The sequence below is a fragment of the Macaca nemestrina genome, chromosome 19 (assembly GCF_043159975.1).
Source record: "Macaca nemestrina isolate mMacNem1 chromosome 19, mMacNem.hap1, whole genome shotgun sequence".
NCBI classification, from domain to species: domain Eukaryota; kingdom Metazoa; phylum Chordata; class Mammalia; order Primates; family Cercopithecidae; genus Macaca; species Macaca nemestrina.
Window position 1 is genome coordinate 37,295,655 of NC_092143.1, and position 144,179 is coordinate 37,439,833.

The 144,179-nt window shown below is 39.3% G+C and overlaps 1 protein-coding gene and 1 non-coding gene across 6 annotated transcripts; both read left to right on the forward strand.

Moving 5' to 3' along the window:
* The first annotated feature begins 23,004 nt into the window (after positions 1 to 23,004).
* LOC105489426 (methyl-CpG binding domain protein 2) lies at positions 23,005 to 96,881 on the forward strand. 5 transcript variants are annotated; one of them, XM_071085307.1, is made up of 7 exons: positions 23,093 to 23,655; positions 42,753 to 42,912; positions 58,689 to 58,826; positions 82,219 to 82,309; positions 83,683 to 83,860; positions 88,489 to 88,627; positions 93,673 to 96,873. In XM_071085307.1, the coding sequence occupies exons 1-6, from the start codon at positions 23,108 to 23,110 to the stop codon at positions 88,613 to 88,615; spliced, it is 1,242 nt and encodes a 413-aa protein (XP_070941408.1). In that variant the 5' UTR covers positions 23,093 to 23,107; the 3' UTR covers positions 88,616 to 88,627; positions 93,673 to 96,873. The 5 variants fall into 5 exon arrangements, 3 of the variants coding, with proteins under 3 accessions (XP_070941409.1, XP_070941408.1, XP_024651025.2); XM_024795257.2 differs by lacking the exon at positions 93,673 to 96,873 and adding an exon at positions 93,104 to 93,629; XR_011616873.1 differs by lacking the exon at positions 82,219 to 82,309 and having other exon boundaries at positions 23,081 to 23,655; positions 93,673 to 96,881.
* LOC112427978 (small nucleolar RNA SNORA30/SNORA37 family) lies at positions 25,268 to 25,396 on the forward strand. Its single transcript, XR_003019770.1, has one exon. It is a non-coding gene; the product is annotated as a small nucleolar RNA SNORA30/SNORA37 family (small nucleolar RNA).
* Positions 96,882 to 144,179: the final 47,298 nt, after the last annotated feature.

Here is a 144,179-nt window from a genome sequence, read left to right on the forward strand (position 1 = left end):
AGATCATGATCACAAAGAATATACAGTTTTAGGGGGAAAATGTATGTCATAAAAATATTATACGCGTTTTTAACTCAGTAAATAAAAGTAGAAGTCATCTGCTTTTGAAATAAACCATATTTGTTGGCATTCGTACCCGCTCTGGTATTTTCCCTGAGTCACCTTTCAATTCTTCAGGGAAAAATTCCTGAGCTTCTCAGGTTAGCATCACATTATCAGACTATAGCTCTATTTAATGCTTTTGAATCAACCCTTTCTGCCTTGAAATTTACTGTATCTTTGACTTACGCTTTCCTCCATTTCTTATAAGTTTCAGCAAATGCCTGTGCAACACCCAGCCTTTTTACAAGGTATCTAAATACTTAAGTATTGGAGGAGACAGGAGGGAGTCTGATCTTGAAAGTGTCTGCAAAGAAGGTGGGACAACAACCAGAGTTCTCCATGAACTGCGTTTCCGCTGAGCTGAGCAAGTCGGCCTCAAAGGGAACAGAACAGCCACGTGTTTACATAAGTCAATCACAGAGTTTTATTTTTTTTGTTGTTTTTAAATCTCAAAGCCCATAGTTAAAATCCCCTCCAGATTCTACTAACTCAGAAATAGATCCAAGAAGGTAGAAAATGTTTTGATTCTCAACTTTATTAGCAGTAAAAGTAGTTATGGAGGGAAAAAAGAAGTGTTCTCCTGAAGTCTCCTTCCTACACCTCTCACGGCTCTACCCACGGTGAATTGGAAATGAAGAGCCCCATGTGAACAGCAAACCTGATTCTTTCACTTAGTGGCAGGGTAAGAAGCCGGTTCTGAGAGAACAAAGGCCTGTCAGAGCCTGCAGGAGGCCGAACACACCTGCCAGCTTACTGGTGAGAACTTGAAGCATAGTGAGCCCACAATGCCTTGGGGGGAGGAAACCCAGAAAGGATTCTAAAGGCTGGGCCACAGCACCATTAACCCCACATATAGCCTTATGATTGTCAGACTCTTCTCCTCTCACTAATTAAAGAAACATCTGTTCTTGCCTTGGGGAAGAACAAAGATCGGGGGTGGTGCTGTGGAGAGACAGAGAGAGAGAGAGAGAGAGAGAGAGAGAGAGAGTGTGTGTGTGTGTGTGTGTGTGTGTAAATACAGCATCTCTGAAAGAGGAGAGCAGAACTCTTCGTTATTCAAATGGCAAAGAGAAAAAGGGTTTAAAAACTCTCCCCTCTCTAGGTTGATTTTTTGTAGTGACAGGGTTTTGCCCTGTGGGCCAGGCTGGTCTCGAACTCCTGGGCTCAAGTGATCTGCCCTCCTTGGGGCCTCCCAAGGTGCTGGAATTCTACACCTGGCCCTGAAAAGACGCTTAACATTACTAGTCATCAGGGAAATGTAACTTAAAATCATAATGAGATGCCAATACACGCCCATTGAAAGGCTCACCGGTTTTTTGTTTTTTGTTTTTTTGAGACAGAGTTTCCCTCTGTCACCCAGGCTGGAGTGCAGTGGTGTGATCTCAGCTCACTGCAACCTCTGCCTCCTGGGTTCAAGTGATTTTCCTGCCTCAGGAAAGTCTCAACTTAAAAAAAAAAAAAAAAAAAAAAACTGACTCTACCACATGAAGATGAGGATATGGAACAACCAGAACACTTAGACACTCTTGGTAGGAATGCAAAATGGTGCAATGACTGTGGAAAGTGGTTGGTAGTTTCTTAAAAAGTTCAATATACATCTATTATGTGTCATTCCTCTTCTAGGTATTTACCCAAAAGAAATGAAATCATATGCTTGTGTAAAGACTGCAAATATTCATTGCAGGCTTCTTACCAATAGTCATAAACAATCCAAATGTCCATCAATATGTGAATAGATATATTGTAGTACAACCATGTAGTGGAATACTACTCAACAATAAAAAGGAACAGAGTATTGATGTTCGCTATTTACCACAACATAGATAAATCTTAAAATAAATTGCTGAATGAAGGCTGGCATTGTGGTTTATGCCTGTAATCCCAGCACTCTGGGAGGCTGAAGTGAGAGGACTGCTTGAGTCCAGGATTTAGACTTGGAGACCAGCCTTGGCAACATAGTGAGACCCTATCTGTACAAAAAAAAATAGCCAGGCATGGTGGTACTGACCTGTAGTCCCAGCTACTCAGGCAGCTGAGGTGGGAGGATCGCTTGATCCTGGGAGGTCAAGGCTCCAGTGAGTTGTGATCACACCACTGCACTCCAGCCTGGGTGAAAGAGCAAGACCCTATCTCAAAGAAAAAAAAAAAAGGAAGAAAGAAAAAGAAAAAAAGTAGCTGAATGAAAAAAGTCAGGCCAAAAAAAAAAAAAAAAAAGTACATACTATATAATGCCATTTATGTAGAAGTCTGGAACATGCTAATTAATTGATGGTTACAGAAGGCTCAGTGGCTCTCTGGAGAAGGGGTTGGAGGCAGGGAAGGTTTGCCAAGGGGTAAAGTAAACTTGAGGCTGGTGAAAACGTTTGTTACCGTGTCTATGGTATGTATATATGTTAAGACTGATAAAATTGTACTCTTTAAATGTGTGTGGTTTGGTGTACTTCAATTATACCTCGATAAAATTGAAAACAACAACAACAAAATACATTGAAAAAGCTAGCACTTCAGAATCTTTCAATTTAGGTCCTTTCCTGGCCCCATTACAGAGGAGGAACCTTTGTCACTTAGAAGGCATATACCAAGGAATCTACTCTGGAAAATTTTATCATGAACCTCTTGCAGCCTACAGTTGACTAAAACTAAAACTATAGCTGACAGTCAAGACTAGACCTTGTCTGATAAAATGCATATAGTCAGCTCTTGGTGGTAGGAGAGTTATTATTCAGATGTATGGCTTAATCAGCCACCCAAGATGGGTTATCATGTGTCACTGTAGGAGAACATGAATGTGATCCTAAATGGGTTCAATAAACCCGTAGGTTAAAGAGGTGACATCAGTAGTCCTATTATCAGACTATGTGGATATGGTCAAATTATAAAATAGTGCTGTAAGTTCCATCAAAGGAGGAATTGAATGTAATTATTACTTGATGAGGCTCCTGAATTTCTTAGATTCATTTACCAGCTGCAGGTCCAGGCATCCCAATACACTACTATCATTGCTCAAATTGTTTTGTGGCTTTCAAATGTGTTTCAAGCAACAGACCTTTTAATCAAGAAAATCTCCAAAATCTCATTCAATACACCCACCTCAATCACCACCCCTGCTGTGCATAACAGAAGAATTTTATGACTATGTATTTATTTTGTTTACTTTTTAATCCTCATATAATCAATAAAAGTAATATAACTAGAGAATAATGGCCACACCATTTCCCAAAGAGAATTTGTGGATGATGGTTGACGATGTATCGACATCAGCATTCATTTCTATATCTTGTCTGTGTGAAATTCCAGATTCACACAGACAAGAAGTTCCAAATGGTGGTGGGTTTTTTTGTTGTTTTGTGTGTGTGTGTGTGTGTGTGTGTGTGTGTGTGTGTGTTTTAACCAGTGCCAGTTGAAAACTGAGTATACTCTCCTTTTAAACTGATTCAGAAGCCTCAGAGGATGACAACAAATATTTGCCTCTAAATTGAATCACTAAGGATATCTAACAATTTATTTCATTCCTTGTAAAAACAAAACAAAATAAAATTCAGGGCCAGGCGCGGTGGCTCACGCCTGTAATACCAGCACTTTGGAAGGCTGAGGTGGTCGGATCACCTGAGGTCGGGAGTTCGAGACCAGCCTGACCAACATGGAGAAATCCCCTCTCTACTAAAAATACAAATAAAATTTGCCGAGCATGCTGGCACATGCCTGTGATCCCAGCTACGTGGGAGGCTGAGGCAGGAGAAGCACTTGAATCTGGGAGGCAGAGGTTGCAGTGAACCAAGATCGTGCCATCGCACTCCAGCCTGGATGACAGCGAGACTCTGTCGCAGAAAAAAAAAAAAAAAAAAATTCAGGCAAGAAATACAAAAATTTAAAATAAATATCTGAATGATCTAATGTGAAAACATCACAATTCAATATACTGTACATTTACTTGTTACTGATAATTCACGATGGTACCCACATGTTCTAAGAGTGTTTTTAGTTGTACAATTTTATGTGTTCAGACTTGCAAAAACCTAAATTAAAATTGAGGAGAAAAAAACAAAAAGCTAAGTCAGAACAATCAATAAACATTAAAGCAATACAAAAACTTTAAATATACTAATCCAGATGGCAGAAAAGTTGTGGTGGTCAGAATCTTAGGTGCGACCCTGAAGAGCTATAGATTTTGTATACTCCCCTGCCCTTTGAGTGTGAGCAGAACCTTTCAATAAATTTCCACCAATGCAATATGGCAAAAGTGATGGGCTGTCACTCCTGTGATTACGTTATGTCAGCTGGCAAAGGTAAAGAAATTTTGCAGATGAAATTAAGGACCCCAGTTAGTTGGCTTTATGTTAATCAAAGGGAAATTATCCTTAGTGGGCCTGATTTAACCAGATGACCCCTTTCCACAAAGGATATCGAGATGGAAGTCAGAGGCTCTCCTGCTGGTCTTGAAGAAACAAACCATCAAGAATTCTACAGCTAGCTGGCCAGATGCAGTGTTTCACATCTGTAATCCCAGAACATTTGGAGGCTGAGGCAGGAGGAACACTTTAGTGCAGGAATTTGAGACCAGCCTGGGCAACATAGTAAGACTCTAAGACTCTGTCTCTACAAAAAATACAGAAATTAGCCAGATGTGGTGGCTATGCCTGTAGTCCCAGCTCCTCGGGAGGCTGAGGCGAAAGGATCTCCCGTGCCGGGGAGGTTGTGGCTGTACTACGCTGTGATCGTGCTACTGTACTCCAGCCCCAGTAATAGAGTGAGATCCTGGCTCGAAAAAGGGGGTTCAGTAGCTGCAAGGAATGAACTGTGCTAAGCACCACATGTCCTTGGAAGAGGGGTCTGAGCCTCAGATGAGAATGTAGCCCTTGTCAACACCTTCAACACACCACACCCAAGAGCATAATATTCAGAGATGAGACTGATGGCAATGGCAGGCCGTCCGGAGCGGCTGCTACCGTCATGCTGGCTGCAGCAGGGAGGCACGAGCAGTGGCAGCAGGGGTGGCTGTGGGAGCAGCAGTGGTGGCCGTGGGTGCTCTGTGCCCTGCATTTCCGATGGAGCCAAATGTGCCACCCCTACCTCGCACAGCTAAGCAGGACCTGCTGCCAGGTCTGGAGCCTCCACCGTGGCCTCAACCTCACTGCCCGCTGCATCCCAGGAGCCCACGAGCACCCAGCTGAGGGCGCAGCCGGGCTCACAGGCCCGGCCCTGGAAGCACTGGGTTCATTTGTGTGGGGATGGCCAGGGCCAACGCACTGTGGGCAAAACGTGGAAAGGAGGCACCCCCAGGGCTGCGCGGGGTTCCACTGAGCCTGCTGGAGCCAGGGACAAGTGGAAGCCCCGCCCCTTCTGAGTTGGTGGGGCAGGAGCTCCTCAGGTGCAACTGCAGCCGCTCAAGCCTTCTGTGACCTGAGCGCCCCTGTTCTGTTGGAGCCAAGAGTTCCTCAGGCCCAAATGCAGCTACCCAAGCCATGGTTGCCACCCAGGTACCCCTGTGCTCTTAGGAACCAGGAGCAGGCAGGAGCTCTACCCTCCCAGGCACAGCTGCAGCCACCCAAGCTGTGACTGCGGACCCAGAGATCTCTGCACTCTTGGGGACCGCTTCCCCTGCAGGCTTGGAAGTGCCTGCTCCCACTGTCTGGTTTCTCCCTACTGTTGGCTCCTACTCCGATTGCCCAATCCAATCTTGAAGCAAAGTTGGGGCCGAACACGAGTGCTGTTGCAGCCCGGTAGAGCGTGCACAGGCTTGCGGCAGTGCTGACACACCAGCCCCCTGCCCTCTCAGACCCCTCTCCAGACTTTAGGTGTGGACAAAGAGGAGAGAGAGGCCAGGAGGGTGTTGAGGGCACCCCAGCACTGGCCTGCAGGCGGCCCTTGGCATGAACAGCCTGGGCATCATGAACAATGGCAGGAGGCATTGGGCCCATTGGGCCTGAAGCCTGGGGGCCAGGCTGCCCATCCCAGGGGCCAGAGTGGGAATTTGTGGTGCATTCCCCTGGGCCCGCCCATGGCCACCCATAGATCAAATCAGCACACACTTCCTCCCCTCTGAGGCCCATACTCCCACCTCACTCAGCCAGACTTGAGGTGAGGATGGAGAGACAGGACAACCAGCTTCTGAGAGGGGCTACCCTCTCTGCTGAGAGCTGAGCACTCACGGGGAAGATCTGCCTAGCAGAGAGGAGCTACTCTGTCTGCTGAAAGCTGAACACTCATCAGGACACCCTGGCTGTGGAGAGGAGCTACTCACTGTGGGTCTCCTCTGAGCTGTTCCATTACTCAATAAAGCTCCTCTATGTCTTGCTCATCCTCCACTTGTCTTCTTACCTCATTCTTCCTGGATGCAAGACAAGAACTCAGGACCTGCTGAATGGCAGGGCTAAAAGAGCTGTAACACAAACAGGGCTGAAACATGCCCCTTGTTCGCCACATTGAGGGTGACTAGAAGAGAGAAGCAGAGAAGAGCTGCAACCCTTCAGGGAACCCAGACCTAGAAGCTCCCCAAGCCAGGGCTGTGACACCCTCTTTAGGGATCTACGGTTCCTGGTGTCTCCAAGCTTTTGGGCACCACTGCATTCCCCGGTGTCAGCTGTGGAAGCTGCTTATGGTACACCTGGTCTAGCTGCAGCATCGCAGGGAGCCAGTGCCTGTGCTGGGCCTGGAGCTGTGCGCCCCACTGCAGCCAGCATGCTTGGCTATACACAGTAGCCAGACCCCACGCTTGCTCACAAACCCCTCACTGCTCCGTGCCTGGCTCACCCTTGGCAGACATGGGATCCAGGCCGGTAGTGGAAGCTTAGTGCAGCCTGCCAGGCGAGTGGGCGGAACAAGCCCAGCAGGCCAGAGCAAAACTCAGGCAAAGGCACCACTGACCACAGAGGTTTCCAGCTGGCAAAGCAACGCCCCAAGGATCCCATGACAACACCATTAGAGGACCCAGTTAAGCCATTTCCACACTCCTGACCCATGTAAATTGTGTAATAACAAATGTGTATTGCTTTAAGCGACTAAATTTGTGGTAATTTGTTATCTAGCAAAAGAAAACTAACACAGATGCTTTATTCCCAGGCAAATAAATACTGAGAACAGCTCAGGGCTGTCATTCAGTATTAACATTTCTTTAAGCTCAGAATTATAGCTGAGCATGATCTCTAAAATGCAGCTCAGTTAGAGAAAAATACAATATGAAGAGTCCTTCAATATTACACTAAGAACCTGAGGAAAACAAAAAACTGCTTGCTAAGCTCTATGCAAAAATGAGTTAAGCCAGCAGCATAAAATGACCTCCAATAAATTAAAAGTTGATGTATGGCTGGACGTAGTGGTTCACGCCTATAATCCCAGCACTTTGGGAGGCAGAGGCAGGTGGATCACGAGGTCAGAAGATTTAGACCATCCTGGCTAACACAGTGAAACCCCGTCTCCACTAAAAATACAAAAACATTAGCGAGGCGTAGTGACACTTCACTGTAGTCCCAGCTACTCAGAAGGCTGAAGCAGGAGAATCGCTTGAACCTGGGAGGCGGAGATTGCAGTGAGCCAAGATCATGCCACTGCACTTCAGCCTGGGTGACAGAGCAAGACTCCGTCTCAAAAGAACAAAAACAAAAACAAAAAATATCATTGAGACAATTGTCAGAACTTGAATGTCATCTGAGGATCATAGTAATATATCAATTTTAATTTCTTTATTTTGATGGTTACATTGGCATTATTAAGGAGAAGAATGCCTTTATTTGTAAGAATTACAAATTAAAATATTTGGGGTTATAGAAGGTCATGTTAACAATTTTATTTTAAAATAGTGAGGAAACAGATGTTCTTGCAACCTTTCCGGAAGTTTGAGATTGCTTTAAAATGGAAAGTATACAAAAAGCTAAAACTTGGACTTTAAAAAAATTATGCATTTGGGAAACCCCTCAAGTAATTCCCATGAAGCACTGTTTTAAAAGTCTCTGTTTTGCCCTTTCTCCAGAAAAATAACACAATGTTTAATGAAACTATTTCTTATCTATATGGCAACCATATAATTTTTTATTCATTTTTAAAACTGTAAAATTTATCATTTTTTAATGTGTGGTTTCACTAATTACTTGTTTCCTTTGTGATAGATCATGATTTGGTTTTGAAAAGTTTGCAGAAGATATATGCTAAAATAAGAACAGATTTCTCTTTTTATATTTTCATGCATCTATTAATTCTCCATTTCTCTCTAAAATTAGTTTGATGCCAGGCGTAGTGGATCACGTCTGTAATCCCAGTACTTTGGGAGTCTGGGGCAACAGGATCACTTAAGCCAGAAGTTTGCTATGGCAACACAGCAAAACTCCTGTCTCTACAAAAAATTTAAAATATAGAAATTAGTTGGGCATGGTGGCACATGCCTCTGGTCCCAGCTACTCAGGAGGCTGAGGCTGGGGGATTGCTTGAGCTCAAGAGTTTGAGGTTATAATGAGCTGTGATTGTGCCACTGCACAATCACAAGCCTGGGCAAGAAAGGGAGACCCTATCTCAAAAATAAATAAACAAAATAAAAAATAAAATTAGTTTGGAAGTTTTTCCTTATGCATCCTCATGTGCTATTTATTATCGAGGGCCAGTTAATTACAGTATTCTACAAATTGCGGTGGCTAACAATAAATCTAGTATAGATGTTAAAATGTTATTTTAGTGTACACTGCAAAACAAGATACAATTGGAAAACCATTTCTTTCTGATTCTAAGTTTAGATGCTAAAAAAAATCAATTTCTAATCCTAACTTTTAAAAAATTGCTACTAGATTCCAAGAAGTATCATCTTCCTATGTGTTTACTCCAGACAAATGGCATGTTTAGAAACATTTGTAAACATTTCTGTTTATATGTCTTTTAAAGAAAAAATATTTCTCATTAAATGTTTTGATATTGCTTTAATCTTTTTATTTACTTTTATCTTCATGAAACTCCTATATTAGAATTCCCTGATTAATAGATGAAGGAGATGAGTAAGGGGAAGGAATGAGGGCATAATTCTCACTCAAAGAGCAAGCTTTCCTCTCTGTCTCTCCTAAGACTGCTGCTCTAACATTCAGCTCTGTAGTCATTGAGCCTACAGGGACTCTGATTTTCTAGACACAACTCTCCTTCTTTAACAGGTATTTTTTTCTCCCTTCACCAAGCCATCAGACTTGCCAGTGAACACCAGGAACAGTTCAGAGCTATCATTCAGTGCTAAAAATGTATTTTAGCTCAGAATTACAGCCGAGAGCAATCTCTGAACCTCAGGTGACCTAAAGGAAAAACAGGAAGAGTCCTCCAATACTATATACTAGGAGCCTGAAGAAGATAGTAAGCTACATGCTGAAAATGTCGACTTAAGGAATAACGCCATCACAAACAACAGTGACTCAAATGTACATTAAGTGCACACAGGGAATAATTAGTTAACATACAAAAATTAAAATTGCATATAAACAAAGGTATAGTTGTACTTACCCACAATGTGTAATTGAAAGAGCCTAGGTTTTAAAGCCAGATGGACTTAGGTTCAACTTCAAATTTATTATTTGTCATTTGGGTAAACAGCGATGGGTAATTTAATCTCTCAATGCCTTAGTTTTTTCATCTGTACACTGAAGATAATAATATCTACTTTGCATGATGTTGTGATGATTAAACATAATGCATGCATAGTGTCTAACACAGGGGCTGGCTACTCAGGAAAAAGAGATAATTAACCTTATTATCATGAGGTTGTAAGTAAAGGTACTAAAAGAAAATCACATTACAATTTTTAAAAATGGTCAAATTGTATTCAAAATAATACAAGCACATGGTTCAAAAAGTTAAAGAACAGATGTATATAAAGGAAATATCCAGTATCTTGTTCCATCTGTTTATTTCTCAGTCCCACTTCCCAGAGGCAACACATCTCTGCACTTTTAGCCGCTTCCTTAGTGTAGGTTCACCTTTCTAATTTCTGATTCAATCACTTAACCACTATTACATACTACAAAATATCACAATATTATGACCATGATTATATTTCTTTTCTTTTTTCCCTTCACCAAGGAAGTTCGTCAAAGAATTTCATCAAAGTTCAATGATAACCTCTTTTTAAAATTTTCTTAGTATTCTACGTAACGATCACTGATTCTTTTTCCCCACACACTCCAAGAGCTTTTTAATATAATTTTCTACATAGCCATCAGCACAGATAACCAATCCTCTTTTTTTCCCCACTAGAGATGTGCCTTCTATAACCTCTTCCCTCTTCCTTTAAACTGGAATATTGCTCTCCAGGCCTGTTGTGCAGCTAAGAGCTTCATTCCTCATCATCCTGGGGTTCTTTTCCCACTCTCTTGTACTGGAATTTCTCTTGCCTGGATCTCCCATCTTCATAAATCTAGTTTACTCCTTTGTTTTGGTAGAACACATCCTCCAGCAGCTTTCTAGGAAGGGTGCTTAAGAAACTTATTTTCTGAGACCTACCTTGTAGTTCTGGGGATGATTGTTGACTAGGTATAGAATCCTAGTTTGAAAATAATTTAAAAGCAAATTTTTAAATGCATTGTTTCTTTGCCTTGCAGCTTTCAGTATTGTTGAGAAATTCAACAATATTCTTACTGTCAATCCTTTACATGTGAATTTTCTTATCCCTGAAGCTCTTATGGCCTTTATTTGTGGTGTTCTGAAGTCTCATGATACTGTATGCAGGTGTGGGATTGCATTTTCTTCATTATGCTGGGTTCTCAGTGGGCCTTTCAATCTGGAGGACTCATGTCATGAAAAATTCCTTAATTAGAAAAAAAATCATTTCTCTACGTTAAGTCTGTTATTTGTTTCTGAAATTTGTTTCTGGAATGTCTGTTATTTGTTTCTGGACCTCCTAATTTGATTTCTCTGTGTTTTTTTTTTTTTTTTTTAACATCCTTTTCTGGGAGATTTTCCTAACAATTTTCTAATATTTCTATTGATTTTTTAAAAAATTATGCTACTATAGTTACATTTCTAAGAGGTTTTCCTTATCCTCTGATTCTTCTTTTTTAATATTGTCTGGTTCATCCTAAGGGATCTTCCGAGTATGTTAATCTCTGAGTAATATTATATTCCTAGATTTTTTAAAAGTTTCTTCAATTCCCTTTGTTGCCTCTGTTTCTTCCAAAGTTATTTTTTCCGTTTTTTTTTTTTTTGTTTGTTGTTGTTGTTGTTTTCTTGCTCTGTTTTTCCATGTTAAAGGCTTTCTTCAAATGCCTGGAGATCCTGGCTGCCCATATTAATGAGTAAAACACAGGAAAGCTGTTTGGAAGCTCTGCGTATACAGGCAGGAAAGACCTTTAAAATGTCTTGAAGGAATAAGGAAATGGTACAATATACAGAAAGCAGGGCTTCTATGTACCTAGGAAAAAACATGGGGATATGTGCTGAAAAGTTAAATAGTGTCCTCCTAGAAAAATCTATCTTATATAAAAAAGTGGAAGAAACAAGATAGGAAGAAACCAATGCGTTCAGGTCAACCTGGTGACGCGTTTGAAATGTGATCAGCTGAAGGACTTGTCTGTTTAAGACAGAGTGAGAAGGCACAGTAAGAATCTAAGAATGGGATGGTCTGATCAAGATGATAGTGAGAGAAAACATTTGGAAATGAGTTAAGAACAGGCTGTTGTGCTGAGGAATCCGGTGATGATATCATAATGTTAGTTCAAGGAAGTGAAGTTAGTAGCCTGCACGTTCTGCTATTTCTACGGGGCTAAAAATCATCTGCCCTCTGCTTATGGAAATAAGAGCAACACCAAAGTATTTATGAGTAAAAGGAATATTCAAGTTTGACATCTTGATTATTTCTTTTGTTTCTACAATCCAATTATCTGAGTGAGGGACATACAAAATGTGCCATCTGCACAACCCAATTCCCCACCAGTTCAGCTGTATCTTGGAAGAGTAAATAACATATACTGTAAAGTCATATTTCTTTGGCAAATAAAAAATATATTCTCACAATGGTCACAAAAGACTCATTTAAAATCAGTATGTTCAGAGATTATCTCCTTATCTTAATTGTTTCATGATAAAACAAGTTTAGGCAAAAACTAGACCTGAATCAAATTATATTTCTTTTAAATCACATTACTGACTTTCTTTGTGCTACCTCTACCTTTACAATATATATCCCAGTGAAATCTGTAAACTTGCTTTACTTTACTGAAATACTATAGCAATATCTTGTCCTTCTATCTTTTCGGACCACTTAGATTTTATAATCTGGTATTCTAAATTTAGTATTAATTCATCTGAATATTTTCCAAACTTTTCAGAAAAATACCAACCCTTTAAAATATGTATTTTTAAATTTTCTTTTAAAACTGTTGTGGGTATGTAGTAGATATATATTTATGGGGTAACATGATTTTGAAACAATACTTAAGGAAACAGTTTTTAGCACTCACAAATGATATTACTATTAAAGGGGAATGTCACCTTTCTACTCTTGTTTTTAAACAGTGTTTGTTTGCTTGTTTGTTTGTTTTCCTTATTCTTCTCTTCACACTCCTGGTCTCTTTTCCCAATCCCCTGAAGAGGTAGAGTGAATGGTGAATTTGGAAAGAACAGGATCTTTGTAGCTCAGCTCCTTCCTCTCTTTTCTTCCTTTTTTTTGGCGTTTTCCTGCCTGCTTAGCACATTTGTTCTTGGTTATTCTTGGTCATGTTACAAAATGTAAGAGTAAAGGCCAGACCTCAAGAGGTGGATGGAGACACTGCCGACAGTCCAGTTATAGCAAGGTAGGTAAGGCCATTAAATTTTGGAATTCAGTGACAAGCCCATTCAGCTTTCACACATCCTCTAAGCGATACTTTCTCATGATGGAGTTATTCTGGATGTCATTTTTCTCATTCCTTTTCTTGTTTCTTTCTTTCTTTCTTTCTTTTTTTTTTTTTTTTTTTTTTTGAGACGGAGTCTCGCTCTGTCGCCCAGGCTGGAGTGCAGTGGCGTGATCTCGGCTCACTGCAAGCTCCGCCTCCCGGGTTCACGTCATTCTCCTGCCTCAGCCTCCCGAGTAGCTGGGACTACAGGCGCCCGCCACTACACCCTGCTAAATTTTTTGTATTTTTAGTAGAGACGGGGTTTCACCGTGTTAGCCAGGATGGTCTCGATCTCCTGACCTCGTGATCTGCCCGTCTGGGCCTCCCAAAGTACTGGGATTACAGGCGTGAGCCATTGCGCCCGGCCTTCTTGTTTCTTAATTAGTTTCACTACTCAGGAGGGACAGAGGGGTACCAGTTTTGGGGCCTCCTCGAGACCTCAAAAGTAGCCAATAGTGTGATCTGTCATCTGGAAAACTGCTATAAGGTTATCTATAGTATATATAGGATGATCTCGCAGATGCCGCATTGGCCATGTTGTCACTGGAAGGCAAGGGTGAGTTCCTGTAGCTAAAGCTGGTGAGTAGGCGACATTGACAAGGCAGAGCAGGTAGAACGAGCAGACAAGGCACCTAAAAATGGAACCTGGGAAAACAGATCATTTGAGGAACTATCCAAGAAAAAAGGTACACCAAAGAGAACTTGAAAGTAATAGAAGGAGAATCAGAAGGGTATATCTCATAAGCCAAGGAGAGAAAGAATTTCAAGATGGGTCACGAGAGACACTTATACTTATTAATTTCTCAGAAATCTCATCGCATAGGAAGAAAGAATTTGATGGTGAGACTGAAAATTAGAGAACTGTTTCTCAAAATTGAAAAAAGGATATATATTTCTTTTTCAAGGAAAAAATTACTGAGGACTCTATTCCACAGTGTTGAGTTAAATAATAATAAGAATTATTATTATTTTGAGCCAGGGTCTCACTCTGTTGCCCAGGTTGGAGTTCAGTGGCACCATCTTAGGTCACTGCAGCCTCGACCTCCTGGGCTGCTCAAGCAAGTCTCCTGCCTCAGCCTCCTGAGTAGCTGGGACAACAGGCAAGCACCACCATGCCTGGCTAATTTTTTTGTTTTGTTTATAGTAGTGACTAGGTCGCACTATGTTGCCCATGCTGGTCTTGAGTCTTGAATTCCCGAACTGAAGCAATCTTCCTGCCTCGGCCTACCAAAGTGCTGTAATTACAGGCATGAACCACCACACCCAACCTGTATTGTATTATTGTTCTGATGTCACATAAATATGTGAAAGCATAAAACTCACTTTAGCCTCATTTAACTCATTTTAACCATGTGGCTCTTCCATAATTATAAAAATTGAATACATTTATAAGTTAAATACAAGTAAAATTATTAAACAGTAGTCAAGTCAAATCGCTATTATAGATTATTATTTTCCCAGAAACCAAATTATTGATCCCAAAGTGATGACACAGATTGAAACTAGTCAGATAGTTTGGGTTTTGGCCTACAGGTGCCACTTTGCTCTTCAGGTGACTAAGTTTTCCCACCACTTTTCTCTGATGGAATGATTACGAAACTTTCATTCAATGTGCCCTGAAGTTACTTGGTCTTCATACGCACAAACTCATTATTTGCATATTATGTTGGCATCTGTTACTTTATCATTAGTTAATGTCATTCAAAGTAGCACTGCTTATTACCAACTAGATCAAGCTGGGGCAGTGAAATAAGGAAACATGACTCAGATACCAGATGGTTATGCAGACAGTCCATTGTATGCTTATGTTGGGGCTTAAAAGAAAATAAAAATGTTATTATTGAAATGAAAATTTTCTGTTCTTGTGATAGATTGCTAAGAATGATGGTTTCCAGCTGCATCCATGTCCCTACAAAGGACACAAACTCATCCTTTTTGATGGCTGCATAGTATTCCATGGTGTATATGTGCCACATTTTCTTAATCCATGTTCTCACTCATAGGTGGGAACTGAGCAATGAGATCACTTGGACTCAGGAAGGGGAACATCACACACAGGGGCCTGTCATGGGGAGGGGGGAGGGGGGAGGGATTGCATTGGGAGTTATACCTGATGTAAATGACAAGTTGATGGGTGCAGCACACCAACATGGCACAAGTATACATATGTAACAAACCTGCACGTTATGCACATGTACCCTACAACTTAAAGTATAATAATAATAAATTAATTTAAAAAAAAAGAAAAAAAAAAGAAATGAAAATTTTATGCTAAAATTTTGTGGTAGGGAATTGGCAAACTGAGTCCATTTGTGGATCTCAGTTGGAGAAATGCTGATCAAGGGTCTCCTTCCCCATACCTGTTACTGTATTCAGAAAAGAGGACAGTTGCTATGAAATGATCAAGTTCAAAGATAATTTACTGGGCCATACTTTCTGGAGCTGGAGCTTGCATTGTGCCTAGCAAGGGAATTAGAGCCCAAGCAGAGGTGGCCCCTTGGAATACCTTTCTTTCCACCGGGGTGTGAACGGGAGACCTCTCCTGGACTGCTGCTGCTAGGGGAAAGCCTACTAACAACTTTCCCCTGCTCTCTCTCTTTATATTTCTCTCTGACTTCTTCCTTTACTCTTCGCAATCTGTTACACCGAGGTCTCAAGCTTAGGAGCTGCCTGAATTTTAGCAAGATTTAAACAATCCATTAAAAGAAGAAATTTTATTTCAGCAAAAAATGCTTTCTGCTGCAGGTATCCAAAAACTAAACAGTGGTTTAATCAAACATGGTCTTACTCATATAACAAAAAGTCTGGAGATAAACAGTTGCAAGACAGTTCAGCTGCTCAATAATGTCATTCAGCTCTCCATTTTCTGGCTCTGCTATTCTTAGGATGCTGGCCTTTTATCTTAACGTTCTTTGCTTCATAGTTGCAAGACAGCTGTCAGAGTTTCAAAAATCATGCCCATGTTCCAGCAGGAACAAAGGCAAAAGGCGAGTGCCGATCATATCTTTTTTATCTCATTTATTTATTTATTTATTTATTTATTTACTTATTTATTTATTTTTGCAATGGACTTTCACTCCTGTTGCCTAGGCTGGAGTACAATGGCACAATCTCAGCTCACTACAACCTCCACCTCCCGAGTTCAAGCAATTCTCCTGCCTCAGCCTGTTGAGCTGCTGGGACTACAGGCGCCCATCATCGTGCTTGGCTAATTTTTTGTATTTTTAGTAGATATGGGGTTTCACCATGTGGGCCAGGCTGGTCTTGAACTCCTGATCTCAGGTGATCCACCCACTTCGGCCTCCCAAAGTGCTGAGATTACAGGCCTGAGCCAGTGTGCCCAGTGTCTCTCTTTTTTTTTTTTTAAGATAAAGAAGTAAACAGTTTCCCACAGTCACTCTTGCTTCTCTCCTATTCTTGCCTAAGCGAGATTGGGAGAGTATTTATACTTTCTAGTTTCTATAGAGAAGGTGGGCAAGGGAAACTCAAATCGCTAATGGGTGTTTGATTTTGCCAACCAGTGTGTCTGCCACAGATGGTGACAGAGAAAGTTGCTGGATCACTGTTGTTCCAATCCCCCACCCCACAGGACAGACTTCCAAGCTATGTAAAAGGATATGTGGCGATAATAACAGCTGCCTGGAGAGAAGCAATTGTGTACAATGGCGTATAATTGTGATTAACTTGTTGGGGAGTCTTGAGGTATGCAACAACTTGGAATACAAAGTCTGAAAGTGTTTCAGAACAAGATCACTGGGTCAAATCACGAGCCCTCTATTAGGTTTTTAAACTATTCTCAAAAGTACTACAGATTAGGGGCCCATTAGAAATGAGCAAAGCCATAAAGATAATACCCTGACAACTTTGTAGATGGTTCCAAAATAAAAAGACATGAGGCACATGTGAGTACATATAACTTAGACTATTAGGAGGAGTCAAATTATTTGAAGTCAAATGAGCAGAAACATGAATGCAGATAAATATTTCAATTCAGAAATAGGGTTTTAGAAGTAGTCATTTTGTGATTATCTTTTATGATATATATTCTCCAATATTTTTGAGGAACTAATAAACAGTTCAAGTTAAAGTTGATGTAGAAGAGACTAAAGAAAACATTATAACTTTTATAATCAAACATATTTGTAAAATGAATTTAAGCCTCATTTTTAATTACGATAAAGTTAAATTCTGGTTATCTACCCAAAGTTAAAGAAACTATTAGAAATCATTATATCCAAAATATATCCATACTCATATGTTTATTGCATCACTATTCACAATAGCAAAGATATGGAATCAACGTAAGTGTCCATCAACAGATGTTTGGATGAAGAAAATGTGGCATATATACACAATGGAATACTATTCAGCCACAAATAAGAATGAAATCATGTCTTTTGCAGCAACATGGATGGAACTGGATGTCATTATCTTAAGCAAAACAAGCCAGACACAGAAAGTCAAATATCACTGTTCTCACTTATAAGTGGGAGCTAACTATTGCGTACATATGGACATAGAGTGTGAAATAATAAACAATGGGGATTTGGAAGAGTGATGGGTGGGAGAGGGTGGTTGCTGACAAATTACTTAATGGGTACAATGTGTATCATATGGTTGATGGATACCTTAAAGGTCCTGACTATCACTACACAATCAATGCATGTAACAAAATTGCACGTGTACCCCACATTTATACAAAAAAGGTCAAATTTATTGTTAAATGTCTCTTAGGCATGGAAACCTTTTCAAATTTTCAAAGATTGGAGGAGCTGTGAATTTCTTTTTTATATAATCCATGTGATTATACTTTCATTGAGAAGTAAATATGCTGCTCATTATTTTAAGACTATACAATTTTTACAAAAGGGTAACCTGAGGTCAGGAGTTTGAGACCAGTCTGGACAACATAGTGAATCCCTGTCTCTACTAAAAATACAAAAATTAGCCAAGCATAATGGCAGGTGCCTGTAATCCCAGCTCCTCAGGAGCCTGAGGCGGGAGAATCTCTTGAACCCAGGAGGTGGAGGTTGCTGTGAGTTGAGATTGTACCACTGCACTCCAGCCTGGGTGACAAGAGCGAAACTCCGTCTCAAAAAAAAAAAAAAAAAAAGTATTAATTCAATGTATTCATCAGCTATCTAATGAACCCTTCCCATGTGCCCGGCAATCCACTAATAGGCACGGAGAATGCAATGGTGAATATGAAAAGTGCCTTGTGGGCTGGTGGGGGACAAAAGACAATTAAAAAACTAATTCAATAAAGTACAATAAATGGATGAGGATACTAGTATGGCGCAGAGTATACAACCTGGGGGGCACCGAATCAGCAGTGGAATTTCTGGGGAGGTTAGAAAAGGCAACTTGGATGAAGTAATGTCTAAGGTGAAACCTAAGAGATAAGTAGAAATTAGCCAAATGGAAGGTTGGGGTGAGAGTGTGGGTAGAAACAGACAATCTCTTTCCAATTTGAAGTAGCAGCAAGCATGAGAGTGAAGAGGCCATTGAAGGTGGGACAGGCAGTGAAAGCAGACAAAGCTCTAAACTCGGAGTCAGGAGACTGGAGTTCTAGTCTTTGCCTTGCCTCTTGTGAGGTATGCATGAGGACTTGGGAAAGCCATTTTAGGTACAAAGTCTCTTTTGGTGAGATGTATTTTCTGATTTACTCAGTGACTACCCCTTCCTCACTTGTAAACTGCATAGTCAGCCCTCATTTCTGATGTATCATATGTCCTAGCATTCTGGTGTTTTGCAGCCAGAATTAAAGTTAAAAACCACTGTTCAGCATATTAAGTGGTATCTGAGGGCTCTAAAACCTAAAGATCATTTTCTTTCTACTGGTTGCACTGTTTTGTTTTCCATTTTTTGTTTTTTTTTAATTTTGGGAGAGTTAAATAAAATAAGCATGTCTCCATCCTTTATTCCTAAACATTTACTTATGACAAATGTAATAACTGACAGCAATTTAAAAAATGTCAGACACTTCTTAAATGTTTTCCCTTGGTTCAAAATTTACCCCTTCTTGTTTTCTCTTTCTTTTCAGATAATTAACTCTTCTCGTTTTAGTTTGAACTATGCAGTGCAAGATTCCTCTGTAGTCTTTCCAAGTGGAAGGTTATAAAACACAAACAAACAAACAAACAAAAACTTTATTTGTACTATGCCAGGTGCGGTGTCAGAGCCCTGGCATTGGAAAGTGGTTGGCTCACAAGTCATAGGGTTGTGAGAAGAATTTACAGAAGACAGCACAGGTTCGAAAAAGCAAGTTTTATTAGAAAGAAAGAACAGTGCAGAAGAGTACAGCAGGGCGCCTCAGCAAAAGAGGAATGAGTGGATTTTCCTTAGGGATATTTATGGACCTTAAAGCAGGAGCTTAAAGGGAATTTGGGCCATATTAACCACGTAGGTCATGATAAATGATTACATTTTTAGACATTTTGGTGTCTTAATGTCAGTAAGGGTTGCATAATAAGTTTTGACATGCATGCATGGGAGACGTGTAGAAATTTTAGTTACTTACAAGTTTTTGGGAAAGAAGCCTGGACACAGACGCCAGCTTTAGATAATAGGGGAGCCTAATTACTTCTAAATTCCTCACATAAGGAGTTTTGCCTCTGGACGGCCAGCTTGATGGCTACTAGATGATCTTTGCCCTCTTCATACTACAAGCTCTTGCACTTGAAAGTGTCATTTGGCCTCGTGACATGCTGTGCCTGGGAATTAGGTGAGAACAGTAGTTGGGCCAACCTAGTGAATCATAAAACCTGTTAATTAGTGCTGGAAAATGTTTTATCCCCCCCACTGTGCCCTTACTCCTATGTAATGTCTTGATAAATTCTGACCTGTTTGGAGTCTAAGAGAAAAAAACCCTAAAGTCCCTGTTACTCCTTCATGCAAAAATGTTCATTGAAAAAAGTAAGGTTTTCCAGTATTTGAAACGTTTTTCTAGCTGGGTGCGGTGGCCCACTCCCATAATCCTAGGGCTTTGGGAAGTGGGACGGGAGGATTGCTTGAGCCCAGGAGTTTGAGATCGGCCTGAGCAATAGGGGGAGACTCCCATCTCTACCAAAAAAAAAAAAAAAAAAAAATTCTTAATTAGCTGGGTGTGGTGGCATGTACCTGTGGTACCAGTTATACACAGGAGGCCAAAACAACAACAACAACAACAACAACAAAACCCAATAAACCAATCAACCAACCAAACAAAAACCCAAAAAACAAAGACCAAACAAAACAAAACAAAAAAACAAACAAAAAACCCCTGCTTTTATTGGGTATTTTATCACACTCAAAGGTTTAAATGCAGGTTATATATTTGACAGAATATATAGTTCTCAAAATCAGTCTCACCTCCTAATATTCTTCGAAGTTTCATTACCTGAATGTGTTCTAATTTTCAAAATAAAAATCCAGATTAACACCTTTCTTTAAAACAACTTTTTCTTTAATGGCTTAACTTTACTCAGTTTTACCTGCTAAACAATAAAGGGAAAAATCAAAGAATGAATAGTCTTCTAGGGGTGACAGTTGGTGTTTTAGCACCTGCCTCTATACCTGGGAGGCAGAGATCACAGGTGGTTACATCTCTGTTTGTTCATTTAGTGGACCAGATCCTGTCTTGCTTTTGTCTTTCACTTTTTCCAAGAGGTAAGTGAGCAAGCCTTCTCCATTGTAAGAGAGACCAAATTGAAAATTTGGTCATAACTTTACTACCTGAGAAAAACAACGTTGTTATGCTTCCTGGAGGAGTGATAGAAAATGCATTTTCCTAGAATTATAAAAGGTTTATTATTTGTCCAGTATTTTAAGAGAAACAAAGGGGTCTCTCTCTCAGGTATTTAGCGTCTATTCTTAACAGTTTTCGATCTCAATCTAGTCCCCTTTGGAATTTATTGTTGCCCTAATTGGAGTATTTTTTTTTCTTTTAGTGGGAGAATAAATAAGAGCATTTATTTTTATCTGTTTTTTTGCTTTTGTTTTTGTTTTTTACTTTGCTCTATGGTATCACAGTAGAAAAGTTCAAGTGTAACCAAAAAGCTTTTGATATGTCTAAATGAGATTTTTCTTAACAGAGGAAACATTAGGCTACATCTTCTGGGATTTAGCAAATGGAATCTGGTAGTAGAAGTCAAAATAATGACCCGAAAATCCTGTGATTTATTTCTTTAAGAATGCTTTTGTATCCAATATATCATTTGATCTACAGCCTTATTAGCACAGCATGAAAAGGTAGAATTTTCCAAAAGTATACCTGTTTCCATCTGTTGTCTCAACCACCTGTCTCAATTACCGTTTCTACTGAGATTTTTTCTTCATGTTTACCCTTTATTTTCAATTATGTGTGAAAATCAGAGTACTCTCTTACGTCATACAAACTTTAATATCTTTTTTTCCTTTATTCCTTCAGTGGAACCTTAAGTATTGGCATTCTTCAAGATTCAGTTATTGATCCTCTTTCCTTTTATTATTAACCATGCAAGCCCTTCCTTGGAGATCTTACTTACTTGCAGGGTCTCCTTCAATTGACATTTTCACAAATGACTTTTTTTTCTTGAGACGCAGTCTTGCTCGGTTGCCAGGATGGAGTGCAGTGGTGCGATCTCGGCTCACTGCAACCTCTGCCTCCCGTGTTCAAGCGATTCTCTTGCCTCAGCCTCCCAAGTAGCCGGGATCACAGGCGCACGCCACCACGCCCAACTAATTTTTGTATTTTAATAAAGACGGGGTTTCACCATGTTGGCCAAGATGGTCTCTATCTCCAGACCTCGCGATCCGCCGGCCTCGGCCTCCCAAAGTGCTGGGATTACAGAAGTGAGCTACCGCGCCTGGCCACAAACGACTTCTATGTGAATGTCTCCAGTACTGATCTCTCTCCTCAGAACTTACTTGATGAATTTTTAGATTCACATTTCTAAATTTTTTGTAGGAAGCCATAAATTAGTGTCTTTCAACTAAAGGACATTAAAAGAAGACTAGGGTCAGGTTTAGAGACAGACAAGTTCGTGTGTATGAGTTAATGTTTGCATATACTGCAAAGATAAACCAAATTAATTTTAGATTTTCGTTACTTTATATTAATCAACTTTTTCTATACGTTAAACTTGGTCCTCGTTTTTAGGTCATATGAGTACGGAAACCCAAGATAGCTTATCATCAGGCTGATAACATGTGCTTTACATTTTTCAATCTTCCAAACATTTCATAATACATTGTCTTGAATTTCAATAGCACACTTGTATAAATGTTCAACAACTTATAGAAAATATGCATTTCAAAAATTCAAATCAGTTTCCTTAATCGATTTGTCATTATGCTTTAAAATCATTCTTGGATGATGAGTTGGCTGACCGAAAAGAATCCCACACAGTTTCCTAAAGGCTTGTGACAGTAGGTTAGGCTGGACATTCAACATAAGGGAATATTTACCAAATAAAAGGCCATTGATTTTTGTATTAGACAAAGACATCTGGAAATTTCTAGATGGATTTAGGGATTCTGGTCACTCTAAGAAGAATATAGAGGTAAGCCACATCTGACTCATGGGCATATTCCAAGTTATCATTTCCCTTCCTATATCCTTACAAGGTTCCAGGAGAATCTGTCAATGGCTCTGAAGCCAGGCTCAGGAGGTGCACTGGTATTCCGCGAATGGGACACTTTGCTTCATTCCTTCAGTATAAGCTCCCCTGCAAGCTTTGTGCAGAGAGGCGGAAAAGGGGCTATGATCCCCTTAAATGAATAGCCGAGTTAGTGAGTATATAAGATCTATTTTGCTTGTTATTCATTAATTGGGAAGCAAACATAGGTAAAATCACATAATGGTGGAGATTACCCCGTATGAAACAAACTGACCACAGTCACTATGACACCTCCAGCTGGTGACTAGCCTGACCAACCTTCCCGGCTCCGCGCGCCCAGTGGGGGCACGGGCCGGAAAAGCGCGGCAGAAGGCGTGGCCCCGAGGAGGCGGAGACAAGATGGCTGCCCAGAGCGCTTGGAGGACCTAAGAGGCGGTGGCCGGGGCCACGCCCCGGGCAGGAGGGCCGCTCTGTGCGCGCCCGCTCTATGATGCTTGCGCGCGTCCCCCGCGCGCCGCGCTGCGGGCGGGGCGGGTCTCCGGGATTCCAAGGGCTCGGTTACGGAAGAAGCGCAGCGCCGGCTGGGGAGGGGGCTGGATGCGCGCGCACCCGGGGGGAGGCCGCTGCTGCCCGGAGCAGGAGGAGGGGGAGAGCGCGGCGGGCGGCAGCGGCGCTGGCGGCGACTCCGCCATAGAGCAGGGGGGCCAGGGCAGCGCGCTCGCCCCGTCCCCGGTGAGCGGCGTGCGCAGGGAAGGCGCTCGGGGCGGCGGCCGTGGCCGGGGGCGGTGGAAGCAGGCGGGCCGGGGCGGCGGCGTCTGTGGCCGTGGCCGGGGCCGGGGCCGTGGCCGGGGACGGGGACGGGGCCGGGGCCGGGGCCGCGGCCGTCCCCCGAGTGGCGGCAGCGGCCTTGGCGGCGACGGCGGCGGCTGCGGCGGCGGCGGCGGCGGCAGCGGTGGCGGCGGCGCCCCCCGGCGGGAGCCGGTCCCTTTCCCGTCGGGGAGCGCGGGGCCGGGGCCCAGGGGATCCCGGGCCACGGAGAGCGGGAAGAGGATGGACTGCCCTGCCCTCCCCCCCGGATGGAAGAAGGAGGAAGTGATCCGAAAATCTGGGCTAAGTGCTGGCAAGAGCGATGTCTACTACTTCAGGTACCTCCCTGGGGGGGAGGGGGTGGCGGGGTCAGGGGTCAAGAGCGGGCCTGGACAGGGTATGCCAGGATGAGAGCTGGGGCCCTGGGGGCAGGTGGCAAGGACAAGCTGGTTTGGTGGCGGAACTCGTGGGTGAGAGTTGACCCCAGTGCAGTGGGAGGCAGTGTCAAAAGGTGAGGGCCCGCAGGAGTGAATCTTACGTGGAAGACGTCAGGGAATATGGTTGGCGAATAAAGGGTTACCCTGGCAGGATGGTTAGTCCACTGAAGGGTTAAAAGGAGGTGTAATTCATCGAAACTATAAAACCCAGTCACTGTTGGCTCCTGTCCCAGCCTGTCCCAGATTCATCATCACAAGTGTTTAATCATGCACATGTGGAAGAATTAGCTATCTCCAGTAACACGGTTTCATTTACTTCATCCAAGAAAGTTTTGTATAAAGCAGCTATTTGGAATGCCTGAAGTTGTTTTGGAACTTCCTTGGTTTTGCAGAATATACTCTTTTGAAACTGACACACTGTACTAAGTTTTTAGATTCCTAGACCAAAATTTCCTCCCCAGGGAACATTTGTCACTATCTGGAGACATTTTCGGTTCTCACACCTGGGGAGGGTGTGATACTGGCATCTAGTGGGTAGAGGCCAGAGATGCTGTTACATATTCGATAATACGAAGAAGCTCCCACAACAAAAAATGATCTGGCCCAAAATGTCACCTGTACTGAGGTTGAGACATCCTGTTTTAAATGATTCAAGGTTTTTCACCTTAATGTGATCTTGCACTGCCGTGGTCATGCCACTCATGTCTTTAGTTTGTGTGACCCAGTAAGCTCAAGAAAGTGCCTATGGCAGTTGACATCCGTGGACTTAATACACATTTACTAAATTTTTTAATAAGCCATCCTATTGATAGAAGATAATATAAAACTTGTATTCAGTAGTTTGGAGATTCGTGTTTGTGGAGTGATTGAAGCATTTTTCAGGGTATGTATATGTATATGGCTATTGGAGACAATTGTCATTTAGCTATTGTAATAATGTTATGAAGGATTTCCTGTCCTCTACAAGAAGTTCTGGGAAAATGTGTCTGTACAGATACCATGCTTATGAACTGAAAATACTTTTGACTAGATTGAAAAGGTTAAAGAAATGTACATACACATGTATACACACATATGCACACACAAGAATGTGATCACTGCTTGTGCAGCATGTAAATACGAACACATTCCTGATGGTTGCTATATATGGATGAGTAGTTGTAGTGAGTTCACGTCACCTCAGCTAAAAAACAAAATAAGAGTGATGTTTCATTAGAACTTAGTTTTCCACTTGATCTGGACCCTCATCTTGAAACCTCATATGATAAAATGGAGGACTTATTTTAAATATATGAAGGTGATATTCGCCTGTGGTCCCAGTTACTCACTGGACTGGGGCTAGAGAATCTCTTGAGTCCCCGAGTTCGAGGCTGCAGTAACCTATGATTGTGCCTGGGCGATAGAGTGAAACCCCATCTCTTTAAAGAAAAAAAAGAAAAAAGAAAAAGTGTGATAGTCTTGGTTTGTATTTCCTCGTCATTAAATATTTGATTTAATGGTAAGAAAGTTATTGTGAGCACTTTCACAGGTCCTCCCTCAGGGTGTGGGGCCAGGATTTGGTAGCTGGTGCTAAGAGAAAACCTTTGATGGCATCCTTGCCCTGGGACTGTGCCAGTGGCAGCTGTCATTCAATGGGACAATTTCTTCTGATTAAAAAAAAAGTTACTGTGGTTAAAAAAAGATTAGTCCTCTCAAGTTCATTAGTTTCATTTAGTGCTGTTCATAATTGTCCATTTTCTAGTATTCTTTCATTAACAGAGCATTCTGTTTTCTTTGTAAGCAGGTAGTCTTCATAACCTTCTGTGAACTATGTGCTGATGTCTTGTAGGCAATTATATTTGACAAAATTATTCTGTGTCTGTGATTGAACTCCTTGAGGAATAGATGACTAGTTTGTTCTCAGTAGAACATCTTAAACTTTGAATTTTACTCTTTATGGTAGTTCTCCTGGGATATGGTTTGTTTGGTTTTGGGATGATGTATTTGTTCAGACTAACTTTGGGTATTGCAAAGCTTTTTGTTTGTTGGTTTTTCTTGTAGTTGGAAAAGTTATTTCAAGAAGTCAAGATTGTTGTAGTACTCATTTGGATTTGTGGCCACTTAACATTTTCTTGAATGTGTTGTAAATTTTCTGATGTTAAATTTATTTTATTTTTTTTGAGATGGAGTCTCGCTCTATCGCCCAGGCTGGAGTGCAGTGGCGCGATCTTGGTTCATTGCAACCTCCACCTCTCGGGTTCAAGTGATTCTTCTGTGTCAGCCTCCCAAGTAGCTGGAACTACAGGTGCCTGCCACCATGCCCGGCTAATTTTTGTATTTTTAGTAGAGACGGGGTTTCTCAGTATTGGTCAGGCTGGTGTTGAACTCCTGACTTTGTGATCCACCCACCTCAGCCTCCCAAAGTGCTGGGATTACAGGCGTGAGCCACCAGGCCTGGCCATTAAATTTTTAAATACAAACTTAATAAGTTTTTTTTTTTTTTATTTGAGACGTAGTCTTGCTCTGTCATCCAGGCTGGAGTGCAGTAGTGTGATCTCAGCTCACTACAAGCTCTGCTTCCCAGGTTTGCCATTCTCCTGCCTCAGCCTTCTGAGTAGGTGGGAGCCCGCCACCACACCCGGCTAATTTTTTGTATTTTTTAGTAGAAACGGGGTTTCACCGTGTTAGCCAGGATGGTCTCGATCTCCTGACCTCGTGATCTGCCCACCCGGGCCTCCCAAAGTGCTGGGATTACAGGCATGAGCCATCGAGCCCCCCTCCCCCGATATGATCAATTTAAAACAAACTTTCTAAACAAATTCATCTTAAGGCAAGTCGCAAGCCAGTGTAGTGGTAGTTACTCTCTATGATTTGCCTTTTACTTGTTTATGTAAAATGGAAAGGACACATTGAACAGATTTATGCCAAACCTGTTTCGTTCAGGGCCTAAAGGAGCATTGTCTGCTGTTTATTTACTGTCTACAGAGGTTCAGTTACTTTGCAGGATTGTTAACAACCAGTCTTGTTTTTCTTCTGAAAGGTTACATTCTGAACCAGTAAGGTATATGTATGTAGCATAATATGATGATTGTGATACAGTAGTTAATTTGACTTGTGACTGTAGCTTTCTGTGATGAATGATGGCCGTCACTTATTGTAAAGAAAGACAAATTATTTTTCAGCTTACAGTGTCACTGCTTTACATATTAGTGTCCCCATGTATACTCCACCCTTTAGAAATTCCATTAGTTCCCCGAACACCCACTATCTGCTAAAAGTGGTTTAAGAGTTTAATTCTCCTGTTGGTAATGTGAACACCTGCACCCAGTTGTTCACACAGATTCTAATAATACTAACCCCTGAATTAGCCTGCCCCTGGGGAGATTAATTTAAACAAATCTGTGCCTGTTAATGTAGGGTGTGGCAGGCACTTATTAATTGGACTGAAATTAAGCTCATCGAGAAAGCCTCAAATTTTGGTAGTATGGTTTTTGGCTGCTTTTTTGAAACTGCCAAGTTCTAATAGGAAGGAGTGCCCCTAGTTGCCAGTTAAGCAATGTAATTATACCTTCTGTCAGGATTACTGATAGTGTTGTGGCGGTTCATATATTATCATACAGTGTGTTTGTTTAAAAGAATGTCGTTTGACTGGATCCATTGGTGTATTTTCTGAAAAAGTTTGTTGCCATCATTTGAAACCATTATTTGAACAGTAATTTTCTAACTTGTCTTCTTGACTCCTGTCATTTCTAGTTACTTGCATAACACTTGCTAATTGATATTTTTGAAATATTTTCTTCCTCACATAGTCTTTGTTTAGTAGCCCTCTCCTGCCCTTTTTAAAAAATCAAGTCTAGGCTGGGCGCCGTGGCTCATGCCTGTAATCCCAGCACTTTGGGAGGCTGAGGCGGGTGGATCACGAGGTCAGGAGATTGAGACCATTCTGGCTAACACGGTGAAACCCTGTCTCTACTAAAAATACAAAAAAAAAATAGCCAGGCGTGGTGGTGGACGCCTGTAGTCTCAGCTGCTTGGGAGGCTGAGGCAGGAGATAGGCGTGTTGTCCCAGCTACCTGGGAGGTGGAGCTTGCAGGGAGCCGAGATCACGCCACTGCATTGCAGCCTGGGCAACAGAGCGAAACACAGTCTCAGAAATGTGTGTGTGTGTGTGTGTGTGTGTGTGTGTGCGCGCGCGTGCACCATTTGTTGCTAAAGACTAGTATGATGCTTCAAGAGCATGAATTCTCAATCACTGAGGTTCAACCATGGTCCTCCCCTCATCTTGGTTTGCCTTTAAAAACAAACAAACAAAAAACAAATGGACCCTCCATGTAGGCTCTGTAGAAAACTGACTGAGTGGACCCAGGTAAGGAATATGACCATTGTCACAGTTCTTACATATTTGAATTAGTCTTCTTGGCTTTCAATAAAAAGCCTTTTCTGATATTGTCCTCTTTCTCATTATTCCTATGTAGTTAAACTTAGTGTCCCTTGTATAACTTTCATATTCATTTACTTAGAACTTGTGGCTTTCTCACATAGCTGTTTTTCCCCTCGACACAATGCTGAACACACAGGTGCTAAATAAGGATTTATCAGTTGATATTCCACCTAGCATTTTGTAAAACAAGCCTTAAAATGACTTCGTAGTTTTTGCTTTATTTCTGTTCCTGTGGTGGTGTGTTGGGATAAAATTGGTTGAGATATTTTATTAATAAGGCTACATATTTTGTAGTTTCTGGTTTTCATCATCAATGTGAGGGTACTGCAGAAAGCCTTTCTCTGGGATTTTGAATATTAGAGATACAGTGAAAATGGAAAATAGGATGCTCATAGTGCACAGACACAAGTGAGAAATTGGCATTTGAATTTCATTGACTGTGTAACATAGGGTAAAGTAGTGTAGGGTCTTCTGTGCCTTAATTCTATGTGTATTTGTGTTACAGCTTTCAGAATTTTGGCAGCTGTTATTATTTTGCTAAATGCTTTACATGAATTGTCATATTGGTTTTTTTGTTTTTTTTTTTTTGAGACGAAGTCTCACTTTGTTGCCTAGGCTGGAGTGCAATGGCTCAATGTCAGCTCACTGCAACCTCTGCCTCCTGGGTTCAAGGGATTCTCCTACCTCAGCCTCCTGAGTAGCTGGGATTACAGGTGCACACCACCACGCCCGGCTGATTTTGGTATTTTTAGTAGAGACGAGGTTTCACCATATTGGTCAGGCTGGTCTTGAACCCCTGACCTTGTGATCCGCCCGCCTCGGCCTCCCAAAGTGCTAGGATTACAGGCGTGAGCCACCGCGCCTGGCCTATCATATTGGATTCTTATAACCCTATGAAACATAGGTACAATTATCTCCATTTTACAGATGGGGAGTTAGCAAAGGGAAGTAGCATGCTTGGGGTTGTATAGCTGGTAAGTTCAAAGTTACAATCCTGAAGCGGGTGGTTTAACCTCAGAACTCCTAACCACCATGCTCTGTTGCACGGCATAGAGATCCCTATTTGTATTCTCAAATATTACAACACCCCATGTCTAATCTACTTTATTGGGCTTAGTGTGCCATTAAAATAATGTGATTATTTACTATTATGCTTGTATCCTGAAGATGTCAAAGGGTAAATTTTAAATCCTATTTGATAGTGAAGCTATTGTACCAAAGGATAACCCTCCAGCTTTATATAATCCTGGAGGGGAAAAAAAAGTAATAAATCCACATAATTAAAGCAGTATTGTTCTGGGTAATAAAAGTGATCAATTTGTTCAAAAATATTCTCTCTTTGATAAATGTTCAACCTAGGATTACCCTGTTATTTCTCAGATATTGAGGTTTGAGATACAGTTGAAATACACCCTACAGATCAATTTTTAAAAAATCTCTAGTTGGAGGAAGGAAAGAAATGCATTATTTATTAAGAGCTTAATTGCATAATAGAAAGTTTGTCTTGCTTTTAGTCTTTTCTCTTGATGTTGTGTGATTGAAGCCTGCATCCAGAAATGAAAGACATAGGTATGGTGGAGATTATGCTCTGATACATTTTCCTTAGCTGTACTATCACATCTTTTTGTGAGATGCCAAAGGAATTTTTGTTAGGGTGCAGCGTTGCTGTCTGTCCTGCATCTGATTTTTAGAATCTGGCATGCAAAGTCTCACCTGCCCCAACACCCACAATACCTGTATTAGAGGAAATACATAGCTCAAAGGAACTGATGCATATACATTCTAAAAATACTGTCCAACAGAAATTGGTAGATTTTTTTTCACATTGCTTTTAAAAATGTTATTAATGAGATACACAGTCATTTTTTCATAATTTAGTTTTAATGGAATTTTAAAGGAAGTGATGCTTTTTTTGATTTTGTTTTTTAGATTCTATAGTGGGGCTCATAGACGTTCATAACTCTTTCACTCATGTTTAAAATCTTCTCAAGACTTGCATGATGAATTAGAAATAAACGATAAACTCTTCCTGGATTTAGTGTTTGGCTGGGAATCTTAATGCCTCTTACAGCTTTTGCGTATTGATCTTTCATTGTTCTTTGCCATTTCCAGTGAGAAATGATGGGGAAAATTTTGTAATATGATGTTTTACTTAATTTTATCAGAACTTCTAAAAACTAAAACTTCCCAAGGAAGGAGAATAAAATTATGGAATAGAATGAAGTTTGAATAATATCTGCAGATTTCATGGTTTTGTCCTGTCTTCTTTCTCAGTATAATACAAATTCAAACTCATTTTGAGAACTTGGTGTACATAAACTCTATGTGAATATAAATACTAAAACTTAAAATTAGATTTTAAAATTGAACACTTAGGACTTCTAGGAATAATTGAGTGTTTTACAGATGTGAGGAAGAACATCATCCCCCTATTTTATTTTATTTTATTTTATTTTGAGATGGAGTTTTGCTCTTGTTGCCCAGACTGGAGTGCAGTGGTATGATCTCCACTCATTGCACCCTCTGCCTCCTGGATTCAAGTGATTCTTCTGCCTCAGCCTCCCAAATAGCTGGGATTACAGGCACATGCCATCATGCCTGGCTAATTTTATATTTTTTAGTAGATGGGATTTCACCATGTTGGCCAGGCTGGTCTTGAAGTCCTGAACTCAGGTGATCCGCCTGCCTTGGCCTCCCAAAATGCTAAGATTACAGGCGTGTGAATGCTGAGATTACAGGCATGAGACACCGTGCCTGGCCCATCATCCCCTTTTGAAGATTTTTTGTTAAATGCTGTATCTTGGTATTCTTTTCTTTGTTATTTTTACAGTGGAAGAATGCATAGATAAGCAAGGATGAATGTCACTAAAATTCTTTTTAATAGGCATTCATCTCTTTTAAAAAGCCTTTCCTAGAGTCCCCTAGCAGAAATGGGAAGCTCCTATGGCATTTGAGTATAATTCTGTTAACTCTTACCACATTTGCTTTAAGAAATAGCTGGCAAGTCTTTGTTGCCCATGAGATTCTGAACCTCCTCAAGGTCAGGAGCTGCGTCTGATTCATTTTTGAATCTTCAGTATCCAGCACAGTCCCAGGTATAATATGGAACATTTTTGATAAATCCTTGTTAAATGAAGCAAATAGTAAATACATTTCTCTATTAATCAAAAAACTTACGGTTAATCTGGCTGTGTACATAGGCCTGCCTACCCTTATAGGGGCTGTTTTATGTCCCCTGCAATTACCAGCATCCTGCCTTGCACTAAGTCAGATATGCAAATATTGAGTAGCTGAAGTAAATGTAATTTTTTTCCTCAAACTTGTATATGTGTAGTGTTGATGTATATATATTACCTATAGGCTTTTAGATCTAAAATGATTTATAGGACTTTTGATTTCATTTTTAATATTAAAATTCTTTTATATTTTGCTTGAAAAAAATCTACAAGGGCTGGGCATGGTGGCTCATGCCTGTAATTCCAGCACTTTGGGAGGCTGAGGTGGGTGGATCACCTGAGGTCAGGAGTTCGAGACCAGCCTGACCAACATGGTGAAACTCCATCTCTACTAAGAAATACAAGAAAAATTAGCCGGGCGTGGTAGCTGGTGCCTGTAATCCCAGCTATTCAGGAGGCTGAGGCAGGAGAGTCGCTTGAACCTGGGAGGTGGAGTTTGCAGTGAGCTGAGATCTCGCCATTGCACTCCAAACTGGGCAACAAGAGCAAAACTCCGTCTCAAGAAAATAAAAAATAAAAATAAATAAAAAAGAAAAGTAAATTAAAAAAAAGAAAAAGGCGGGGCGCGGTGGCTCACGCCTGTAATGCCAGCACTTTGGGAGGCCGAGGCAGGCAGATCACACGAGGTCAGGAGATCGAGACCAGCCTGACCAACATGGTGAAACCGCTTCTCTACTAAAAATACAAAAATTAGCTGGGCGTGATGGCATGCACGTGTAATCCCAGCTGCTTGGGAGGCTGAGGCAGGAGAATCGCTTGAACCAGGGAGTTGGAGATGGCAGCTAGCTGAGATCGTGCCACTGTACTCCAGCCTGGCAGCAGAGGGAGACTCCATCTCAAAAAAAAAAAGAAAAAAACATATCTTCAGAAATTGCTTTTGTATCATCTTGGAAGGCTATGTTTCTATCTAATTTTAACTAATTTATTTTTTCTTTTGCTATAAACTTGAAGCATTTGTTACAGTATCTTGAAAGTAGAGTGGTCTGTATTAAAAAAGAAGAGAAAAATGAAGTAAAAGTGGATATACAAAAAACATGTTGCAACTTTTTAGTACCAGATTCCTGAGTCACATAAACTTACCCTGTCAAGTTACCATAACATTTTCCAAATGCTTTCCTTACATTTGCGGACTTAAGTATTCGAGGACCAGTATGTGTGCGCACAGACCACACTTCGGTTGTCCTGGTTTAGAATAAACAATGGGAACTTTTGAGTCAAAAGATTTGGGCTTGTATCTTGCTTTACTGTGTTAATCTTGGATGGATAAGTTTTTGTAAGCCTTTGTTTCCTCAACTATAAATCTAGTGTAAGAATTCTACCTCGTGGAGGCCAGGCACGGTGGCTCATGCCTGTAATCTCAGCACTTTGGGAGGCCAAGGCGGGCGGATCACGAGGTCAGGAGATCGAGACCATCCTGGCTAACACAGTGAAACCCCATCTCTACTAAAAATTACAAAAAATTAGCTGGGCATGGTGGCGGGCGCCTGTAGTCCCAGCTACTCGGGAGGCTGAGGCAGGAGAATGGTGTGAACCTGGGAGGAGGAGCTTGCAGTGAGCCGAGATTGCGCCACTGCACTCCAGCCTGGGTGACAGAGCTAGACTCTGTCTCAAAAATAAAATAAAATAAAATAAAATAAATGAATAAAAGAATTCTACCTCGTGGAATTTTTTTGTGATTAAATGTGCTTGCCATGTATAGGTGGTTAGTGCATCAGTAAAGTGTTAGCTCCTTTCTCTTCTTTTAATTAGCCAACAGAAATAGAAGCGCATGCTTTGTATTTATGTGAAGGTTTACTGTCTTTTGTTGTATTTTGAATGTGATTAGGGCAGACCTTAGGTTATAAAGGTTCCCCAAAGTTTAAAAAAAATATTATCTATGGGTCAGGTATGGTGGCACATACCTGTAATCCCAGCAGGAGGATCGCTTGAGGACAGGAGTTTCAGACCAGCCTGGCTAACATAGTGAGACTCTTGTCCCTACAAAATTTTTTTTAAAATTAGCTGGGCATGTTGGCCTGAGCCTATACTCCCAGCTACTCTGGAGACTGAGGTGGGAAGATTCCTTCAGTGGAAGAGTTCAAGGCTGTAGTGAACCACAGTTGCTCTACTGCACTCCAGCCTGGGCGACAGAATGAGACCCTGTCTCAAAAAAAAAAAAAAAGATATATATATATACACACACACACACACACACACACACACATATATAATATGTATGGGTTATAAAAGTAACCCATGCTCAGTGGGAAGGTTGGGAAAATATAGAAAAGGATAGCGAAGTAATGACAGTCATTATTATAGTCCCAAAGAGAACTACTGTTTTATCAGGCAATGTTTGTTTGTTGTTGTTTGTTGTTGAAAGAAAGAAAGAGAGAAAGAGAGAGGAGAAGAGAAAAGAGAACCACTGTTAATTTTGACATAGTAGCTTCCAATCTGGTTTTTGGGCATATTTGTTTAAGTAAATACTAATATGTGTGTGTATGTATATATGTAAGATATATGTATAAGGGTATATATGTGTATACACACACACACATATACCTACATACACACACTTTTAATTATGGAAAAGTTCAGACATAGGCAAAAATAGATGGAAAAGTATAATGAATCCCTATATAGTCATCCAGTTTTAACAGTTACCAACTCCTGGCCAGTCTTGTTTTATCTGTATTCACCCCATTCTCCCCAGTTATATTTTGAAATAATTCCCAAACATGCTTAATTTCTGAAAGTGTTGTAGCAGTGTCCAGTCCCCAATTCAACCAAAATAACCAGTGTTTTTCTTTTTTTCCTTTCTCAGAAAGCAAATGCCTTAAGGATGAGACTAGGTAGAATTCTACATATGGTTCATTTTTCACATTTTAGTGGCACACCCTGGTTTTTAATTTTTTAACAAACTGATACCAAACAGTGGTCCCCACCTTTTTTGGCACCAGGGACCAGTTTTATGGAAGATGGTTTTTCCATGGATCCCGAATGGTTTTGGGATGAAACTGATCCACCTCTGATAATCAGGCATTAGTTAGATTCTCATAAGGAGCATGCAACCTAGATCCCTCACATGCACAGTTCACCATAGGTTCATGCTCCTATGAGAATCTAAAGCTGCCACTGATCTGACAGGAGGCAGAGCTCACGCTATAATGCTTGTCTCCTGCTGTGCCTCCTGGTTCTTAACGGACCGTGGTCAGTGTCCAGGGCTAGGGCTTAGGGATCCCTGAAATAGAGATAATACTATTAGCTATAGTAATTTACTGTAGTAAATTTTTTCCTTATTCATACTTTAAAAATAATTCTCCCCACCCCCACCCCCTGCCGCCGCCCCCCGTAATCCTTCCCACTCAACCCCACTGCCAAGGAATTTTTTTAAATTTTTGTTTTGAGACAGGGTCTTGCTCTGTTGCCCAGGCTGGAGTGCAGTGTTGTGATCATTGCTCACTGCAGTGTCGACCTCCCAGGGTCAAGCAATCCTTTCACCTTAGCCTCCTGAGTAGCTGGGACTACAGGCACGTGCCACCATGCTCGGCTAATTTTAGTGTTTTTTGTAGAGGCTGAGTTTCGTCTTTTTTGCCCAGGCTTGTCTTGAACTCCTGGCTTAAGTGATCTGCCCACCTCGGCCTCCCAAAGTACTGGGATTATAGGTGTGAGCCACTTTGCCTGACCAGCAAATTCTTTAATGCTCAAATTTACTTGCCCAGAGTCTTGGTTTTTTAAAAGCTTTCCTATTTTGGGGGCAAATCTTCAGCTAGCATACTTAATGTTTAAACAAAATAGAGAAATTTTCTTACATACATACAAAAGTAGTGGGAACTACCCAGCTTAAACAGTTTGTCAACACATGGTCAATCTTATTTCATCCCTATCCCAATTTACTACTCCTGACCCAACCTTCATTATTTGAAGCAAATCAGACATCGAATAAGTTCATTCATAAGTAAGTATTCAATATGCTATTTGAGAAGATTTAACTTGTGAAAATTTTCTAGCAATGCAGAACTCTGTGTTTCAAAGCTAGAATGAGGCCAACAGGCAGTTCATGACTATTTGCCTAACGTAGGCAATAATTACTATATGGGTTCGGAGGAAAGAAAATTCCTATTACTGGGTTCTGTGAAGGCTTTATGGAAGAGGTAGTATATAAAGTGGATTGGTATTTCTGGGCTCTTGGAGACTGGGCATAGCATCTTGCATTATGGACCAAGTAAAAGACATGGTTCTTGCAAAAAACTGTGGAAGCCATTTAGACTATTCAGAATAGAGTGATTAAACCAATATGGCTAGAGCAAAGGTCACTAGGTAAGAGTGGAAAGTAGGGTTGAAAGGTTACGAGGAGGCCATAGGACCAACATAGAGAAATCCCGTCTCTACTAAAAATACAAAAAAGTAGCTGGGCTTGGTGGCGGGCTCCTGTAATCCCAGCTACTTGGGAGGCTGAGGCAGGAGAATCGCTTGAAGCCAGGAGGCGGAGGTTGCAGTGAGCTGAGATCCCACCTCTGCACTCCAGCCTGGGCGACAGTGCGAGACTCCATCTCAAAAAAAAATTAAAAAAAAAGCGATGAGGCCATAGGAAAAAGGATCTAAAACGCAGGCCTAAGATGTTTGGCTCTCTTTTTTGCTAATGGGGTAAAAGTCCACTGAAAGCTGTTAAGCCAGAGCTGTGTCAAAGTGGTGTAAATTTTAGAAAGGGCCATGTGGATAGTGTAGAATGCAAAGAGACTAGCAAAATTAGCTTATCATGGTGATTTAGACCTGAGGTGATGCAGACGATTTGGGCAGTGGCAATGGAAAGGAAGGCTGGGTTTAAAGGTGATCACTTAGAAAGTGATCAGACATGGGAGATATGAATAAAATAAGAGTAGATAAAATCTATCAGGGACAAGCTGTAGAAGAGTGCTGAGGATGGTGCATTGTAGGAAAGCCCTACATTTAAAGATTAAGGGGAAAGGAGTTAAGGAGGTTTGGGGAGCTGACTTAGGTAGGCTTTTCTCTTGGGGGGGGGCGGGGTGTGTGTGTGTGTGTAGCAGTGGACATTCTTTCACTTTAGCGAGTTTCTGATTGTTTTGTATCTAAGTACAAAACACTAACTCTAATTTCATGTTTTTAGTCTCAGATGAAATTTAATTTCTGAAGAAAATTGTTATTTAAAGTTAGGGAAATGTTTCTTTGAATACTTACTCTTGTAAGTAAGAAGTAAGCGTTAACATTTAAAGAGATTTAAAAAAAAAAGAAAGTTGATGTTTCTTTTAGTCTCAACATTTCCAGTGCTGTAGCTTATAGAATTTTTAGTATGGAGATTTTTTTTATTCCCCATAAAGTATTTTCTGATACTGATGGGAAGTGATGTGCCTCTGAACATGCTGTTTAGCTGTCTAGCTAGCCATCTGCCATCTGTGACACCCCTTGTCACTCACAGTCCATTTCATCTTATTCCAATCTGGTGGCTGCTACCCCCATCATGTTAGAAATTGATTTGAAAACAGACTTGTGTTTATTTAAACCTCTGGTCTCCTCATAATGGTTTGACTGAACATTATGATTATCCATGTTATCAAAGAAACAAGAAAAAGTATCTTCTATATTAGAGTAGTAGTTTCAGAGTAGAGTTTCACATGCAAGCAGCAGGTCTTCTGGAGATATAATTTTATGTCATAGACTGAGAGGGCATATTATAGTTGTCTAACTCAGGTAATGGTAATTACAAGTAAGTTCATAGTGCAACAAATTGTGAATACCACTAAATTAAAGTGAGCGTAATCGGAGTATTTCTGGTTTCAATTACTTTTTTTTTTTTTTTTTTTTTAAGATTTGAAAATCAGTTGCCACATAAAATTCCTTTCTTCTTGATAATAGAAACATTAAAACTGCTAAGATGGAGTTAGGCTTAAAAATTGCTTTAAACAGTTTAATTGAAATGAAAAGAGGTCAAGACATAGTTTAAGTGATGACGTTTATTTTTGTTATTTTTATTTTTAAGTGATGAAATGTTCTTATGTGAACGGGAAAGATACAATTCATGTTTTGATTTTCAATTAGTATGTTTCTTCAGGGCTTTTTTCAGAGTTTATTTAAATAGTAGGTAGAAGAAGTTAAAGGTGTGATCACAGTTGGTTCAGGAATGGTATATCTAGGGGGCAGTTGATAGGGAATTTTTTTTTGTGGTTGAAAGTGAAATAGTATTTCATTACTGGGATTAGAAGTAATCATAATGGGCAGAGAAAACTGAAAATGACTAATATCCTTTACTCAGTCTTCTAGAGTTAAACAGGTTTTGAACTTCCCTAAGTTACGAATTGATGCTTTTAAAATAAAAGCTTAGTCACTTTCAGTCTTGGTGTTTCTGAGATCAGGACCTACAGCAGCCATTATTGAAGGTAGATAGGTGATTAAATTTAATCACTTTGGGTAAGAGTAGAACTTAGGTGACAGTCTTTTTGTTCATCTAGCATTTATTTCCTTAGTTTGCCTCTCCCAAGGTCAGTTTGCCCCTGTATAGATGGTGTGTATCTCATCTCATGGGCAGAATTCCTACTTAACCATTCCCTTGGACCTTGCCATCCTCCATGTTTGCTTTCAACTCCTGAAGAGTAAGGTCTCTGGCCTAAAATCCCCTGGGGCAGCCAGGTTGACTTCCCTTAAAGCACCACACACAGACTGTAGCAGTTACGGAGAAGAAAATGGCTTGTAGTACTGTTTTCTGAAGGCAGCAGTATGTATGACAGATACTTGTAGCTATCCAATACAGATGTTTCATAGAATTCCATCTGTAGGCCGGGCGCGGTGGCTCAAGCCTGTAATCCCAGCACTTTGGGAGGCCGAGACGGGCGGATCACGAGGTCAGGAGATCGAGACCATCCTGGCTAACACGGTGAAACCCCATCTCTACTAAAAAATACAAAAAACTAGCCGGGCGAAGTGGCGGGTGCCTGTAGTCCCAGCTACTCGGGAGGCTGAGGCAGGAGAATGGCGTGAACCCGAGAGGAGGAGCTTGCAGTGAGCTGAGATCCGGCCACTGCACTCCAGCCTGGGTGACAGAGCAAGACTCCGTCTCAAAAAAAAAAAAAAAAAAAAAAAAAAGAATTCCATCTGTAAGACAGGAAATGGTGATTCATTATGAATAAGAATTTGTTGGTTACTGGCGAATATTCCAGCTTTCTTTTGAATATGCTAATAGTTAAAACTTCTACCTTTTTTCCTTCATTGCTAATTTAGTTTATTAGTAGAGGATGTCTAGCCTTTTTGTTTATAATAAATACCTTCCATTTCTTTTTTTTTTTTTTGAGATGGAGTCTCACTCTGTTGCCCAGGCTGGAGTGCAGTGGCACAGTCTCAGCTCACTGCAACCTCCGCCTCCCAGGTTCAAGCGATTCTACTGCCTCAGCCTCCCAAGTAGCTGGGATTACAGGTGCACGCTGCCACACTGGGCTAATTTTTTGTATTTTGGTAGAGACGGAGTTTCACCGTGTTGGCCCAGGCTGGTATCAAACTCCTGAGCTCAGGCAGTCTGCCCTCCTTAGCCTCCCAAAGTGCTGGGATTACAGGTGTGAGCCACTGTGCCTGGCCCCCCATTTCATTTTTAAAATCAATAAACATAGAAATAATATGAAGCCGTGTTAAACTGCTAATAAACTGCTAATCTAGATGATAAACATAAGCGATCACATTTCGTGAGTATAGCCTTTTAATTGAGTTCAAATTATCTTGATTTGGGAGAAAGGTATCTAAAATGAACTGATCGCTAATGAGTTTTGTTCTGTAGAGGAACATTGTACTGAGGCTCTATTATGTTTTCAGCTGCAGTGGATGACTGACATTTCAACTGTTAAATGAGGAACTACTTATTGCAGGTTTAATTTGTGAAGGTTGTTAATTGATTCCCTCATAAATAGCTTGCTATTTGTTCGCTAAGCCATATGCTAAGAGCAGTGTGCTTATCTTTTTGGTAAGAGTTACTGCCTGAACATTTCATCTTGTGGAAAATGAATCTGTTGAAATATGGGGTCTACTCTTGAACTGTTTTTTATTGCACTATCTGAGGGATAACTGAGAATTGTCATTTTATTTTATTTTATTGAGACAGAGTTTTGCTTGTTGCCTAGGCTGGAGTGCAGTGGCACGATCTCGGCTCACCGCAACCTCTGCCTCCTGGGTTCAAGCGATTCTCCTGCCTCAGCCTCCTGAGTAGCTGGGGTTACAGGCATGCGCCACCACACCTAGCTAATTTTGTATTTTTAGTAGAGATGGGTTTTCTCCATGTTGATCAGGCTGGTCTCAAACTCCCGAACTCAGGTGATCCGCCCACCTCGGCCTCCCAAAGTGCTGGGATTACAAGCATGAGCCACCGTGCCTGGCCACGGAATTGTCATTTTATTTTGTGGAGAGATTTTGTTTATTCATTTTTTGTGGTATGTTAACTAGTTTATCAGAATCTTGTTTACCAATAACTTGAGTATCTGATAATAAGGACCATATGGCTATTGCAGCTTTTTTTTTTTTTTGAGATGGAGTCTTGCTCTGTTGCCCAGGCTGGAGTGCAGTGGCGCGATCTTGGCTCACTACAAGCCCCGCCTTGCGGGTTTACACTATTTTCCTGCTTCAGCCTCCTGAGTAGCTGGGACCACAGGCGCCCGCCACCACGCCCTGCTAATTTTTTTGTATTTTTAGTAGAGACAGGGTTTCACCGTGTTAGCCAGGATGATCTTGATCTCCTGACCTCGTGATCCGCCTGCCTTGGCCTCCCAGAGTGCTGGGATTACAGGCGTGAGCCACCATGCCCGGCTATTGCAGCTTTTTATAAGTGACATAATAGCAGAGTAATCTTTACTAGTTTTTCATATTAATTTAGGTCATTAGTATAATGACAAAGTATAATACTTTATTTCTTATGTGGTAAAACACATTAATGAAAATGTTTTCTAGCTTAGTTTTAAAAATTGTATGCCATATAACTTAAATAAGCGATAGTATTTATCTCATTGTGTGTGCAAAAACCACATCATTTAGTATTGAACTGATAAGGTTTTTTGCTCTCAGAAAGTTACCTTGTTCAGTGCTAGCCTTTAATGGTGTTTGAAGTTTAAAAGTGGCATTGTTGTTTGACTCAGCAAGGAAATATATAGGAATTATTGTAATGAAAATAGAATTTCGGGTGGTAGTAGATTATTTCTGACTTGAATTGGAGAATCTCAGAAGACTTCCTAGTGGAAGTGGAGCACATTTTAGCCGGACTTGGAGGATTTAATAGCCTTTTGATAGGCAGGATGTTTCTGTGCTCATCCTTCCATCTGCAAAGACATGACTGGAAGATTCAAAGGTATATGGCATATTTTGGTGATTTAGAGTTTGGAATGTAGGCCACCAAGGCTGGTGGGAAAAGAGTCTGGAAAGAAAATATAACAGACGTAAAGCTTTTGATGGCTTATTAAGGAGGTGAAGCTTTTTTGTCAACACTGAGGAACCTGAACGTTTAGAACTTGGTACTGGATGTGTGACTGAGACATGGGGGTGCTGAAGGATTGTAATGTGGCCTTCTAGCTTGGAGAATGAAGTGCTAAGTGGACAGCAGTGCTGCTGACACAGGTGTGGAGTATAGAAGATCAGGTTTTGGGGGTGGAACTGTGTTGTGTGGTGGGCAGAGATGATTCAAGTTTTGGACAATATTGCGAGTGACTTGCTGTTTTATTTTGTGATACTGAGTATTCTGGAAATCCAGGTTAGAGTTGGAGTTGAGCTTTGCTTGTGTGGGATCCCGTACTCTCTCCTCTGGTGCTTTCTTGTATTGTTCTTGTTGTTACTGGTTGTTATCTTCATCTGCCTGCTGAACTCTATTCCTTGAATTGTGTTTCAGGAGTACTTAAGTCATGTGGTTGTGGAAAAAGAATGTCGATAGGATCTTCAGTTGTCTTGAAGTGTGTTGGGACAGACTATCAAAGAGTTTGTGACAAGTCAGGGGTGTATTGCTGTGGATTTGACCCAGAGAGAAGTTTTCTTGTTCCAAGAGAATATTTATTGCTTGATCTCTCAGCCTTTTTCCTTTTATCTTCTTATGAGTTATTTTTCTTTTATTGTGGTCACTTGGTGCAAGGTTAAGTTCTAAATGTGACACATTGACTTCTTTGAGAAGTATTCTAGAATTCTCACAATTTTCTTGTGACATACCACACTGACTTTGTTCTAGCACATTTATTTCGTTCAGAAAATTTATTAGGTGAGACTTTGGGGCATTATTCCTATAAAAAAATTTCTTACAGATTAATGCCACACAGGAAAAAATGTTTTTGGGAAAGACTAGTCCTCCATATAATTCTGGCATTTTTGTAACTTTCCAGCTTTGGTGGTATTACTTACCAGAAGTAAATTATTCTTCATGTGCTTCCCTAAGGGAGGAGTTTGGCTAACAAAACTCATGTCAGCATGGTACAAGCACGTTCACAAATATTTGCTCTAGTTTTCTCATTTCAGTAGTATTAGCATTTAAATATTGTCAAGATTTAAGAATTTTTTTATTGTGAGTGTTATGAGCCCAAATATGATATAGATTCCACATATTTGTGTGTGTGTGTGTGTGTGTTTTAAACAAGGGTTGCTGACTTCAGATTAATTTGTTATCAAGTTTTTTTCTGATTATTGCTGGCATAGTTGTATATGTAATACTTGCAGGGAAAAAAGCATTTCAAAATCAATTTGGAAAGGAAGTTTGTGAGATTGAAGACATTTTTAGTATGCCTGTTATGCTGTGCATGAAGTTTGGATTTAGGTTCTCGCAGTAGTTGCTGAGTGACCTGTGGGATAGGCTGTGGCAACATGTTATGTGTTCTAGGGGAGCGTTATATTAGGTGACACGTGATCTCTTCTTACAGGGAAGTTACGGAGTTCCCTGTAAAACTTTAACTTTTTTTTTTTTTTTTGAGACAGAGGTTTGCTCTGGTTGTCCAGGCTAGAGTACAGTGGCACGATCTTGGCTCACTGCAACCTCTGCCTCCTGGGTTCAAACGATTCTCCTGCATCAGCTTCCCGAATAGCTGGGATTACAGGCGCCCACCACCACGCCTGGCTAATTTTTTGTATTTTTTTTTTTTTTAGCAGAGACGGTGTTTCACCATGTTGGCCAGACTGGTCTTGAACTCCTGACCTCAGGTGATCCACCCGCCTCTGCCTCCCAAAGTGCTGGGATTACAGGCATGAACCACCATGCCTAGCAGAACTTTAACATTTCTTTAAAAATATGTACAATAGAATGGGGTATCAGTTGAGGGTAGAGGAAGACATGAAGAAAAGGCTTATGTAGAGACCTAGAGTAAATATTGTTGCCTTTTATTCAATTAACCTTATCTTTCTTTTAGTCCAAGTGGTAAGAAGTTCAGAAGCAAGCCTCAGTTGGCAAGGTACCTGGGAAATACTGTTGATCTCAGCAGTTTTGACTTCAGAACTGGAAAGATGATGCCTAGTAAATTACAGAAGAACAAACAGAGACTGCGAAACGATCCTCTCAATCAAAATAAGGTTGGTTAATTTACTTATCGCATGTATATGCTACTTCGAAAGCTGTCCAAAAAGTATCTCACATCATAGTCACTGGAATTTTGGTTGTCCAAATGTCCCATGCATGTCCCTGTACCCTGCCCACCCTGTCCCAGCAAGAGAGAGCATAAGTAAATTGTGCACAGTAGAAAATAGCATTTCAGTATCTCTCTAGGTCAGTGAACGTCACACTTTCTGACCCACTGGGGCTGTTTACAAAAGGTTTCTTTAGTGTTAATTGTCTGCTTTTTTTCCTTTTTCCCTCAAAATCGTTCCTGTTGTCCAAAAAGTGGCAACATTTTAATGTGGCAGGTATCTTTATCTCATAGTTTATAATTACGTATTGATTTTCAGGTTCAGGTTTTGAGAAAGGGCAGTGTTTTGTTTTTGGTTTTTTTTTGACCTTTGATGATGTTGAAGATAATGAGTTTTTGGAATAATATTCTAATACTATGTTTGGATATTTTTCCGTTAGCCCTTAGCTTTATCGAGTTGTTTGGTTGATAGTTTATTGTATAGCAATTGAAGCAAATCTCATTTGAATTACGATACAGTTTGAACATTCCAAATCTGAAAATATCTGAAATCTGAAACTCTTCTGGTCACAGGCATTTCAGATGAGGTATACTTAAGCCTGTACTAATTTAATTGTGTTAAAGAATCCAATATCTTTACAAAGAAAGCTGCTTTTTCCCTGAGGACAACTAAGCCTATGTGACTATTTTTTCTTAGTTTTTCTTCCTCTAAACTTCAGGGATCTGTGTGTATGTGTATTGCTACCACCATTGTCTTCACAGTGACAGTGAAAATAGTGGAGGGAGAAGCAGGGGCTCTCTTTCTTAAGATGTGACTGATGTGTGGGACTAATGGGACTCATGTAATCCCATAAGTCCCAGTGGGCTCATTTTAGGAACCGTAGGCATTTTAGGCAGCGTAGTGGAGTAAGAAGGGCTTTGGACCCAGGAAGGCATGACTTGGTGAACTGGCTCTGCTACTTACTAGCTGATGCAGTCATGAGAAACTTTCTTAGACTCCAAGGGCCTTCAGTTTCTCATTTGTAAAATTAAAGAAAGAAAATTTTCCCTTCACATTGTTGTGAGAAGTAAATGGGAATTTTTTAGAACATCTAGCAAAGTAAATTTGACCCACGTTAATTCCTTTGCTTTCCACACTGCTCTTTCCGTAAGCCACCCCCTTTCCTGAGCACCAAGCCACCTCAGTGAACAGTGTTGCCTCGTGGCCAGCGTTGGAAACTTTCTGACCCAAGCTCTCTTCCCTCTTGTCATTTTACATTTTCTGAGGGGCATAGGGTCTCTGCTTCATACCTGTCTTCATTCGAAATTCAGCTTAAATTTGTGCAGTTTACAGTAATATAATTTCTAATAATTGATACAGAGGTCAAAATGCATTGTTTCTTCATAGCATAATACCTTGCATTGGTTTTCATAGGGACATTGGCAGGTCCTTTGTTTAGAGAGGCAGAGTGGAAGAGAAGGCTAAATTGCCTCTATATTCCTTAACTATGGGGTGGATTTGAGTTGGTCATTATGAAGATGTTAAGAAAGGTAAGAATAGCAGTAGACGGGGAGCCCAAGTTAGCAAAAGTTAGGATCTTGTGTGTGTATAAATCACTGTGATTTCAGCTTCAGGAAACCTTTATTCTGGGGTTACTTTGCTTCTTAAATGTACAGAGGAAAATTCAGGTTTATGTTTCTAAAATTGCCATCTTAAAACACAGTGCTGGGTACCTATGAAAGGGGCTTCAGTATTTATGAAATGAAGAGTACTTTCAGATTACTGTTCTGTACCAGAACCACAGTTTAGTTACGTTAAGTGTAATGTGCAGATTTATTTTTCTGACACTTACGTTTCATCAAAAACCAAACACTAATTCATCTCTTCAGTTTGTGTGCACCTTTCTGCTCTAGCTGCGCTGGAACGCTCATCGTCCTGCACCATGGCATGTGCTTTCAAGACTCTGCTTGCTCATGCGCTGTTTGCTCTGCTTGGAATGTGCTTAACCCTTTCCCCTTCATCTGGTGAACTCCTACTCGTCCAAGACCCAGCTCCGTTGTCTCCATCTCTGGGAAGCCTTCCCTGCATACTCCAGGCAGAACCAATCCTTTCCTCCATAATGCTTCCCTGGTGCTTTGCCATTGTGTTTGTGACTTGTTTGTCTGCTTTAGCTAGACTGTGAGCTCCATGAGGGCAAGGACCATGCCTGTTTTTGTTTTTGTCTATGTAGCCAAAGCCTAGCACACTGTAGGTACTTAATAAATATTGCTTTATGTTTATTTGATTTACCATCCACCTCATTTCAGAAGTGTATAGTGGTAATCAATGTTTATTAAATAAATAAATATACTATACATTATTTTGGAAATGCCTTTCATTTTCATTGTTTTCTGAAGCTTTCTGCATGAATTTTTGGAGGCATGGTCTTTTTGCATGTGATTTTATTTAGATGGTCAGAAAGTGGAGCTTTGCATTTTAAAAAATAAGTTCTCTTTGAAAGTAACACCAACAACATATTAGGTAGCTCTATAAAGCAGAAAATGTATTTGTGGCTAGTTAAGTAATAACTGTATTATGTCTTTTTTATGATAGTACAGTGTAAAGAAAGCTAAGAGCTTTAAAGTAATTAATAGAAATCTGAGGTAAGAGTGGTTGTAAATCTGGCTTCAGTACATTGTTGTGTTTGTTTTGTTTTGTTTTGAGACAGAGTCTCGCTCTGTTGCCCAGGCTGGAGTGCAATGGGATGATTTTGGCTCACTGCAACCTCTGCCTCCCAAGTTCAAGCGATTCTCTCTTCCTCAGCCTCCCGAGTAGCTGGGATTACAGGCACCAACCACCACGCCCGGCTAATTTTTGTATTTTTAGTAGAGATGGGGTTTTGTAATGTTGGCCAGGCTGGTCTCGAACTACTGACCTCAGGTGATCTACCCATCTCGGCCTCCCAAAGTGCTGGGATTACAAGCGTGAGACACCATGCCCAGCACGTTCTGTTTTTTAAACTCTTTATCTTGAAAGAATTAGAGCTTTAATTGACAAAATAAACTTTGAAACAGGCTAAATTATAATTTAAGTAATTATAAGCTATGATTTTAACATATTTTCCACATCAGAGGTGAATTACTGGTGATGAATAATATCTTTAGGTATGATTGGAAAGATGTCTTTTTTTTTTTTTTTTTTTGAGACGGAGTCTTGCTCTGTCGCCCAGGCTGGAGTGCAGTGGCACCCTCTCGTTCACTGCAAGCTCTGCCTCCCAGGTTCATGCCATTCTCCTGCCTCAGCCTTCCGAGTAGCTGGGAATACAGGTGCCCGCCACCACGCCTGGCTAATTTTTTGTATTTTTAGTAGAGACAGGGTTTCACCGTGTTAGCCAGGATGGTCTCCATTCCTGACCTCGTGATCCGTCTGCCTTGACCTGCCAAAGTGCTGGGATTACAGGTGTGAGCCACCGCGCCCGGCCAGAAAGATATCTTTTTAAGAACTCTGCAGAGTGGTTTTAAATTCTTTTAGGATGGGAGAGTAGGGTGAAGGGGGCATTGTTTTTAGTCTGTACTACAATTTTTGCAGTACCTATTTCAGATATCTCAAACTCAATCTTAACCTTACCCTGAAAATCGATTCCATTCTTGATTACTTTATATCTTACTGATTTTCTTGACTGCCATAATTATTTCCAACCACCACCTCCATCTCTTCAACTGACATTGTTGAAATATCAGGAAGGTTACTGAAGATACTCCATTAGGTTAATGGAAAAAGACTAGAGAAAGATTTGGAAGTCATCGGCACAGTTTGTATTTGAAGTCATGAGCAGGTTTCTCAGACCTTAAAGGGAAAAGTTACAGAGCAGCATATCCAGGGGAACATTCTGTGATGACGGGACTCTTTTCAGCCACAGGTGACTGTTGAGTGTTTGACATGTGGCTAGTCTGACTGAATAACTCAATTTTTAGTTTTACTTTAAAATTAAATAGCCAGATGTACCTAGTCAGTGTCAAACAGCACGGCTCCAGAGCTTTGCCTCTCAATATGCAAACAAAAACCAAACCTTTGCTTCAAAAGCTAAATATTGTTTAGGCATTTATGTTTGGTTTTTCAAAGAGGAGATGTTGCGGGGTTTCATAGATGTGACTGTCAACATTTTTAGCAGGGAACTGGGAGGAGAGGCAAGATGATATTAAAATTTAATTGGAGACACTCTAGGATAAAGAAGAATACAGTGATTCTAAGTGCAAGAATACAGTGATTCTAAGTGCAAGATATGTTTAGAGAACTTCAAGTAGCTTGGTTTGTCACTGGAAGTTTATTTTAGTGTTTTAGATGTATAAACATACTGAATTTGTGTTTCTAGGTCTTAACATCAAATGTTTTATAAATTAAATCTACAAAACTAATAAAATTCAATTCCCTAACATTAATTTATTGTGACATATGACATATTTTATAAATTGCTTACAATATGAATATGGTATGGAACAAATTATTTTTTAGTTTTGCTTGACAATACTACAGGTATCTTGGAAAGGCTCAGTTCTTTCATCACATTTCTCTATTCACCCAAATTGGATACATTTGAAAATAAAGTGTTCTTGAGTTCTCATATTCTCTTGAGTGGAATCAGTTGTGTGTTAAGTCTGCCATTATTTATTTCTCATGAATGATCTTGGTTTAAGGTGGTAGTATGTTATTGTGAGTATAAACACATACTTGGATAGGTATATGGCTGTATGCTAGGTTTTCAGTCACATGATCTAGAAAGTACTTGTTTTAATTATCCTCAACAATAATAAAACATTTTGTGGAGAGCTCATCTATCTTGGTGGCAATTTCTGTGTAGTTTGAGAAACTTAGTGGTGATGATAAGAATCAGATTTGGGTATATAGAATGGGGCACAGTATGGAGACTGGATTTGGGAAGGGATGAAACTAGAAGTAGGGAGAATAGTTGGGCTGTTGAAGTCTAGAAAAATAAAGATGGCCTGAATTAATCCTGTGGCAGAAAGTATGGAAAGGTGAGACTTGAGAAATTAGATAGAAGTACCTGATGGTTACAGAAAGAATTGATGCATGCAACAATTCTGGCTTTGGTCACTTGGGGCAGGGAGTCAGGGGATAGGGGAATAAGGGCAAGTTTTGGGGGTGGAGTGGGGAAGATCGAGTTAAAATAGTTTTGTTTCTTGGACTTCCAAAATGATCTTGGAGACCCCCAGGAATTCTCAGATCACACTTTGAAAACTCCTTTGACAGTGTTTTTGTCATTGATAATGCCCAAAATAAGGACAAACGAAGTGTATCTTGTCACTCTGTAGGCCCATGTATTAAATGAATAAATGAATCTTGTAGAGAGTAAGAGGACCTTCCAGAAAAGAAATAGGAGAATCAAGAGAATGTAGTGTTACAACAGCCTGGAAAACAAGACTTTTGTTAGAGATCAGGGAGGATAAAGACTTGTCTAGCCATTGGATTTCTAAATTATGAAGCAACTGGTGACTTTACATTACCAGTTTCAATGGATAGAAAGAATAAGTCCTATTGAGAATTCCAGAAAGTTTCTGGGAAATGGGAGACTAGAAAAACAATGTGCCTGTTCTTTCAGATGTTTTAAAATTTTATTATTTGGTTAAGTGATTTGGGCACATAGTGAAAAGGATACTCAGTGAAAAATGTCTCCCTCTCTCCTGTCTTTCAGTCCCAGTCCTCTTCTTTAGAGGAAACTTGTTAATGAGGCTTTTTGTATGTCTGGCTAGAGCTTATATGCATTTATGAACATGTACCCATACATGCATTTTTACCCCTTTCCACAAAAATGGTTGGACTACTGTTAAACTTGAATGAGAAGTGGAAGAGAGAAGACAATATTCAGAAGAGAATGCATGATCAGAGAATGTTATGGTTATTTTTCCTTTAAAGGTTTAAAGAGGTCAGCTTGGAAGGAACCAGTAGGCAGAGAGGTTGCTAATCTGGGTGACCATGCCTCAGAAAGACCTCCAGGAACCTTTGAATCGTGTGCAATTTTTGTGTGTGTACATTTTATTGTTGAGACAGGGTCTCACTTTCTTGCCCAGGGGGAAGTGCAGTGGTGCGATCACAGCTCACTCAGCCTTGACCTCCTGGGCTCAGGTGATCCTCCTATCTCAGCCTCCTGAGTAGCTGAGACTACAGGCGCAGGCCACCACTCCTGGCTAACGTTTTGTGTTTTTTGTGGTGACAGGATTTCACCATGTTGCATAGGCTGGTCTCAAACTCCTGAGCTCAAGTGATCCACCTGCCTTGGCTTCCAAAGTGCTGGGATTACAGGCGTGAGCCACAGCATCCAGCCTTGTGTACATTTCTCCAAGAGAGAGCTTATTTTCCTCAAATTCTCAATGGAATCTGTAACTGAAAACCACTTTTTTAAAAGCAGGAGAAGGAGCTTGGCAGAAGATGTGAGGGAGTAGGTGAAGAGCCAGGTCACTTGCTGCAGCTCAGAATAGGCATTTGTTTGACTATGGATTTTGCAGTTATTGAAGTAATGCCGTACTGGACTGACTTATTTCTGCCTGAGGTACTTCATGGCCAGTTAATTACAATCAGAGCCCTGTGATAGGACCCTTCTGATGACCAGCTCCTGGTAGGGCCTATAGTGTGGTAAGAACTGCCTCTTGGCTTCTACCTTCCTAGGATTCCTCCATCCTAACCGAAAACAAAGACTTCATTTATTCCACCAACATTCCTGACCTATGGAGAAAGTAAAATTGTTGCCAAAGATACTGATATCCTGTTTGTCAGTTATTAAAGTCTTGCTCAACGGAGTGTTTTCTGGTCTCTGTAGATAAAGTTGGGGACAGGGAAGGGGAATGAATAGGTCGTAGGTGATAAGTCTAGCATTTCTAGGCCCTAAAGTCCCTCCAAGGGATAAGTGCGGGCCACTGTTGAATACAGGTTTCTACTAATTGGATGCTGAAATCAAAAGTGGAATTGAGGAGCAAGTAGCTGTTGTAGGATGATGCTGCTGCTGATGATGATGATAATGATGATGCTCTAGACACGTGCCCGTGGAGATAGAAGTGGACAGATTCTAAATCTCTTTTGAAAATAGAATTGACTGGTTTTGCTGATGAGTTGTGTATAGAGCATAACAGAAAAAGAGTACTTAAGGGTGAGTTCTTGGTTTTTAGATTGAGTAGACAGAGGTGCCATTTACTGAGGTCACTTTAGGGAAATAATTTATGTGAGTAAATAAAATCAATTTTAAATATTCAACATTTGAGGTGCTATACAAAAACCAGAAGGAGAAGCTTTCCCCGTGGAGGGAGTAGCCAGTATAAATTCTCTAAGGAAGGATGCACTCATCATGTGAAGACAAAAAGGCCAGGTTTGCTGGAGCTTAGTGAGTGGAGGAGTATTACTAGGTGAGGTTAAAGTAGGCAAGCCTGGTAATAGGGCTCTGCCAGCCAGCATAAGGAATAGTATAGAATGCTGTCTGAGGGTTTTATGTAGGGAGAAGTATGACTGCTTTGACTGTGTATGGAAAACAGAGTTACAGAAGTGAAAGTCGGAGACCGGTTAGGAAGCTGTTGTATTTGTCCAGGTGGGGATGATGGTGACTTGGACAGTACTGGTTTAATGAATGAATAAAGGAAGAAAGGGTAAGATGTAGCAAAAGACCGTAGAACTAATTCATGTTCTCTTGTTCAAAGAGCTAATTTTTCTCAAATACAGAAATATTTTTAGTAAGTGAATACATAAAGGATATTTAGCTGATATTCTTTACCTAATGAAGATAATCAGGTTATTAGCTATTAATAATAGTACTGTTCCATCCTTTTGGCTAATTTGAGTCATGTAGATATTGATTGGATAGAGATTGCTAGGAAGCAAAGAGTGAACAAAAGAATGTTAGCCATGTTAGCAAATGGGCTTGCTGATGAGAATGATTTGTTCAGTATGATACCAGCTTTATTATATTATAAACTAGTGCTTCAAATGTGTCTGAGTGTGATAGAACTTTTTGAGAGGGCCTGGACTTGGCTATAGTGATTGATAATCATGAAGGTAGATTCGGAAACAGAGTTGTCCATGATATGGCTTTAACAAGCTTTGTTTAGTATGCCCAGGTGTTAACAAAACTTTTGTAGGTCCTGAAGAGTTAAGCTAACTTGTAGGCTCCAGGTTGGCAATAGAATTAAGCCCTACAGAAAACCATTTGTGTCACTATTTCCATAGTTCTCCCAGTATGTGTACATAGCTAATGCCAACTGAGAAGTAAAGGAGATGATTAATTCCATATAATAACTGTCTGAGTTTGAGTAGGACTGTTCTAGGATATCTGGTTGAAACTCTCTGGCATTTTTGGTGATGTCTGTTAATGATCTTACATTAACTAAAGCTCCAGTAAGTTATTTTTCAAGCAGAACTCTTCAAAACTTGTTTCATTGATGAATTGTAATCATCCTTCTGTGAACAGGTGTAGTCCTTTTTAATGAGCTCAAAGTATAGTCCATCCATCCTATTAATATTTTAATATGCCATTGATCTCCTTTAAAAAAATCTTGTTCCCCACATAGGATATTAGACTAAGTAGATTTTCTGCATAAACATCATGGGTACCAGATAATTTTTTCTTTACTTTTTGTAAAAAACTATGAAATTGCATAAATTAGTGAATATACTAGAAACCACTAAATTGTACATTTTAAAATGATGAGTTTTATGGTATGTGAATTATATTAAAAACTTATGAAGAATTGTAAGGCACTTTCCATTGTTGGCATTTGATTTTGTGGAAAGACATTCACTATGGACTACTGTATATATTCTCGAGCAAATCTCCAGTTACTTTTTGAGAATAGCCTTGATTTGACCTAAAGGTATCACTCAGGCACACCTTTGTTTGAACCAGGGGATACCTTTATTTCTGGGAAAACTTTAACAGGTTAAATTTCTAAATTTTAATAGCATGTTCAATAACCTGTTTAGGTTAAAGAAATAACTGCTATTTATTTAGAATTTGTACCAACATGACTATATTATAAACTATAAACTTGTTTTATTAAAGGCTGAATTTTTTTCTTTTTTTAAATGACTATATATAGATGGTCCAGTCAGTGCCTGGCACATAGTAGGCACTCAATATTTGTTCAATGATCAACTGAATGAAAGCTGCATTTGTAGCAGCAGCAGCATAACATGCATTATCTCATTTGATTTTTATAAGAATCTTATGCAGTAGCTATTATTATTCTCATTTATAGATGAGGAAACCGACCTTAGAGATACAGTCTTTGCTTCTCAAATTGGAGTATCTTTTGGGGGAGTGTGTGCGTGTATGCAAAAACCACAGAATTTAAATGACACTTGAATAATACTTGGAAGTGTCAGTTTTATTTGAACATTTTGGGTAGGTAGAGCAACATTTTTACCTTAAACATGGCTAATGTTTAAGGTAAAGTGCAAAATTTGTGTGAATTTTAAAGATAAAATGAGCTAGACTTGGACCCTAGAATATGTACAATTTGAACTGTCATAAAGCTTTATTTCAAAGTCATACTGAAAAAAAGTGGTATTTACAATATTGTATAGTATAAGTCCCTGGTGTTCAAACTATGCTGTGTGGAGGCTTTACATGATATTCATAGACGTCGATGGCTTTAAAGGAATCCATTTTGATATCTTTAAATTCCATGTACACTGTTTCCTTCAATTGATCTGAGAATGTAACCTGTGATAGAAGTACACATTATTTTTTCTGTAATTCTCCTTTATAGTCAACCTCCCATTTTACAGAACAGCATACTTCTCACTTGTATGCAATATTACCATGGTACAAAATGTTTGATATCATAAAGGGACAGTATGAGATACTGGATTGAGAACATGAATGACTCAGGAACAGTCAGTTCTTTCCACAAGTACAATTATTTGCTTTTAACAAAATTTAGAGGACTTTATGTAGATGTTGACTGATTTTTTAATTTTTTTGATGGTTCACTGTTACATTCTATCATGTAACTTAAAAGGAGTTCAGAGAATTTGAATGACTTGGAATAAAATTCATTCTATCTACTCATTTATGTGAACAACATTTCTCAGTGCTACATTTATGAAAAAGGGACACTAGGAATAGAATTGATGCTATAGCTTGTCCCATTCTAGCAATTAGTAATACACACTTGAGAATATAAAATTGTTTAAAAAATTATTTTCATTAAGCTACATATATATATATATACACACAATAAATTTCTATATATATAATTATGTACTAAAAATTGTAATACTTTATTTTGGTCACATATATACTAATAATTGTAATAAACCAGAAGAAATTTGTTGTTTTATCACTAAGAGCTTTATGGTCACAGAAAGTGAAATAATTTCATGATGTATAAATGATCAGTGAAAGATTATCAAGTTTAAAATAGGAAATAACTTTGGAAATGGAATTATTCAAAGAGCAAAGGGAATGAAAATTTATAACCATTGAAGAGTTTGTTCATATATCAATAGGTAATGGTGGGTACATTTAGATTCTGTTAGATGTAACAGTGCATTATTAAAGTATTAGCATTTAAATTACTTCTGGTAAGTGCATCCTTTGCAATTGATTACATTAAAATATGAAATATTCTTGCTGACTTTAAAATGCAGGTGGGGTATATATATTTTCAAATTTCTCATAAGGGGCAGAAATACAAAATTTTTTGACAACCACTGGCTTATGATACATGTTCTTCATATGCCTCTTTATTCTCTTGTATCCTTAATCACGTGAGATCACTGGAAGATTATACAATAATTAGGCCCTAGGTGCCAATAATTAGGCACCTTTACTGAGTTGTCCTTTAAGTCTTATGTTCTTGGTTTTTATGGAAAGTCACTAAAAAAGAAAAAAACATTTGAAATCTGCTTAATATTTGTTGTGAAGTTTAGTGCCTTTATCCATTTTCTTCTAGAGTTAATACCTGGACATTTTTTGTTTTCCTCATTACTTGGTATGCGTCCTCCTTTCTGACCATGATATCTGTGTAATTGAATGTTTCTCTCTCTGCCCAGGCCCCTTGAAAATTCAGATCCACATTTGATGCTCAGCTCTAGTATCACTACTGATCTTTTCAAACAGATATCTGTTTTTCCTTGTCCTTGATTTTCTGTTTTTAAAAATTAATTTTTGTGTATTTTGTCCTTTGGGAATGTACAAATGATATATCTCAGATACTTACTGGAAAGAGGAAGTAAAATTTTTAAAAATAAAGATTTATTTTATGTTCCTCCCTGCAACTAGGGGGATAAAATAGATCCTCAAGAACAATACTTTCAGCCTAATATACACATTATAAAATTTATTACATTTTGATTTGAGGACTAGTCTGTACATAGATTTTTCAAAAGTTGGAAACTTAGTTCTGATATTAGAATGTGTTTGCCAGTTTAATTTTGTAACAAAGAATTTCCGCTTCACTTTTTCTTATATTGAAGTTATAAGAAGATTGCGTATACATAAAAGCTTTAATCTTGTCCCATAAAAAAGTGTCTGGCTTTTAACTCCAAAGTTGATGGTAGATTGGTCCTTTAGATTCTAAACTAAACTGTAGAAAAAGACACACAACTGGGCATAAATTAATAGTGACTCAGGGCAGTCCTCAGGATAGAGGTAATAGAATTGATGGTTTCTGGGAAAACTAGTTAGTCCAGCTTTACAGATTACTCAGCTTCATGTGATACTGTTTTAGAAAACCAAATTAAAGACATTCTTTCTGTTGTCAGAGCTTCTAGGCCAGTTAAAAGGAGAAAAAAATCCTAAAAACCAAAATAAGATTGAGTGAAGAATAATGCAGCATATTTTGAATAATGTCTCATTCTGTACCAGTGGGGAATGAACTGTCTCATTAGACAATGGAAGTTAGTTGTATATCTTAAGTATTTTAGCCAGGCTTTTCTTTTAATTTTTTTTTATTGCACAGAAACATAAGTGAATGGAAAAACGCCCATCTTACCAGTGTAGCATCAATAGCATCAATAGTTTGACATATTCCATGCTTCCTTCCAGTCTTCATGGATTCAGGATTCATAGTTTAAAACAGTTAGAGTAGTTCCTGCTGCCTCCAGTCATCCTTGGTAACAATGAGAATCTCACAGGTTTGAATATGTTTACTCATGCAGACAGTTGCAAATACTTCTGTGTGTCTACTGAGTAGACACGTGATGCCACCTTTGTTCTAATACCAGCAGAGTATATCATTCTTTATTAAGAACAAAGTCCAGGCGCAGTGGCTCACATCTGTAATCCCAGCACTTTGGGAGGCTCAGGCAAGCAGATCACGAGGTCAAGAGATCAAGACCATGCTGGCCAACATGGTGAAACCCTGTCTCTACTAAAAATACAAAAATTAGCTGGGTGTGGTGGTGCATACCTGTAGTCCCAGCTACTCAGGAGGCTGAGGCAGGAGAATCGCTTGAACCCAGGAGGTGGAGGTTGCAGTGAGCCAAGATCGCGCCACCGCACTCCAGCCTGGCGACAGAGCGAGACTCCATCTCAAAAACAAAAACATTAAAAGCCAAACAAGGTATCATTTAGTGATACATATTGATTATACCTAATTAGTGACAAGAAGCTCCCTCTAAACATTTATGTGTGAAGCTGCTTAAGGACTGAATATTGCCTGTTGTCATTAATAGGTTGGATGACTTCATTTAGGGCCTCCAAATGGTCTAGATGTCATATATCAGAGGTGTTCAAACTTTCTTTGCATCACAGAATGACCAGGAGAGTATTTAAAATGCATACTCCTGAGCCTCACACTTTGTAGAGTTGGCAACCTAAGTGGTTACTTTGCAGCTTGTCAGCCAAATTTGCACATTTTATATATTTTTTGACAATCCATAAAGATAAAGCTAAATACCTTAGAAATAATACTGTTAGAGTCATGTAAGATGAGTATATCTTTTAAAGGTAAGCAGAGACACTGGGGGAAAAATGAGATAAAGGAATGACAGGATTGCCCAATATAAACAGAGAGGAGGGCTGTGTTGTGTGGGGAGGTGTAGAGGTGAGGACACATTTAATAGTGGATCTAAAGAATACTGTAATTGTAATAGTTGTCAGATTATTGTGAGGCTTATCTTTCTAGGCATGCTGATGTTCTTCAAGTAGAGGTCACAAACTCAGTGCCTATAGGGCCCAGACAGGTAATGCAAATATGAGTTGTTGAGGAATGTTGCAACAGGAGACCCTGAGGCCACTACTGGAGAGCCATTTCTAACCAGTCACAGCCTATTGTTGCCAAACCAAGTCCAGTATTTCTAGATCTTTCAGTTTTTAAGAGAAGCTAGAATTCTGGATTTTATATGAAAACTCTAGATTTTTAGGTGCTGACTTAATTTATTAAAGGCACTAAAAAATGAACACTCATCTCTGGGTTGGACTTGATCCACCTGTGATCAAGTTGCAATCTTTGTTGTAGAGCTGTGCTTCTCCAGGTGTGGTCCCGGGCATAGCAGCATCAATAACACCTGAGACCTTAATAGAAATGCAAAGTCCTAGGCCTTATCTCGGACCTGCCGAAAGCCCAGTGCCAGGGGTGAGACTCAGTCATCTGTGTTTTAACAAGCCCTCTGGGTGATTCTGATGCATGCTCAGGTTTGAGAACCCCTGTTTTGGAGCATGGAAGTTGACACTACAGTTTCTATGTGGGGTAGTAGTAAAGTTCATCAAATATCCTGTAAATATCAAAAATATATCAGCTGTATTTTGTTTTCAGGTATATGTAACTTCATCTTTTTTCCCAGAATCTCAGAAAACACAATAATTGTGTTTTCTCCCTTTTCTTTCTTGTTAAGAATATTGCAAATTAACTTAATAGCAATTCTGGTCACATTTTGACCTCATTGGAACACATCTTAGATTTTATTGATTGATTGATTAAAACTAGGTAAATAAGTTATGTGGCTTTACGAAGCTTCAGTGTTAAGTCTCCTTTAAAAGTATTAAATATAATATTCAGTAAGTCCTCACTTAATGTTGTTGATAGGTTCTCGGAAACTGACTTTTAGCCATATGATTTGTAATGAAACATATTTACTCTAGGCTAATTGATATAAACGAAAATTAAGTTCCTGTGGCATATTTCTGGTCACAAAACATCCCAAACTTCTAAATAAGACCAAAACACTTCTAATGATAAACACTGAAATTAATGTGAGCTCTCCACACATTTAAGAAAGATTAATATAAACAAGATTATTATTCACCCACTGATTCCAGTTCAGGGTCGTGGGTGGCCAGAGCCTCTCCCAGCAAGTCAGGGTACCAGGCGGGGACCCCACCCTGGACAGGACCCCTTCCCATCACAGGTTGCACTCACGCTTGCTCAGGCTGGGACCATATGGATGCACCACTGAACCTAAAGTGCACTCATCTTTGGGATGTGGGAGGAAACAGGAGTACACAGAGAAAACCCAAACAGACCTGGGGAGAACATGCCAACGTCACACAGATGGGCTTAGGCTGGGAAAGGATTATTTTTTTCTCATCATTGTTATAACAAAATGACATTGAACAAAACGACATTATTCAAAGACCTACTGCATATTAAAAATAAGGAACACATCACATTTTTCTAAATTGAGTTCTGTTTGCTGGAATTAGAACTACCATTTCTACTTACCTATTTTTATATAAAAGAGGTTAATTTATGTGGTTTTATGTAAGTCTGGCCTCCTAATTGCTGATCAGGTTGTTTATATTTTAATGCCCAAGTATGCCAATATTTCCCTCCATTCTCAGAATGTAGAAATGGTTGCTATCCTGATTGTTATCCTTAAAGTTCTTGGCCAGGTGTGGTGGCTCACACCTGTAATCCCAGCACTTTGGGAGTCTGAGGACTGCAGATTGTTTGAGTCCAGGAGTTTGAGATCAGCCTGGCAATGTAGGGAGACCCCATCTCTACAAAAAAAAATACAAAAACAGCCTGGTGTGCGGTGGCACGTGCCTATAGTCCCATCTACTCGGGAGGCTGAGGTGGGAGGATTGCTTGAGTCCAAGAAGTCGAGGCTGCCGTGAGCCATGATCATGCCACTGGGCGCCAGTCTGGGCAACAGAGTGAGACGCTGTCCCTAAACAAACAAACAAAACCCCAAGTTCTTTTTTTTTTTTTTTTTGTATAAACCAACCTTTAACATATTTGTTCATTTAAAGTCACTAGTACCTTGCTAATCAGATACGAAATTTATGGAGAGAATTTTCTTACACTTAAAAGTATACAAAAAGCTAGCCAGGCGCGGTGGCTCATGCCTGTAATCCCAGTGCTTTGGGAGGCCGAGGCGGGCAGATCACGAGGTCAGGAGATCAAGACCATCTGGCTGACACGGTGAAACCCCGTCTCTACTAAAAATACAAAAAATTAGCTGGGCGTGGTGGCGGGCGCCTGTACTTCCAGCTACTCGGGAGGCTGAGGCAGGAGAATGGTGTAAGTAAACCCGGGAGGTGGAGCTCGCAGTGAGCCGCACTCCAGCATGAGCGACAGAGCGAGATTCCGTCTCAAAAGAAAAAAAAAAAGTATACAAAAAGTTTTTCATTTATTTTGAGGAAACTTTGTGCATGTGTGACGTATTAGGTGCTTCAAATGTACTTTAGAGTATTTAAAATGCTGCGATAGACTGAGAAGTTTGGAATAATTTGATTTAAAGTAATAGATATTGAATTTGTAAGAAGTCATCTGCTTGTGTTTATATAATTTTAAATAAAAATAAATTTATGTTCACAGGGTAAACCGGACTTGAATACAACATTGCCAATTAGACAAACAGCATCAATTTTCAAACAACCGGTAACCAAAGTCACAAATCATCCTAGTAATAAAGTGAAATCAGACCCTCAACGAATGAATGAACAGCCACGTCAGGTAAGGATCTAATTCTTTCTCCAATCTTATTTTTCAGAAAAATGCTGGTATTTTTACCAGACATAATTCAAATAAATTCTGGCTAAAATGGAGTGTATTTGGAAAGAAAATTGTTTTATGTCCTAGGCTATTACATGAATGCTGGAGTATGCAAAATTTAGGTAAAATATTTTTAAGAAAATATTTAATAAGTCAATTAAGAATGAATCTAATTCATAATATGGACTAAATTTTTATGCTTTTCGTGTGGTAATATACATCAGACTTGGTTCTGCTAATCTTAGTTTTTTAAAGATTATCTTTCCAAGGATAATATTTCATAGAAGAATGAAGCATGTAGTTCGTGTTGCTTAGTTTAAAAATATTTTCTATTATTTGGAAGCTAAGACTACTTTTTATTCTGATTTCTTATTTTGTGAAATCTGTCCCACCCCTTTTGAAAAACAGAATTAGATAAACTTTGTCAATCTGGTATATTGTCCTGTGACTTCCATTTTTGTACAAATTCAATTTATTTTTCTCTTTCTTTATTGCTTCAAGCTGTATTCCACTAGAATCTTTTCTTAGAAAAAAAGCATTACCTGAAAGGCCTCCCTGCAGCCTATTAATGCCATATAGCCCGGGGAGGGAGACTGGACAAAATGCTTAAACCTTCCACGTAACCTTGCTTATTCACTCCCTAAATGTGGTCAAAAAGCCTAGGTAGTTCATGAATTTTTAGTAGCAATTGGGGTGAGGGAGTGGAGGGAGAAACATCTGTGCGTTTTTTTCTCTCCTTTCTCTGCCTCCTCCCACCTGAGTCCAGCTAAGGATTAGAAACACTGATTTACCTACGACGGTTATCTTTTGCTCTCGTATTCCCCTTTTAGATGTCTCACTCCACCTTTTCATTTGAATTTTGTTTTTCACTAGTCCTTCAAGTGTCTCATCTCCAGACTTCATAAAGGATTGGGCCAAAACTTTCAGACAGTTGCTCTAGAAGAAACTACATAAAGAAATTCAGTTCCCACATCCTCTGTAGTGTTTTTTCCTCTTCAGGTGAGCCAGGAAAACAGAAGATATTTGGAGCCACATTGGATCAGCATCTTGCTATAGATGTCTCAAGATTTGAAGTTCTAAACTTGCTTTACTGTTGGTCCCCAAGAGATTCAACAGGGGCCATGTAAGTGTATCACATCCAACATAAAAGATGCGTACCTGCATGTGCCTTTAGCCTCTTGTCACCACTTAGGTTTTCTTTGGGCCATTCAGCTTTCTGTGTGAGGCTTTTCCCTTCTGTTTTACTACCACACCCAGTGATAGTCACAAAACCACAGGAAGTTGCAGTATATTCATTACAACAGGGAAGGAATTCTGGCATTCTGAACTTTGTCCACCTTGATAAAGCCGTTCCCTGGTTGTATTCTTTCTCAGATACTATCTAAAGTCTTGAACATCTTGTCCTTTGACTTTTTGGTGATTTAAAAATCATTTCCCCACAAAGATATTTGTTAATGGAAAATTTTGAAAGTATGTAATTGGGTAAAACAGATTTGCTTCAAAAATTCTGAAAGATTAAGAAGGTGGAATGTAATCTTTAATTAATAATATCATTCCACATTGGAAATTTGAGTTCTTTATGAGATCAGATAGTATTTAATAGATTTGATCCTCATCTTTTCTTTGCCAAATCATTCTCAATATAGTCTATAAACCCAAATATTTTATTTAAAGATCAACTGATTAGCAAATTCTGTCCATTTTAACAGTAATTTAATTATTTTCTGCACCTAAATTCAGTCACAGTTTTAAAAAACTCTGGTAATTTTTTACTGGGTGTTTATCTGGCTATAGAGATACTGGTAACTTACAGTTTTAAAGTTGAAATAACCAGACTAGTTGCTCCTTGTTCTTTGGTATGTTGAATAGTTTTAAGTTTTCCTTCTTTTATTATGGTGTATGAGATTATTCTCAAATGAAAGGTATGTGTCCAAAAACCTAAGTTCCATCTCCTCCATCTCTCCCCAAAAAACTTATGTCATTTCAACCCAGATCTTTTGAGGGTTTAATCTTCCTTTTAGCTTGCATAGACAGGAAGTGTTTAAAATTATTTAGCAGGCCACTTCTCCAAAAGCTTTGGCTGTTTTTTACTTTATCCTTATGGTACCTGACAATTTTTGCTGGATGCTTTTGATTGTGCTAAGACATTAGTTGATTTTCCTCTTTCTTTATCTTCAGTGTAAGAAGTGAGGTAATATTTGACCACTGTCTCACCAATAGGACTGTGCACTGGGCAGAATATGGGAAAATAGTAAAAAGACAATTTTCATGTTAATGTTTTAAAAATCATGATCTGTTATCCCAAGTTTTCCAGTTTAGATTCAGTTTGTTAGTAAAGGAAAGATGTTAGTTTTAATTCTATTTTGATATACATATGGCAGATGACTGCTAATCAGCTATTGTAATTGAGGAGATCATTGGCACAATATACATAGGCAAAAATGATTCTTCCAATTTTGCTACCCATTACTTAGATTCATTGAATTCGGTTGGTAATATAAATTGCCAAATATTCCAATTGGAGGAGTTATTTTTATCATAGAGTAAACGAATTAGACAATGAGGTTTCTATTTTTGAGGTTTCCATAGATATAAATGTTTTTATTCTTTATATCACATTCTTTTAATAAGATGTTCAAGATAATGATATTGTAATTCCTTTTAAAGTGTTGAATTTTGAAGCCTATAACTAGGATTAGGCTTCTGAATATTAACTAGGCTTTACTGTGAAAAGATCTGAAATGTTTAATTTAGACAAGAAGCAATCATTAAAAATAATAATTCTGTCTTTTATAACCAACATCCTATGCCCAGGTCATTTATATGGCAGTCTAATTTGAATTCTATAAAATGTATAAATTATGAAATTTTAATGTATTGATTCCTTGAAAATGCCTTAACTTTAAAAGTGCAAATTAGGGTATGTAAAGAAAAGCATTAAACAGAATTCAGTGATTTCTATAATTGAAATTATAAGGTAGTGATGGAATTTGTAAAACCTGGTTATAATAGGGTAGTAGCCAGCCATCTTTGTATATAGCATCAGTGTATTTGATGATTGCTTGTCTTTTCTTTAGATTAAAAAGACCCCTGTAGTGGGGAGGAGGGAACTCTGCCAATTACCAGACTATTATCCCAAACAGTAATCACTGAAATATCATTATTCAGCTAGATGCATGAAACACATCTCAAGATCTTTTTAGTGTAATTGAGTTGTAATTTTTTGCTGGTAACAATGCCTTTCCTAGTTTACCCCCTTTATAATATGAAGAACTACCATTTCTGTTTCTTATTTCTTTACTGCTGTCATCTTTGATACTATCTGGTCTCTTGATTCCTTCTTTTTCTCTTTTAGCGTCAAACCAAAGAAGCTTCATCTTTGAACTATTACTTCTTCCTTTTAATTATTAGATTATAGAGGGATAAAAGGCTTTTGTGTTTTTGACAGTCTTTGAATATTAATTACATTTCTTACAGAATATTCACTTTTTTGTAGGAGTAATTGTTTAACAGTAAAGAAGCAGATTTGAATCTTCCACTTGATCTTAGATATTTTTTTCCTTTTATTTCATTTTGCCAATTCTCCTTGCAAGGATATGAAACTTTCCTTTACCTACTTCTCTAGAAGCCAGCCTTTTCTTTTAGAAGGAATGTTTTAAAATGTATTAGAAGAAACTTTCCTGGTTGAAGATAAATTTTTTAAATGTGCCGTTTAAAGTCACTGTATGAAAAGTGTATGAAATAGTTCAACTTTCAGCTGCTAAAACCCAGAGGGTTACTATTTCAGGCATTCTAGCAACATTTTCTTGTTTCTAATCTCTAACAGTTATTTCTAGTATAGTCTCATTATAATGTTCTTAATGATTGACAAATAGATAAGCTAAAGCACAGAGTCTCATGGTGGATATATTCCTTTGCTCTGGACAGAAGAATTGACTGCCTCGGCAGAGAAAATAGAGGATGTGTCCTATAACACTTAAAAATATTACTCTGGGTACTGTTGGGAAGATGCCATATACAAAGTGCCAAAGGAATAGTAGAGTAGTACAGGCAAGTGCTATAGGTGTTTAAGAAAAGTGAGGTTACTGTTGCTAGGAGGCTTGAGAAAATCTTTAGAAAAGGCATGAAACATATGCTGGACATATTTTTAAAATGTAAAAAATATTGTGTAACAATATTTTATAATGTTTCCTTGGGCTAGATTCCCAGAAATATAATTAGTGTGAATATTTACATTTTTGATACATACCAGCAAATTGATTCCAAAGGGTTGTACCAAATTAAAAGACTATCAAGAAGTTATATACTTTCCAGTTTCAGCCTACCTTCTGTAGCAGCAGTCCCCAACCTTTTTGGCACCAGGGACTGGTTTTGTGGAAGACAATTTTTCCATGGACCAGGTGAAGGGGTGGGGGGTGGTTTGGGGATGAAACCATTCCACTTCAGATCATTGGGCGTTAGATTTTTATAAGGAGCATGCAACCTAGATCCTTCACATGCACAGATCACAATAGGGTTCGTGCCCCATGAGAATTTAATGCTGCCTCTGATTGGGCAGGAGGTGGAGCCCAGGCGGTAATGCTTACCTCCTGCTGTGCTGCCCAGCTCCTAACAGGCCACGGACTGCTACCTGTCTGTGGCCTGGGGGTTGGGGACTCTTTTCCTATAGCTTTGACTATTATTAGTTCTTTTTTTTTTTTTTTTTTTTTTGTGGGGCGGGGTGGGAGGAGTAATTCAGTAATTTAAAAGGGCATTTTATTTTAAATTTAGAGGCATTTGTGTTAAATTTTAAACATAAGAAACGTTTAGAGCTTTTTAAACTAGGGAGTAGCTTTTATATTACCCATCTGAACTGAACTTAAAGGTATCTCCTGGTGGCCTAAAGCTAATTCCAACACGTGTACTCTGCAGATACACTTCCTCCTTCCTTCTCAGAGACCCCATCCAATGGAATATGTCACTTACCTTTCATCTTCAACCTGTCTCTAAACTGGCTTCTTCCCAAAGCATTTAAATGTATTCAAATCCACCCCATCTTAAAAAAAATTATCCACCTCACTGCTCCCCTTTTAGCGTTTGTTCTCGTTCCTTTCTTGTTAAAGTCAAACTTCTTGGCATTGTGTGTGTGTTTACTATCTGCTTTACCTCTTACTCGTATGTTTATATCTCTGAAATAATAGCTTTTGTTCTCACTGAAACTGTTCTTATCAGGATTGCTGATGTTCCTTGTTAAACTGAATGGATAAGTTGCAGTCTTTAAATTTCTTGCCCTGCTTTAACATTAAACAATATGACTACCCCTCTTTCTGAAACATTCGCTTTCATTCTTTGACTCTGCACTTTCTTGGTTTTCCTCCATATTTTTTTTTCTCAATCCCCTTCTTAGGTTCTTCTTTCTCTATCTGTCTTTTAAAATGTCGAGGTTCCCCAGGGAATACTATGCATTCCTTTTTGTATGTAAACCCTCCAGGGGTGATTTCACTCATTCCCATGGCTTCAGTTATCATCCATATGTTAATGATTCCCAAATTTATATCTTCATCCTGAGCTTCAGTCGTTTGTGTCAATTCTCCTACTAACATTGTTCACTTGGAAGTCTCACCAGCACCTGTAATCTATCGCTTTATCTCTGTGAACTCCTTTGTCATCTGATCAAATCTGCCTTTTATTGGATGTGCTTTATCTCAGTGAAAGGACCACTATCCACTTGGCTGCCTAAGCTGGAAACCTGAGCATCACCCTTGACTCTTCCTATCTTTCACTCCAAGAGTCTATGTAGCCAGCAAGTCCTATTGATCCTACCTCCTGAATGTTCTCTTACTCCATTCTGAGACTAGGTAACTATCATTCATTTCATCTCATCTCTCATCTCTCTGCTTTTTGTCTTTTGTTTGTTTGTTTGTTTTTGTTTTTGGAGACAGGGTCTTGCTTAGCTACCCAGGCTGGAGTGCAGTGGTGCAATCATAGCTCATTGCAGCTTCAACCTCCTGGGCTCAAGTGATGCTCCCACCTCAGCCTCCTGAGTAGCCGGGACCACAGGTGCACACCACCATGCCCGGCTAATTTTGTGTTTTTCATAGAGATGGGATTTCACTATGTTGCCCAGGGTGGTCTTGAACTCCTAGGTACAAGTACTTCTTGTCTTGTTCCCTTACTTCTCTCTTCATATTGCAGCCAGGTGTTCCTCTGGGTGATGGTCTGATAGTGTTCATAGTGTTATACTGCTGAAAACCCTTCAGTGCTTTCTGGTAGCTTTTAGGGTAAATTCAGAACTCTTTAACATGACTGCCAAGCCCTTTTGCTTACCTCTCTGGCCTCACCTTCTCTTGTTCTACACTCAAATCATATGGAACATTTTTCAGGTTTTTGCATATGCTATTCATTCACTACCCCTGACCCTTGCATACCTTGATCAGATTTCATGCTGTTTCCTTTCCATCCTTCAGCTGGCTGTTTCTTACTCATCTCTCAAGTGACATCAAGAACTTAGAAGTCACTTCTTCTGTTCAGAAAACCCCTGATTTACCAAGTTTGGATTTAGAGACCTTCCTTAGTGTTTCTTCTTTCTTCTTTTCTGATCACAACTGTATTAGGTTATTCATTGCTTCATCCACAATTTCTCTATTATGTAAGTGCCTAATATATAAATTTGTTGAATTAGTGAATTAAATTATTCATTCATTCAAAAATTATTTATTGAGCCTTCAACTTGTACTTTTCTAAGCAGTGGGATACTGCAGTGAACAAGACAAAGTCCCCGCTGTCTGGAATTTTCCATCTAGTGTGAGGATAGGAAGTGAGTCAGACAAATACATGTATAGATAATGTATCATGTTGTGTAAAGTGCAATGAAAAAAACACCAGAAGAGTGAGAGAGCATGTGGTCTTCAAAAGCAGAGAAGTATGGAGGGAACATTCTAGACAGAAGTCTGTCAATTGTATGTAGTATGAGGACTGACAGGGTTAGGAGATCATTGAAGAAACTCTTACAGGAAGTTAGGGCATAAGTGATAAGGGTGTGTTTTATGCTGGTCATAAAATAATTGATGGCTGAGCATGGTGGCTCACGCCTGTAATCCCAGCACTTTGGGAGGCCGAGGCGGGTGGATCACACGGTCAGGAGTTCAAGACCAGCCTGGCCAAGATGGTGAAACCCTGTCTCTACTAAAAATACAAAAAAAAAAAAAAAAAAAAGAAAAAGAAAGAAATTAGCTGGGCATGGTGGCAGGTGCCTGTAATCTCAGCTACTTGGAAGGCTGAGGCAGAGAATTGTTTGAACCTGGGAGGCAGAGGTTGCAGTGAGCCGAGATCGCACCGCTGCACTCCAGCCTGGTGACAGAGCGAGACCCTGTCTCAAAAAAATAAAAATTAAAAAATGACAAAATTTAATGACTTATCAGCTCTGCCTATATGAAGAATCTTAGAATAAAGTGTGAGAATGATGTCATTGACAGAAATATGGACATAATAAAGGGTAGCTCAATATTTTTTAAAAATAATAAAATATGAATTTGAGTAGTAGAAAATTTATACTTTTTTTTTTTTTTCTGAGTCGGAGTCTCACTCTGTCGCCCAGGTTGGAGTGCAACAGCGCGATCTCTGACTCAATACAACCTCTGCCTCCTGGGTTCAAGCAATTCTCCTGCCTCAGCCTCCTGAGTAGCTGGGATTACAGGCGCCCACCTCCACACCACGCCTGGCTATTTTTGTGTTTTTAGTAGAGACAGGGTTTCACCATATTGGCCAGGTTGTCTCAAACTCCTGACCTCATGATCTGCCCGCCTCGGCCTCCCAAAGTGCTGGGATTACAGGCTTGAGCCACCGCACCCAGCCTGAAAATTTATAGTCTTAAAGTAATTGTTACATGTTGAGCTAGTAAAAGATGATGGGCTGGAGTCCAAGAGAGTCTGGAGATATGGTCAGTCTTTATGGAGGGAAGAATTGCAATGGAAACATTATATGTGAATTTTTAAAAATTAAGGAATGAGGCTAGATGCAGTGGCTCAACATCTGTAATCCCAGCACTTTGGGAGGCTGAGGCAGGCAGATTTCTTGAGGTCAGGAGTTTGAAACCAACCTGGCAACATGGTGAAAACTCATCTCTACTAAAAATGCCAAAATTAGCCGGGCATAGTGGCACATGCCTGTAGTCCCAGCTTGGGAAGCTGAGGCATGAGAATTGCTTGAACCCAGGAGGAGGCAGTGGTTGCAGTGAGCTGAGATCAGGCCACTGCACTCCAGAGTGAGACCCTGTCTCAAAAAAAAAAAAAAAAAGAAAAAAGAAAAAAAAAATTACGGAATGCATAATAGGTTGTTGGTTCATAGTTACCAATAATTATCATGTATTTTTCTAGTTCATTTTAAAAACATGAAAACTGTCATGTGGAAGGATCTGTGCAATTTTTTTATTTCTCTAAGTAACATAGGAATACAGATGAAAAAAATCGAATAGTGTTTTTAAAAACTTCTCAAAACAGTAGTTTACTATTCCAGTTAAGTCTTCTAGTCTGTGCCAGAAACGTTTATTCTTAATTCTTATCATATCTCTTTATAATTCTCTTCATATTTCTAATTAATATACTTATTAGGCTACGTCTTTGTTAATTTTAACCGTTATTTCTTTGCTTTCCCCAAGGATAGGTGACTATATAGTTCTCTCTCTCTGCCGTCATGCTCCCAACCTAGATGTATCACAATTTTAGGTAAATAGGTTAAATAGAGTTTGCATTATTATGAATGAAAATTCTTCTGGGTAGGGTAAGTAATGCCCTGCCACTCCTTTCTGTCATAAGTCTTTGTTGTTTTTAATCTTAATAACTCTATGTTAGGTTTTCTAATATAATTACAGTTAACCTTTTCTGATTTTAAAATTTCTGCCACATGCCCATCAATAGTATTTTCTTTATGCTGCTAGGATGTAAATCTGTGGATCAACTGGGGACAATTAATATTTTTATAATATTAAGTGTTACAGTTCACAAATCTTATGTATTCCTCCATTAAGGTTTTATAGTTTTCAGTCTAGTGATCTTATATATCTTTAATTGATTCTTAGATATTTGATGTTACTGTAAGTGGTGTCATTTATAAAATTTTTATTTTCTAATTATCTTTGGCTAATATTAGAAATAAACTGATTTGTGTATTCACTCTGAATTCAGTTATCTTTCTAAATTATTAAGTCATCTATGATTCTTTTCGACTTTACATGTGAATAAACATGTCATCTGTCAAGGAGAGTTTTCTTTCTTTCTTTCTTTCTTTCTTTCTTTCTTTCTTTCTCTCTCTCTCTCTCTTTCTTTCTTAACAATCTTTAAACTTTTGATTTTTTGTCCTTGTTTTATTTTACTAGTAGAACTTCCAATACAATCTTGAATAGTATTGATAACAGATATTCCAGTCTCATTAGTGATACAAGGGATCATTTTTAATGTTTCTTCATTAAATGTGATATTTGCTTTTTTGTAAATATTATTTGTCAGATTAAGGAAATTTGCTTCTATTTCTATTTTACTAAGAATATTTCTTATGAATGGATATTAAATTCTATCAAATTATTTTCCTTTACCTAGTTAAGTGATCAAGTAATTTTAATTATTTATTCTGTTAATAAAGTATATCATATTGATTGGTTTATGTGATTAATTTCACTGTTTGATATTTTTGAATGTTAAACAGATCTAGAATTCCTGGAGTAAGCCCCATGTGGTTGTAATGTTTTATCATTTTTATCAGTGTTTATAGAGTTGCTGTTATTAGGCTTAGGATGTTTTGCATTTATATTCATGATCGAAATTGACTTGCACTTTTCTTGTAATTTTCTTCTCAAGTTTTAGTATCAAGGTTTTTCTGGCTTTGTAAAATGAGCTGGGAAGTGATCCCTCTTCTTATATTCTCTGGAAGAGTTTGCATAAAATTGGCATTTTTAAAAAACAAAAAACATTTCTTTTTGGAATAATTAATTGGGAGGTCATCTCAGCCTAATTTTTTTACGGAAAAGTTTTAAATTATATATACAATTTTTTTCTTTGTTTTTGAGACAGAGTCTGACTCTGTCGCTTAGGCTGTAGTGTAATGGTGTGATCACAGCTCACTGCAGCCTTGCCCTCCAGGGCTCAAGTGAGCTTCACACCTCAGCCTCTGGAGTAGCTGGGACTACAGGTACACACCACCACACCTGGCTAGTTTTTAAAAATTTTGTTGCTTTTTGTAGGGATGGGGTCTCACTATGTTGCTCAGGCTTCAATTTTTAAAATAGATACATGGAAGAATATTCATTTTTTCTTTCTAGTTTTTATCATGTGATTTTCTAGGAATTTGTGCATTTTATAATTTTCAAATTTAGTGGCATAAGGTTGTTTATATATTTCTAGTAATATTTTTAATGTCTGCAGTATCTATTTTGATATTCTTCTCTCTGATCTTGGTAGTATCCAAATGAAAAGTGGAATGAGGTATTGGGGAGACCTTTCCTAACAGGTTTTGAACTCAGTCTATACACGAGCTTTTCCTCATTGAAATTCAAATCCATTTCGATCAAATTTCTTTTTATAAGAAAACATTTATTTTATAGAAGTTATTTCTTTATAATGGATTATGCCTCGTCTTATTTGTCATTGTTGTCTAGAAGTAATCTTATAGTACTATTGAGATCTTTGTTTTTTTATGCCTGTATTTGTTTGCTATTTCTTTGCACTTTCTTTTTATTTCCAGCTTTCTGAGTCTTTATTTTTACATCTGTCTCTTGCATAAAACATATAGTTGAGTTTTTTAATTTGTTTAAAAATATGATCTGAAGGTCTTTTTCTTAATTGGTAAGTTTACCATTACATTTATTGCTATTACAGATATGTTTGGTCTTAATTCTGTCACTGTGTTTATATAATGTTTTTAATATTTTGTCATTATTTTTTGGTATTTCTATTTTTGTTCTGTAGTCTGGGTTTTTCATTTAAATATATACTTCTGGTAATTTTGAGGATTTATAACCTGATTTTAATTCTAGTGGTTGACTAATGTCAAATTCTAAATAGTGCATATGGTGCTTCTATTTCTCGATGTATTGGTATTAAAAAGGAAGAACGACTGGGCATGCTGGCTTATGCCTGTAATCCAAGCACTTTGGGAGGCTGAGATGGGAGGATTGCTTGAGGCCATGAGTTTGAGAGCAGCCTGACAAGAAAGTGAGACTCCATCTCTACAGGAAATTTTTAAAGAAACTAGCTGGCGCAGTGGTGTGGGTCTGTAGTCCCAGTTACTCGGGTGGCTGAGGCAGGAGGATTCCTTGAGCCCAGGAGTTTCAGGTTGCAGCGAGCTATGATCATGCCCACTGCATCCCTGACTCTCCTGCTTGGGCAACAGAGTGATACCCTGTCTCAAAAAAAAAAAAAAAAAAAAAAAAAAAAAAAAAAAAGAAGAAAAGAAAAATTGTGCCTGTTAGTGTCCTACAGAAAGAATAGGAATTAATTGGCCGGGCGCGGTGGCTTATGCCTGTAATCCCAGCACTTTGGGAGGCCGAGGCGGGCGGATCACGAGGTCAGGAGATCGAGACCATCCTGGCTAACACGGTGAAACTCCGTCTCTACTAAAAATACAAAAAAATTAGCTGGGCGTGGTGCCGGGCGCCTGTAGTTCCAGTTATTCGGGAGGCTAGGGCAGGAGACTGGCGTGAATCCGGGAGGCGGAGCTTGCAGTGAGCTGAGATCACGCCACTGCACTCCAGCCTGGGCGACAGAGCAAGACTCCGTCTGGAAAAAGAAACAAACAAACAAAAAAAGGAATTAATTTACACTACTGAAATTAGTTTCAAGAAAGCTTTTCTTAAGGGAATGTCTTCTCATAAACAACTAATGATAGATTCTTATCTATTAGAGATCAAAGTTCCTGCCATTGAGTGGGTTTTGAAATCAGCAATTTATTCATTCCACAGCATATATTGCTGATTAACAGATGCTATATTAACAAAAAAGTCGAACATGTTCCCATCCTCATAAAACTTTGAATTTGATAAGGAAAACTAACACTGAACAAATAATTGCAGGCATACTGATGTATGACAAATATGTGAAAAGTAGTGAAGGAGCACATCTAAGTTCCTGTATGAACTTATGTATCAATAAGAAAATGATTATAGCTTTTTCTGTGGGAGGAGCACATGAAAAATCTAGGCACCTCGAATGATGCTCTTATTCCATGGTTGGTCATCTTAGGATAATGGTACCTTTTCAGGCACTTGACAAGTATTGTATACCCACAGTGTGTAAGTTAGAGAGTATTCATGGCAAAATTTAGACAAACTACAGCAAATGCTTACTGCACCTCTATCTTCATCAACCATAAAATCTGCCCTTTGCTTTATTAATCTATCCTGTTTAGCCCAAATTATCTTTTGCCTTAACAAGAGATCACGTTGTAGTTTGCACAGCACATGAAAGAAGCTTTTCCTTGATTTATGCAATAATTTTCTTGTCATTATCTAGCTCTTTCTTCTTGGGCCACTCTGACAAAATAAGAGGGTAGCTCATACTTGATCTTTGATGTTTGCAGACCATGGTATTTAAGTTAAGTTGTTATTGCTGACCATTAACTAGACAATTCAGATACTATATGGGGTTGATCTGAAATAAAGCAGTTTATAAACTGGACGGTGAATTTCTTCTTGGCAGGAAACACCATTCATCCACATAGCCCTAACTCAGTGTCTTGTATATTTAGCTTTTTGAGAGTGACAAGAAAGTACACACTTTCTGGATTTTGCTTTAATCGACAATTATGTGACAAGAGTCTCTATTATTTGATTAGCTTTAGTAACTGCCTTATGAAAGTGAGTAAGATATTCATTGAATTGATGGAATCCTAACATTAGAAAAAAATTCTGAGCAATTTGATAAAAGTTTTTTTCTCAAAAAACTTTCTCATATTTTATTAGTGTTTTGATAACCTGAGATAGATCTGACAGTTATTAGGATTTCTAGTTTACTAGTGAAAATATATGCAAGGAGATTAAGTGCTTTGCCCAAGCACATCTATTTAGTGTTTGCACCAGGATTAAAGCATTTAGCTGCCAAACCAGCACTTTCTATCACCCTGTCCTCCCTCTACTTAGCCAAAAATTCATCTCGCAAACATCTGAGTGCTAATTTTGTGTCTAGCATCATGCTCTTGACAGCTGTAGATTGCAGATAAAACTTTAAAAATGGGGAGATTTTTAAGGTAACTTTTGGTTCTTCTGTTTCATAAAGCATTAACACTGTTGTCCTCATATACTTTAAAAAGTATATCACATATCTTACGTCTTACGCATTTAAATTTTTTTCATTAGAAAAAAGAAAAATGCTTATAGTCTAAATCTTTGACAATTAATGTTAGACATTTTAATTTGTTGCTTAATAGTAGTAAAGAATACAGAAACATACAGAGAACTGTCATGAAAGGTCCTCAGTCCCCTGGCAGCAGGCGAATATATCAGTGAAGTAGGACAGGGGAGGCTTGAGCTAGGAATTGGATTTGGTAATTAGGTTACTGTAACCTTGGGCAAGGTCAGTGTTCATATAAATAAGAGGGGCAGAACCTGGGTTAGAAGGAAAAGAATGAATAGAATGTGGGGAAATAAGACACAAGGTCTCTCTGCTAGTGGGAGGGGAAGATCAAGATGGCTTGAGGGGGAAGCAGTGTGAATAAGGACATGTTTTAAGTTGTCAGTGTTCAAGTGCATTTGTCACTTAAAAGAAGATGTCCCAGGAGAGGAAGGGAAAAATGGAAAATGTGAGAAGTTGGGCAAATTGATGGAGCAAGAAGAGGAGGAGGTAGAAGACGTGATCAGGAGCGCAGGTGGCGGGATAATCTTAGAAGGGCAGCAGATTCTTATTTCTCTAAAATAGGAGGAGATCTGAGGTGGAAAGGACGATGTTCATAGAGGCTCTAGACCTTCAGGCTTCATGCCTGACTTTTCTAGTTGTTCTGAAGTTGCTCTACAGGCTTCTTGGCTTGGAGGTTAATATTCAGCTTATGGTGTCTAAAATAAACAATAAAAAACAGGAATTTGGATATGTAGAAGTTTTAGATGAACTTCCCTTAGTTTCATTATTGAAATTCAGCAGATTTCTCTGGTCAGTTTATTTTTTGTTCTAACGGAGATTATAATTTCAAAAGGGAAGATGCTTTTTAAGATAATGCATGAGGGCTAAAATAAGTTTTAGGTTTTCGTGTGGCTCAGTTTGGTGAATTTTCTCCAGTTTTCATGTAAGAATTAGCCAGGCCTACTGACAGCTACATGCTAATTTATGGAAATTAACATGTTCCAAATAAACCTGTCTGTTCTATTTGGCTACTGTACCTACATTTGAACACTTAAAGTCATTCTAAATGGAGCTGTGCCTTTCTCAGTAGTCAGTGACAGATTCGCACAGGTGTGGGAACCCCGATCCTGTGGTAAATAAGAGAGCCCCTTCTAAAATCTGACATCTCTCTATACAGATAATTTCTAGTTTACAAGTTGTGATATAAAATTTCATGTTTCATTTATTTGGAACTCTACATCTTCCAACAGAAATGATATTATAAATGACTCTAGTGTTCCAGACCCACCCACAAAAGACCATTTAATCTAAAGTATATCTGAATTATTAAAAATAATTACAACCACATTTCTAGCAGCAAATACGTTGACTATCAATTTTCTGAGGTATGAAATGTTTCTCCCACTTGTGCTTTATCTGACTCTCCAGAATGACTGGGTTCTCCACCACTCCTAGTTGTCTGGCAGTAGGAAAAAGAGGCACCCACCTCCAAGCCATTTAGATAGGTTCTTCTAAGGCTCATGAATGAGGGGAGCTGGGAGACACACTACTGAGAACTGAGAGAGGAGCTTGCAGTGATGGTGCATGCTGGCGGGGACCCTTCTTTCTGTTTCTCCTGTGAGATCTGGGTGCCTGCCTTTATAAACCTTATTTCCCTATCCTTTTTCTCTTTCTCTGGACGAGTGGTTTTCAACTACACATGATTTTGCTTCCCCCATTTCCTCTTACTGCCCCACTGCCCACCTACCTGGGTACATTTGGTAATGTCCAGAGATATTTTTTGGTTGTCACAACTGGGGTCGTTCTTCTGACATCTTGTGGGTATATAAACCAAGCAAGCTGATAGTCATTTACCCCCAAATGTCAAGAATGCCAAGGCTGAGAAATTCTGCTCCAGACAGTTAATGCTACTGGTTAGGGTTGTTTTTGCCTTTTTTGATTCATTGCAGCTTAGAAATATAGTCTGTGTTCCCTGATTCTCTCCCACCTTCTATTCTTGAAACAAGCTCACAGCTCTTTTGAGGTTTTTCTAAGGGCTTTAGTATCATCACATCATGGAACTAGATGGACCAAAAATAACAAGAAGATTACAGTTTTAGAAAATCTTAATTAAAAGCTATCCATCCTCTCCACTGGACTTTAAATAGAGCAAAATTCTGATCCTTCTCTAGGCTTCAGTCCTTTCCTTCCTGTGATGATGGTTTCATTCCCTGGTCTTCCAACCTTCCTAATTAATACTGCTCCACCATGGAGAGCTTTAGCAGTGATCCTGTTCCTCCCAATGAGAAACTACAGGGATGAAAAATCCTTGTGTTATTTTAATGAGGAGTTAAGGAAAGGTTCCTTTGTATTGCATAGATCTGGCCAGAACTGTTTTCTGTTGTTCTCCTTCTTTTAAGAAAGTTTCAGGAAGAGATTACATCCCAGCCTTTCCTTAAGTACCGCTGCACAGCGCAGGGACCTCCTTTCTCTTCTCTCCTTCTGTCTACTGCTGCTCCATACTTGCCACCAATGCCAGCTTCATGGACATGTGACCTGTGCAGTTACACAGGGCCTTGTGCTTAAAAGAGCCCCTCACTTAGAAGGAAGGGCCTATGCCTGGTTTAATGCTCTGCCACTATATACCCTTGAAATTCTTAATATTTTTTTAAACAAGAGGCTGTACATTTTTAATTTGTTCTGGGCCCAGTAAATTATATAGCCAGTACTGCTTACCAAAGTACTCCCAACCAACCTTAGGTCCAGGTGAGAGGCAGTCTGGCTTGGAGGAGAGGAGGAAGAGGAGAATTTAAAAATATTTGTAGTAGCAAGAAATCCCCAACTGAAAGCGAAGGAAGGGAAGGGAAGATTCATATTCATGTGCTCAGTCTCTTCATTTGCTAATACTTACCTTTCAGAATTGATTATTTTTGCTTTGTTTATACTTACTAATTTTAATAAAATGACCAACTACTTATTAAGTGCTATTGTATGATCAGCAATGTGCTACAAGCCACAGGTGAAACGAAATAGTAAAATGGTAGTTGCTGTGTACTGGGCATAGTCAAGTGTTTATAACACTTCCTCATTTTGTTCCCATAACCCGTTGAGATTGCTTATATTGTCCCATTCCATAGAGTATGAAACTGATATTTAGAGAGGTCAGTTGTCCAATTTATAAAGCTCGTGAAAAAGCAAGTTTGAACATTGGTTGTTCAGATTCTAAAACCCAATCCCATTCACTCTGCTAATAAGTTAGATATTCCTGTCCTCAGGGTTGACTCTTGAGGTTGTGAGTATACATGGAAAATCAGTTTCATTTTGTCTAGTGAATTATTTTTTTTAACACAACAGAGACACATCAGTACTTTTCAAATTGGATATAATGATTTATGAAAATAGTGCTAGGATATATGATGTAGATGCTTTTCAGTGTGGTCAGGAGAAGTAGCTATTATAATTAATCTGAAACAGTGTTCTTACAGAAAAAATTCAAAAGCCTTCAGTTATATATGCAAATCGCTCCATCTCTTTTTCCATTTTTTGGAATACTTGCTCCCATATCATTGTTAGTGTTGCTTAGCTGAAAGTGTCTTCTTGGAGTAGGGTCTCTTTAATTTCTTTTTTTTTTTTTTTCAGACGGAGTCTTGCTCTGTCGCCCAGGCTGGAGTGCAGTGGCATGATCTCGGCTCACTGCAAGCTCCGCCTCCCGGGTTCACGCCATTCTCCTGCCTCAGCCTCCCGAGTAGCTGGGACTACAGGCGCCCGCCATCACGCCCGGCTAATTTTTTGTATTTTTAGCAGAGACGGGGTTTCACCACGTTAGCCAGGATAGTCTCGATCTCCTGACCTCGTGATCCGCCCGCCTCGGCCTCCCAAAGGGATTACAGGCGTGAGCCACTGTGCCCGGCCAGGGTCTCTTTAATTTCTATTCACCAAATAAAAATTTCATGTTCTATGTGATTGATATTTGCAACTGTGGTCTAAGAAAGCTAATTTGCAGAGAATATATGTTAACGCCAATTCTTTATTTTTTACCATGTGAGCTACTTCTCATGACAATTTGGTATCCCCATAAAATTCTATGCTGGTCTTAGCCTCAATATGTTATCAGCCTGTCTTCTTAATTCTGCATAAGGAAGAGGCAGGCATCAGGCGTAGATTACCTACAATTGACGAGTATCTATTACTTAGGAGTTAAATGGATTAAGAGTAATTTGATACTTCTCTTAAAATTTACTGATCTATTATTATCAGCCTTTGATGGCAGTAGAAGTGTCTGAGGCTTGTACTATATAACCTAACAGGAGCCAAACATATAAATGCTCTTTCAGAGCTTTGGTTAAGAGAAGGACTGTTTAATCACACTGACCTGAGTTTTAATTCCAGCTGCACCACTGATTAATTGTGTAAGTTATTTAAGTTCCCCACGCTTCCGTTTCTTTATCTGTAAATGAGAGTAATATCTTCTCCAAAATGCTGCAGGAAAGTTTAACTGAATTTCTGTACATAAAGCACTTAGCACAGTGCCAGGCCTATGGAAAGGTGTTAATGGCTAAGTGATAGTTTTCCTCCTCTTCCTCCTCCTATTTCATCAAGACAGTATGACTGGGCATAGTTTCACTGGGTAAAACAGAACATTGGGTAAGCCCTTTCTTGATTTATACCTAAACAATTAGCTCTACTTTTAAATAAACTTCAACGTATCTCCTCCTGCAATGAAATAATTAGAAGGCAAATGTCTTCCTCTTGTTGTCTGCAAGGAAGAGGATAGAATAATATTTTAAAAAATCTTTCAGCATATTTAAGAATAAAAGTTGGAGATCTTGGTGGTCACTACACCCCCACTACATGCACACTACCTTTTTTTTTTTTTTTTTTTTTGAGACGGAGTTTTGCTCTGTCACCCAGGCTGGAGTGCGATGGTGTGATTTCGGGTCACTGCAACCTCCACCTCCCGGGTTCAGGCAATTCTCCTGCCTCAGCCTCGTGAGTAGCTGGGATTACAAGCATGTGCCACCATGTCCAGCTAATTTTGTATTTTCAGTAGAAACAGGGTTTCACCATGTTGGACAGGCTGGTCTGGAACTCCTCACCTCAGATGATCCGCCCACCTTGGCCTCCCCAAGTGCTGGGATTAGAGGTGTGAGCCACTGCACCCAGCTACTAACATTCTTTCAACACAAACCAAGCCAGTCTTTCTCATACCTCGAACCTGCATCAGAATCACCTAAGGTATTTGTAAAAAAATAAATAAAACTAGCTCTCTAATCCCAGACCTACTGAATAGAATCTCTGGGGATGAGGCCTTGGAATATATTTTTAAAATAAGCCACCTTGGTTATTTTTCTTCATAAGATCTTTAGAAACACTGACCTGCACTCTCTTACCTCCTTGCCCATATGATTCTTGGGTTGAAATAGTCTTTTCTCTTCTACATGCCTATAGAATTCTTACACAATTTTCAAGGGCTACCTCTTCCTAGAAGCCTTTCCAGATCTTCCCAAATTGAAGTTAGAGACGTATCTTCATTATTGCAGTCGGCCTTGTAGAGTTTTGCATGTTTTCTACCAAACAGCTCCTGGAGGGCAGTGGTTGTCGATTATCCTACCAAGCATCCCCAGTGCCAGAAAAACACGTTACATATCATGGGCATTCAAAGAGTATTTGTTGAATATTGTTGATCCTCAAATTCCTTTTTCCTAGTAAGCCATCTCTTTTGTTCTTCAGTAAAGAGTAGAAATCTCTTCAGAGTAATATTAATAAACTCGGGGTGATGAAGGTAAATAATAATCAGCATTATCAGCCTCAGTTTCCAGAGCATCAGAATAGGGATCACTGTCTGTGAATGGTGCTGAGGGGTTGTTTGTGATCCCTGTTTCTTTCTCATCCTCTTTGTATATTCTTCATAAGGCAAATTGAACAAATCCCTCAAAGTCCAAGTTGAATACATAATAATTACGAAAAGGAAATGCTATTGTGGGTTCATTTTACTTTCAGTAAACAGATTTGATCATTGACCTCACTAAAGAAGCAGTTTTTGTAATACACCTTCATGTTTGTTCTTTGGGACACTGAGTGGAGTAAAGTCCATGCAGCTGTGCTTCCGTTGATGTCCTTCCTAGGAGAACTGTGCGGAGAAAATGTGTAGAGATGAACTGCAGTGACCACTAAGATGGTTTCTCCAAAGATGCTCTGCACTGTCACTTAAATTTTAGGCACTTTTGTGGTTTTAAGTGACTTTTAATTCCATCCCATGTTTCTCTCTCCATCAGCTGGTTTCCTGGATAGGGCATTGCCCAGACGGTGTTATAAGGTGATAGGCATGTGGAGCTAGCCAATGTTCTAATATACTGGAAAGTGACAAAGAGAACAAGGTATTAGATGCACTCAGAGTATCTGGTTATTGAGGATTCGAGGGAGATGTAATAACTGAGGGTGATAGCACATTTTGGGAGTTTTTCCAAATGTTAAATCACTGTTCCTTATACATATTCTATATATTGATCATTTGGCTTCATACCAGGCAGCAAGATTAAGCTGAGAAAACCACTGAATTTGGCAGGGGAAATCAGATTTTCAGTGAGTAGGTTAGGATTTATGACAGCAGTAGTGCTTATGGAGTGTAGTGCAACAGACTAGGTAGCCATCATAGAGGGAGAGTCCTTACATATGTTTTGAATATTTTGAGTATTACTCATCTTTTGAATCTTAAAGTCTTTGGACTGCTAATGTTTGAGAAAGCGGGGAGACTTCCAAGTGAACAGAATCTCCAAGGAAAAACCTACTCACCTAAGTGAGTAGATCAGGAAATTTTAAACTTAGGCAAAGGAAGACCTTTTCCTCCCCTGCTCCCTCTGAAGCACTGAGGGCTATAGTGGCCAAAGATAATGAGAAAAGATCTTGGAATTTGGTGAGAGGAGCTGACTGTTAGAGTAGGTTTAGTGCAAGTTGGCTAGAAAGGGGGTGGGCTAATAAAGTTGCAGTAGGCTTGGGAAAGGGCAATAGTGCACATTGGGCCATTCCTTGAGGAACAGGCTTACAAAGAAAAGAAAATGGTCATTATATAAGCTGGACAAAGTCTCCACGTATTAACAACCAGAAAGTACAGTCCTAGCACCCCAAAGAAGTTGCTTGTGCTGAGCCTTTGCTGTCAGACTCCCCTCCATCCTAATCTCTGGCAACCTTCCCTATAGGTTTTCCTTTTCAGGGTATCATAGGAGTGAAATCACACAGAGTGGGAAAGACTGGCTTCTTTCACTTAGCATAATGCCTACTGTATGTACATTTAAAGTGCATTTTAAAATGCAAAGAATCCTTGCCCGCATCCCCTGCCGAAACAAATAAAACAGGGATCTGAGAAGATGGATGTACAGAAAAGTGAGTTAGGAACATACTGAGATGTAAACAGACATTTACCTCCTGAGGACTGTTTCAGTTTTCAGTGAAATTAGGCGAGCTTGTTAGCTTTGAGTGAGTGTTGGAAAGGTTGGAGAGGAAGTGACCTTGACCATTTAAGTGTTTCCTTAAACTAGCCTCCTCTCCTTCTCTGACCTTTTTCACTCCCCCTTTCTTCCCTGAGTTGGGGGTGGGGGAAGATACACACACACACACACACACACACACACACACAGACACACACACACACACACACACACACGCATACATAAAAATATATATATATATATATCTCCATTTTCATGGCATAACAATTTTGTTATTTTTGCTCCTGAACTCTGGAAATGGTGCTTTTACTATCAAAAGAGCATATGCAAAATCTTAGTTTCTTATGTCCTCTCTTATAAAGAGAGCATCCACACATAGCAGATTCTAATTTCAGCCGTAGTTGAGGGCTATCAGATGACACGTGGTGGTTACCAGGATGTGATACAAGCTAGAGCCATATACTTGTATTTCAGTCCGGGATTTAGTTTTACTAAATTTTTCTTTTTAAATTTTTGTATTGTTTTCCTTGTTACTGATAGAAGTTTAAAAGTTAAGAATTAAAAAAGATAGAATAAAACAAATTATTTTTTAGTATCTGGAATTGGAACTTTTAGATGTAAAATATAAACAATGTATCTGTTCATAATTCCCATGCTTTTATTTGGTAGTGTTGATTTATTTTTACAAATCAGTGACTATGAGATTAGTAAGTGCTTTTATTAAATTGTATATATATATACACACACACACAGATACAAATGTTTAATTATATTTAATTCTGAAAGCACTTACTAATCTTATCCTCACTAATTCTCCTGGATACTTTTTCAATAGAAATGTAACTGGGTTTTGTTTTCCTTTTTTTTTCTATAGCTGTGATATTCAAAGCACAGATGATATTATTCCACCAAAGAGCAAGTAGAAAGCAGGCAGGTTTTCTTGGGACATTTATTGCATTCATCAATTATTACCTTCACCTTACTACTTTTCATTCATGATGAGTAATACATTTATATCCTCGAATTGTTGACTTGTTTATATTGACAACATATTCTACTGATAATGTGATTAGCAGAGAGATGTAAGATGTTACTATATACCAAAGGCCTTCCTTGGTGCTAGTGTTGTGCTTATTACAAATTCAGCATATTGCTCTTCTAACATAAATAGAATTACACTACTGTGTCTTCTCATTTATCTGGAGAACAATTATCTGATACTTCACATATATCTAGAAGTCAGAATGTAAGCCCCAAAAGCCCTCAGAGTGGCCACAGTTTGCTAAAAGCAAATGTGATAAATCTTGTGCCCAGTTTATAATGGATACTTTATACATATTGCCTTATTTAACTCCCACAGTAATCTTTTGTGATAGCTATTGTTGCCACATTTATAGAAGAGGAAATAAATTGAAGATTCTGAAGAGGTTATAAACCTTGTCCAAGGTCTTCTATCTAGAGAGTATCGCAGCTGAGATTTCAGCATGGGTTTAGACCTTGTCCAAGGTCGTCTATCTAGAGACAGTGTTGCCGCTGAGATTTCAGTATGGGTTTGTGTGTCCCCCAGATCCTCACTCTGAGTCCAGTTGCTCCCATTTTCAGTCATTCTCATAAATATTTTTTCAGTACCAACTATGTGACAGGCCCTGGTATCCGGGATTAAAGGCAATTATACAGAGTCCTATAGAAATCCTTTATCTGTTTTTTTTGGCTGCAGTAAATATGAAACAGACTAGAAAAGAAAGGAGGCATGAGGACAGTGATATTGTCTCTGCTACTGACTGTCACATCTGCAGGGTGAGCACAGTACCTAGTAGGAACTCAATAAATATATGTTGAATGGGTGAGTGATATTAGTGAAAAGTAATAACTAGGAGAGAGAATCAAACATGAAAAGGATATAAAATAAAAACCGTGATTGTCTTGGACCAGTTAGTGTTTGAATAAGCAAAAAGCTCCATAGCCCCTAGGGCATGAAGAGCCTCTCAGTGTACTCACTGATGCCCATAATGATGACCTGAGGCCACTGAGGACCATGGTGATCCAGGCCCTGTGCAGCAGGGAGTCACTCATGAATGTGACATCCAGTTTAAAAATAAAGGAGGCACCTAAAACATTTTAGAAAATGTTTCATTAAAAATGGTCTTTTCTCCCTTAAAAGTGTGCTAAAGAGCTAAACTTCATTGTCTTGGAGAAATCCTATATTGGAGTAGCTCTTTCTCTAATAATATTGGATAAAGAGGGATAACACATCATATAATTTGTTTTCTTTTCCCTAATAAGTCGTAGCATTAAAATTTCATGCCAGATGAATCTTTAAAAAATTCAAATTCTTTTCTTTGGAAGATACCCTATAAGAAACTATACATAGTATACAGCATATAACCATCTATAGTACTGTAACAAGTGAATAGGTCACATAAAACAACCTTTTTTGAGCAATGTCATCTGAGAGGATTATGATGTGTTGAAATAATTCACGTTTGGAATATCATTTAGCTTTTTATAAGGAAAAATGAGGAAATTATAGGAAACTATTGAAATGATTTAAATTTCATTATTCAACAGCATCGATGCGCTACTTTCTTGTTTCAAGAATGTATCTATTAACAGTGATATTTTGCCTTACAGCTTTTCTGGGAGAAGAGGCTACAAGGACTTAGTGCATCAGATGTAACAGAACAAATTATAAAAACCATGGAACTACCCAAAGGTCTTCAAGGTATTATCTAAGTTCAGTTGAGCAGACATTTATTAAGTACCTACTGCATGCCAGGCACTCTGTTAGATGCTGTGGATTCAGCAATGACTGACAGGAGGTCTTTGCCTTGGGAGGTCATATGCCTTGCTGGATGACGTACCTCTTGTGTTTTAGTAAAGCCAGGCAGAAGCTACATGAAAAACTTGTATGTTACAGGGATGCTGCCATGTAGTATATTATCTTAGATTTTTTTCTGTGTAAAAATTTTGGTTTTAGGTTAGGTTCATCACAGAAGCTAACCCATGTGCTGCTTTTAGCACTGGATGCGGATGAGTAACAGAATTTCTCAAGCTTCCTGCTTATAGCAGCATCTGGCCCTACCACCTGCTCTTTCTCTCATCCTCTTACCACAAGAACAACTAACAGCTCTCCTTCTGCCCCTCCCTCCACAAACTGGTGCTCTAAGTAGCAGTGAGAACAGATGCACTTTGGTCCAGCAACAGCAGCCAGTGGGATCTGGGGTGGAAAATTCAGTCACTGGTCTACCTTTCGTGTTATATGAGAACTGCGAGTTCTAGAGAAGAGTTTATTTTTCAAGTATTAAAAATTTGGCTTCTAAAGCTTGATATATTGAGAATTGCTCAAAAATCCTCATAATTCATGGTTAGATTGTTGCCTTATCTCTTTATGTTCTTGGAATGTTGGCCTTAACTAGTTAAACAGGTTTAGGACTTTAACCATTGCATTTACATGTGACACGGTGCCAGTATCTTACAAGTAATCAAAGTGTGCAGTTATTAATTCTCTGATTTTGGCTGTTTTGTTAGGTTTATGAGAAAAGCTGTTAAAGCCACAGGTACAGCTTGCTTGCATTGGCTTTTTCTTTGAATCCCGAGACAAAGAAGATAATTGCTGAGATATTTCTGGAAATTAATGTTAAAAGCTACAAGGAGAAACTATACCAGTACTCTAGGAATACATTAAAAGGGATACTTGAGTATAGTCGCTTCACCAGGTCTCACCTCATTAAAATAATTAACATTGCTTGGGGAAATATAGCCAACTTTTTAAAAGTTTAGTACCTTGGAAAATGTGTTTTACAGTTCTGGTAAAGTATTATTAAAATGCTCAGCTATAAGCTTACAGCAAGCATGAGGATTTGTTTTTTAAAGTAAGAAAAAATGCTCAGCTATTTTGTTACTATTTCTTTAGTGTGAATTATTTAGTGTATCATACCTATTGAGTAGATATATTATCTTTTGCTGCTTTGTTTTATATCGGTTTTACATATATGATCTCAAATATATATAAAAATATCAGTTGTTTTAGGTCACATAAAGTTTGCTCAGCACGTTGAGACATTTCCTTTAACTAGTACTTATTTCTCATTGCAGGAGTTGGTCCAGGTAGCAATGATGAGACCCTTTTATCTGCTGTTGCCAGTGCTTTGCACACAAGCTCTGCGCCAATCACAGGGCAAGTCTCCGCTGCTGTGGAAAAGAACCCCGCTGTTTGGCTTAACACATCTCAACCCCTCTGCAAAGCTTTTATCGTCACAGATGAAGACATCAGGTAATGCAGTTTAACATGACTTCATAAACTTGGGTTTTTACATTTGGGTAAATTTTATGCTGTTCATTAGGTTCAGTGGCATAGCTGGTAAGTGATATATCACCTAGAAAGTTATACTTTTTTTTTTTTTTTACAGAGTTTTACAGAAACTGATGGAAGGTGAAAAAAGACCATTATAACAAATACATGCTTGAAAGGGGTGTAAATGCTGCATGCCAGGGATATCATCATGGTCATGTCCAAAGGACAGGCACCAGATCAGTTATATTCCCTAAGCATCATTTTTACTGTGTCTTTTGCAATTTGGGATTCTGACTTTCTATTCTAAAGAACCTCTTTCTGACAGACACAGTGGCTCATGCCTATAATCCCAGCACTTTGGGAGGCTGAGGTGGGAGGATTACTTGAGCCCAGGAGTTTGAGACCAGCCTGGGCAATATAGTGAGACCCCATCCCCACAAAAAATTTTAAAAAATTAGCCAAGTGTGGTAGTATGTAACTGTAGTCCCAGCTACTTGGGAGACTGAGGTGGGAGGACTGCTTGAGCATGGGAGGTCGAGGCTCCAGTGAGCTGTGGTCGCATCCCTGCACTCCAGCTGTGGCGACAGAGCTAGATCTTGTCTTAGAAAAATAAAAATAAATATAAGGAACCCCTTTCACTCAGTCATGCCTTTTCTGATTGCTTCCTTCATTGGTTTGTCTGGAAACCAATCTCTCTTTAAATCAGATGATAGTGATGCTGCTCTTAAACTTACTTGTGACACAGTAGAGCAAGAAGAGAAGCAAGTAAGAAAGAAGAAACCACAGGTAAAGCAACAAAACAGAGTCAGGAATGAGGCAAGACGCAAACTATTTACTGACACCTTTCACTCTTTCTAAGGCTGACTCACAAGTTAGGGTTTCAGCAGCAAATGGTAAAAGGAAAACATCCAACTCAGATTGGTAGAACCCAGAAAATAGAAGCAAACCATTGCACAGGAAAAGCAAAACTACTCCAGTTAGTAAGACCACAGAGCAATTCTTATATGGGTTTTATGACCTCAATATCATTACTTTATAGTGATACTTTATAGTGATACTATATAGTATATTGCATTTTCTTTAAAAATATGACCTTGTGTATACTTCACTATTTCTGTCCCCTGAATGTAAATCAGTTTAATTAGAGTATCATTCCTAGACAAAACTAGCAGATGGCACTTTCGAATCATGTAATTTTAAAATGTTTTATATTTGTTATTTTGTTTGTTTTTTGAGATGGAGTTTTGCTCTGTTGCCCAGGCTGGAGTGTAGTGGCACAATCTCGGCTCACTGCAGCCTCCGCCTCCTGGGTTCAAGCAATTCTCCTGCCTAAGCCGCCCGAGTAGCTGGGATTACAGGCGAGCACCACCATGCCCAGCTAATTTTTTTATTTTTAGTAGAGACAGGGTTTCACCATATTGGCCAGGCTGCTCTTGAACTCCTGACATCATGATCCGCCTGCCTCGGCCTCCCAAAGTGCTAGGATTACAGGTATTACAGGTGTGAGCCACCACGCCCAGCCTATATTTGTATTTTTTTTAAAAATCCATACAAAGTTGACATGAAAATGTTTTTAAATGGGTAAGTCTATCTAGGTTTATAATGCGAAAGCCCTTCTTGGGTCTTAAAGTAATTATTTTGCAAAGATAAAAAGTGGTACAAAGTTGTATTCATATGCCTTGATTGCATATGAATATGAATAAAGTTTCTTAAAAACTTTATTTTTTAAGAAAACAAAATGTAAAAAATCAATGAAAGGAATGAACTTGCTCATTGGATTGTTCTTACCCTTGAGGAAGAAAATTACTCCAGAGACAAGTTCTTTTCCATCTTGAATGAATACTGAATCAGCAGGGATTCCGCCAGGTCCTTATGTGTGTTGATGGAGGTTCTCTGAGTTATATCACAGGAATGTTGATGGCTTCAACACCAGATCTTTTGATAGTTGAGGAAACTATCTCAAAGCCAATTCTGGATGATTTCCTTTTTGGGTAAATTTGTCTAACAAATTGCTCATTTGATTTAATTGTCATGACAGAAATTAGGAAGCAAATACTCCTTGTTGAATTAGTACATGTTCAAAATAAATTACTGCAAATGGAACTGTTACTCTTTATCTAATTGTGTATGCAATAGTCTGTCTACATTAAACCTCCAGCTGAAGACCCCAACAAGATATATCTCAAGTATTTTTAGCATATTTGATACTATTTGCATTGATGGGTAGTTTTGTTTTTTCATACTTTGTAACAAATTCTCACAAACTTTGCAGCTTAAAACAACACCCATTTATTAGCTCGAAGTTCTTTGAGGTCAGAAGTCTGGGCCTCGTGTGACTGGGTTCTGTGTTTGGGTCTTACACGTGTCACTGGACTGTGTTCCCTTCTGAAGCTTGGGGTTCTCTTTCAAGCTCATATGATGGTTGCAGAATTCATTCCTTGTGTTTTAGGGCTGAGGCCCCTGTTCTCTTGTTGGCTATGGGATGGTGGCTGTCTTAGCTCCTGGAAGCTGCCTGTAGTTCCTTGTCTTGTGGCTCCTCCATGTGCCCCTTTATGCTCCCGTCAGGAAGATCCCAGCTCCACTAAGGGGTCCTATTAGGTCAGGCCCACTACAGTAATCTCTCTTGATTGACTCAAAATCAGTTGATTGGTAACCTAATCATGGAGAGATATACCATCATATTCACTAGTTCTGCTCACCCTTAAGGGGAGAGAATTATATAAAGAGTGCACATAGAGGTGGTTTTGGGGAAGGGGGACTGTTGGGGACATCTTACAATTCCGCCTACAGCAATGGGCAAATGATTAAATTTCAGCTTTCACAAATGTGGAAAGTAATGCTCGAGATAGAAGAAAATCAATGGGAAATGTTAGAGTTTAAGATAAAATTCTCCATCCAAATCACTGCAGATGGTGCCATTTGCTCCATTTTCCCCATGTTCCTAATGAGGTTACTCTAGGACAGCTGTGGAGATTCTTGTACTCTTATCAGTGAGAGCCTGCCAGTGAAACTAATAGGTCATTTGTCATAAACTTTGAGTCACTGACCCAGAGGTGAGACTAACTGTATAAGAAATAAACAAATATGTTCTGCTTGACCCTGTCCCATGGCATGAAAATCTGTCGGACTCCAGTTTCTTTTAATATGACAGAGGCTATAGAGCTAAGACTGACCCGGTGACAGCTTCCCTCTTTGAAAATTCATTTAATAAGTGGAAGTCTATACTTTTTAACTCTTTGTGGTGTTTTGGAGTTTCATAAAGATATCCAGAGTTTTTGTGGGAAGCAGTACATATGTGTCACCTTCACTATCTTGGACATAGTCTTATTTGGTCAAAGGGGTGTGATCTTGAGTAGACTGAATATGACTTGGCAGCTGGTTGAGTCCCTATGGAGTGAATACTCAGGGACCCTTAGTGCAGTCTTCTATAGCATTGCTCCTCTACCCCTCTGCTGTCCCAGGTTTGGGAATTGCTGCAATCTGTCTTCCTCAATTATTGGTAGAGAAAATTACTTTTTTTTTCAGTAGAACCCTTAGTATATTCCTTGTTGCATCTTCATTTCCCTTTCTGCATTTTTCCTTATCTCCTTTCTTCTGGTCTCAGGAGGTTTGCCCCCTTTTCTGTTCTGCTGACCCTCCTCTGCCATTGCCTTCTGTTCTTGTTCCCGCTGGAACCTTTTCCTACCAGTCTTCTCTCCTTCTCTCTTCTCTTGTCTTTCTTCAACCTTTGCCTCTCTATTTGGTTCTGGATGTCACTTTATATTTACCGAGCTTTGCTTGCTAGACCCGTATTAGGAATTTGTCTCTTACCCTCTAGGGGCTCTACTTTCTTTCTTTTTTTTTTTTTAAACTTTTTGAAGATAAAGTGTATACTGGTAGCCTTTCTTCCTGTGCTTTGTTCTTCATCTAGTGGTTCAGAGCCTTTTTAATGACTTGGAGTTATTAACCCTCACTTTTGAGGTTCCTTTGTAATCACTGAGACACAGAGAAACTCATGGCATGTTCTTAAGCAACTCACTTTCTCAGTAGAAGAGAAGCTTTCCAGTGTCTGTCCTCAGTGTGCAGAATCATGTGGTCTTGGCTCCTTCATGCTGACCTGTTGCCTGCAGACCTGGGAACTCAGGAGAGAGCTCTCTCCTAACTAACCTAGCCACGGAATGTCAATCAAATCCCAGCTTATCATGTCTCTGCTTTCTCCATCTTTCTCAGTGCTTCCATGAACAAGTCACTTTTCCTTTGTTATTTATGTTCCCTCCATCTTTTATTCCTGCTTCTAAGTTATTTCTAATTGTCCTTATAGGAATAAACCCAAATTTTGACACAGTCGACATTTTCAAAGTTGAAGAAAAGGTCACTGACATCAATCTGCTCTTTCTAGAATTTCATGTGTGATGAGGGATAACTGCCTGTGTGAATATTCCTCTTTTTGGCAAGGCTCATTGGTGAGATTTGATTTATGTTTAGAAGCAACTTCTGCAAAATCTGAAAAGGAACTCTATTCTTCTTAGAAATTTAATGATTTTGAAGTAAGGATGAACTTCTGTAGCAGCTTCATATTGTCATTACTTGCCAAATTATCAGTGCCTTTTTATTCTGTTTTTAAAAAGGAAACAGGAAGAGCGAGTACAGCAAGTACGCAAGAAATTGGAAGAAGCACTGATGGCAGACATCTTGTCGCGAGCTGCTGATACAGAAGAGATGGATATTGAAATGGACAGTGGAGATGAAGCCTAAGAATATGATCAGGTAAACTGACACCAGAGAGAGTGACTTGGAGCTTAAGATGTTGTGTTTTCTTGGCCAGGCACAATGGCTTCTGCCTGTAATCCCAGCACTTTGGGTGGCTGAGGCGGGCGATCATTTGAGCTAAGTAGTTCAAGACCAGCTTGAGCAACATGGCAAAACCCCATCTCTACTAAAAATACAAAAAATTAATTGGGTGTGGTGTTGTATGCGTGTGGTCCCAGCTACTCAGAAGGCTGAGGTGGGAGGATCACTTGAGCCTGGGAGGCAGAAGTTGCAGTGAGCCAAAATTGTGCCACTGCTCTCCAACCTGGGTGACAGAGTGAAACTCCATCTCAGGAACAAAAAAAATGGTGTTGTTATATTTTCTTGTTATTTTCCCTTTAGCTTCCTCCGCAGTGAATGAAAAAGCTACTCCTCTGCTTGGGTTAGGCATGTGCTGTTGTTTGGTTCTTTCCTCTGGATTGAAGGACCATATAAGTTATTGCATCCTTTTGTTCCCATTCTGGGAGGACATTCACACCCCTGCAGTCACTTGCAAGGGATCTAGTCTCCTTTATTAAAAGCAGGTGGAAAACCTCTAAGGTGTCATTAGAGAAGAGCAGCAGCAGAAGAAAAGGACTTTGTCAGGTAGGGAGGAACGGCCCCAGGAGAGGAAGGTGACTGTCATCTCCATCACAGTAGCCTGTGGGGCATATTGCTTCTCTTTAAAGTTATGGTGGCAAAGTAGCAAAATCTCTTTATTTTTCTTAGGTTCTCCCTAGCACAGATTTGATGTGGGGAGAACAAGAAGGACACTGAAAAGCATAATAAATACTTTACCTTAAAAAATACACAATTTTAGGCTGGTTTTGGTGACTCATGCCTGTAATTTCAGCACTTTGGGATGCCAAAGCAGGCAGATCACTTGAGGTCAGGAGTTTGGGACTAGCCTGGCCAACATGGTGAAACCTTGTCTCTACTAAAAATATAAAAATTAGCTGGGCGTGGTAGGATAGCTGGAATTTTGTAATTGTAGCTACTGGAGAGGCTGAGACACGAGAATTGCTTGAACCCGGGAGGCAGAGGTTGCAGTGAGCCGAGATTGTGCCACTACATTCCAGCCTGGGTGATGGAGTAAGACTCTCACTCAAAAAACAACAACAAAAATGCACATTTTGATCTTATCTCAAACTCACATTCCAGGCTCATTGCTCTGTGCCATGGGCATACTTGTCTTCAGAGGAGCACATGCAGATCTCCAAGGCTTTCTGTTGCGTCTTGCTTCCTGGCTTCCATCCTGCTTTATTTTGGCAGGCCATGTCTTCCTTTTTGCCAACCCAAAACCAATTATTTATTGTTTCCTTTGAAGCCAAAACAGAGGGAGAGATGGGGGTGCTAATGTGATGTCAAGGGTCAACAAAGCCTCTCTGCGAAAGTGACATTTATGTTGAGCCTGAAAGATACATAGGAATGAGCCAGGGGAGGTTTGGGTAAAAGTGTTCTCATTAGAAGGAACAGCAAGGAGAAACTTGATTTCTTTAAGGAATGAAGAAATTATCCATGTGGTTGGAATGTAGTACGTCTGGGGAGGGGCGGGGGGAATGTGTGGGCGGTGAACCTAGTCACCTAGGACCTGTGGGTTGTTAGAGAGATTGATGACTGCTTGAGATTGATTATGAAAATTAGTAGGAATCACTGAAGAGTCAGTAGCATGATCAGATTTGCTTCTTTGCAAGAGCCTTATGGCTGCTACATGAATACAAGAATTGGAGTAGGGAAAGCTTGGAAGCAAGGAGACCAATTGGGTGTTGCTGCAGTAGTCTCACAAGAGATGATGGTGGCTTTAGGAGGATGTTGACATGCCAATGGGTTGGGAGAAGAGACGGGTACATCTGAGATGTAGCTGGAGAAAGAATCACGTGACCAGGTGACTGCCTGGAAGTGAGGGTGAGAGAGTGGTGAGGATGCCTCAGGGTTTTCACTTGAGCCATCACTTGAGCTGGGTGAGAGAGAACTCTGTTTGGTAGGGGAACAGGCTAAGGGTAGGGATTGCACGGAGGGTGAGTTTAATTGTTAACACAATTTTCCCCTTCCATGAGTGCCTTTATCTTAATCGAGGAGTGGTTCATGCCACAGCAAGACCAAAATCCAATAGTACATATAATGTCTTACATTTACATGTCCATCCATGGCAGCACTTCTGGATCACAGTTTCCTGACCATACAGAATCATTTCAGGCTGGGTGTGGTGGCTCACGCCTATAATCCCAGCACTTTGGAAGGCTGAAGCGGGTGGATATCCTGAGGTCAGGAGTTTGAGACCAGCCTGGCCAACATGATGAAACCCTGTCTCTACTAAAAATACAAAAATTATCCAGACATGGTGATGGGCACCTGTAATCCCAACTACTTGGGAGGCTGAGGCAGGAGAATCTCTTGAACCTGGGAGGTGGAGGTTGCTTGAGCCAAGATCGCGCCACTGCACTCCGGCCTGGGCGACAGAGCGCGACTCCATCTCAAAAAAAAAAAAAAAAAAAACATTTCAATCCAGTTCAGTGCTATTTTAGCTCTTTTTCTCTTTTCTTATTGAAGACATGAAGATGCTGTGTTGATACTTGGATTTTGTTTTCCAAACTGGCAAGGATGTATTTATGGGCTTTGATGAGTGTACTTAAAATGCTGGAAGTCTTTCAGAGGGAGGTCTGAAGTGTGTTTCTGCTGTCCACGGCTTCAGCTATGCTGTCTCTGGAGCACGGAGGGATCTGGATCTCACCTAATCCAGCTTCTGCACTGTTGCTTCAGAATGGACTCTTAGAAAGCCCTTCTGTTCTGTCAGGGCTTTTTGGTTTTTTTCCAGACTTTTCTCATGAAATTATTTCAGATAATCAAGGGTCACCTAATTGAGGTTTTACTAGACTTCTGCTTCCTTTTTTAAAAATTCTTATTATTTTCGAGATGGAATTTTGCTCTTGTCATCCAGGCTGGAGTGCAGGGGTGCAATCTCAGCTTACTGCAACCTCTGCCTGCCGGGTTCAAGCAATTCTCCTGCCTCAGCCTCCCGAGTAGCTAGAATTACAGGTGCCTGACACCACACCAGGCTAATTTTTTGCATTTTTACTAGAGACGGTTTTTGCCATGTTGTGCAGGCTGGTCTTGAACTCCTGACCTCAGGTGATCTGCCCGTCTCAGCCTCCCAAAGTGCTAGGATTACAGCGTGAACCACCAGCCAACTTTTGCTTCCTTTACGGATTACTTTGCAGGTTGGCATCAAGGCTATTCCTGAGCAAGCCTGTGTTGTAGGCACTGGCACTATACTTATATAGAAGTTGGCAACTGCTCATTGCCTTGCACAAATGTGGATAATAGTAATAACAAACTAATATTGAATGATTAGAATTTTAATCAGGTCTTTAAAAGTAGCCATTATTTTGGCATGTTAGGTAGGGAGAGATTCAAATTATGTATGCAATCTTCTAAACTTGAGGATGGCATTATTAGACTAAGCCATTAGACTTGTAGATTGGAAAGGATTTAGATGTACTTCTTAATTATGAAAATTACATTTACCTTACTCAAATAACACCATATATACCTAAAAGTTTTAAGAAACTAAAGGACAACCACATGACTTAATCAGCTGTCCATGGTAACCTGTGGTAAGGTAGGACTTAGTTGAGTAAAGGGTGGGACATGGCCATCTTCACGGGCTCATAAGTGATAACCAAGGTCCCTTCAGGTCGGCCGGCCTCATCATGCCTCACCTCTTTCTAATCCTCCTTATTAGTAAGGTGGATGTTTATTCACTTATTTATTTGGTTAGTTAAATAGCAGGTTGCAATTTACTGTGTTACTTAAATTTTACAATCATAGAGAAATGCCAGGATATTAGACAAACATTTTAGAAGTGATTGTAAGAAGATGACTATAAAAACAAAGGTGTGAATATATTTAGCTATACATGAGATAGGATATCAAATACATAAATAGTTCAATTTGCAGTTGCACAGTGCCATTTCATCCAGGTTAAACAATAGGAAGACTCGGCACATGCCTGTCATCTGTAAATGCTCTCATGTGAAAGAAATTGTGAAGTAAAATAAAGTATCTTGAGTAGAAATTTTTCTACATTTTCTCAAAATATATTTGGATTGTTCTGTATCTATTCTGCTCTTTCATTCGTATGCCCTTTGAATTCTCTTTTTATTCTGATGTAGATAATTGTAGTTAGAAAATATTTGCATAAACATATAGAAGAATACATATGATTTCTTTGGAAAATTAACAGGATAATAAAGGTTATCATCAAAATAAAATGAAACAATGAGGGGATATGTTGAGCACTTTTTATTTATGAAGTGCTGTAACTAAATGTTCATCAAGGCTGTAAAAACATGGTTCTAAGTGGAATTCAGTCTCTAATTCTTTTTTGAGTATTGCTGACCTCTCACCTGATAAATCACGGGATTACTTAAGTTTGTTCTTTTTTTTTTTTTACAGGTAACTTTCGACCGACTTTCCCCAAGAGAAAATTCCTAGAAATTGAACAAAAATGTTTCCACTGGCTTTTGCCTGTAAGAAAAAAATGTACCCGAGCACATAGAGCTTTTTAATAGCACTAACCAATGCCTTTTTAGATGTATTTTTGATGTATATATCTATTATTCAAAAAATCATGTTTATTTTGAGTCCTAGGACTTAAAATTAGTCTTTTGTAATATCAAGCAGGACCCTAAGATGAAGCTGAGCTTTTGATGCCAGGTGCAATCTACTGGAAATGTAGCACTTACATAAGATATTTGTTTCCCCCACAGTTTTAATAAGAACAGATCAGGAATTCTAAATAAATTTCCCAGTTAAAGATTATTGTGACTTCACTGTATATAAACATATTTTTATACTTTATTGAAAGGGGACACCTGTACATTCTTCCATCATCACTGTAAAGACAAATAAATGATTATATTCACAGACTGATTGGAATTCTTTCTGTTGAAGAGCACACACAATAAAGAACCCCTCGTTAGCCTTCCTCTGATTTACATTCATCTCTGATCCCTGGGCCTTAGGTTTGACATGGAGTTGGAGGAAGATAGCGCATACATTTGCAGTATGAACTGTTGCCTCTGGACATTGTGAGAATCGTGCTTTCACCAGAATTTCTAAGAATTTCTGCTAAATATCATCTAGCATGTGTAATTTTTTTTTCCTTGCCTGTGACTTGGACTTTTGATAGTTCTGTAAGAATAAGGCCTTTTCTTCCCTTGGACATGAGTCAGATACACAAGTACCCTTCAGGTGTTACTAGAAGGCGTCCATGTTTATTGTTTTTTAAAAACAGCATAGTTTATCCTTGTTGAAGCGACATCCATGCAATCTTTTATCTATATTTAACTTCCAAATAAAGACATTAAAAAAAAAAAGAATGTTTGGCACTCTCTAACGTCCAGTAGCTTACTGAGTTAACAGGTGCAGGTCAGACTCTTGGCTACAGTGAGAGGCAGCTTCTAGGCAGAGTTGCTTAATGAAAGGGTTTGCAATACTTTACAAACCATTACCTGTACCTGGCCTGGCCTCCAAAATATTTACATTCTTTTTTCTGTTGCAACTCGTGAGTGTAACTTTCATACCACTTGAATTTATTGATATTTAATTGTGAAAACTAGCATTACATTATTAAACGAGTTCTAAAATCAAAACATACTTAATCTGATACCGAGGAAGGGAGGGAGTAGTTATAAGCAAATTAAAACAAATTTTGAGAGATAGAGCAAAAGTAAAATCATTCTATAGGAAGGATGTGTTTATTTCTTAACTCTTGAGTTCTTTTAAAATTAGACCCTAAATTATGCAGTCAAGGGTGTGACCAATTCCACATGAGTGTCACCTGTACATTTTATTATCACTACCTCCAGTTCCCAAGGCAGGGAAGAAGAGGGGAATAGTCAAAGCAATATGACTGGCTAGGTTTGGGCTGCTGTTTTTCCTGGACCTTTATGCCAAACTACATAAACACTTCTTGGAGTTCCTGATTTACACTCAACTTTGATCCCTGGACCCTAGGGCCATTAGTTTCCTTAAAGCAGTCCTGCTGGTGGATGAGCAGGGAAACTTGTACACCCTGGAGGCCAACTGGTAGAGGGTGCCTGCCCTGGCCCCATCAGACTGTCCCAACTGGGGTGGGGGTGAGGATCATAGTGATTTCTTTTTAAAAGCTAGTGTGACTAGTGAGAATGGATGTCCAAGGGCTTTTCTCTTCCTCCCCTGAGTCCATGATTCTTCATTTGTGATCAGGGTTGGGGTAACTTCAGCTTGGTGATCATATATTCTTCTTACAAACCAATCCAGCCAAGATATATGTGCTTTTCTAAACAGCTTGTAAAAGCAAAAACACAATGTATACACATATAAAACTTTGTGTGTTTTTTTGTTTTTTTTGCTTATATACTTCACTCAGGTGGAGAACAAGGTATGAAAGCCATTATATGGTGTCCCTTGGGGACCATGCCGTAAGTCCAGGGTGTTCCCAGTATACCCACAAGACAACATGTTCAAAACTTCATCACCTGGTCCCCACAAACCTACACCCTCTTCCATTCCCTCACTCTGGTAAAAGCAAGCCATCTTCTCCAGCTGCCCAAGGCAGAAGCCCAGGAGTGAGCACAATGCTGCCCTTTCCCTTGCTTCTGACTTCTCATCAATCCTATTAGAACTACGGACTGCACCCCACATCTCCTCCATCCCCACGACCACTGCCTTCATATGAACTGCCTTTCCTGTCCCCTTGACTTTCAGTGGCTTCCTTTTTTGCTCATCTGTCCACTTTCTTCCCCTTCCCTCTCTCCATCCCCCTTTTTTTCACTCCATATAGTCATCAGAAAGATCATCAGAACAGGCAAATGTGACCGTATTATTTCCCTCACTTATCTTTGTATGCCGTTTAGAGTGATTTTTAAGAGCATGCACTTTGAAATTAGGAGAACCTGTGTCTGAATCCTGATTTTGCCATTTGTATGACTTGTCAGGTTATTTAATCTCTTTGAGCCTGTCCCTCCTCAGTGAAATAGGAATAATAATACCTACCTCATAGAGTTGTTGTGAGGATTCAGTGAGATGGACTGTTTCTAAAGTGTGTAGCACAGTGCCTGGCACATAGTGGGTGCTCACATTGGAGCACACTATTGTTCCTATCCCTGCAGGTGTGAGTTTTACATCCTTTCCAAGAGGCATTTGCTAATAACCCTAACTACCGCCTATCCCTGTGACACTGTATTCTGCCTCAGCACCTTGTTTATTTCCCTTGTAGATATTTTCTAAATCTGTATTTTATTTATTTGTTGGCTTTTTGTCTATTTCTCTACTAGAATGTAAGCTCCCTGAGAGCAAGGATGTGTTTGTCTGATTTCCCGTTACAGCCCCAGCGCTTAGCTGAGTGACTGGCACCTAGTAAACACTCAGTAACTGCTGAATAAATGGAATAATGGTCAAAAGGCTCTTCATGATCTGATCCCTACTTCTCTGTCTGGCCTCATCCTGCCACTATCCTCATTGCACCTTCAGCTCAAGAAAAACCTCTTTACGTGCTTCTTTGAAGTGCCCCTTGGGCCTCCGTGTCTTTGTACCTGTTGTTCCCTTTGCCTGAAACACGCTTTGCCTGCCCATCTACATGGTGAATTCCTAATCATTGGTGAAGTCTCAGCTCAATGGCTACCTCCTCTGTGAAGTTGTCCCTGATTTCTCCAGGCAGATGTTCTTTCCCTCCTTCCCAGTTCCCACTGCACTTTGTAAATACCTCCATGGAAGCACTTTATTGTATTGTATTGTAATTTTTTTTTTTTGCATGTCTGTTTCTACTATTAGACTGTAAGCACCGTAAAAGCAGAGATTGTGCTTTTTCATCCTAATGTTCCCAGAGCCTAGCCCAGTGCCTGGCGCATAATAGCTTGTCATTAAATATTTGTTGAATGAATCTGTGAATGAACAAGAGTCATGCAATTGAAAAAGTGTTAGAAGCTGTATGTATTATAAAGGAAAGAAATGCCCTTGGTGGCTTCCAGGGGTTTTTTTTGTTTTTGTTTTTGTTTTTTTTTGTCTAAAAAGGAGATCTAGAGAGTGTTATACAATCTCTTTGAATATAGGATCAATTGTTTGGATTTTTAAAATAATATAGAGCTTCATAAATAATTGCAAAGATATAAACAAGCTTTGTGATTTCTCAAATGCTATGAAGTCCAAAATAAGTATTTGCACTATTAGTATTTCCATAGTAAATGCTATGAGAATATGTACAGCAATAAATTTTGAAGCTTTAAAACTGTTTGTGTAAGTCATCTTCAATGACTTAATCCATGAAGGACATCTCTGGATTATGTTTCTCGGGCACAGGGGACATCAAGCTGAGGGGTGGGGTCCCAAAGTTCACAGGTCGGGCAGGGAACACCAGTCAGTTAAAACCCAGTTAGCTAGCAGTAGCTGTGGGATTTGGACTTGGAGCAGCAGGCCGTCAAAATGCATGCCTCGAAGGATCTGGAGTAGGCTTTGAAATTTTAATTTGCATGCTGGTTTTCTCTATAAGGGCACATACAAATATTATGTGAAAACAGTTACTTTTTTCAATTATTTGACTTTTAATGATGGGAAAACAAAAAGTTTTTTATTTCCTCACATTTATATAGCATTTTATAATTTATGGAACACTTTCACCTCCATTAATGTTATCTTTGAATTTTAATCTACATGTAAGCCATGTAATATGTACATATTCTTCTTTTCTATATTTATAAGTTAAGGAATCTAAGACCCAGATAAGTTAAATGACTTATCCTAGCCAATAAGATTCAGAGAGGGAAATTTGAATGTAGAGGTTTTCTGTTTCTAGAACGCCATGCAACCTTCCAATGCTATTCTCCACTCAGGTCTTAAGCTGACAAAAAGCAACACAGTTTGGTTTAACAAGTACAGTATGACTGTGGACTGAAAGCTGAATGATTCTTCCAAGGAAATCTGGTCCTTTTATGGGTGACTAGTCAAAGCTTTTCCAGTAACCCCCCGCCCGCTGAGAAATCTTTACTAGGATTATTTATCTTATAAAAGAGGTGAGAATAGGTAAAGCTTCTTAATCACAGAATGTTAAAAATTATTTTTATCTGACGGTTAGGGTTTTATTTGTAGTACTTTCAGCTTTTTGCCTCATGAACTTGATGTTCTGAGAAGTCTGGCAGCAAGATGCAACGGGACCATAGGCCCTGGGGCAAGAGTCCCCAACCTTTTTGGCACCAGGGACTGGTTTCATGGAAGACAATTTTTCCAGAGACCAGGGTGGGATGGGTTGATGGTTCTGAGATGAAACTATTTCACCTCAGATCATCAGGCATTAGAGTCACATAAGGAGTGTGCAACCTAGATCCCTCGCATGTGCGGGTCACAATAGAGTTCGTGCGCCAATGAGAATCTAACGCCACAGCTGATCTGAGGAGGCGGAGCTCGGGCGGGAATGCCCGCTCACCTGCTCACCTCCTGCTGTGTGGCCGGGTTCCCAGCAGGCTGAAGATCAGTATGAGTCTGCTGCCGCCCGGGGCTTGGGGTCCCTGATGTAGGGCATGTGTGAAACCATTCACTGGGAGTGGGAAAATAGCTGACCTTTTAATATTTGTTTTTATCTAATGTTTTCGTGATTCTAATTTTTGAGTTTTTGTATATACACATTAGAACAGTACACGTATATAATTTGTAAGTAAATACCCATAAATTTGGGAATACGTTTTTGTTTCAGAAAGGATTTATTAGCAAAGGAGTTTTGAGACCATTGCTCCAGTGCAGGACTCCTCATCGGGGGTCCATATTCCGCTGGAGTCAAGGAGCCTGCCAGACTCTTGCCATTACACACACAATTTTATGACGATGAGCCTTTCTCCTGGGGTAGTATCAGTAGCTTCTGTAGAATTCTCAATGGGGAATGTATATCCAAGAATGAGCCACGAGGGCTGATCTAGTGATTTCATTCCACTCTTGAAGCAGAATGGCTGGCACATACAAATTCAGATCATTTGCAGCTTGGTTTGTTGTTGTTGTTGCTGCATTTGTTGGTAGCCTCCAACTGACTTTCCCTTTTGATTTAATGAATTAATGCTAACAAAATACCTAATACAGTGACCTACATACGGTAATGTATTTCATAAATGGGAGCAACCTCTTCCCTCAAAAACAAACAAACAATATTGGTAAATTGTTAGGTATTGCAATATGCTTTTGGGGGAGTAACCTTGGTTTTTGCTGACTGGATAAATATTCCCTGGGCTGAGAGAGAACCAAAGCAGGGAGTTAATTGTGTGTGTGTTGGGAGAGGTTGATAGCAAGCAAGAATATGCTTGTTGAACACAGCATGGTTCATATAAAGGCCTTACACCCAACAATAGATAGTTGTGTGAAAACAGAAACATTTGGAAACTTGAGGGGACTGATACAAATAGCAACATGGCAGAATGTGCTATTGGGAATGAATGCCTTCTTTTAAGCCTTTCTCTTCCCCTCCTCTGTCTCCTACAAGAACCGAGTCACTTAGTGTAATTTTACGAATGAGAAAACTATAACCTTACAACTATGACTTTTCTTTTAAGAAACTCATGTGGTAGTTTGGAACAAACAAGAATTTGGTTTTACAGCAGCTGCTGTGAGAAGAGGATGAATTAGTCACCTAACTCTGAAAACATTTAACACTGGGGGTGGAGGGCTGGGGGAAGGGTGAGTGCATTATTACTCAGTGAGTCAGAAGCACACTCAACTTTACTGGAACTTTGTATTCATTCAAGGAATGGTCACAATCTTTGTTGTTGTTCTTCTTCCTCTTCTTCTTTTTTAAAATGACATTCCATAGGCTCTATTGCCATGTTATTAAAGATCAGTAGAAAGGCAAGAGGAAATATGGGTTAGGGTTAAAGAATGGAGATAATTCAAACTACTCAGGAAATTTCTTCCTCAGAGGGTGCGACTGTGGTCCCTGGTTTTTTGCTGACTGTTAGTCAGGGTTTGTTCTCGATGTCTAGGGGCTGCCCATATTGCTTGGCTCATGGCTCCCTTCATCGTGTTTTGTTTTGTTTTGTTTTGCTTTGTTTTGAGAGCCTGGCTCTGTCACCCAGGCTGGAGGCTGGAGTTCTGTGACTTGATCTTGGCTCACTGCAGCCTCCGCCTCCCGGGTTCCAGTGATTCTCCTGCCTCAGCCTCCTGGGTAGCTGGGATTACAGACATGCGCACCACCATGCCCGGCTAATTTTTATACATTTAGTAGAGATGGGGTTTCACCATGTTGGCCAGGCTGGTCTTGAACTCCTGACCTCAGGTGACCCGCCTGCCTCGGCCTCCCAAAATGCTGGGATTACAGGCATGAGCCACGGCACCCAGCTGGCTACCTTCATCTTTAAAGCCAGGAATCAGGTCAATTTGTCTTATTGCTCCAACTTCCCTTTCTGCCTCATGTCTTTCACTCCAGCCAGAGAAAGTTCTCTTCCTTCAAGAATTCATCTAATTAGATTAAACTCACCCAGATAATCCAAGATAATCTTTCCATTTTGAGATCTGCAACCTTTATTGTAGCTGCAGAATCACTTTAGCCATGTAACCTAACATGATTACAATTTATAGACATTAGGGCTTGGATAATTTTTTGGGAAAGGGCATTCTGCCTGCCATATACTGTTAGCTACAAGTAACAGATTATCAGTCTCAGATGGTTAAACAATAAGGAAATGTATATTAAATGTAACTAAAAGACAATTCTAGGGTACTTTAGATTCTTAATGCAAACCCCAGGGGTCTAGCTTTGCTTCTGTGTAGCCTTCTAACCATGGCGTCCCCTCCATGAATTGACTTCAGCCTCAGCTCAGTAGTAAGATGGTTCCAGGTGACACATCCACACATAATAATAGCCAGAATGCCTTCTTTTTATTATTTATTTATTTACTCTTTTAAATATATGATAGAGATAGGATCTCGCTATGTTGACTGGGTTGGTCTTGAACTCCTGATCTCAAGCAATTCTGTCTCAGTTTCCCAAAGTGCTGGGATTACAGGTATGAGCCACCACACCCAGCCATATGCCTGCTTTTTAGAAGGCCCCAAATACTTTCCTTTGTGCCGCATTGGCTAGAATTGGTTAACACACCCTTTCCTAAACTAGTCACTGAGAAAGGGGATTGGAATTACCCCACATGACTTAGATTAATCATAATATGGGACTGTTGGGGCTGCTGGGGAGTCAACCACAACACCTGCTTCAATCTTCTGTCTCAAACTGCCTACTATTCTTTTGTGCTTTCCCCTACCTTTCTGCTTTCATTTTTACTGGTTTCTCTGTAGAATTAGTTTCTTTTATTCTCACAATCAGTCCAGACCCTATATTTTCTTTTCTTTTTTTTCCCCAGATCCTTTTATTAACTTAAGCCAAAACAAACAAACAAACAAACAAAAAAACCCCACCACATTTCTTTCCTAAAGCCTTGTCAAATGCATTGCTCCCTCCAATCTGTCCCTTCTCAGTAGCGCGACTATGCCTGACACCTTGTATATGAGTACATATTGCCTGTTCCTCAAATGCTTCTCATCTTACCTAGGTTATAAGTTCCTCTAAGACATGAACAATGACTTTTTAAAAGAATGAATTTGGGCATAAGTTCATCAACTCATTCCCAAATGAGTTAAGAATCGAAGTTGGAGGACACAGTCCTCCACAAGACCACCTTCACTTCTGAAACCACTGCAAGTTTAGGCGATTCCCACAACCACCCTCAAGTTTGGTAATTTGCTCGAAGGACTCACAGGACTTGCTAAAAATTATTATGTTCATGGTTATGATTTGTTGTAGGGAAAGAATACATGTTAACATTAGCCAGAGAGATATATAGTCTGCAAGGATTCTAAACTTAAAGCCCACATTGTCCTCCTCCCATTGAGTGACAAGACATTACCCTCCTAGCATTGACGTGTGGTATATATGGGGTATTGCCAACCAGGAAAGCTCACCTAAGCTTTGGTGTTCAGAGTTTTTAACCAGGACTGTGCTTAAGACATGATTGATTGCTTGCCCACACGGTTTTACTCAGTCTCCAGGTCAACTGAATGCATAACACAAAATCCCCACCCTAAGTCACATGGTTGATCTTTCTGGAGTGGTCAGAGCCTACCCTGACACAAGTGGCCCTACCCTAAAATCCAGTCTGACCGGGTCACACCCTACAAAGAAGACACTTATCAGATATGACCTAGATATCCCCCAGACGCTGAGGGGAAAGGCTAGTTCTCTCTCTGGGCAAGGCCAAATTCTTTATTTCATACTTTGTGATAAGTATTTTGGTAGTAAACACTAATTTGGTTATTACTATGGCCCTGAGAAAAGTTCCCTTGATAATTAAATTAATATTTAGGTATTCTAGAATGATCATATTTTAAGAGCAATTAACATTTAATGCCATTCCACTAAAGCTTTGTTTTTCAACTTTATTCTTTCTATGCAGGAATACTTTCTTGTAATCATCACATAAAATAAGCAAGATAATTTATCTGTTGTGCTTTCTTCACAAGTTATATAAGATAATTAAGACATAATTGCTTCCTTTTCCCTTAATCTGGAGCAAACAAATGGTTCAAGAATAAACAACAAGGACATAGACTGAATAATCTTGCAAACACTTTACAAACTCCTGGAAAGAAAAGGCAATGATCTCCATTAAACTTCAGCAATAATTCTTACTTATTGTATCAATTACAAAGCCATAGGTCTTTCTTATCTTTAATATATTTTAAACTTTTTAAATTCATTCTTTTGCCTATATCATATTAGAACTATTTTGGTTCTAATCTTATAACTCTAATAAAAGAGATAAACCAACTCAGTGAGGCTATAGGACAAGAGACAAAATCTTGACATATATTATTTCTATGATAAAGTCATCATTATCTGGGGAGTCCTGAGGTTCCAAAGTTGATATACAAGGTGAAAAATCTCTCTCTCTATCCACTCAGTCGAAATTACCCTAGAAAACTCTCTAAACCCCTATATAGTATACCATATATAGTTTGGCATATATGATTTTATAAAGTAATTCTTTTTTTTTTTTCTTTTGAGGCATGGTCTTGCTCCGTCAATCAGGCTGGAGTGTAGTGGCAAGATCTTGGCTCACTGCAGCCTCGGCTTCCCAGGCTCAAGTGATCCTCCCATCTCAGTCTCCCAAGTAGCTGGGACTACCAGCACATGCTACCATGCCCAATTAATTTCCTTTTTCTAAATTAGAAATGAGGTCTCACTATGTTGCCCAACCTCAAACCACCCTCCTGCCTTGGCCTTCCAATTGTTGGGATTATAGGCATAAGCCTCTGGGCCTGGCCAAGGTAGTTCATAAAATTAGTCTAAAGCAGTGATTCTCAGTCTAAGACAGCTTTGCCTTAGACTGCCTAGGAAATACATAACAACATTAAACCATTTTTGGTTGTCACAGTGAGGGGAGAATGGTGCAGTTGCTACTGACATCAAGTGCATAAAGGCCAGGCATGCTGCCCAAAGTCCTGCAAGGCACAGGACACATCCCCAAAGTATCAATAGTGCCAAAAGGCTGGTTTAAGGAAATATATATTTTTAAAGCTCTCTGGATATGTCTGATCATTACATTTTGCCTTTCAGGTAACTGTCAATCTCCAGAAGTGAATGGAGGTTGGAGGGGAGGGCAGAGAATTCTAAAGTGTTCCCACATGCCTGAAAAGCTACATACCATTTTATTCTTGTTTCTGTGTTTCTGGTTGGGGTTCATTTATTCAACACATATAAAAAGCACTTAATTTCTACAGTTGCCTTTTTAAAAACTAGGCATAATTCAGATGACATTCCTGGGCCTCAGTTCTCTTTTGGGAGTTAGACACTCACGGTAGACATTATAAGCAGGTCATGTCCACAGAATGTTAAATGTGATGCCCTATCAGGGACCCCTCTAGGTATGGATGCATTTCCCCAAATTCTGACCTCAGGACCAAGTATAACATTTAAATAGATTCAGAAAAAAATATTTTACGTAACGTACCATTCTTTTATGATAATAACTCTCAGCATATTTGGTGTAGAACAAATGTACCTCAAGTCAATACTGAACATGCATGACAAATGCACAGGTAACATCACACTAAACAAAAACAAGTAACGCTTTTTCTCTAAGAACTATAACAAGACAGGGATGGCCACTTTCATCACTTTTGTTCAACATAGTGCTGGATATCCAAATCTGAGCCTTTAGAGAACAAAATCAAAGTCATCCAGATTGTAAAGGAAACAGTTAAATAATCCTTCTTTGCAGATGATGTAATTTTATATAATAAAAATCCTAAACACTCTACCAAAAAACTTAGAACTAACAAATTCTGCAAACTTTCAGGATACAAAATGAAAACACAAAAGTCAGTAGCATTTCTATACAGTAAGAATGTATTCTCTGAAAAAGAAATCAAGAAAACAATCATAACTACAATAGCTATAAAAATATATTTAGAAATAAATTTAACCAAGAAAGTGAAAGATCTCTACATTAAAAGCCAAAGAACTTTGAGGTAAGAAATTAAGTAAAGATTGGGCATGGTGGCTTACTCCTGTAATTTCAGCATTTGGGGAGAACAAACGCAGGAGAATCATTTGAGCCCGGAAGTTCAAGACTCGCCTAGGCAACATAGAGAGACCTCATATCTACAAAATTTTTGAAGTTAGCCAGGCGTGGTGTCATACACCTGTGGTCCCAGCTATTCAGAAGGCTGAGGTGGGAGGATTACTTGAGCCCAAGTGGTTTAGGCTGCATGAGCCATGGTTGTGTTTCTGCATGCCAGCCTGGGTGACAGAGCAAGACTCTGTCTGGAAAAAAAAAATTAAATAAAAGGCAAATAGAAAGAAAGATGTTCTTTATTCATAAATTGGTAGAATTAATATTGTTAAAATGTTTATATTACATAAAATGATCTACAGGTTTAATACAATCACTGTCAAAATGCCAATGATATTCTTCACATACAAAAGGAATCACCCAATTTATATGGTACCACAAAAAACACTGAATAGTCCAAATAATTGAGCAAAATAAAGCAAAGCTGAAGGCATCCAGTACTTGACTTTGAAATATACTACAAAGCTATAATAAGCAAAACTGCATGGTACTGGCATAAAAACAGACACATAGTACAATAGAGCAGAGTAGAGAGCCCAGAAATAAATCCATGCATTTACAGCTACCTGATTTTAGACAAAGGTGACAAAAACACACAGTGGTTAAAGTACAGTCTCTTCAGTAAACAGTGTTAGGAAAAAGTGGATATCCACATGCAAAACAAAGAAATGAGACCCTCATCGAATCTCATACCACATATAAAAAACAACTCAAGATGGATCAAACACTTAAATATAACATCTGAAACTACTGGAAGACAACATAAGGGAAAAGAAAATATGATATTGGTTTGGGCAATTACTTTTTGAATTTAGCCCCAAAATGCAAGGAAACAGAAGTGAACATAGACAAATGAGATTATTTCAAACCAAAAAACTTCTGCACAGCACCAGATACAATCAATGGAATGATAACCTAGGAATGGGAAAAGTATTTCCAAATTATGAATGTGACAAGGAATTAATATCTAACATGTTTAAGAATCTCAAATAACTATATAACAAAAACAAATACATATTAAAAATAAGGAAAAACTTAGGCATTCTCAAAAGAAGACACACATATGACAAATAGATATATTAAAAGTGTGAAACATTAATAACTATTCAGGAAAGGCAAATAAAAACCACTATGAGATATCAACTCACTCCTTTTAGAATGACTATTCTAAAAAGGCAAAAAATAACAAATACTGACAAAGATTTGAAGAAAGAGAATGCTTGCACACTGTTGGTGTGGATGTAAATCAGTACAGCCATTATACACTTTGCCGGTTGTATTAGTCTATTTTCACATTGCTATAAAAGAACTGCCCAAGACTGGGAAATTTATAAAGAAAAGAAGTTTAATTGACTCAGAATTCTGCATGGCTGAGGAGGCATCAGGAAACCTACAGTCATGTCAGAAGGAGAAGCAGGCACGTCTTACATGGCAGAAGGTAAGAGAGCGTGTGAAGGAGGAACTGTCAAACACTCATACAACCAACAGATCTCGTGAGAACTCACTATCACAAGAACAGCATGGGGGAAACCATCCCCATGATTCACTCACCTCCCACCAGGTCCCTCCCTTGACACCAGGGGACTGCAATTCAGATTATAATTCAAGACGAGATTTGGTTGAGGACACAGTGCCACACCATATCATGAGTCTTTCCTTAAGTGTAAATTACAATGACCACCACAATTTCCATACCTTCTCAGTACTGGTGTTTTTTGTTTGTTTGTTTGTTTGCTTGCTTGCTTGTTTGTTTTTAAGCGAATCTTTTGTGCATTGCTCTGGCTAAAGATCTTGGGTCAAATGAGAAGACATAGCTGAATGTTTGACTACTGTCTCATGTCTCATCACATTCCAGGGCTCTTTTCTTTGCTCTAGGCAGGTGATCAAACCTAGCTTAGAGACAGTGAGGCCAATGTAGAACAAGTTTCCATAGTTCTCTAACATCACATCCCTATATAAATTTTGCTGAGCAGGGTCCAGGAGTTTCTACTTCTCCAGAGAGAATTCTATAGCCACATAATGTTAACAGCTTCGTTTTCTGGCTTCCAGGAATCCTGGTGTTTGACTTAGGGATCTCCCAATACCTTCAGGTCACAGGGCCATATATGAGCAGAGAACACAGAGCAGTGAAGACAGGAACTGGAGCTCTGTCTGGAGTGAGAGACAAAAGCCCAACCCCATTCTGGTTTAAAACAAAACTTGTGTTTATTTAAAAAATTATATACATTAAAATTTAGCCTTTTTGATGTGCAGTTCTGAGTGTTGACAAATGAATAGAGTCATTTATCCACCGCCATAATTACACAGAGCTATTTTATCACCTCCCCAAATTCCTTAGTGATACGCCTTTGTAGTCAACACCTTCCTTACCCTGATCTGTTATCAGCCACTGATCTGTTCTCCGTATCTATAGTTTTGTCTTTTCAAGAACGTTGTATAAATGGAATTATGCAGTATGTAGCCTTATGGGCCTGGTTTCTTTCAGTTAGCATAATACATTGAGAATAATTCATGTATCAAGAGTTTATTATTTTATTGCCATGGATTTTTAAAATCCATTGTTATCCTTTCACCTGTTGAAGGATAATACTTCATTCTGTTCTAATAGAAAAGATTGATAACTTTAACACATTTTGAAATTTTTTTTGTTGTTGGGAGAATCAAATACAAGAGTAGCCTTATATCCTGTACATAATGAAGTTCCAAATTCAATGTATGTCAAAAGTACAAATGATGCAATTGCTCTGTTTTTAACCATTGTGTTTTTTGCTTCCGAGAACTGCATTCATTCACCTTAATATATGTTCAGGATTGTGCTGGATGCAATCATGAAAATGTAAAATATTCTACCAATGCAACACATATCCCAGCATAATATTCAAAGCCTGGCAGGAAATTGATGCCACCCTCAAAGGGATTAACTAAATGTTACTCAAGGAAGGAACTCAACGAAGGGATTGTTTTAATAGGTGTTAGCAGTGTTTGAATCAATTGCTTGTTAAACATTCAGAGACCAGCCACACCAAGAACCCAACAGGAAGCCAGAGGGCATGTGTGTACAGCACAGCTTTCTGGAACACAGGGCAAGGCAGAGAAAGATAGGTTGGGACAAGGGGGCACATTGAGTAACGTGACGAACCTGTTAGGCTCATCTTCTGTCCTTGTCTTTCCACTAATGTTGGTTTTGCTCTTGTTCTTGTACCCAGTTCTTTCCCCTTTAGTTCTACAGAAATATAATCAATTCTGTAAGGCCCTTTCTTTATAAATCACTTCACCCTTACTCCAGTCAACTTTGATCTTTTCTCACCTCCACTGTTCATAACATCAGTTTTCTGTATCCCATGTTCTGGCAGTTGGTTACAGTCATTTGGGGTTGTTATTCTATGCAGTTTTATTCCTAACCAATCCTATTGCTTTGTCTCATCTTCATAACCAGATTGTAGTGACTAAACAATGTTTTTTTATTCCCCACAGTTCTTGGCATAGAGGAAACCAGATATTTTTTGAATGAATGGCAAGTCTATATCACCAGAAAACATTTATTGCTTACTTTTAGGTGGTATTTTAATAACTGTTAGATGGAACAGAGCCGGCGTATTTGTCTGTTCTCACACTGCTATAAAGAACCACCTGACACTAGTAAGAGAAAAGAGGTTTAATTGATTCATGGTTCTGCAGGCCCTACAGGAAGCATGGCTGGGAGTCCTCAGGAAACTTACAATCATGGTGGAAGGGCAAAGAGGAAGCAAGCACATCTTCACCTGGTGGCAGGGGAGAGAGAGCATGAAGAGAGAAGTGGTAAACACTTTTAAACAACCATATCTCATGATAAATCACTAACTATCATGAGAACAGCCAGGGGAAAATTCACCCCCACGATCCAATTACCTCCCGCCAGGTCCCTTCCCCAACATTGGGAATTACAATTCAACATGAGATTTGTATGGGGACACAGAGCCAAATCATCTTATTCTGACCCTGGCCCTTCCCAAATCTCATGTCTTTCTCACGTTTCAAAACACAATCATGTCTTCCCAATAGTCTCCCAAAGTCTTAACTCATTCCAGCACTAACCCAAAAGTTCAAGTCCAAAGTCTCATTTGAGACAAGTTCCTTTTGCCTATGAGCCTGTAAAATAGAAAATAAGTTAGATACTTCCAAGATACAATGGAGATACAGGCATTTGGTAAATGTTCCCTTTCCAAAAGGGAGAAATTGGCCAAAACAAAGGAGCTACAGGCCCAGTGCAAGTCTGAAACCCAGCAGGGAAGTCACTAAATCTTAAAGCTTTAAAATAATCTCCTTTGACTCAATGCATCACATCCAGGGCACACTGATGCAATGGGTGGGCTCCTAAGGCCTGGGGAAGCTCTGTCCTTGTGACTCTGCAGGGTACAGCCCCTGTGGCTGCTTTAATGGGCTGGCATTGAATGCCTGTGGCTTTCCAGGCACATGGTGCAGGTGGTTGGTGGGAGGACAGTGTTTTAGGGTCTGGAGGACAGTGGCCCTCTTCTCACAGCTCCATTAGGCAGTGTCCCAGTGGAGACTCTGTGTAGGGGTTCCTACACCGTAATTCCCCTCTGTACTGCTCTAGTAAAGGTTCTCCATGAGGGTTCTGCCCCTGCAGCAGACTTCTGCCAGGACATCCAGGCATTTCCATACATACTCTGAAATCTAGGCAGTTTTCAAACCTCAACTCTTGCCTTCTATGTACCTGCATGCATAACACCATGTGGAAGCTGCTGAGGCTTGAGGCTTGCACCTTCTGAAACAACAGCCAAAGCTGCCTCTTTTAGCCATGGCTGGAGCTGGAGGAGCTGGAACACAGGGTGCCATGTCCAGGCCACAGACCAGCAGGGCCCTGGGCATGGCCCATGAAACAATTATTCCCTCCTAAGCCTCTGGGCCTGTGATGGGTGGGGCTGCCACAAAGGTCTCTGAAATTCCTTGGAGTTGTTTTCCTCATTATCTTGGCTATTAACATTTGGCTCCTCTTTACTTATGCAAATTTCTACAGCTGGCTTGAATTTCTCCCTGGAAAATGGGTTTTACTTTTCTTGCACATGATCAGGCAGCAAATTTTCTAAATCTTTATGCTCTGCTTCCCTTTTAAACATAAGTTCCAGTTTCAGATAATCTCTTTGTTCACACATATGAGCATAGACTATCAGAAGCAGCCCTGTAACACCTTGAATGCTTTGCTGCTTAGAATATTCTTCTGCCAGAAATCCTAAATCACCTCTCTCAAGTTCAAAGTTCCACAGATCTCTAGAGCAGGGGCACAATGTCACCAGTCTCTTTGCTAAGGCATACCAAGAGTGACTTTTACTTCAGCTCTCAATAAGTTTCTCATCTTCATCTGAGACCTCAACCTGAACTTCATTGTCCCTATCACTATGAGCATTTTGGTCACAACCATTCAACAAGTCTCTAGAGAGTTCCAAACTTTCTCTTATCTTTCTCTCTTCTTATAAGCCCTACAAACTGTTCCAATCTCTGCCCACTACCCAGTTCCAAAGTTGTTTCCACATTTTCAGGTATTTTTATAGCAATACCCTACTTTTCTGGTACCATTTTTTTTTTTTTTTTTGTATTAGTCCGTTCTCACACTTCTGTAAAGAACTATCTGAGACTGGGTAATTTATAAAGAAAAGAGATTTAATAGACTCACTGTTCTGCAGGCTGTATAGAAGGCATGGCTGGGAAGTCTCAGGAAACTTACGATCATGGCAGCAGAAGGGCAAAGGGAGAGTAAGCACATTTTCACATGGCAGCAGGAAAGACAGTGAGTAAATAAGGAAGTGGTACACACTTTTAAACAACCAGATCTCATGAGAACTCACTATCATGAGAATAGCAAGGGGGAAATCCACCCTTGTGGTCCAATCACCTTCCACCAGGTCCCTCCCCCAATATTGGGGATTACAATTCAACATGAGATTTGGGTGGGGACACAGAGACAAACCATATCTGTCAGTCACTATAAGACAAATAATGTATAATTCTACTTGCTTGAGATAACAAGAATAGTTACATTCATAGAGAGAGAAAATAGAATGGTGATTTCCAGGGGCTTAGGAAAAGGGATATTAAGAAAGTGTTTACTGAGTACTAAGTTTCAGGTGGGGAAGATGAAAACATTCTCGAGATGAATGGTGGAGATGGTTGTACAACAATGTGAGTGTATTTAATGCCACTGAACTGTACACTTAAAAATTGTTAAAACTGTGAATTCTATATTATGTATATTTTACCATATTATAGAAATAAAAATAAAATAGTTGTGTTAGATAAGGAGTTAGACATCATTTTTATCCTCTGGCCTAACCGAAGATAATATGGGGATATGATTTGCCTGGTAATCACAAACTTTGTGGGGCTAAAGAGAAAAGGAAACAATATAGTATAACGCTAATGATATTCTTAAGGAACTATAACTTAATTCTGATATTTATTTCCACATTTCTCCAGTAAGTATTTTTGAGTGACCTTTTTCTTATATTAGTGACTTTCATCCTTAGAGATCAGAATTTCTTTGGCTATCATACTATTAAACAAATGTGGATAGGAGACTACATATCTGGGTGCAACATCTGCCATACCACAAATCTGCAGGATAGATTCAGCATATCTGGCCAGAAAAGGGTGTGTTGCCTTTCTCATTTATCATTTATCAGAGAAAATAGAATGGTGATTGCCAGGGGCTTAGGGAAAGGGATATTAAAAAAGTTAGTGTTTAATGAGTGCTAAGTTTCAGTTGGGGAAGATGAAAACATTCTCGAGATGAATGGTGGTGATGGTTGTATAACGATGTGAATGCACTTAATTCTATGTTATGTGTATTTTACCATATTATAAAAGTAATATGGTAATATGACCCTCCTCAAGCTCTGAGAAAAGGCAGACTTTCCGGGTAGATCTTGGCCATGGTAGTCCAAACATGGAACTTATAAATCATAATAGCATCTTCCTTACTACATACATTTCAGTTTTAATTTCTTTCTTTCCTTTCTTGACGGCAGACTAGTTTCTTTGTTTTCTTGGATAGTTGGGGGACAATTTTTGGTTAATTCCTGAAGAAGAAAAGGTGAAATCTGATTTCGTTATCTGTAGTAATCCTAAATAATGAAACATTGGTAGGTTGAACTAGTGAGCATAGGAAATAACTCTGTTTGATTCAGTGATGTGCTATCAAAAGATGCAACTACTTTCAGAACCTTATGTGAAGAAACAGACGAGAAGGGGAAGAGATATAGGAGGCAAGAACCCAGAGTCACTCTTGTGATCAATTAGGGGGCCACACTGGAAAAGGGAGAGAACGTCCTGCAATGACTGCCCCTCCTGCCTGGGAAATTACACAGGTCAGACACATCCATGATAAATATTACTTTGTTGTTTCTTACCACAATCCATTTTTGCTTCCATAGAAAACGTTAATCAGTCCTTACTGATATGGTGAACTTCCAGAGCCTAGCTCATGAAATATAGTTGACCCTGGAATAATGTGCACAGCCAAAAATCTGCACATCACTCTCAGCTTCCCCAAAACTCAACTACTAATATCCTGCTGTTGACTGGAACCCTTGTGAATAACATAAACCATCAGTTAATGCATATGATGTATGTTATATGTATTATATACTGTATTCTTGTGATTAATAGAGAAAAGAAAACGTTATTAAAATCATAAGGAAGAGAAAACATTTACTATTCATTAAGTGGAAGTGCATCATTATAAAGGTCTTCTTCCTCATTGTTTTCACATTGGGTAGGCTGAGGAGGAGGGGGAAGAGGAAGGGTTGGTCTTGCCATCTCAGGGGTGGTAGAGGCAGAAGAAAACCTGCACGTAAGTGGACCAGCACTGTTCAAACCCATGTTGTTCAAGGGTCAACTATAATAACAATAACACTAGATATAAATGACCTCAATTTAAACTCACAGTAACCCTACAAGAGAGATACTACTATCCCCATTTTGCAGATGAAAGAACAGAGTCCTGGAGGACCTTCAGCAGGGCCACTCAGCTGGTGGGCCGCAGACAGAGCTTGAACCCCAGCAGCGTGGTGCCAGGTTCCACACAGGACATCATCTTCACCTCTCGATTCTCTCTGTGTGGGTCAGGTTAGTATATTTGGAGAAATAATGGCATTGGGGAGCCACCATGATCCTAGAGCAAGATGGACTGTGTTAAAGGGAGAGAGCAACCTTTTTGGCAACAATTATTGTAAAAACTCCAGAATTGAGAGAAGTAAAATAACTTCTGTCAAGTGGTGAATGGAGAGTTTGAGAGCAGTAGGAGAATTGGGAATGAGGAAAGAATGAGAAAGGTGAGAAAATGTGGCTTATGATAGAAATACATACATATATATTCCTTATCATTCCCTATTTTAAAATGTGTATTTGGGACCATACTCATATATACAGGAAATGATAAGGAAAAATGATGATTTAAAACAAACAAACAAAAACAAAACCTTGTGTCAAAGATTGAAAGAAAATAAAGGCAATAGTCCCATGGTGAGACAAGCCACATTTAGATATGTTAGAAAATATTGCTTCTTTAGCATTTTGCATCTTTGCTAGTCCCATGGTGGAAGAAGCCACATTTAGATAGTTTAGAAAATATTGCTTCTTTAGCATTTTGCATCTTTACTGTGCTTCTTTAATGCTTCACTTTTTCTAGCCTTTGGTTGGGGAGGCAGCTTCATTACCTTCATTTTTTTCCTAGCTGTCCAGATAACTCAGGTTCAGATGGGCCAGGCAGAGTTAATGAGCCAGGCAGGGTAAATGGGAAACTTTCTGTACTCTTGGGAATAGGTCATCAATTTAATGTCTTTCCCGAATGCTACATTCTTTCTAAAAATAATATAAAAAATGTGTGCAAACCAGTTTCTGAATAGTTTTTATTCAATAAAATTTAAGATGAACATTGCAAGCTCATTCATCAATGTCAGTGAAATACTTAAAATGAAATGTGTTCCATGAAGCAGGCGTTAAAAAGTCACTGCTGCTAAATTTCTAAAATAACTCTACTGAGGTCCTATTCAAGTTTACCATACTCAGACATTTTGTCGTGATTCCTTTACAGAGCTGGTATGTAATGATTGCCCAGGCTACATCAAAGAGAACCATTTCTAGGATGGAGAGGCTTTCCTTTCTTTCCTCTCCTTTCTTTCTTTCTTTTTGAAACAGGGTCTCACTCTGTCACCCAGGCTGGAGTGCAGTGGCCTGATCATAGCTCACTGCAGCCTTGAATTCTGGGCTCAAGGAATCCCCCTGCCTTAGCCTCCTGAGTAGCTGGGACTACAGGCTTACATATACCACCATCCCCTAGCTAATTTTTTTTTTTTTTTTTTTTTTTTTTTTTTTTTTTTTTAGAGAAAGAGTCTTGTTATATTGCCCAGGCCGATCTCAAACTCTTGGCCTCAAGTGACCCTCCTATCTTGGCCTCCAAAGGTGCTGAGATGAAAGGCATGAGCCACCCCACCCATCCTCCTCTCCTCTTCTTTCTTTTCTCTCATTAGCACCACAGTATGCATAGCTTCATTTCAGAATCTGTCTTAGGAGAGGAAAAGCAATTGGGGTTGGCTCGCAGAATTGAGCAATTGTTTCCCTTGAACCTACATTTGGTGTTAACATTCACTTCCCATGTACATGAAACACAGCCCTACCATTACCCTCAATTATGTATGGTAATAGTCTAGGTACTATACAGGGAGATACAATCTTTGCCTTCTGGACAAACCCAATGAGTGCTTTTAACAAGGGATAGCCACAGTTTTCCCCCAAACATAAATACCTACATCTACATCTTTCATGCTTGTGAGTACTTGCCTATGAATTCTTTTCCTCTTACCATGTAATTGAATTTATGTGGATATGAAAAGCTTTGTATTTATTGCTGACTCATTGGGAGTAATAAATTGTATCTTATATAGTATCATCTTGTAATATTCTAGGAATTTCAAAGCATGTAGTAGTATTTCAAAACAAGGTCCCAATAAAATTCATAATAGCAATTCCAGTAGAATTTACTATTTTTCTTCATCTTTTTTCAATATCAACACATCAAAGTATAAAGGAATAAATGTCCTTCCTCTTTTTTGCCACCCTTTCCACTTTTTGGTGTAGGGTACTTCATTGCTCCCACTGTTTCTATTACCCTGGCTATTGGTTTGCTAGTGCTTCCATAAGAAAGTATGACAGACGGAGTTGTTTAAGCAACAGAAATGTACTTTCTTATAGTTCCGAAGGCTAGAAGTTCAAGATAAAGATGTCAGCAGGGTTGGTTTCTTCTGAGGCCTCTCTCCTTGGCTGGTGGGTGACCATCTTCTCTTCCCTGAATTTTCACTCTGTGCCTGTCTGTATCCAAATTTCTGCTTCTATAAGTACACCCGTTGTATTAGGTTAGGGCCCAGCCTAATGGTCTCATTTGAACTTAACCACCTCTTTAAAGAACCTATCTCTAAATATGGTCCCATTCTAAGCTACTGGGGGTTAGAAACTCAACGTATGAATTTGGCAGGGGTTGGGGGTGTGGGGACACAGCTCTGCACTTAACATCCTAAATACCTCATACAACATCTCAGATGTTTATAGTTGTTAAATTTAGATTAATGTTCATTGTACCAGCATATTCTCACTATAAATATGATTTTGGTTTAATGCAAGGCTTCTGATCTAGACAGCCCATGGGTTACTTGGGGTAGGGGTCCATAAGCATGCTGAAATCATATGCCAAAATTATTATGTTATACATTATGAACACTTTTCTGTCAGACTCTTAAAATGTTTGTCATGCAAAAAAATGATCTAATGACTGACATAAACGGATTTTGTCTTGTTCATCTCACAATATCTTTTCAATTAATAACAAACACTCCACATTTTGTTTCTGTATTCAACAAACACATATATAGCATTGTATAGCTCTGACAATGTGCCAGACTCTGTTTTAAGTGCTTCCCAAATAGGATCTCATTTAATCCTCACAGAGACACTTGAGGGAGGTAATATTTACAGATGGGGAACTGAGGTACACAAAGGTTAAGTAACTTAGGTCACAGAATTAGCAAATGGCAGAGCCAGGATTCAAAACTAGGTACCTGGGTCAAGAGTGTTAACCACGACTTTGGACTACTTCTCCTTTCTCATCATAATGTGCATGAGAATTCCAAGCCACGTTATTTGCATCCACAGAATCAATGATCTTCATTACTGTGTTAGTCTGTTCTTGCATTGCTATTAATATAAAGAAATACCACACATGTACAGCCATCTGATCTTTGACAAACCTGAGAGAAACAAGAAATGGGGAAAGGATTCCCTATTTAATAAATGGTGCTGGGAAAATTGGCTAGCCATAAGTAGAAAGCTGAAACTGGATCCTTTCCTTACTCCTTATACGAAAATTAATTCAAGATGGATTAGAGACTTAAATGTTAGACCTAATACCATAAAAACCCTAGAGGAAAACCTAGGTAGTACCATTCAGGACATAGGCATGGGCAAAGACTTCATGTCTAAAACACCAAAAGCAACGGCAGCAAAAGCCAAAATTGACAAATGGGATCTAATTAAACTAAAAAGCTTCTGCACGGCAAAAGAAACTACCATCAGAGTGAACAGGCAACCTACAGAATGGGAGAAAATTTTTGCAATCTACTCATCTGACAAAGGGCTAATATCCAGAATCTACAAAGAACTCAAACAAATTTACAAGAAAAAAACAAACAACCCCATCAAAAAGTGGGCAAAGGATATGAACAGACATTTCTCAAAAGAAGACATTCATACAGCCAACAGACACATGAAAAAATGCTCATCATCACTGGCCATCAGAGAAATGCAAATCAAAACCACAATGAGATACCATCTCACACCAGTTAGAATGGCAATCATTAAAAGGTCAGGAAACAACAGGTGCTGGAGAGGATGTGGAGAAATAGGAACACTTTTATACTATTGGTGGGATTGTAAACTAGTTCAACCATTATGGAAAACAGTATGGCGATTCCTCAAGGATCTAGAACTAGATGTACCATATGACCCAGCCATCCCATTACTGGGGATATACCCAAAGGATTATAAATCATGCTGCTATAAAGACACATGCACACGTGTGTTCATTGCGGCACTATTCACAATAGCAAAAACTTGGAATCAACCCAAATGTCCATCAGTGACAGACTGGATTAAGAAAATGTGGCACATATACACCATGGAATACTATGCAGCCATAAAAAGGATGCGTTTGTGTCCTTTGTAGAGACATGGACGCAGCTGGAAACCATCATTCTTAGCAAACTATCACAAGAACAGAAAACCAAACACCGCATGTTCTCACTCATAGGTGGGAACTGAACAATGAGATCACTTGGACTCGGGAAGGGGGACATCACACACCGGGGCCTATTATGGGGAGGTGGGAGGGGGGAGGGATTGCATAGGATTTATACCTGATGTAAATGACGAGTTGATGGGTGCAGCACAGCAACATGGCACAAGTGTACATATGTAACAAACCTGCACGTTATGCACATGTACCGTAGAACTTAAAGTATAATAATAATAATAATAATAAAAGAAAGAAACTGAAAAAAAAAAAGGAAAAGAAATACTTGAGATTGGGTAATTTTAAAGAAAATAGGTTTAATTGGCTCACAGGTCTGCAGGCTGTACAGGAAGTATGGTGTTGGCATCTGCTTGGCTTCTTGGAAGGCCTTTGGAAACTTATAATCATGGTAGAAGATGAAGGGGGAGTAGGCAGGTCATGGGGCCAGACCAGGAGCTAGAGAGTGGGGAGGTGTCACACACTTTTAAACGACTAGATCTTGCAAAAACTCACTCACTATCCTGAGAACAGCACCAAGAGGATGGTGCTAAACCATTCATGAGAAATCTTCCTCCATGATCCAATCATCTCCCACCAGGCCCCACCTCCAACACTGGGGATTACATTTCAACATGACATTTGGGTGGGCAAAAATATCCAAACTATACCAATAACTATTGGCATAACTTACTTTTTTTTTCCCCAAAACTTACAATGAGAAGGAATTTGAAAGTTCTGTGAAAGCCCTTGCTGTGTATGCATCTAACTTTGGTAACTGCTAGTATTAGAGCTCTCTACCTCCACTTAGTCAATTATTTTGTGTTTCTACAATCATGCATTCAAGCAACATCCAAACCTCCTAAATTAAACTCTTCTATTTGCCTGGGATGTATGGACAATGATAACTGCATGTAAACTCAAAAATAATCAGAAATCACTTTAATAATACAAATAACAATCTTTAAAACTTTATCCAACTTTCTAGAATGTCATAGTATGTTGACCTAAAAGGAAAAAGCAGAAGCAAAATTAATAAAAGTAGAGAGTTTATTTGGGTCGTTATTGAGGATTGCAAATATAGACTCAAGTTGCCCTGAATATATACTCCTGTTAGCAGGTGTTACAAGTAGGGTTTTTTTTTTGTTTTTTTTTTTGTTTTTTTTTGTTTTTTTTTTTTGAGACAGGGTTTCACTCTTGTTGCCCAGGCTGGAGTGCAATGGCGTGATCTCAGCTAACTACAACCTTTGCCTCCTGGGTTCAAGTGATTTTCCTGCCTCAGCCTCCCGAGTAGCTGGGATTACAGGCTAATTTTGTATTTTTAGTAGAGATGAGGTTTCCCCGTGTTGGCCTGGCAGATCTTGAACTCCTGACCTCAGGTGATCCACCCACCTTGGCCTCCCTAAATGCTGGGATTACAGGTGTGAGTCACTGCGCCCAGCCACAAGTAGGCTTTTAAAGGAAAAGAGAGAGTTCCTAAATTGTTAACCAAAAATCTACATTAAAATAATAAGCTATGATTGGCTCTACATTGTTCTTCATATCACAAATTCCAGAAACATAAAGACTACGAGTGAAACAGCAAATCAGGAACAAAATGCCTTTAAATAATTGCCCTCAGGCAGTGGTTGGTGGGAGTGGAAGTCCCATGCTCATATCTTTCTGGGCCTGATAAATGACTGAAGTCCCATACTCATGCCTTTCTGGGACTGATGCATTTTGCATAGCTCACATAGCTCAGACTTCTCTGAGTTATTTTTCCTTTCTCAATCACTTTATGTATACCCAGCATTTTGAAGGGAGGAAAAAAAGGAGATTCTCATATAATTTTTACTTTCTCCTAGGCTTTGAAAGAACAATAGTATTGTCAATGGACTTCTTTAAATAGAACGTTCTATCATTTGCCTTGGGCTGGGGTGGGGACGGGGAGTTAGCCAGGCAGCACTTGCTTTTGTGATTCCAGTCGCTGCCTAATCTCTACTTACTTTTACCTTCCAACCCCAGGGAGAACAAGAAGTGCCTTATTCCCTCAGGTAAAAGATGCTTAATTAACAAAACACAACTGACAGGGAAAGTAAATATTAGTGACATCTTTCTGTAATTGGGAAATATTTGTATGCTCCCAGTTTTTCAGAAATTATAGCTGTAACCATGAAACCTTGTTATTTTGCAACTGGTGTTTGTTCTGATACTTTTTGGAAACTCAATATATGTGTAAGGAAACAGGATACATTTTTAAGGCATTCATAGTCCTATACGCCTTAGGACTGTGTCAAGGTTCCTTAAGTAAATGAAAATGGGAGCTCCTAGACTGAAGGTTGCCAACAGTGAGGTGAATCATTTAATAAGGGCTTACATATTTATGCATTTCTTCTGCTGAGCTTCTTGGCATACTTTCTGAGTGACAACTGCAGTGGGAAATTGGAAAATTTTGTGAATAATTATGATTCTCTTTGAATCTATTGGAGTAAATGCATAACATCCTAATGGGTGAAAGATGGTGTGGTGAGTGAACACCTCATCTATGGAAACTGTCAATCCAATTATTTCAGCTAGCTCACCCATTAAATCAGATCACTGCCCAATCAATTCCTAGATGATCAGCGGTAAAGACAGCCTGAAATTCCAGATGCATAATGCTTGGGCCAGTGTCTAAGGCACAACTGTAATTTCATGAAAAAGGCAAGTGGTTAAGCAATAGGACATGAGTGGTTTAATTACTTTCCATGTTTTTATTTTTGGTGTCCAATCAAATGTCTAGACTAGAAATAACTCCCTCCTCTTGTAAGCTTTGTAGACCTAAAACGAAGAGGCTGAAGCACAACATACAATGTAAAGAGTTTAATTGAGCCAAAGTGAAGACAGCTGCCCGTAAGACTCAAGCCCTAGTAATCTTGGATACGAGCTTCTTTTGGCCTTTATTATAAGCACGTTCTTAAAGGCAAAAAAGAGGGAAAGGGAGTGGGCTGGTTCAAAATTCCTTTGTATAAACCCAGGAATCCTCGTGGGTTTATAGAAATGACACTGATTAGTGATTGGTTATACATTGTTAAGCTACAGGGTGTGGGTAATCGTGTCTGGTGCAGCATTCTTAGATGAATCTATGGCTGTTTGTGGCACTAGCAAGCAATTTCAAGAGATGAATACATAGCTCAAAGTGGGGAGTCATGCATGATTGCTGTTTCATTGTCATGTCTCTCTGGGCCTGATCAGTTAAAAGGACTTGCCTTCCTCAGATAAAAGTTCTTTTCTCAGATTGATTTTTCAAAAAAATAAGATTCACCCATATATATACAGGTTTAAAAATGCTTCCCCCACAGTTCGTAGAGATAAAGAGATTTACCTAAGATTACCTTTTTCAGGCTCACCAGTTTTCAATACATTCAGCCTCTTCCCAGGTGCGTGCTCTGGAGAGGCCAGCTTTGTTTGAGGTGGTAACGATCACCACCACTGAGGAAAGGAGTTTTCAGGTAGCTGTCGTGCAGGTAAGACCATTATTACCCAGAGGAAAATCGATTAGGACTCTCCCAGGAACTCTTGCATGCTCAGACAGACAGTCTGGCAATGAGGATCCCGGACACCATGCAGCTTCTCCCACTGACCTCAGTGAACTCTCCAGGGCAGCTGGGGAGCATCATCCACTCAGTGGCGATCAGGTGGCCCTGAGTCCTGATGCTAGGTCGGGTGCAAATGAAGCCACTTTAAAACCGGAGATGCTGTCTTGGAAGGGCAAGGCTCTTTTAGGTAGAACTGGGCAGCTTCACATGTGAGAAATTCTGTACATGATGTTTAGAGAGTAACCAAGCTATTGTTTTCGAACTGTTGTTTCCAAAGGGCCTTATATTTTTCCTTCTTCCCTTTCAGTGAGACTATGGATGATGTAATTATATATGACTATATAATATAATCTATATAACTATAATGATGGATGCACACTTGTGGATTATTTGAATTTTAGAGCACATGTCTCAGCCCCTCTTGGATCTCTTATTCCTCTGGACTGTCTGCCGTGAAGAGGGATTAATTCCTTAATTTGAGGGACATGCACTCTTAAAATTTCCCACAAGTCACACTTGTGGACTGGGAATCCCAGCTCCCTCAATATTTCTGATTTCCTCCCTTTCTTCTCCATAAGAGGACAGATCTCTGGATGGCCTGTGGGTTAAAAATCAAATTTTCTATTGCCATAAGGCATCATTAAGATTGTGAGGACTTGACATGCCACGCTCTTTTTCCCCCTACCCTGTAACAATGATGCAGCTTGCTTCCCCAAACAGAGGTGTGTTTCAACCTAACATGCATGTGGGCACTCTGGGGACTCAACCTTCTCCTGTGGGTGAGAAATTAAGCAAGGTGGCAGTGATAAGGCAATCCAAGCAACTGGGTCTTCAGATAGGGACACAACTTCCCACCATCCTTGTATTGGGAAGGGACTGGATGGGGTTGGCAGCTGGTCTAGGGTCTCAGTTGCCACATGGGGCAGGGAATCAAAGATGCACATTTAAAATGCAAGCTCTTGTTCCCAATCTGTTTTACTAATATTGTAGCAAGCTTAACTGCTGGTGCTTGGGGCATGAGAAATTCACTGACAAGATTTGCTCCTCTTATTAAGGTGGTTTTAATTGACAGCCCTTGGCAGTGAGACCATGCTTTCCTTCTTTTTCTGACTTTTCATACCCCTTTTGATTGTAAGAAAGAAAAGCAACATTTTCTCTTATTTTATTTTTTTCCCCTGGGCCAAGTACATAGCACATTGTGAATGAAAAGGAAGAACCTCTAGGGGTCAGTGCAGCGTAAAAAATGGCCAAAGCTCGGGCCCTGGAGCCGGGTCTTTAAGGTTTCAAGGATAGCTTTGTTCCTATTTCATTCTAATGAGGTAACTGTCCCATTACATCACGCTAAGCCTGACTCCAGAAACAATCCCCTTGATGGTCATTTTCCTTTAATATAAGTTTAAACATTTGCAATCAAAGGCAGTTCTAATTTGAAATTTAGGATTGGGAATGCTATTTTCAAAAATGATGCTATTCACCTTTTCTGTTTGAACCTAGAAGGTTCTCCCCTCCCACTGTCCTTTCATGGGTTCTTGCCAGGGTGGGCAGGGCCTGCTGTTCTTTTACTTCCCTTTAGCTGCCCCCAACTTCTATTTCTTTTAGTGAAAGAGTCTTGGCTTGTGTGTGTGTGTGTGTGTGTGTGTGTGTGTCCTTTTCCTTTTGTATGTATGTGCCCCTTTGGCCTTTGTCTTTTTTTTTTTTATGAGACAGAGTCTCAGTCTGTCACCCAGGCTGGAGTGCAATGGCGCAATCTCTGCTCACTGCAACCTCCACCTCCTGGGTTCAAGTGATTCTCCTGCCTCAGCTTCCCGAGTAGCTGGGATTACAGGCATGTGCCACCACGTCTGGCTAATTTTTGTATTTTTAGTAGACACAGGGTTTCACCATGTTGGCCAGGCTGGTCTCAAATTCCTGACCTCAAATGATCTGCCTGCCTCGGCCTCCCAAAGTGCTGGGATTACAGGCATTAGCCACCATACCCAGCCTGTCTTTTAAATTAGAAACTTCCTAACTTCTTTTGTTGTATTATCAAAGAATAGTTAAGTTTGGGGCATGTTGTGGGTAGTGTGGGGTTTGGTGGGAGAGATGATTAAAAAAAAAAAAACACAGGACATGGGCAACAGAGTGAGACTCCATCTCTACAAATAACTAAAAATTTTGCTGGGTGTGGTGGTGGTTGACTGTGGTCCCAGCTACTTTGGAGGCTGAGGCGGGAGATTGCTTGAGTCTGGGAGGTGAAGGCTGCAGTGAGCTAGGACCACAGCACCACACTTCAGCCTGGGTGACAGAGTGAGACTCTGTCTCAAAACAAAAACAAAAACAAACCCCTAAAAGCACAGGACACACCAAAGTGATAGGCTGGGATGGAGAATTCTGCTGAGATTCCTGGGCAGACATTGGAGACTACGTCGCCCAAGCTGGAGTGCAATTACTCAGAGGAAAATCGATTAGGACTCTCACAGGAACTCTTGCATGCTCAAAGACAGTCTGGCAATGAGGATCCCAGACACCATGCAGCTTCTCCCATTGACCCCAGTGAACTCTCCAGGGCGGTTGGGGAGCATCGTCCACTCAGTGGTGATCAGGTGGCTCTGAGTCCTGATCTAGCTAGACCAGGTGCAAACAAAGCCAGTTTAAAACTAGAGATGCTGTCTTAGAAGGGCAAGTCTCCTTTAGGTAGAACTGGGCCGCTTCACAGTGTGGGTAAGACCCTGGGAATTTCTTGAGGGCATCGTCTTTCCTCACCAAGGTCATTTAAATTCTTCCCCTTTGCTCTTCAACTCTCCTCAGTTCTGCCCCCTCGAAATCAATGAGACAGCTCCCCATGAAATCGCAACTGTCTAATTTCCAGCCTCCCTGCTTCAGCCTGTAATTCTATATGATCTCCTGATGCACCTGCCTCCACTAAACATGTCTTTCTGATGTGTTTTCTTATCATTCTTTTGCAGTGTCACCTCTTGCTGCCTCCTTTTCCTCTGTCAGCCTCCTAAATCTGGGGTGCCACCACTTCCACCTTCCCTGCCGCTAACAGCCCTGTGAATCCATCCTCATACCTTGAATGTGGCCCTAGAGTCTTCCTTGGGGACTCCCTGCAGACACTACCAATTGATCAATGTCAACATGGTAAACGAAACCTCCTTTCCAGCCTCCCTTAATTGTGCTTCTCCTACAATCCTTGATTCCATTTCATTTTGATCTCCATCCTTTCCATGGATGACATCAACTCTTCTTGCTATTTCAATTAGTACTCAGGTGCAAAAAACATGCCGATTTCTAGCTTGAGAACAACTCTTTCCCCTGATCTCTAACACTGACAATTGTTAAGTCAAAGTCACCTCCTTACATATTTTAAGTTCAGCCTAAAGGTTTCTTCCTATATAGTGAACTGTAACCCAACTGGATGTGTAAACAGACTGTCATCTACTCTTGTGACAATCATGGAGAATCTGCCAATTACAGGAGGCTGACTATTGAAGTGTTCGAATAAGGGAAATGCTGAGCCGTAATCAATCCAGCTGTTTCTGCACCTCGTTTCTGTTTTCTGGACCTCACTCCTTTTTTCTGTTCATAAATCTTATCCTACCGTACGGCAGGCCCAGAGTCACTCTGAATCTATTCTGGTGTGTGTGGCTGCCTGATTCACAAATTGTTCTTTGTTCAATTAAACTCTGTTAAATTTAATTTGTCTTAAGTTTCCCTTCTAACATAGTTCTATAACCAATTGAATTACTCCATCTGGAACTCCTACAAACATTTCCAATTTAGTATGTTCAAAACCAAGCTCATCATACACCCCCAAATCTCAGTAGCCTATATTCTCCACCTTTATTAATGCCATCATTATCCATCCAGTAGCCCAAGCAAGGTGCTTCTCTTCTCTTTCAATTCCTTACACTCCTGATCCATCATGGCTGCTTCCTTTCCCTCAAAATCCAACCATAATAAAGGGTATATATGAAGTGCCGAATGAGTAAAATAGGTAATTATTTTGTGGAGAGGGCTGTAGTTTTTTTTTTTTTTTTTTTTTTTTTTTTTGAGACAGAGTCTCACTGTGTCACCCAAGCTAGAGTGCAGTGGCCCAATCTCTGCTCACTGCAACCTCCGCCTCCCAGGTTCAAGCAATTCTCCTGTCTCAGTCTCCCAAGTAGCTGGGATTACAAGCATGTACCGCCACACCTGGCTAATTTTTCTATTTTTGGTATAGATGGAGTTTCACCATGTTGGCCAGGCTGGTCTCAAACTCCTGACATCAAGTGGCCTGCCTGCCTTGGCCTACAAAAGTGTGGAATTACAGGCCTGAGCCAACGAACCCAGATGCTTTTTCACAATCTCCATTAAACCACCCTTCCCATCCAGCCATCCTATGTAAACATACATTGTAAGTATAATGATGTAGTTTCTCTGCAAACACAGCTTCTTTATGCAACCTCTCATTTGAGGAAAGCTGCCCTTAAACTTTTGTGTATGAGTTTTGGGGCTTTCTCCATGGGAGAGCTATCTAAAGCATAAATCTAGTCATTTTCCCAACTTAACAAATCTCTCTCTCTCTCTCTCTCTCTGTATGTGTATGTGTGTATCTTTGCTTATAACATAAATCCTAAACCTCTTAGCATGTTATCCAAGGCTCTATCTGGCTCCACGCTCCCTGTCCAACCATGTTTTCTGCCCATTCCTTTCCCCACATCTAGCCCCCATGCCTGGCATGTTTCTTACATACTTAATTAATTGACATTTTCCAGGACAATTTCCTTGCAATTCTATTTGATGTGCCTTTTCCTACTAATTCTCTATTTGGTCACTGAACTTTAATGTCATTTCTGGGAAATCTTCCTCAGCTCATCCAAGCAGACCAATAAGAATTAGGTGCTTTCTCCACTATGCTCCCCCAGCACAGGATCCATTTCTCAATAGTGTGTATCCTGTAGAGTCCTGATTGTCTGACGCCAGATTCTAAGCTCCTAGAGGGAAAGACTGCTGCTGAGTTTTTGAGTCCACTGTATCTTGCTTCATGTCTAGCACAAGCAGATATTCATTCATTGTTTTGTGAATGAAGGAGGCAGTGGGTGTGCTAAAAGAGAAAATGAGTGTTATTGATGACAAAATGTTAGAATTTTGCTTCAGGCCAATCCCTAGTAAGGACAAGGACATTTAAAATCTGAAAGTGTAGTTCTGTGCTCTGCAAGGCACAAAGGAATCCCTTCCCCACCCTGAGCTGGGATGAGGAAGAGAATAATATGGTATTGGTGGAAGTTTAGACTTTTTGTACTCTGGTCAGTCTCTCTCTCTCTCTCTCTCTCTCTCTCTCTCTCTCTCTCTCTCTCTCTCTGTGTATGTGTGTGTGTGTAGGGGAGGATGAAGGGATAGGTAATTCCCCATGGAATTATCTGTTTATAAGCAAAACGAGAATCCCCCACTGTCAAGGATAATAAGACTTGATTTTCAAGCACTGTTTGAGCTGTTCCTTTGGGCAAAGCACAGCATAGTGTGTGCGGAGGGGTACAGAGGAATGGGACACAGTTCTATCATTGAATCCTTTGTAGCTCAGCCAGGGGGATTAGATTTTTGCAAAGATAGGTTCGATAAGGTAGATGGTTGCATTTTATCATCCAGACTGGGACATTTTTGAGCATTTTTAAATGCTATTAAGTACTTCACTAGCGACACAGGTGCAAACCAGGATTGTTCCACACAAACTGGGGATAACTGGTCCCATTAAGGAAGACTGTCAGATGTGTAATGTGGACCATACATGTTCTAGGTTCAGAGGAAAAGGCAATCATTACAAGACTGGGAGTTCACAGAATCTCTGAAGAGGGGTGCCTTGACCCAGGCCTTGAAGAAAGAGGAAGACTTTCTTTCTTTTTCTCTTTTTCTTTTTTTTTTCTTTTTTTGAGGTGGAGTTTTGCTCTTGTTGCTCAGGCTGGAGTGCAATGGCACGATCTCGGCTGGCACGATCTTGGCTCACCACAACCTCCACTTCCCGAGTTCAAGTGATTCTCCTGCCTCAGCCTCCCAAGTAGCTGGGATTACAGGCATGTGCCACCAAGCCCGGCTAATTTTGTATTTTTAGTAGAGATGGGGTTTCTCCATGTTGGTCGAGTTGGTCTCGAACTCCCAACCTCAGGTGATCTGTCCACCTAGGCCTCCGAAAGTGCTGAGATTACAGGAGAGAGCCACCACACCCAGTCAGAAAGAGGGAGATTTTTTTAGTGAGAGGAAGTGGGAGAAAATGTTAACGTGTGGAAAAGTCAGTGATATAAATTCACTGGGGGAAATAAGATGGTCTGTATGAATAACAGAGAGCAGGCCCATTTATTTGGAGCAGAGAATTCATAGAAGGTGATGATGAGGGGGGTAGAAGAGGAACTAGAAGTTAGGAGGGTAGCCGAATGCCAAGTGGGAGCAGGAAAGAACTTTGTCAAACTAGAACATTGGGATTTTTTTATTCAAGGCAATGAGGGACTGATATGGTTAGGCTTTTGGTCCCCACCCAAATCTCATCTTGAATTGTAGTTCCCATAATTCCTGTGTGTCATGGGAGGGACCAGGTGGAGATAACTGAATCGCGGCAGTGGTTTCCCCCATCCTGTTCTCATGATAGTGAATAAGTCTCATGAGATCTGATGGTTTTTTAAAGGGCAATTCGCCTGCACATACTCTCTTGCCTGCTGCCATGTAAGAGTAAGATGTGCCTTTGCTCCTTCTTCACCTTTCACCATGATTGTGAGACCTCCTCAGTCACATGGAACTGTGAGTCCATCAAATCTCCTCTTCTCTATAAATTACCCAGTCTCAGTTATGTCTTTATTAGCAGTGTGAGAATAGACTAATACAGGGACCAATGACAGTTTTGACTGGAGTGATTTGTTCAAAACCAAAGAAATTATACGTGTGTGTATGTGTGTGTGTGTATTTATTTATTTATCTTTTATTTATTTATTTTTTTGAGACAGGGTCTCTCTTGCCCAGGGTGAGATGCAGTGATGCAGTGATGGCTCACTGCAGCCTCTACCTCCTCACCTTCAGCAATCCTCTCACCTCAGCCTCCCAAGCAGCTGGGACTACAGGTGCATGCCAGCAAGTCAGATTATTTTTTTATAAACATGGGGTCTTGCTATTTTGCCCAGCTGGTCTCGAACTCCTGGGCTAAAGGGATCCTCCCACTTCAGTTTCCTAAAGTGCTGGAATTACAGGCATGAACAACCACACCCAGCCTATATAGTTTTAGCTAAAGTTAACCTTGCAATATTTTCAGGATGTAGCAGGGAAAAGCTAGAAGTGCAGCAGGAGATTGTAGCTATCTAGCCATAAGGTCATAGAATCTTCAGCGGGGTTGTGGCAGAGAAAATGGAAAAAAAAAAAAAAAAGATGTTTGCAAGATACTTTGTGAGGGTGGGAATAAAGCCCAAATGTAATCTGGAGACTGTTTGCATCTGGGAGGTGAGCAACACGGAAAGGAAGAATCCAGAAACACCTGAGGTTTGATACTGGGTGACTGGGAGGTGTGGCCCTACCGTTAACAGGGAGTAAAAATGTAGGTAAAAATGGTTTATGAGAAGATAGTGAAGCTGAAAGGATTTTTAAAATTTTGTTTTTTAACTTTGATATTAAAAGTAATACACACTGATTTTAGGAAACTTGGATAGTGCAGAAATTATGGATGAGAATTTTAGCATCTGATGATTTTGATATGCCTTATTCCTAGGATATTCCTAATGTCTAACTAATTCTGAAGGAATAGATATAAAAAGTAGGTGGAGTGAAGTGAAGCCTGATTTCCATGTAAGTTTTAAGAATGGGTTTCCTTCTGTGTTGGGGAAGATATTTAACTTATAAAATATGTTTATTTAAAATGTATTGGTCCCTTACTTTGTACCAGACATTGCGGAGGAAAAAGATTTTAAAAGTGGCACGGAAAAACCCAGAGGTGAAAACCTGTGGGACAAGTTTGATATGAATGATGATAAGGAGTTCAGATACCCAAATGAAAAGCCCAGTTGAAACCTAGAAAACATGAACTCCCATGGTGGGAATAATTAACACAGTGAAGATGCTGACAGGTTCCTTGTATGTTTGAGGTTTAGACAATTGAAGATTCTCTGGGGTTTATTCTCTGTGGAGCCTGGGTTGTTCCAGTCCTAACCAAACTATTTAGTTTCTTCCAGCCTTCTTCTGTTTCCTTTGTTCTTGATGTGTGTTCATTCATCAGAACTGTTGCTGCCTTATCAGCAAGAAAATTTATGTTGCATATTGGTAAGTCAAGACAATGTTCCAGATGGTGCACAGGACTGATGGGACTTTCTTTATCAGCCACATTAGCTTGCTCACAATAGTAGGGTAAATACTACTTGTCTGGCTCTTTCCTGTCCTGCAATTTTAGGATCTCCAACAGCCAGTTATTTCTAACCATCTTCAGAGAATATCTCATGCTGCTCACGAATATAATCCTGTCAGCCACCAAAAGGCATTTCCATTTTCCTTCTCTTTGACAACATATCCTGACCTGTTCTGCCAAGGTCATTGGTGATGTGGATCCCTGCAGTGAATGATGCCTTGTTGTTTTTGGTTCTGGTGCTGCTGCTTCTTAAGCAGCTCTTGGTTACCAATATTTGCTCTTGGCCCCTGAAGTTGTGCTGTGCCATCCTTAAAGGGTCCTGTAGTTATTGTCCTGTGCTAAAACACTGACACTGCTGAGGCTATTTCATGTCCAGTGCCCTTGATGTGATGGTGCCATGCTGTGCTGACAGAGGAAGTGAAGGGATATCATTCCCCTAGCTTTGTGTCACACCCTCTTTGTTCCAGGGCAGTGCTACCTTCTGCTTCCATGATAACCCTGAAAATAAATAGATTTTTATGAGCAGCTCTCAACTTTCTAAAATTCTAGCAGAAGACCAGAGCTTCTTGGGCCAGAGGACAGTCTGAGTGAAGGATACATACTGTTCCCAAAATTATCCCTTGGCATCTAGAATATTGTCATGTGACCAAGTGGATGGGCAGGATGGCTTCCGCTTGAGCTCTCACCCAAGGGCTCTGCATTTCTCTGGTCTCTCATATTTCATACTTCTGCAGAGCCTACCCAACTAACCAAAAGACATACCCAGATGTGTCTTTTTCCTAGCATAACATGACAGTCAGGATGGAATCCGTACTCTTCTGGTAGCTCAGTAACGATGTTCCTCTAGTTGCAGGCAAATTTCTGTTGTGGAAACCAGAATAGCAAGCTTGAAGTGCTAATCCCATCTTTCCACTAGAGGGCAGATATGGCAAAGCTATCGAAACACACACAGGTTATGTTTTACAATAAAAACCACATTAGTGAAAAATGTAACCTAAAAATTATGTTCCTGTATCCTTCTCTGCATATCTTTAATATTTACGAGCATCTAGAGTATATTAATATATATAATATTGATATCCTAAGTGACTGTATATTCTTATAGTCGTTTTATGGACACAGAAAGGGTATTTAGCAATAGAAATTGTTTTGTATACCCTGGTTTTCTTTTGAAGCATAAAATAGGCACCATACCAAAAAGAGATTTTAAGAAGAAATAAATGTAGAATTAATTGGCATGGCATACCATTTGCAAGAATTTTTGCTCTTATATCCTACTTTTGTCTGATGTTTCTTTGAAAAAACAATTCTAATATGCTGATTTTTTTTTCAGCTTGTAGAATAGCTATCTTCAATTTCTAAGTGGCAATATTTTGATTTTGACTATTCTTTCTGTCAATTTACTTCTACTGATTGGAAGTTAAATCCTTCTGAGTGTCATGATTGATTTGTGGTTTTAAGGAGTTCTCTAAACCACATAGAAATGGAAGCCTTACAATGGCAATATAAGATATGTCCTCTTATGGATTACTCTTTGACTACTGAGAAAACCAAGGTACAGAAATTATTCTGAGGCCCAGAGAGGGTGAAGTTCTTTATGTGCCTGTTTTGGGGCCATGGATTTTAAAAAACTGGCGCAATGTCTTATCCACAATTTTTCAGTTAAAGATGTGTTTCTAAAAATATAGAACTGTAATCTCATAGTTAGTTTCAAAGTTGATACAGTGCTTAGAGCCCAAAGGTATTCTGGGGCTTAGGTACTCCTTTTGCCTTAGTTCAAAGGAAAAACTTAGCATATCCAGCACCTCTCTATTGTTCCAGAGATATCTCAAGAGAGGAAGAAGCCAGAGTAAAAGGCACTGCGTTAATTTTTTTTGAAAGAGTGAGCATAGGAGGCTCAGAGGAATGATATTGCGTGAGATCAAAGCTAAACCTTTGACCGTTCCCCAGTTACCCTGCTTTTTCACTGCTGTTGTGAAATAGGAAGATGCTGCTGGAAATGTTATGGTAGCCGACTCCCTGCACTAAACAGAGTGCCACCTCCTACAGAAGTGAGGATGGGGTTGGAAATGCAATAGGAGAAAACAGGAGGAAACAGAAAACATTGTCTCAACGAGTCCCCCTTTTTCTCTGCCTGTTTCATCACTGATATGGTTTGGAAACCTCAAATATATTTTGCCTGGATGGTCAAATTGCTGATAAACTGCACAGCACAACACATGTTTCTTGCCATTTATATCATCAGCTTAGCTTATATCCTTGCTGCTTAAAGCGTGCATGGTGCATGGACCAGCTGCATTGGCATCAGCACCCGGGAACTTGTTAGAAATGCAGAACCTTGTGCCTCACCCCAGACCGCCTGAATTAGAATCTGCATTTTAACAGAATCCAGGTGCTTTATGTATGAGTCAAAGTTTGAAAAATGCTGGCTTAGATAACACTTTCTGTTTTGTTTTTGACCTAAGGTTTCCTGGAGCAGAGACTGCCCCTCCTATTCTGACTGTTTTCTGGGATACTGGTCTATTTGGTGCATGTGATTCTGAACTAGAGCAACTGATCTCATGCACCTAATGACTAGACTGCACAGAAAGAGAAAGTCTTCCAGCATACTCTTCAATATTACTTTTTTTTTTTTAACATAAATAGAAGGTGCAGTTTGTCTTTCATTAAGGAAACCTAACAAAACTCCAACTTACCAGACATACGATAGGGAAGTGATTATTCACATTATGAGAGAGTCTCTGTTTTACAGAGACATTTTCAAAATTATTTTTTAAAATTGCCTTGAAGTACATTTGAAATAGAATTTGACTCAAATATTACTTCACAGTCCAGTTTTTAAGATGGCGCATAACACATAAATTGAGACATGATTGTACAGATAGTAGTTTTGTGCACATTCGTTATTAATACATTTCTGAAGGAGCTCTTAACCAGCTTCTCATTTCTTTTTTCCATTTCATCCTAATTTCTCTAAGTCTACAATCTGGATTCATTTCTTTTTATTCATCTACCAACCTATATAACTCTATTGCTTCACAACCTTATGAAGCCAAAGACCTCACTGAGATTGAATTATCAGAGGAGACGCCTAAAGATGAATTCAAGAAAAATGACCCTTCAGCCTAATGAATAGTAATAGTGGTATTAACACTTGATTTGAGCTTGTAAAGTCCTCTCTGGCAGTAAAACCCTGCCTAGGGAAAGCAGATAGATTCCAGCAGAACACTGAGCAACAGCACAAAAATGTTTCTTGGGCTCCAAAATATTATCTATAACTGCTAAACCACATTGAAATAGCTACTCTGATCACCAGCTCTCCTAGATTCACATGGGTCTTGTTCATATGTCTAATATGGTATGCATATTTCTATAGTGCAATCTGTGTTTTTGACCATTTCTTCTAGAGTATTTGGAGGTCAAGGACATTGTTTTTCTCATTGTTATGCATCCAGTGTCTAGCATGTAATAGTACTTCACACAAGCTTGTTGGATGAAAGTCTTTGCAATCTATTGCACAATTACTGATACTTTTAGAAAGGAGCAACAATTTGACCTCTGAGCAAAGCAGCTACAAAAACCTGGTGAAACACTGATCTGTTATCTCTTCCCACAGAGGCAGGAATAATGCAGTTCATCTAAAATATCAGATAATAAAAATTAGTATTTGGCTTGGAAATTGTGACTATATTTGAATGTTAATAACTATGAAACACTAAAGAAGAAGAAGAAAACGATGGCTGCTTCACTGAAAAGCTTTGACTAACTAGTTACATCTCAAACTGTTGTTTATCTCAGAGGCTGGCTATGCTTATGCATGGAGTCACTTCTCAGGTCAATACAAAGAACTCAGCTCTGCTGGAAACCTTGCTTGTTCACATAGGCAGATAAGGTTTTTAAAAACAGGTCTTCTTTTCTAGGCTTTGCTTAGAAAGAATCACATCTTTGTCACCTAAGTACTGAACTAAATGCAATGAGTCTTCCCAGACAGATTAAAAATCCTGCCAAAGTAACGTATTAGGAGGTGGGTGATTTTCTGGAGTAACATTCTTTTTGCAGTTGGAACAGTTCCCTCCTGGTGCTAGAATCCTAAATGCTGTAGTCATTTGGGTCCCCTGTGTTCAGATATCTGTCCCCCATGATATCTGGAGGTAGCTGTTACTTCAGAAATTTGTGAGGATATATTAGTTCATAGTGATGGAACTCATACTTCGGAATGAAAGTCACACAAGTTTTCTATGCACCTAAATATACACCACAAATCAAAAGTAGGGTTCTGGTAGAAAGTTTCTCAGTAAGAAAATGATGAGTGAATGTAAAGAGAAGAGGCCCTGTTCTTGTCTACTCTGGGCATCTCTTTTTCCATTATATAAAATGTGATTATTCTCTGAAGAATTTCTTATACATTTTTCCCCCATACTCATGTATCCAGAGATTTCATTTGCTTCCATCATGAAACCCAGTGGCAGAAAAACAAAAGATTTTGTTTTTAAGAAGAAGCAAGATATTCTTTTATTTATACTGTTTGCCTAATGAAGCTTATTACCTCCAGAAGGCTCTGAAAACTGTTGTTATTATTATCCCAAGAATGGGATGCCAGCTGTTTGTTCTGATAGCTTTTTGATCCTCAATCCAATTGCTTTCAGGGCTTTGGCCATCTTCCCTTGTATTTTCCATGATCTACCCTTAACTGTCATTACTATTGACAGAAAAGTCACTTTCTGACCAGTGTTTGAACTAAAAATGGATCCCCTGTTAGGTAGACATACGGGTACCAGGTGCTTTACATGTGCCACTATTAAATACATCTCCCTCCCATTGCAACAGTCAAGTAGTGCTTCTCTTTAAAAAATTCCATACCCTATATCTCATGGGGTTTCAAAAATAGAGTTGGTGGCAAGAATAATTTCAAAGGGCACATTCAGAACAAGATAAAATATCATGAGGTTAAATCTTTGAGGATAATTGAGCTGGCATAGGCAATGGTCCAGGGGCACAGATTTCTCATGAAAGGGATAGAATAGAAAGTTAAGGCTGTCTCATTAGTGATTCTTGGAATTACATGACAAGCAATCCTCCTTCTTCTTCCATCTTGGGAAATAGCTTACACTTGGAGATGTGAAACTTGTACGGAACATTAACTTTACTCAAGTTTTTAAAAAGTTTTTTTAATGACATTTTTTTTTTTTTTTTTTTTTTTTTTTAGAGATGGGATTTTGCTACATTGCCCAAGCTGGTCTCAAACTCTTGGGCTCATGTAGTCTCCTGCCTCAGCTTCCCAAGCAGCTGAGGTTACAGATGTGTGCCCAGCTTTTTTAAAAAAAATTATGAACTTACAGCCACATTTAATTGAGCATTTCAGAAGTGAAACTAAACAGACGCTTGACTGATTCCTTGCAATGTCAATCTCCTTTGTGCCTGGGTGACACACGGATAGTGTATGAAAATGTGTGTGCTTTAGTTTAACACCTGGAAGGGAAGGAGGAGCTTTTGAGACAGGTGCCTCAGTCCTTGGCATTCTCTCTCTGGGGCTTTGCAAGCTGCCTTGTTTCTTGGAAACCTGCGTGATGTAGTACATCTAGGGACCTTCTTCTGTGGCTGTCGGAAGTGTGTCCAAAATTGTTATGAAATGTAGCTCAAGCAGTTGACAAGTGATAAAAGCAGTTGATCTCTTATCTTTTGTGTGCTGTTTTAATGCTCTAAGCACTCTCTTGAAGGAGATAGGAAGCAAAGCTATTGATTTTTGCTCCGTTTGGGGCGGGGTAGGCTTTAGTTGTATTGACGGATGCATGTCGTCAGGGAGTTTGTCGGGAGGAAAAAATACATCTATCTCTTCCCTGGGTCAGACAGGCATATTCTCCAGAGGGTTCCAACTAAAAGTGAGCATGGAAGGATTTCTCAGGCTTGTGTTTTATACTACAAAGGATTACCACCAGTTAGCTGAGAATGCTGGTTGTTATGATTTGTTTTACATTAAAAGATTTAGAGTCTTTGGGATTATCCAGTAACTCAGGGTCATCAATCCCAATTATACAAAGATTAGAACCTCTTTCCATAGGCTAGAGTAATAGGAGAAAACTGTCTAATAATGCTCCTTGACATCTACCAACCAATCTAAAATTATTGGATTAGCATATAATTGTTGGTCTAAATGTTCAGATTGTTTTCAGCCCAGAAGCTGTTTGGAGTACATTATGTACTTCTCAGACACATTTATAAGAGAAAAAATCAAACTATAGCATACTAAAGGAAGTATACAGCCAGATTTGACCCAAGAAAAAGCAGAGGGGGAGACAAAGTTCAACTTCAGCAACTCAAATATTCCCACCGGATGTTAATTTCCCTTTTCCGTACTCCCCGGCTGAGGCAGGAATGCATAGTTGTTTTCTTTTTAACCTTAACAATAAGATTTGGATACTTGGCAGGTCCATACAATATACATATTCATTAACAATTTAAATGGATATCTATTATTCTATTGTGCATTTTCTCTTCCTTGTCTTAGGTATGCAGTGTTCATGGGTTCTCCATATCTTCCTATCAAAATCAGCTTTAAGAAAATTCTCTGATTAATTTGTAATCAGAGCTTGTTAATTCATTCAACAGACAATTGTTGAGCAAAGTATACTGGTGTTGAGGAAGGAATAGAGGCAAAAGAAAAAGGTATTAAGAGGAATGGATAGGAATAAGATAAGATACCCTCAGTGCTTGAGTTGTGTGCTACTTTTCTGAGAAAAATGTAATTTAATTGTCAAATATGGCTCCATGGTCTTGTTTTCTCTTAAATGAATTTCAGCCTCAGTTATAGGGAAAGGGTAGACTTGTGGGAGTAGAGGGGCTTTTCCAATCACATGTTATTTTGCAAGTGAGGCTACTACATGAGAGTTAATAGAATAGATACATAGCTGCGTACTTATTTGTTAAGAAAGGGGCTTTTTTTCCCCCAAATGCCATCCATATATTTTAAAAATTACAAATAGAATGGAAACTCATTGCAGAAAACTAGAAAAAACCCACACACAGCTATAAAAGAAGAGCATGAAGATCAGCTCTAATTGCGACATCCAGAGATACATATTTTTAACGTTTTGAAATTGATTATGCCTTTTTACAAAATGAGATTATAGATCTTCTCATTTTTATAAAAAGGCAGAATCTCTGAGACACAGCAATAGCAGTATTAAAAGAAGATTATAGTGCTAAATGCCCACATCAAAAAGAAATACCTCAAATTAACAAACTGACATAAAACTTGGAGGAACTAGGAAAACAAGAACAAAACAACTCCAAAGCTAGCAGAAGAAAAGAAATAATCAAAATTAGAGCTGAGTCGAATGAAAGTGAGACATGAAAAACCATACAAAAGATCAACAAAACCAAAAGTTGGTTGTTTGAAAGAATAAATAAGATTGATAGACCACTAGCTAGACTAATAAAAAAATAGGGATGATCCAAATAAACACACTCAGAAAAGACAAAGAGGGCATTACCATCGAGCCACAGGAATATAAAAAACCCTCAGGGACTATTACAAACACCTCTATGCATACAAACTAGAAAACCTAGAAGAAATGGATAAATTCCTGGAAACATACTACCCCACCAAGATTGAACCAGAAAGAAATAGAAACCTTGGACAGACCAATAACAAGTTTCAAAATGGAATCAGTAACAAATAGCCTACCAACCAGAAAAAAAAAAAAAAATGAGAAGAGACTCCTCTGTAAATCATTCTATGAGGCCAGCCTCATCCTGATGCCAAGACTTGGTGGAGACACAACAAAAAAAGAAAACTTCAGGCCAATATCTCTGATGAACGTATTTGCAAACATCCTCAAGGAAATCTTAGCAAACTTAATCCAGCAGCACATCAAAAAGTGAACCCGCCACACTCAAGTAGGCTTTATCCTTAGGATGCAAGGTTGGTTCAACATAGGCAAATCAGTAAGAGTGATTCATCACATACACAGAACTAAAAACAAAAAGCACATGATCATCTCAATAGATGCAGAGAAAGCTTTGTACAAAATTAAACATCCCTTCATGATAAAACTTCCAATAAGCTAGGCATTGAAGGAACATACCTCAAAATAATAAGAACCATCTATGACAAACTCATAGCCAATATCATACTGAATGGGCAAAAGCTGGAAGCATTCACCTTGAGAACCAGAACAAGATAAGGATGCCCTTATCACTCCTATTTAACAACATGATACTGAAAGTCCTAGCCAGAGGAATCAGGAAAAAAAAAAAAAAAAAAAAAAAAGAGAGAGAGAAAAGAAAGAAAGAAAAGGCATTCAAATAGGAAGAGAGGAAGTCAAACTATCTTTCTTCACAAATGATATGATTTTATACCTTGAAAACCCTATAGTCTCTGCCCAAAAGTTCCTAGATCTGATAAGTAACTTTAGCACAGTTTCGGAATACAAAATAAATGTATAAAAATTAGTAAAATTTCTATACACCAATAATGTCAAAGCTGAGTGCCAAATCAAGAATGTAATGCCACTCACAATAGACACACACACACACACACACACACACACACACACACACACACACACATGCTACCTTGGAATACAGCTAACCAGGGTCTCTTCAATGAGAATTACAAAACATTGCTCAAAGAAATCAGAACTGACACAGACAAATGGAGAAACATTCCATGCTCGTGGTTAGGAAGATTCAATATCATTAAAATGACCATACAGCCTAAAGCAATGTACAGATTCAATGCTATTCCTATAAAGCTACTAAGGACATTTTTCACAGAATTAGAAAAAAAGATTATAAAATTCATATGGAATCAAAATGAGCCTGAATAGCTAAAGTAATCCTAAGCAAGAAGAACAAAGCTGGAGACATCACACTACTGGACTTCAAACTATATGACAAGGCTACAGTAACCAAAATAGCATGGTGCTGGCACAAAACAGACACATAGTCCAATGGAACAGAAGAGAGAACCCAGAAATAAGGCCACACACTTGCAACCATCTGACCTTTGACAAAGTAGACAAAAACAAACAATGAGGAAAGGACTCCCTATTCAAGAAATGGTGCTAGGATAACTGGCTAGCCATATGCAGAAGATTTAAACTGGACCCCCTCCTTTAACCATATACAAAAATCAACTCAAGATGGATTAAGACTTAAATGTAAAACTTAAAACTATAAAAGCCTTAGAAGAATACCTAGGAAATACCAGTCTGGACTTGGACCTGCCAAAGAATTCATGACATACTCCAAAAGCAACTGCAAGAAAAGCAAAAATTCACAAGTGGGATCTAACTAAACTAAAGAGCTTCTGCACAGCAAAAGAAGTTATCAACAGAGTAAACAGACAACCTACAGAATGGGAGAAAATATTTGCAAAGTATGCATCTGACAAAAGTCTAATATCTAGACTCTATAAGCAACTTAAATTAATAAACAAAAATAAACAACCCCATTAAAAAATAAGCGAAGGATATGAACAGACACTTTTCAAAAGAAGACATACACGTAGCCAATAAGCATATGAAAAAATGCTCAACATCACTAATCATTAGATAAATGAAATCAAAACCACAATGAGATACCAGCTCATACCAGTCAGAATGGCTATTATAAAAAGTCAAAAAATAACAGATGATGGTGAGGTTTCAGAGAAAAGGAAACATTTATACACTGTTGGTAGGAATGTAAATTAGTTCAGCCACTGTGGAAAGCAGTTTGGAGTTTTCTCAAATAAATTACAGCAGAACTACCATTGAGCTAAGCAATCCTATTACTTAGTGTATACCCAAAAGAATATAAATCATTCTATCATAAACACACATGCACGTGTATGTTCACTGCAGTGCTATTCACAATAGCAACGACATGGAACCAACCTAAATGCCCCTCAACAGTGGACTGGAAAAAGAAAATGTGGTACATATATACCATGGAATACTACACAGTCATAAAAGGAAATGTCCTTTGCAGCAATATAGATGGAGCTAGAGGCTGTTATCTTAAGTAAATTAACACAGAAAGAAAACCAAATATGGCATGTTCTTCCTTATAAGTGGGAGGCAGATATTCAGTACACATGGACGGAAAGAAGGGAATGACATAGGCCAGGGCTTAACTTGAGGGTGAAGGGTGGGAGGAGGGTGAGGATCAAAAGGTTACCTATTAGCTATGAGGCTTATTACCTGGGTGACAAAATAAATCGTATACCGAGCCCCCATGACACAGAGTTTACCCATGTAAAACCTGCACATGTGCATATGTACCCCTGAATCTAAAATAAAAGTTGGAAAGAAAGGAAAAGAAAAGAAAAAATATACTATATTTTGTTGCCTAATTGTTTTATCTTAATAAATTCTCAACGTTTTTTCTATGTCAATAAAATATACCTATTAATCAATGATTTTAATGATTGCTTATTACTTTATTGTATATCTGTTTAAAACCAAACCCTAACTAATGAGCATTTACTTTACTCTCAATTTCTTACTCTTCTTTAAAATACTTAGATGAGCATCCTTGCATGTGCAACTTTGTATCCTTACCCAATATGTCTTTAGGATAATCCCTTTTCAATGAAATTACTGAGTTAAACAGTTTAACACTGATTCAGGTTGCCAAGCTGCTTTCCAGAAGGGGCCAATACACATAACCATAAAATGTGTATCCATGTTCTGTTTCTTCCAAACTGAACCTGTACTGGTCTTTAGAATTTCTTTCATCAGTTGGAGAAATAAAACACAGTTTCTTATTTCAAATTGTATTTTTTTTGATTATTAGTGATTTTAAACATCTTTTCATGATTTCTAAGAGTCCTGTCATTTTAGCTCTTACATTTAAGTCTTTGGTTCATTTTGAGTTAATTTTCATATGTGGCACGAGGGATGGGTCCAACTTCATCCTTTGAGATGGGCACATCCAGTTGTAACAACAGTCTTTATTGAAAGGACTGTTCTTTCCCTACTGAGTTGTCTTAGCACCCTTGCAAAAATCAATTGACCATAAAGGTATGAATTTATTTATTGAACACTCAATCCTATCCCATTGATACCTCCTCATTTATCTGTGGTTTTGCTTTCTGAGGTTTCAGTTACCTGTGGTCAACTATGATCCATAAATATTAAATGAAAAATTCCACAAATAAATAATTCCTCAGTTTTAAATTGCATGCTGTTCTGAGTTGCATAATGAAATCTTGTGCCACCCTGCTCTGTCCTGCCTGGGATATGAATCATCCATTTGTCGAGCAGATCCCTGCTGTCTAAGCTCCCCACCCTAAGTTAGTCACTTAGGAACCATCTAGGTTATCAGATAGACTCTCATGCAGTGCTTGAGTTCAAGTCACTCTTACTTTACTTAATAATGGCCTCAAAGCACAAGAGTAGTGATGGTAGCAATTTGCATATGCCAAAGAGAAGCTTTCAAGTGCTTCCTTTAGGTGAAAAGGTGAAAGTTCTCTACTTAATAAGGAAAGAAAAAAATCCCTGTATGCTGAGGTTGCTAAGATCTGTGGAAAGAACAAATATATCTATGAAATTGTGAAGACAGAAAAAGAAATCTGGTTTTGCTGTCATACCTCATACCGCAAAATTACAGTCAAAGTGCATGATACATATTTAGTTAAGATAGAAAAGGCATTAAATTTGTGGGTAGAAGACGTGAGCACAGAAGTGTGTTGTGATTATGACAATCTGGTTTGGTAGTATCCATGGTTTCAGGCATCCACTGGGGGATCTTGGAACACATCCCCCAGGCATAAGTGGGGACTACTGTATGTCTATTTTATACCAGTATGACACTGTCTTGATGAGCGTAGCTTTGAAATAAGTTTTGAAATTGGGAAGTCTGAGTCTTCCAACTTTGTTAGTTTTCAAGATTGTTTTGGCTATTCTTTCCATGATTTGGCTATTTCTATTTATCTTTTGAATTGCCTATTTATGCCTGCAGCAAATTACTTATTGATTTGATTTGTGAAAGGAGAAATTTCTCCTAATATCTCATGGCTTTGGGGAATGACATAAAATGAGCATGTGATGTGGGATTCAGTACAGTGTTTTAGCTGTTATTTGTCTTTTATTGATTTTTGTATGAAAAATATCTAGATTAGGCAAGATTGTGATCAGAAAAAAATTTAACTTTATTACTGCCATGAGCAAGACCACCTTAAGACAAAGATGAAATGAATTTAAGAAAAGCGAGCACAGTTGTTAAAAACAGACAGCCTCAGTCAGCTCGTCAGTGGTTTCCAAATAGGAAAGTGAATGTATGCCACAATGTGCAATGATTCATTGGTGTGTGGAAAAATTATTAAAAGTTGTTTTTTAAATGATAATTAAAGGCAAATTAAACTCTGTAAGTAAAAGATAGTTGATTACAATAAGAAAACCCATGAACTCAGAATGAGTTGTTCAGCATTTGAATCTCAGAGCCATAATGTACTGATTATATAACCATAAGTTTCCTCTTCTGTAAAATGACTGTAATCACAAGATCTTTCTCTCTCTCTCTCTCTCTCTCTCTCTCTCTCTCTCTCTCTCTGTGTGTGTGTCTCTCTCTCTCTCTAAAGTCTTACTCTGTCGCCTGAGGTGAAGTGCAGTAGTGTGATCATGGCTCACTGTAGCCTGAAACTCCTGGGTCAAGGATCTGTTTGCCTCAGCCCCCTGAGTAGCTGGGACCACAGGCATATGAATGACCACACTTGGCTATTTTTCAAATTTGTTGTAGAAATAGGGTCTTGTTGTGTTGTCCAGGCTTGTTTTGAACTTTTGGTCTCAAGAGATCCTCTCACCTTGGCCTTTCAAAGCACTGGGATTATAGGCATGAGCCACCACACCTGGCCTTGATCACAATATTTTTATATGTAATATGTAGGAAACACATACAAATATAGTGGAAGAATTATCAAGAGCAAAATGAATATGATGCTCTCAAGTCAAGCATAGCTCTTTGATGTGGACCAATAAGGCGGCACCATGATACAAGATTACTTTGGGGAATTTGACATTCTTGAAATTTCCATCTTTTGAAATACGTTACCTTTACCAACAGGACATCATTCTCACTGTTTACAGTATTCTCTCCTTGAGGAGCCTTCGCTGGGCTTTTAGAACATCTTTCATTTATGTATCAAGGACTCATCCCCTCCTTTTCCTTCCACAATCAAATCTACTTCTGAGAAAAAATGATGTGTTATAGGCAAGCAGTGACATTTAACTATTTTCATCTCATTAAAAACATCTATTTCATGCATGTGGTTTATAATGTTTATTATATAGTAATACAGTGACACATGTTTTTATGTTAAAAGAAAAATACCTATATTAGAAGTGTATACTGAAAAATATTTTCCTGATACTAGTGAAAGATAGGAGGAAATTGGAGGTCACAGGTCTAATTATGTCTCAGGCCATCCTCATGCATTTTCTTTATTTCTGTGCATATCTTGATAATGACCTGATTTTCTGACAACTTGAATCCAGTTATTTGGCCATCCAATTTCTTCTTCTTTTTCTTTTAGAGACAGGGTCTCACTCTGTTACTGAGGCTTAAGTACAGTGGAGTCATCATAGCTCACTACAGCCTCAACCTCTTGGGCTTAAGTGATACTCCTGCCTTGGCTTCCCAAAATGCTGGGATTATAGACAAGAGTTAAATCATGTTAAGCAATTAGAACAAAAATTAGCACAAGGAATATACTTCATAAATATGAACTATTATTGTTATTGTTATCATTGTTATAGACAGCATGGCATTGTTTTTTAATGTGAGAGTCTAGCTACAAATAACCACATTAAAAGCAAATATTTGAAAGACAAATGTTGCTAAGTTAGGACTTACCTTTATTGGAGCTGTGTCAGGGCAATTGCTCTGTGGACTCACAAACCAGGTGCAGGATGGAGAGTGAGGTGAATGGGTCTAACATAAACTCAGCAGTCTGGGGCATTTCCATGAAATTCCTACCACTCAGGCTAGTACCATGGGATCTGAATCAAATCTATTCTGTCCATGTCCCCTTTCCATACATTTTGAATTGCACCTGTTTCATTTATTATTACAGCGAATATGTGGAACATCTCAGGGGAAGGAAATCTTGCAAGAAAAATGATGGCTCACAAAGTTGCCCTGGAGGAAAAAACAAAACAAAAATAAAAGTTCTTGCCTTTGAAACACTTGTCAGCATGTATTTTCCCATGTGCCAGTTATTGTTTTAGAGAATTTCTCTTCAGAAACATGAGCACAAATTTTTTTTTGCAGGCTTGAAGTTCAACTTAAATAGCTTGAAGTTCCTGTGTAATTATTTGTAAAAGATTTAAAGAAGAAGAAACAAAAACAATATTCATTTTCATTCTCTTCTTTAGCAGTTTTTGCCAGTAAGCAGATTAATTGAAAATGCTATATTTTAGGTTTGTTTTCCCCTTGACTCAAATCCCTTGAGAGAATTCTTTGCAATTTAAAATCTACTGTAAAGGTAGGATCATATTATTATTGTTTATAACTAGCTCTGGTTGATAGGGAGATATTCACTGTGGTGTCCACTGCAGCTGAAATCGCTCTCTTTTTTTTGTTTTTGTTTTTGTTTTTGGTTTTTTTTGCTTCTTAGGAAAAAAAAATCTAAGCTCTGCTGACAAGAAAATTAGATCATAAAGGAGAAAATGGGACTCTATGGTTTATTTTGTAAACAGTACCTATTTAAGAGATAACTTCTTTAATAGGAGTTTTATAGTGCTTCCAGCTATATTCCCTTCTGTCATATTTAGTGAGGAAATTTACAAGGCAAAAAATTAAACACCTTTAGGTTTGCCTCAGGCACCATGTCTGTCTGGTATAGATCTCAACAAAGGTCAATATTATTATCTTGTTTAGAGTTTTAAGGCAATGAACAGAGAGTTACTGTAAATACATCTTTAAACAAGTTTTATAGGCAGGAAAGTGCTATATTAAAAGGCAGCAATGAGGTGTAATTTTGTTTTTGAATAGCTGGTGTAGTGGCAAGAGCACTGAACAGGGAGTCCCAGGAGCTGGATTCTAATTATGGCTTTGTCACTAACTAGCTCTGTGTCTTTTTTTTGAGATGGGGTTTTGCTCTTGTTGCCCAGGCTGGAGTGCAGTGGCTCAATCTTGGCTCACCACAACCTCTGCCTCCTGGGTTCAAGTGATTCTCCTGCCTTAGTCTCCTGAGTAGCTGGGATTACAGGCACGCACCACCACACCCAGCTAATTTTGTATTTTTAGTAGAGATGGGGTTTCTCCATGTTGGTCAGGATGATCTCGAACTCTGGACCTCAGGTGATCCGCCCACCTTGGCCTCCCAAAGTGCCAGGATTACAGGCATGAGCCAACGTGCCTGGCCTGTAGCTCTGTGTCTTTAGGCAACTGACTCTACTTCTCTTCAGTATCTTCATATATAAAATGAGGATGTTAAGTTGTAACAAGGGCATTTAAACATTTTGGTTACAACTCGCAGTAAGAAATAAATTTTATATTATAACCTAGTATACATGCACACATATATGAATAGATACATAAAGTTTCATGAAAAAATAGTGTTACTTTTTCTATGTATGGTGCTGTGATATTTTCTAGTACATTCGATTCCATTCTATCTATCTATCTATCTATCTATCTATCTATCTATCTATCTATCTATCTATCTTTTTCTTTGTTGTTTTGA

Excerpts from the sequence above, each read along its gene's own strand:
- LOC105489426 (XM_071085307.1), top strand. The coding sequence starts at position 23,108 with ATGCGCGCGCACCCGGGGGGAGGCCGCTGCTGCCCGGAGCAGGAGGAG. Across the intron at positions 42,913-58,688 it reads ATCCTCTCAATCAAAATAAG|GGTAAACCGGACTTGAATAC; the intron begins GTTGGTTAATTT and ends TTATGTTCACAG. Across the intron at positions 82,310-83,682 it reads ACTACCCAAAGGTCTTCAAG|GAGTTGGTCCAGGTAGCAAT; the intron begins GTATTATCTAAG and ends TTCTCATTGCAG.